This window comes from Oncorhynchus gorbuscha, linkage group LG11 (genome assembly GCF_021184085.1).
Source record: "Oncorhynchus gorbuscha isolate QuinsamMale2020 ecotype Even-year linkage group LG11, OgorEven_v1.0, whole genome shotgun sequence".
Lineage (NCBI taxonomy): Eukaryota > Metazoa > Chordata > Actinopteri > Salmoniformes > Salmonidae > Oncorhynchus > Oncorhynchus gorbuscha.
Genome location: NC_060183.1, coordinates 52,341,966 through 52,484,113, shown reverse-complemented (window position 1 = coordinate 52,484,113; position 142,148 = coordinate 52,341,966). Strand labels below are relative to the sequence as shown.

The following is a 142,148-nucleotide window of genomic DNA, read 5'->3' as shown; positions in this document are numbered from 1 at the left end:
GCAGTCCTTCCCAGCTGCAGTCAGAGCAGGAGCTGTTCACCCCTCCACGTCCAGACTGCAAATGAATCGCGCACGCGGGAAGCCGCCGCTGGCACACCCGCCCTGGTTTACATGAAGAAAAAAAAACTGAATTAGGGCCAGACTAGTTACCATAATTTTCTCACATTGCCATTGACAGTCTCTTTTTGGTCCATTTAGATTGTATACTTAAACATGTTATTGTTTTACTGTGACTTGTTGTAGGCTCCTAAGTGGACCACAAGGTTAAAAACCAAACCAAATTAGAAAAAAAACGAAGTAACTCTGCCAGTCTCTTTTGGGTCACTTTTGCCGGTCACTTTTGGGTCACTTTTGCTGGTCCCAATAAAAAAAACAAGAATTGACAGAAGAATGTTCATTTGTTGGTCACTTTTTGTCTCTCCCACGATGTTATTCCTCTCTCCTACAGCGTCCATCACAACTACAGTGAGGAGAAGAAGTATTTGATACACTGCCGATTTTGCAGGTTTTCCTACTTACAAAGCATGTAGAGGTCTGTAATTTTTATCATAGGTACACTTCAACTGTGAGAGAAGGAATCGAAAACAAAAATTCACAAAATCAATTTGTATGATTTTTAAGTAATTCATTTGCATTTTATTGCATGACATAACTATTTGATACATCAGAAAAGCAGAACTTAATATTTGGTACAGAAATCTTTGTTTGTAATTACAGAGATCATATGTTTCCTGCAGTTCTAGACCAGGTTTGCACACATTGCAACAGGGATTTTGGCCCACTCCTCCATGCAGACCTTCTCCAGATCCTTCAGGTTTCGGGGCTGTCGCTGGGCAATATGGACTTTCAGCTCCCTCCAAAGACTTTCTATTGGGTTCAGGTCTGGCGACTGGCTAGGACACTCCAGGACCTTGAGATGCTTCTTAAGGAGCCACTCCTTAGTTGCCCTGGCTGTGTGTTTCGGGTCGTTGTCATGCTGGAAGACCCAACCACGACCCATCTTCAATGCTCTTACTGAGGGAAGGAGGTTGTTGGCCAAGATCTCGTGATACATGGCCCCATCCATCCTCCTCTCAATACGGTGCAGTCATCCTGTCTCCTTTGCAGAAAAGCATCCCCAAAGAATGATGTTTCCACCTCCATGCTTCACGGTTGGGATGGTGTTCTTGGGGTTGTACTCATCCTTCTTCATCCAAACACAGCGAGTGGAGTTTAGACCAGAAAGCTCTATTTTTGTCCCATCAGACCACATGACCTTCTCCCATTCCTCATCTGGATCATGCACATGGCCAATTATGCAAATTAGGTTATGACATCATTTTGCGACTTTTAGGACAGCCAATTTCTACTTTCCTTACTGAGGAACACTGGCTGTTTTAGGTGTGGGGCTTTTGGTCATTGGAAAAGGGAGTGTAAAGTGGGTATGGAGTCTGCTGTGTTCGTAGCAAATGCTGCCAGGCAAGAGTTTGCATCTTTTTCAAAAGAGTAACAACTCATCGTTTTGAGATGAGCAAGTATGGAACTTTCACTTAGCAGTGTATAGTCTCTGTTCGATTGATAAGTGGTTCATAGAGATTACAGTTTCTATGTGATGGAAGACAGAGACGTAAGAAAGCACGTTTTATCTAACTTTTAGTAGAGTACCGATGTGATATACAAAAAATCCCACTTGGTATCATTTTGCATTGAAACAATCATTTAAAGGGTGTCAATTGTAGGTTATGTGATGGTACAATAATCAAGAGTGTGAGGGAAGTGTTTGTCGAGTTAAAGAAGCAATTGTGTCAAGTGCCCGCATTTGGGATTTCCAAACATAAAATGATCTTTTAAAATGTTTGTTCATGAATAGGAGGGACGTTGTGGCGCAGTGGTTGCGCAGAGTTGTGGGAGAAGAGAGAGACCAGTAAATGTACTGGTGTAAATAGCTAGACTCGGTGGCAAAAGGAGTGCCACCGTTACAGGCGCCTGAAATTGTGTTGCATAACACGGGTCCCATTATAATGGGTCAAAAAGTAGATTTGTATGTTCCACACGCATTAGCAACCATAGTGAACAGCACGAAAGCACAACATGTTAGTAGTGCAAGATGGACAAAATGGGAGGTAACGTTAAATGGGGAAAATCTACAATTTCATAAGATTGGTGCTTTGAAACCTGCGTCGTTAATGCTGTTGTCTGGGGAGGGTGAATTGCCTACATGTGACCCAGATCAGATTACTCCTAAACCTAGGCCTGATTTGCAAGAGACAGCATTGGAATTTGGAAAAGTATTGTATACAGATGGCTCTAGTTACATGAACACAGAAGGAAATAGAGTAACGGGGTACGCTGTGTGTGGTATGCATTTGGAGTAGCTTATTATTTCGGTACATTGTGGTCACAACCGGACATGTTAACAGCGGCAGGAACACCTATAAACATGGTCTGGGGGTAGAGACATTATTAGAAGCATGTCAGTTACCCAGTGAATTAGCAGTGGTGGAATGTGAAGGTCATACTAGTCATACAGATAAAATCGCCATAGGTAATCGTAAAGCAGATGAAATGGCTAAGGCGGCTGCCTTGGTGGGAGAAGGTGTTAGTGAGCCACGTATAAATGTTGCGGTTTCCTTACGAGGAGAAATTGGCTAAATTTGCCACAGGAAAACGTATTTTGGGTTGGAGATTCTAGGCGAAAGGCCAGGGGAGTGGATTCTAAAGGGTAACACATTTCAATTATATGGCCAAACACTCCTTGCAAATGCAGAAGGCCTCAGGGTTTGTTTAAACCATTAGACATTTGATGTGGTTTTATTTTGAAAGAAATGTACGTTTGATGTCGTCTTATTCTGGAATGGATGAAAGGAGGGAGGGGTCACAAGGAATTAGTATAGGGGTTACCTAACCTAAAATTAACTTCACATTATTTTTTATGTGTATGGTGATTATGGAGAATCACGTGGGGAAATGGAGACCAGTGAATTGTTGGAGAGAGACTGTTGCTGTGTTGGGGGATTTATTGGATGTAGTCTTTTCAATTCAGTTAAATTGGGTATGCAGGAGGATGGAAATTAGGGGCTATTTAAAGGGTTTCCGAAGGAAAGTGAAAGGAAGGGATAAGAAACATTTTAATGGTGTAGAAAGCCCTGTATACTAAAAAATCCTAATGAGAAATGATCACCCTCATTAGAAATTGACGGAACAGGGGGATTTCATTATAAAATGAATGAGAAACACCATTCTCTATCCAAGTTGTACCATTAGTAGGAGATTATTCTAAATTGATTGGTTATTCGAATTGGTTTATTTTTGATTTAACATGTTTTTTTTAATCACGTGTTTGAAAGGGGAAAATGACCAGTTCCCTGAGGTCCTGGTCTTTGGGTACTTATACAGTGGTACTGTGTTCAGGCTGCATATAGAAAGAAAAATATATGTTAATAAGGGATGGCAGTTACTTCTCATGGATTGTGATAAAAGGTATGGCTGATTTCATGTTGTGTTTTTGTTTTGATACAAATATCACCAGATTGGGATCCTGGAGTGGGAATTCTGTGAGGGGTTAGGGTGCTAACTTCATGATCTGGTAACTCTTCCTAGAGGTCACCAGTAGAAGAAGGGAGTATGGAGTAGTTTAGAAAATAGTTTTAGCAGTAACATTATGTTATGCTTTTTTAGAGATGTTATGAAGAAAAGGTTAATTTCATAATTCGTCATATAGTCAATGTTTGTCTGGTTTCCTGAAACAGAAATGTACTGGACTTAACTGTTGTGATCTGTGCTTTTTTTTAGGTTATTCGTGGAAGGTGACGTCAAATCGTGTCTTAATGCATGGTAGGATAATTTGACCATAGACAGTGTGTGTAGACCTCAAAACCCTCCCCAACCGGCTGAAGAAAGAGCGACAAAGGCGTGCAATGAGAGACAGTGACTTTTACCACACCTATCTGAGTCTGAGCCATAAACCAGGGCCAGGGTGCTGAGAGTGCATGTGGAGTGAGCGTGGAGAGAGAGAACAAGCTCAGGTGAGAGAATCCTGTACGTGGGAGAAAGGGAGGTGTCTACTTGGATATTATCAAGGGCCATGAAATGTGACAGGCAAAAGTTACATGTGCCGTTGGGAAAATGAACTGTAAACGATATCTAAAGAAGACACACTAGAACGATAAGTGCCAGGTGAAGGAAAGAGGGGTGGGGATTATACGCCCTGCAAACTATTTAGACTAAGAATGCATTGAGATACTGATCTTTCTTTACCAGGCCAATCATGACAGGAAAACAGGGACAAAGGGGGGCTGTAATTGAGAAGTGTTATAACCAACAATAAAAAGATGTCTATAAATGTATATTCTAACAAAGAGGATCTGTGCTAAGTTGATAAACCAGAATTTGAGCCCTAGACTCAAAGTAAGCATTGAGGTCAGTCGATCTAAATTTGGGTTGGATATTTTTATCAAATGTTTTAGTTGTGATTGGGATACAGCAAGAGAGAATTGCGAAAGCACGATGAGGGGTGGGGGCTCTGCCAACATTTATTTGGAAGAGAGGGTCTCCAGAAACGTATCTCTAAGTGTCATCCTGAGGGGAAGGGGTTTGTTTGGGGGAATCACTGGATGATAGCTTGGGACAACCATGAAAGTTTGTTTTGTTTGACCCTGTATTCAGAATTGTTATGTTACATTGCATCAATGAATGGTGCAAAGTTATTAAACATGTACTTGGTTTCTCTTTTCTTTTCAAGTCAATATGTTTTTAGGTTTCGTGAAACATGAGGGTGTTAATTGTTCCAGAGGAGGGACTGATGTAGACTAACTGATTGGAGAATGTGTTAATATGTTTATAACTGTAGAAAATGCATTAGGAGTATAATGTGTTATGGGTTAGATGTAATGATAGAGGAGTATCATTCCCAGAGACTGAATATTGATATGGGAAGAAGCTCATAGAAGAGGGATAGCAGCTAGCTGTACACAATATGGGGATTTAGTTTAACATTATGGTAAGAGTAGAAGAGATAGTGGTGGCATTTCAGACACTATGGTACACTTTCAGGACACCTGTTACTCAAAGTTTTGTTAGGTTGGATATTAATAATTAATTCCAATTTCTAACAGCCGGTGAACATTTGACAGATTACATGCAGGAGATGTTCTCACGATAGGCACTGTAGGGACAGTAACGGAAGGAGCAGTATTAGTAGCGAAGGATGCTATATTGACAGCATGGAATTGGGCTACTGCGCAAATGAGGGGTTTTATGAGACTATAGTCGAGGGCCATGTTGGAAGTAGCAATTGTTACTAAGTAGCAATGGTTACTTTAGTAGCATTGTTGGGATATCAGTTTATGATGACTCATGTCACATGGACTGGTAACTGAGGGACCGATGGGAGGATAGGGGATGCGGTTATTCAAATATCACAAATGATGTTGTCAGGAAACGACCCATGTGTTGCAGTGTGTATATCCTCAGGTGAAAGCAGAGATATAACCAATGGCACGGGCTGAATACTGGAGAATGAGTGTACATCAAGAGACACCAGGCGGGGGAGTTGGGACAGCGTTGGTTTTGGACACACACTACTCTGTACAGTACCTGCAGTGGCAAAGATCGTCATGTCTCTCCCTGGGGAGACTGAATAGTTCTCATGTGAAGTGAGGTTCAATTGCATAATGGGTGAATGAAAATACCATGACAGAGGAAGCGGAGTGAGAGAGAGACGATTCCACTGTAAGACATACAGATGGGTTGAGTCTGGGAGCTATTTTACACATCATAGTTGGGTTGGGTTAGATGTTTTATTGGTTAATGCATCATATGATAGAGGGGTAATTGTACTCTGAACAAAATGTTGACGGCAATGATGTGAAAGCAGATACAGTGCTGAGTTACCTCAAGAGGATGTAATGTTGATTAGGGATACACACTTGCATATCAAGTGACTTGCCTATCAGGTGAAATGGAGGAGATGGGGAACAAAGTGAAAATGACATGACTTGGGAACACCTCTCGGAACCTGGGGCCGAAAGGGGTAGACTGGGCGTAAGCATGAGGAAGCTTTTTAGAGCTTTCATTTTTGTGGAACTCGGCAGGAAAGTATCTTGGAGGCATAGAGTCAGGTGAAGAGAGAGTGGGAATTGTCAGGGTCTCAGACTTTGGTTTTCATGCATATATAATTATGCATAGTTTATCACATTGTTAATATTGTTATGTTTTGTGTGTCTTTTTTGTTGCTTTCCAAGTCTTGTGCTCTGACTCTCTTAGGAACCAGAAGGGGAAGTAGAGAATCTAAAAGCTGCTCCATATGACATATAACAAGACTGCAGATTCAGCTGGAATGGAATTTTGTTATGTGCGAAAGATGGAAATAAAAGATAGATGTAAATAAAAGAGGCCATAAGTCTCTGAACTTGTAAACCTTGCGGTGAATGTTTGTTAATTGTTTGTTTAATTCATGTTTTATAATCATTGTAGTTTTTTATTCATGTTTTATTATAATTTTTTATCCATTTATTAGTAATTTCCAAGTTTATATAAATGGCGTGGCTTTGAAATGTGTTGGGGGATAGACAGATGGACATCTGTGGATTAGGTTGAGGTCAGGAGGTGAGGTCAGATCCCCTTAAGGGAGTAATAAGGGTTAGGTATCCTGTTAACCTTTTCCTGATGAACCATAGAATATAATGATTGGAGAGAAGGAGGAGTGTCTTAAGTGGCATGTATATAACTGTGATGGTGAGAAATGTTTTGCTGTCTAAATTACAGCTGTACAGAACCTTTGGGCAGAATTAAACTTGGCTAAAGCTTCTCTAGTGTCTGTGAGTTATTGACTCTGAAAAATAAGAACCTAACACATGAAACATCAACGCTTATCTGTATTTTGCACATATTCATCCTCATGAGGACCCTGGTCCTGATCTGCCTCAGAGGACCGGACAACTAGACAAGCTGATCTGCATGGTTTCCCAACATTGGATTAAAACAAGCTTATATATTGGGTTCTGATGGGGTACAGCAGTTGAACTAAGCTCATGAGGAATTTATAAACACATATAATTAATTCGTAAGTTTAAAAAAAAAACGATGTAACAACTAAGGATTCTAGCTTGAAAATAGAAACATTGAGGGGGTACCTTTAGTTTAGTCCTTAACTTTCTAGGGAGGAATTTGAACCTCCCCTTGCCTTCTTTCACAGCCTCAACCTGAGGAGGACTGGTATCATTTCGGGCCTTATTGACAGAGATGTTGGCTCCAACTCATCTTTTCAGGTCTGCCGATTTGAGGGAGGACTTGACACTAAATAATATATATTTTTAAAGCCTGTTGCACAATAATTTTGGATTTAATAAACTACATTAATGCAAAAATATTTTAAACACATCTACAAATATATTTTTTGTCGGCCTAAACATGAAAGTTATTGCACAATGTCAAAAACCAAGTAAACATGTTTTTAAAGCCTGTTACAGTCATTTCTGTTTGTTTAACTTCTTACGGATCTTACGGATTTTGGTCCCTGTACAGTGACCTGTACAGGGACCAAAATCAGCGGAAATTTCAGAGCGCCAACTGTAGTACTTGATAAAACTTAAACTTCCATTAAAACACACATGCAAGGTACTCAATTAAAGCTACACTCGTTGTGAATCTAGCCAACATGTCAGATTTGTAAAATGCTTCTCGGCGAATGTCCATTTATGAAGGCCGTCTGATCCAGGAAAATTCACCTTTACAAGACGCAACGTTACTTTTTAAAATTAAAAACGTTGCCTATAAACTTTTACAAATCACTTCAAACTACTTTTGTAAACCAACTTCAGGTATTAATAAACGTTAATAATCGATCAAATTGATCACGGGGCGATCTGTATTCGATAGCAGCAAGTCTTGAAATCATCGTTCATTTTTTCACTTTCATAACTTCCTCGGTGGACCCCAAAACAGGAAGTGCCTATACGTCATCCCACCAAGGATAAACATACAATGAAATTCCAGTACTGGCGACATCGTGTGGAAGCTGTAGGCATTGTAAACGGGACCTCATCTATTTTCTATCGCCATAGACAATACATTGACTGGCGGATGAATATTTTTTGTGTGTTTTTGGTGAACAGTTTTCCTTGGGATTTTTACTTCTAAACACATTCTGTTATAGCCACAGACATGATTTAACCAGTTTTAGAGAGTGTTTTCTATACACACATACTTATCATATGCATATACTATATTCCTGGCATGAGTAGCAGGACGTTGAAATGTTGCACAATTTTTTACAAAAAGCTGCGAAAATTCGCATCATCCCTAACAGGTTTTAACAAACTGATGTACATTTATTTTTTAAACACAATTAAATGAGTATGTTGTGAATTAAAGTAGTGAACAGTTTAGTAGTAAACAAGGGAAACGCTTTAATGCACCACTATTGGCTCTCTATCTCCCTCCTGTGGTTAATGATATATAGATTCAACAGTATCTAATAAATTGTTTGCACTTTTTGCATTTAATACTCAGCAGGTGTTTGTACAGCGCTGATGAAGGCAAAAGGCCAAAACCTATGCAGACAATTGTAATTTATTTATAGCCACTTGCACTTTCAATTTCTTTCCCGACTGGATTAAATTAATACTTTTTTTTTGCATTTCGGCCTACCTGGTTTGTTTTTCATGGTTTTGACTACGAGTACCTTTTGAACTACAGATATTTTTCTCCTACGCACCAGCAGCCTTCCATTCTAACCTGACTGCAAACCCTCATGCTGGCTATCCCCTGATAATGTTAAAGGCCTACAGTCCACACACCTGGTCGGTGTCATCATCACAGCAGATGGTGGCACTCAGGACAATGCAATACAGAGTATAGAAGTTGGCCCTAATATTTTTCTCCCTTAGAAAAGATCCAACAGTGTAGCTTTTTGTATCATGACACCTGAACAAAATCAGCATGGGATACTCATTCCAGCATAGAATATTATGCAGTGATAGAGCACAGATTATGGGAAATGATGTGATATTATGTTGCCCTTGCAGATTGTAGTCCCTCCATCCGAAGGCATGTATGCAAACAGACATCAGCTCTGTGGTCCATGTCCTTGTGTAACACAGGGAGGATGATGGAGTCGGGCTAAGCAGTTTCTATGGCAACAGAGGAAGAGCGGTGCTGCAGTAAACAGTGAAGTGGTGAGCCCTGAGACGATCAGGCTGGTTCCTCCTTGCTCCTCTCAAACTCTCGCCTGTTGCGCCCATTATCTGGGCTACTGGACATTATCTTGGCTATCATTCCATTGTCAAAGCATTATAAGGAAGGCAGGTAAAGTATAGTGTATAATAGTCACACCAAGATATGTGAGTAAGTAGCCTTGCACAAGCCGGAATGGCTCATAGGACCAAGAGCCTGTCTCCTGTTTGTGTAGCATGAGGCATATAGGATGGGAAGAAATCCCTGGGAGAGCGCACACGGTTGATAAACCCATTTATTTTGACGGCACCTGAGGTCACCTTTTTATTCTCCTCAGCCAACCACTTTTATAGCTTCATAATCTAACAATCTATGTACTTCGGGACAGGTTTCTTAAATATAGGGCCCAACAAACCACTTTACTTTACAAAGCCAGTACAAATGATATGACAGATAATTTTATTGGTACACTGTACAATTTGGACAAGTTGAAATATTACATTCATTAACCAGGATGCTACTATTTTCCAGAATATTTTCTCTCTCTCAAATGGCTACAATATGCACCAGAAAACTGTTTACAAATAGAAAAATACAAAACCACACACCCATTTGTGAGGGGAAAAGAATGGACAATGAAAAACATGTCGGAGTTTATAAAGCTATAGTACTTTCGTGAAGAGAAATACAAAACAATGGAGCAGGATTGATAAAGGCAGCCTGAAATGAGTCGAGAACCAAGCTGGAGATAACGGAACAGCACATGGCAAATACAGGTGTCATTTCTATGGTTCTTTCAGAGCTGATACTTTATTCAAAATAAGAATTTGTTCTTAACTGACTTGCCTAGTTAAATAATGGTAAAATACAAATAATAAATGAGTATAGAGCAGTGGTCTGAACCACAGATCAATTCCCAATACAATCTGCAATCTATTTTCTGGTATTAAAGGCTGTGACTGTACTATATAGGCTACCTTTTGAGGAGGGATGGCGGTACATGTATTCCCACAGCGGGTGCTAAAGGTTGTTTCATACAACTCTGTGAATACATAAGCCACAATGAGGTTGGCTTATAAATTTAAAAAGGATGCTGTAATTGAGACAGAAACAAGATAGACATACAAAACAAACACTCATACAAACAGAGTGGATGATGTTGCCTGATGTTTGGCTTTCAAATTGAGATGTCCAACGCTATCAACTATCAAAGACAGGAGGGGCGATCAGCCACACACAAACTGGTACACTTTATACACATTCACACACAAACTGGTACACTATATACCCATTCACACACAAACTGGTACACTATATACTCATTCACACACAAACTGGTACACTATATACCCGTTCACACACAAACTGGTACACTATATACTCATTCACACACAAACTGGTACACTATATACTCATTCACACATAAAAACAGATACATGCACAGTTTTCAAACTGTCAGAAAGTGCTGTCTTGTGCTTGAACATTTAACACATTTGATCAGCATGGACTGCCATTTCAAAAGCAACAGCAACCCTGAAGACAACTGTCTTCATCAGCACATAGTAATGTAGTTAGAACAGACTGAGTTAAGGCCACATGGGGAAAATCAACAGATCATCTCCATTAATTCAGGGTAAAGAAGGTGAAAGAAAAGTTGGTGTTTGCATCAGATGTCATAAATGCATATCAACCCTTGCTACGTCAGTTCCCCTACATACCCAAGAGTACAATGTCCCGCTTGTCTGTTTCAGGATGACGAGGTGTGACAAGATAAGATGCACATTCCAGAAGCTCCTTGTCAGTAGATCACAGGTTGGTGGAGTATGTTCTTCGTCAGCAGGCATCATTGAACTTAATTGAAGATCTGAAGCTTTTCCAATAGGCTCCATTCTCTTCCGTTGATGGCCACCAGGGGGTAGACATGCTAAGAACCTCATGTCCAGCTAGGCCACCCCTACTCCACTCATCAAAAGAGGGAGCCACTGCGGTGGAAGTGGATCGGAATTACAGTAGTGTGCACATTTGGAAGGAAACTACAATAAAGACCAGATTTTGGTTGTATTTGAAGGATGAAAAAGGAGATATAGTAACAGGCCTACAACAATTTCAAGTCAACAATGCAAGAATATTCACAATTTGTATTACCCACTATGTTTAGTCTCCAATAGACTCCAATTATGGAATATCCTACCTTCTATAAGTTATCTCTGAAGTCCTCCTGTTATGCACAGGGAATGTGCACTCTCATTCCATCTATATAACAGCAGGTCCTTTTAGCCAAGGAGAAGGGGGTATAAACTATAATACAAAATCTGATGATTCCTTTAAATATATATTTTAAAGTAATATTTAGGAGGAGAGCAAGTTCTATGCACTTGGAGAAAGGGTTGCAGTATCCTATTGGTCCTTTAGGGAGTGTAATTGTGGTTGTGAGCTGCATTATGCTCAGTCCTCACTCCTGCGGTCTGCTGTTGTTGAAGCTGGAGTTGTTACTGCTGCAGCTCTCCTCATATGTGGGAGGGGGTTCTGTAAACCAGACAAACCAGAGAAACAGTCAGACTATATAGTAGGTCATTGTTCACTAATCATTGATCATCATACTGACACAGTTTGGGGTGGGGAGGTGACTCACCATGTGTGAAGTCCCAGGTGCTGTACTCAGGGGGGAGTATGAGAGGACAGGACGTGGGTACTGGGGTGGCGTTTCCTTCTGTGAAGAAGGGGATGGTGGCCCCAGTAGACACACAGAACAGAGGAGTTGAGGTGTCATTGGCACGTCGCTGGCTGGGGGAGAAATCTACACCGGGAGCGTAGCTGAATGCACTGGGGGACATGGTGGGGGGCTGGCCGGATTGGTCCTGCTGGGAGTGACTCTTTGTGGGGATCTCCTCGCTGACTGAACCCCCTGCACCCAACACCTCCTCCAAGTCCTCCTCAGCCGGGGGCGCGCTCGGGGTAACCCCTTCTGGGCCGGGGTTGGGGCTGATGGTTGTTGGGGCTGGAGTTGAGGGCATAGGTCGTGACGGGATCAAGTTGACAGCGATGTTCCCGATGTAGATGGGTAAAGTGACAACTGTCTCGGGGGACTTTAGTGATACCTGCAGCGGTCACAAAATGTAAATGTGTTTAAATATCCTATCATTCCAAGATGCTCCTTTAACACTCCAATGCAGCTATTCTCATCTCAATATCAAAACATTTATGGGTAACAATTAAGTACCTTAATGTGATTGTTTTCAATTAAAATTGTAAAAAAGAAACAAAAATAGCTTCTTAGTAAAGAGTAATTTCTCTGGGGTTGGTCTGAGGGGCAGGGGAAAACTGAAAACTAGCTGTTATTGGCAGAGCGGTTTGGAACGCTCTTTCTTATTGGTCTACTATAATACTCTTGGTCGACCAAGAGTTGTCTGTTCTTTCGAACAATCGATTGGACAACATTTTTAAACATGCATTTTTCCATATATAGACAAATCCTGTGTTTTAATCAAATCAACTATATACACTGAGCTTGTCTAATGCTTTAAGTGAACTGTTTGATGAAATAATTAAGAGACACAAATGACTAGAGGGAATCCGACGGCAATTCATTTGATTGTGCCATCTGGCTCAGACTTGCTGCGCTGTGTAAAGAAAAAGAGAAGACAGCAGTGACTGTGTGACTAGCGCCCGTTGTCTCTATCTCTTCCCTGCTGCAGCGACCACCACATAACATCAGTGTGTATTGCACTGTCCATGTTGCTGAAGCTGCAACATAATTACACCCATTTCTGACTGAAAAGTTCTGTTACCGAAATCCCTCATTGCTCTCTTTATGTGACACATGTATGCTTCGAATGCACGTGACCAATAGGGCCTGACCTATAGCATATCATAATCACGTCAATAAATTGGTTATAACAAACTCTGAACACCGTAACACGTAATGGATGCAGAGGAAGTGACAAATAAACTCGAAGCAGGTTGCTGGTTGCGCAGGAAGTAAAGGGGAAGATGTGTGGAATAAATTTGACTAGTTGTGTAAAATACTGGAGATCAAGAAAAATAAGATAAGAAGCAAGAACTGTGTGCATATTGGGCCTGTGTGTGCCAAACAGGCGCTGTTAGTTTACAATATAATTTTTCTGACCGTTTGTAACATTGTAAACACTAAATAAATTATTAGCGTACCAGAGACTATGGTGTAATTCTTTATTATTTTTGGTAAAGCCTTTATTACAGCAAAGACTAAAAACAGTCGCATTCATTCGTGAATGCAATTTCTGAAATGGAACGGTTTAGTCCTATTTTACATTTACATTTACATTTAAGTCATTTAGCAGACGCTCTTATCCGGAGCGACTTACAAATTGGTGCATTCACCTTATGACATCCAGTGGAACAGCCACTTTACAATAGTGCATCTAAATCTTTTAAGGGGGGGGGGGTGAGAAGGATTACTTTATCCTATCCTAGGTATTCCTTAAAGAGGTGGGGTTTCAGGTGTCTCCGGAAGGTGGTGATTGACTCCTCTGTCCTGGCGTCGTGAGGGAGTTTGTTCCACCATTGGGGGGCCAGAGCAGCGAACAGTTTTGACTGGGCTGAGCGGGAACTGTACTTCCTCAGTGGTAGGGAGGCGAGCAGGCCAGAGGTGGATGAACGCAGTGCCCTTATTTGGGTGTAGGGCCTGATCAGAGCCTGGAGGTACTGAGGTGCCGTTCCCCTCACAGCTCCGTAGGCAAGCACCATGGTCTTGTAGCAGATGCGAGCTTCAACTGGAAGCCAGTGGAGAGAGCAGAGGAGCGGGGTGACGTGAGAGAACTTGGGAAGGTTGAACACTAGACGGGCTGCGGCGTTCTGGATGAGTTGTAGGGGTTTAATGGCACAGGCAGGGAGCCCAGCCAACAGCGAGTTGCAGTAATCCAGACGGGAGATGACAAGTGCCTGGATTAGGACCTGCGCCGCTTCCTGTGTGAGGCAGGGTCGTACTCTGCGGATGTTGTAGAGCATGAACCTACAGGAACGGGCCACCGCCTTGATGTTAGTTGAGAACGACAGGGTGTTGTCCAGGATCACGCCAAGGTTCTTAGCGCTCTGGGAGGAAGACACAATGGAGTTGTCAACCATGATGGCGAGATCATGGAACGGGCAGTCCTTCCCCGGGAGGAAGAGCAGCTCCGTCTTGCCGAAGTTCAGCTTGAGGTGGTGATCCGTCATCCACACTGATATGTCTGCCAGACATGCAGAGATGCGATTCGCCACCTGGTCATCAGAAGGGGGAAAGGAGAAGATTAATTGTGTGTCGTCTGCATAGCAATGATAGGAGAGACCATGTGAGGTTATGACAGAGCCAAGTGACTTGGTGTATAGCGAGAATAGGAGAGGGCCTAGAACAGAGCCCTGGGGGACACCAGTGGTGAGAGCGCGTGGTGAGGAGACAGATTCTCGCCACGCCACCTGGTAGGAGCGACCTGTCAGGTAGGACGCAATCCAAGCGTGGGCCGCGCCGGAGAGGGTGGAGAGGAGGATCTGATGGTTCACAGTATCGAAGGCAGCCGATAGGTCTAGAAGGATGAGAGCAGAGGAGAGAGAGTTAGCTTTAGCGGTGCGGAGCGCCTCCGTGATACAGAGAAGAGCAGTCTCAGTTGAATGACTAGTCTTGAAACCTGACTGATTTGGATCAAGAAGGTCATTCTGAGAGAGATAGCGGTAGAGCTGACCAAGGACGGCACGTTCAAGAGTTTTGGAGAGAAAAGAAAGAAGGGATACTGGTCTGTAGTTGTTGACATCGGAGGGATTGAGTGTAGGTTTTTTCAGAAGGGGTGCAACTCTCGCTCTCTTGAAGACGGAAGGGACGTAGCCAGCGGTCAGGGATAAGTTGATGAGCGAGGTGAGGTAAGGGAGAAGGTCTCCGGAAATGGTCTGGAGAAGAGAGGAGGGGATAGGGTCGAGCGGGCAGGTTGTTGGGCAGCCGGCCGTCACAAGACGCGAGATTTCATCTGGAGAGAGAGGGGAGAAAGAGGTCAGAGCACAGGGTAGGGCAGTGTGAGCAGAACCAGCGGTGTCGTTTGACTTAGCAAACGAGGATCGGATGTCGTCGACCTTCTTTTCAAAATGGTTGACGAAGTCATCTGCAGAGAGGGAGGAGGGGGGGGGGAGGATTCAGGAGGGAGGAGAAGGTGGCAAAGAGCTTCCTAGGGTTAGAGGCAGATGCTTGGAATTTAGAGTGGTAGAAAGTGGCTTTAGCAGCAGAGACAGAGGAGGAAAATGTAGAGAGGAGGGAGTGAAAGGATGCCAGGTCCGCAGGGAGGCGAGTTTTCCTCCATTTCCGCTCGGCTGCCCGGAGCCCTGTTCTGTGAGCTCGCAATGAGTCGTCAAGCCACGGAGCGGGAGGGGAGGACCGAGCCGGCCTGGAAGATAGGGGACATAGAGAGTCAAAGGATGCAGAAAGGGTGGAGAGGAGGGTTGAGGAGGCAGAATCAGGAGATAGGTTGGAGAAGGTTTGAGCAGAGGGAAGAGATGATAGGATGGAAGAGGAGAGAGTAGCGGGGGAGAGAGAGCGAAGGTTGGGACGGTGCGATACCATCCGAGTAGGGGCAGTGTGGGAAGTGTTGGATGAGAGCGAGAGGGAAAAGGATACAAGGTAGTGGTCGGAGACTTGGAGGGGAGTTGCAATGAGGTTAGTGGAAGAACAGCATCTAGTAAAGATGAGGTCGAGCCTATTGCCTGCCTTGTGAGTAGGGGGGGAAGGTGAGAGGGTGAGGTCAAAAGATTTATTTATTGATCTATTTATTGTTTACACTAATTAGTCAAATTAACGCTTTATTTTAAACTAAAATGCTTGATTGCATTTCACATCATGAGTGACTCGAATGAGGTGTGATGACATGAACGAATGAAGGATTGGAGGATTTATACAGTAGCCTATATAACTATTGAAATATAGGCCTAAGTAAGTTACGATATTAAGACTAAACAGGATGTGCTCTTAGACCTACGGTGGTTATACAAGGCTGCTATACTAAGCCTACTAATGATAATGACATTACTTATTATTATAATAATAATAATAACAATAAGGAGCTCAATGGAAAAGGAGGGTTATTATTATTATAATAAATAATCATTTCTGACATTTGGAACAGTGTAAACAACACTAACTAAATTACAAATAACACCAGAGAGGCTGGTCTAACAAAATTTATTAAGAGCATAGCTGTAACGGCTTTCTTGTGGAGAAGGAGAGTCGGACCAAAATGCAGCGTGATGATGATTCATGATATTTTAATGAAGGAAAAAACTATACATGAAGAAACTACAAAATAATGAAATGTGAAAACCGAAACAGCCCTATCTGGTGCAAACACAAAGACAGGAACAATCACCCACAAAACACTCAAAGAATATGGCTGCCAAAATATGGTTCCCAATCAGAGACAACGATAAACACCTGCCTCTGATTGAGAACCACTCCAGACAGCCATAGACTTTGCTAGATACCCCCACTAAGCCACACACCCAATACCTAACAAAACCCCAAGACAAAACACACCACAATAAACCCATGTCACACCCCGGCCTGACCAAATAAATAAAGACAAACACAATATAACATACTTCAACCAGGGCGTGACAATAGCAAAGATTAAAAACAGCCCAATTTGTTAAATTGTTGCGTGAGGCTTGATGCTCACGGAATCGGTAGGCTATCGACCAAACACTTAAACAGGCAACAGAAGCAGGATCGGTCTTATTTCTGTAGATATGTATGGATGATTTATAAAGCCAGGCACGTTTAACAGTTAAGGCGATTGATTATAGACCTAATTAATTTGGTGTTACCTCTCTCCTCACTTTTCTTAGACAATTAAGACAAGGGCTGTTTTCTCATCTCCTAACTCCGCTGTTGCCTCCGCCACATTGTTTTCAACACCAATGTTTATGTGATCCAGAACCGAGGACAGCGACCTCTATTCAACACGAGAAACTCCAGAATGGATCAGTCCACTCAGACAGGTGTCTTGTACACCATGTTTTTTGTTTTTTTGCTACTGCTCGACTACAAAAATCTCAGTCGACCAACAGCCTATTGACCAAACAATCGAACAGTCGACTAAATGGGGTCAGCCCTACGTCATTTTCCCAATTTCACAATCTTTTCCAACCTCATAGTGTGGAAATAGATATAAAACACAGGAAAATCACATTTTTGACTGCACAGGGCCTTTAAGGACTGTACTGACAAAAATAGCTTTGCCATACTGTATTAGGAACAAGAGATTACCATAGTTATAATCCCTGAACTCACTAAAGAAACATCTGAGACTGAGCATGAATGATTTACAGCATACTACATCACAGGTGCATTGGGTTAATGAGAGGATTACAGCACTATGATACAGTATGAGGAACAGTGTCTGGTTTATATTACAACTTTATTTAACTACAACTATAGAAAGAACACTGTACAACTGCTACAAGTCTAAAGCACCACTTGTGAACAACACTATTCATTGAGGGGATCCCAACAAGTGCACTTCATTGAGGGTGTTACTAACCTGGATGAAGTAATCGATCTCTATAAGGCTACAGCCGGCCAGGCCAGACTGGGGGAGGGGCGGTACGATGATTTGCTCCCGCCACTCAGCGTGTTTCCCCGCCTTCACTCCCGCCCCCTCTACCTCTGCTATGGTCCGCAGGTCAAAAACAGCCCGTTTGGTCTTATAAGTCACTTTCTGATCAGGAGAGATTCATCAGAGTGAAGCCCGTCAGACCAACATACAGATGAGACAATACAGAGCAAAGCATCACATCACTTCACTTCACATCAAAATATACGGTATATCAGCATTTGCCCATAAACCAGTCAGACTATCTGTTTTGCAGGACAAAATAGGTAAAGGAACAAGAGCACATGAGACATTAAATAGGTCTTGGGTACCTGTATGAGGCTGGCGAGCACACAACCCGTGTCCTTGCCTGACTTGTTGTGGATCTCAGTGGCTAGTCTGATGATCTGGCCTGGTGTGTATCCCCTCTGGTCACTGCAAGCCTTCATCATGAGGGTGCCCGTCTTCACCAGAAGGTAGCTGAACCTCTTAGTGGTCACAGCATAACTGGGTTGCTGGGGAGAAGCAGTCATAGGAAGGATAAAACAAGCCGTTCCAACGGACAGGTGAACAGAGCATAGAAACAGAGAAATTAGAGCTGAGGGTAAGGAGGAGTCCTCCCGTAATCTTTAATAAAAGACAAGATAGGAGTTGTGCTGTGCTCATTGTGCTGAAATCAAATCCCATAACTATCAAACTAAATAAGGCATGATCAAATAAGTGGGCACTCTACGGGTAGTTCACTGTCCTCTTCAGACATTATCTACTGTTCCAGTAGACGGTCTCTAGCCAAGTACTATATCTAGTTATTTTTTTAGGTAATTCCATTGAAATGACTGCATTACAAAACAATTTAATTATATTGTTGAGACAGTGTTGACTGGTCTTTACCTCAATGTTGGGCACTTGGTTGAGGTTGAGCAGGTTAAGTAGGTAGAAGGGCCTCTGGGCCTTGTAGTCCTTGGAGAAGCGAGGTGTGTCTATGATGGCTCTCACACGGTAAACAATCTTCCCAAAGGGCCCTTCAAAGGAGGTCGGGGCAGCCACTTGGTTGGGCAGAGAGAAATACAGCTATTAGACAGTGTAAGATTGACCACAGAAAGTTCAAGGTTGTATACAAAAATGTACTCATGGAGATAAATCATTCACGACATCAAGTGCTACAGCTACTGCATCGACATTAACCAAAGCTGTTTCATTTATTTCATAAAGCCTGTTTTGTCTGCAGATGAATCCTATAAACAAGGATATGAGATTCTAACTAAAACAGACTGGCAGTCTAAAATTATGTCTGGTCATTGTGTGTGCTTTATCAGAGAAATGCCAGTCAGTGCTTGGTCTGAGCAGTGGGAGGCAGATAGATCAGATCAGGGGGACAGATACTCAGTGCTCCTAGCAGCGCTGTCACCAAGTGTCTGTGCTCATCTGTCTGAGCTGTACAAATCCCCTCCTAAGAGGACAGGAGGAGGACACTGTTGATTTACACAGTCCAGAAAGGACAGATGATAAAGGAGGAGTGGAAGGGAATGAGGAAAGGAAACTGAAGAAGGGAAAGACAAAAATAACAATTCTGAGAGGTTGTATGGAGAGAAGGAATGGAGAATTACAGGATGAAGTTCAGGACAAACAGAGATACGTCTACAGTATATCCTCAATCCGAATACATTTACAATACAAATACAATACAAATGTCCATCTATTGCTTTCAGCTCATGCCTTAAAGCATGACAGGTGCTGATACATTCAAATTAGAATGCGTGGTGTCCACTGATTTACCCATTGGCCTTGAACCAAACACATTATTGTACATTCCTATAAATCATTGGAATAAATAGATTACCATATTGAATCAGAGTTTTCAAGGTGTACACAGAACAAACAAGTCTCTGGACTTCTCAGTATGATCCATTCTAATTCTGCACTAATTCTGCACTCCGACTCATTTAAATGATATGTCAGTAGTGGGTGCTGCACAGGGGAATTTCCTGCTGTCAATAAGGATTAGTGAGGAGCAGCAGGCTGGGTGTAAAAGGCTTGGCAGAACAGACACAGACAGGCTCCTGGCCAGAAGGAACCCAGCACCAGGGGCACTTGTCTGACTGAGTCTATGGGCCTGACAAAAAGCTCTTCCACTATCTCTTCTCCAGCATCCTCCACAGAACCAAGGGCTCCTGTTTTTAAGGCTTTACTTGTCAGTGTTTAAGTACATCCACCAATCCTCACAGCATGAACAGCAGTTTTAATGTAGCATCCTATTTGGAGGAGCTCTCGAGCCTAGATGTTAAAGCCTCCCCTGTCAGCCCCTGACCTGACAACAAGCAGGGGGCACTGTCACTGGGTCACTGCCTGGATGATCCTGTCATCAGCTCTGGAATTATCATGTCTTCTGCCTGTTCTGTAGACGAGGGTGGGGGGAACAGCGTGTGGGGGGGGGGGGGGGGGGGGTATCCACAAGGCGCAATTAAACACTGACAGGACTAAAGGACTATATATAGGCATCCATCCCACCCCACCGAGCCCAGACAGAGTGGAGCCTAATGGATAGACACTGAACTGTCTATGACCTCACACCTGCATGTACTCAAGTTCACAGTCCAGTCAAAAGAAGCATTCAAAATGCCATGTGTTATTACACGGGGGTGTGTCTGTGGGGACACAATATGGCTCTCTCGGCTACTGGCACTTGTTAACTCTGCCTTTGTGTTAGTACTTGGTCGGGGATGACTTACATGGCCAACTTTGACATATATCACCCACTTAGACAGGAGATATTGGCTGACTGAAGCATTTAGGATTAAAGAGCAAATGTAGTATTTTATTTATTTTATTTTTTATTTCACATTTGTTTTCACCTCAACCAGGTAGGCTAGTTGAGAACAAGTTCTCATTTACAACTGCGACCTGGTCAAGATAAAGCAAAGCAGTTCGACACATGCAACAACACAGAGTTACACATGGAATAAACAAACATACAGTCAATAATACAGTAGAGAAAAGTCTATATACAGTGTGAAAATGAGATACAGTGTGAAAATGAGATAACGTAAGGGAGGTAAGGCAATAAATAGGCCACAGTGGCGAGGTAATTATGATATAGCAATTAAACACTGGAGTGATAGATGTTAAAAAATTAACGTAAAAAGCAACCTCTGTCACGCCCTGAGCTACTTATCTTTGTTTTCTTTATTAGTTTGGTTAGGTCAGGGTGTGACAAGGGTGGTTGGTTTAGTTTTTATATTGTCTATGTGTTTCTGGCCTGTCTAGTGTTCTTGTATATCTATGGGGTTTTAGTATGTCTAGGTACAGTGGCTTGCGAAAGTATTCGGCCCCCTTGAACTTTGCGACCTTTTGCCACATTTCAGGCTTCAAACATAAAGATATAAAACTGTATTTTTTTGTGAAGAATCAACAACAAGTGGGACACAATCATGAAGTGGAACGAGATTTATTGGAAATTTCAAACTTTTTTAACAAATCAAAAACTGAAAAATTGGGGCGTGCAAAATTATTCAGCCCCCATAAGTTAATACTTTGTAGCGACACCTTTTGCTGCGATTACAGCTGTAAGTCGCTTGGGGTATGTCTCTATCAGTTTTGCACATCGAGAGACTGACATTTTTTCCCATTCCGCCTTGCAAAACAGCTCGAGCTCAGTGAGGTTGGATGGAGAGCATTTGTGAACAGCAGTTTTCAGTTCTTTCCACAGATTCTCGGATTGGATTCAGGTCTGGACTTTGACTTGGCCATTCTAACACCTGGATATGTTTATTTTTGAACCATTCCATTGTAGATTTTGCTTTATGTTTTGGATCATTGTCTTGTTGAAAGACAAATCTCCGTCCCAGTCTCAGGTCTTTTGCAGACTCCATCAGGTTTTCTTACAGAATGGTCCTGTATTTGGCTCCGTCCATCTTCCCATCAATTTTAACCATCTTCCCTGTCCCTGCTGAAGAAAAGCAGGCCCAAACCATGATGCTGCCACCACCATGTTTGACAGTGGGGATGGTGTGGTCAGGGTGATGAGCTGTGTTGCTTTTACGCCAAACATAACGTTTTGCATTGTTGCCAAAAAGTTCAATTTTGGTTTCATCTGACCAGAGCACCTTCTTCCACATGTTTGATGTGTCTCCCAGGTGGCTTGTGGCAAACATTAAACGACACTTTTTATGGATATATTTAAGAAATGGCTTTCTTCTTGCCACTCTTTCATAAAGGCCAGATTTGTGCAATATACGACTGATTGTTGTCCTATGGACAGAGTCTCCCACCTCAGCTGTAGATCTCTGCAGTTCATCCAGAATGATCATGGGCCTCTTGGCTGCATCTCTGATCAGTCTTCTCCTTGTATGAGCTGAAAGTTTAGAGGGACGGCCAGGTCTTGGTAGATTTGCAGTGGTCTGATACTCCTTCCATTTCAATATTATCGCTTGCACAGTGCTCCTTGGGATGTTTAAAGCTTGGGAAATCTTTTTATATCCAAATCCGGCTTTAAACTTCTTCACAACAGTATCTCGGACCTGCCTGGTGTGTTCCTTGTTCTTCATGATGCTCTCTGCGCTTTTAATGGACCTCTGAGACTATCACAGTGCAGGTGCATTTATACGGAAACTTGATTACACACAGGTGGATTGTATTTATCATCATTAGTCATTTAGGTCAACATTGGATCATTCAGAGATCCTCACTGAACTTCTGGAGAGAGTTTGCTGCAGTGAAAGTAAAGGGGCTGAATAATTTTGCACGCCCAATTTTTCAGTTTTTGATTTGTTAAAAAAGTTTGAAATATCCAATAAATGTTGTTCCGCTTCATGATTGTGTCCCACTTGTTGTTGATTCTTCACAAAAAAATACAGTTTTATATCTTTATGTTTGAAGCCTGAAATGTGGCAAAAGTTTGCAAAGTTCAAGGGGGGCGAATACTTTCGCAAGGCACTGTGTATGAGGTCTATGGTGGCCTGAATTGGTTCCCAATCAGAGACAGCTGTTTATCGTTGTCTCTGATTGAGGATCCTATTTAGGTTGCCATTTTCGATTTTGGTTTTGTGGGTTATTGTCTACGTGTAGTTGCCTGTCAGCACTCTAGTTATATAGTGTCACGGTGTACGTTTGTATAGTTTTGTTCAGTGTTCGTTCTTTATTAAAGTAGTATGTACGCCATTCACGCTGCGCCTTGGTCTCATCAATATGACGAATGTGACAGAATAACCCACCAAACAAGGACCAAGAAGTGTGAAAAGGAGGAACCGCGCTTATTGGGGAGATGGACCTGGGAGGAGATATTAGATGGAGCAGGACCCTGGACACAGCCGGGGGAGTATCGCCGTCTTAAGGAGGAGTTAGAGGCAGCGAAAGCAGAACGGCGATACTATGAGGAGAAATACAGGAGAATAGAGGAACAGCGAAGATATGAAGGTACAAGGCTAGCATGGAAGTCCGAGAGGCAGCCCCAAGATTGGGGGGGCACACGAGGAGATTGGCTGAGTCAGGTAGGAGACCTGAGCCAACTCCTCATGCTTACCGTGGGGAGCGTGTAACTGGTCAGGCACCTTGTTATGCAGAGATGTGCACGGTGTCTCCAGTGCACTATTCTAGCCCGGTGCGCTCTATTCCAGCTCCTCGCATTTGCCGGGCTAGAATGGGCATCCAGCCAGGAAGTATTGAGCCAGCTCTATGTTCTGGACCTTCAATGTGTCTCCACGGTCCAGTGTATCCTGTGCCTCCTCCCTGCACTCGCGGTGAGGTGTGTGTCACCAGCCCGGTACCACCAGTGCCGGCACCGACGGGCCACAGTCCGGGGTCTCCAGCGACGGGCCACAGTCCGGGGTCTCCAGCGACGGGCCACAGTCCGGGGTCTCCAGCGACGGGCCACAGTCCGGGGTCTCCAGCGACGGGCCACAGTCCGGGGTCTCCAGCGACGGGCCACAGTCCGGGGTCTCCAGAGACGGGCCACAGTCTGGGGTCTCCAGCGACGGGCCACAGTCCAGAGTCTCCGACGATGATCCACGGGTCAATGATACAAGAACGGACTCAGTGTAAAGAAAAGTGGCGGCGTCCAGAACCAGAGCCGCCACCGAGGTTAGATGCCCACCCAGACCCTCCCATATAGGTTTAGGTTTGCGGCCGGGAGTCCGCACCTTTGGGGGGAGGTTACTGTCACGCCCTGACCTTAGTTATCTTTGTTTTCTTTATTATGTTGGTTAGGTCAGGGTGTGACAAGGTTGGTTGGTTTAGTTTTTGTATTGTCTTGGTGTTTTTTCCCCGTCTAGGGTTTTTGTATATCTATGGGTTTTTAGTATGTCTAGGTATATGTAGGTCTATGGTGTCCTGAATTGGTTCCCAATCAGAGACAGCTGTTTATCGTTGTCTGCTTGAGGATCCTATTTAAGTTGCCATTTTCCATTTTGTTTTTTTGGTTTGTACATGTCAGCACACTTGTTACATAGCTTCACGTTCGTGTTGTTGTTTTGTTCAGTGTTCGTTCTTTATTAAAGTAGTATGTACGCCTATCACGCTGCGCCTTGGTCTCATCACTATGACGAACGGGACAACTTCTCCTTTTGAAAGTGGCGTCAATATGAGTCAAAAACATTCTAGAGTCAAAATTGACGACAAAGTGTATATAGGATACATTTTCTTATAAAGTCAGTCTCGTCAAAAATGGCAATTTGTGAGATAATTAGGAATAAAATATATGTCATGGAATGAAGGGTACCGTAAAAGTCTTTCTTGAGTTGGGTTGATTTCCATCCTGCCCACATGCTTACAGCTAGCAGCACCCAAGTAATCATAAATTCGGAGCGCACCGATCATAATGCCCATGGTAAACTTGGTATGACATTCGATATCCCTATGGGAGCTAGTTAGGGACCACCGGTAAATTACACAATGTACATGGGACAATATTTTTTTAAATCAATAGCTCCAAATTTCAATGACTTAACCTCAAACCACCTATAAATTGTAGAAATTCATATACAAATATTTAAAGCATTTAATGAGACAACTAAAATCTGGGCAACATGAAAATATTGCCTCATTTACATTGTGTAATTTATTGATGGTCTCTAACTATCCCCAGAGGTAGGCTATCCAAAGTAAAACCAACTTTGCCACAGTCGCACACCGGCTGGCTGAAGCTAATTGGGGAAAGAAGTTGGCTAGCTTGCCTAGACACAAGACCTTAAACTGTTTCAAGTTAGTGAGAAGGGTGAGTGACAGTAACTGTGTACTGTTTTGCCAGTGACAGTACAAACACTTCCCATGTTTGACCTTACACACAAGACACCCACATCAAAGCACACCTCCAAAACCCAAATCTCATTCTCAGTCGCATTTCCTAATGAGGGGAATTGAAACCGAGGCTAAATCAGGAAGTTCAGCCCCTCTTTAAGGTGAAGTGCATAAAGCACAAGGGCAGAGACAGAGTCAATAGTGTGCCCTACCTGTGATATGAAAAGACATCTCTTTATTTACCTGAAAAAACTGTACTGAATGTTCTTTCGTTGTGAGACAAAGAGCCAAGGGCATTAGGCAATACTACAAAGGCAACAAACACTGTGCCTGTTCAGAAACTTCACGTTATCAGCTGTTTTACCAGCATCACAAACAACAGTTCTGGTATACTGTAAAGATTTTTTTTTTTAATTGACCTCAGTATGGTTGACATGGTGGAATGCAGTTCAACAGGTTTTCCAGACTAATTCCAAACATACCTGGAATGAGAAATTGAAAAGGGAAGCTGTGCTCGCCAGCTGCCAGTGTACCTGTAAGAGAGATTTCACTTGGTCAGATAGACAAGCAAAATCACATTTAGACAAACAGACACACACAGACAAAGAAAGCAAGACAGACTGATGAGTAGCCAGTGTAAGTTTTCACACAACCAGCATGGCTACCACTACCTTCTGCAGCGATATGCCATCCCATCTGGCTTCCGCTTAGTGGGACTATCATTTGTTTTTCAACAGGACAATCACTAAACACACCTCCAGGCTGTGTAAGGGCTATTTGACCAAGAAGGAGAGTGATGGAGTGCTGCATCAGATGACCTGGCCTCCACAATCACCCAACCTCAACCCAATTGAGATGGTGTGGGATGAGTTGGACTGCAGAGTGAAGCAAAAGCAGCCAACAAGTGCTCAGCACATGAGGGAACTCCTTCAAAACTGTTGGAAAAGCATTCCAGGTGAAGCTGGTTGAGAGGATGCCAAGAGTGTGCAAAGCTGTCATCATGGCAAAGCGTGGCTACTTTGAAGTATCTAAAATATATTTATATTTTTATATATACACTTTTTTGCTTACTACATGATTCCATATGTGTTATTTCATATTTTTGATGTCTTATAAGGTAGAAAATAGTACAAATAAAGAAAAACCCTTGAATGAGTAGGTGTGTCTAAACTTTTGACTGGTACTGTATGTATACAGTGGGGCAAAAAAGTTTAGTCAGCCACCAATTGTGCAAGTTCTCCCACTTAAAAAGATGAGAGAGGCCTGTAATTTTCATCATAGGTACACTTCAACTATGACATACAAAATTAGAAAAAAAAATCCAGAAAATCACATTGTAGGATTTTTTATGAATTTATTTGCAAATTATGGTGGAAAATAAGTATTTGGTCACCTAGAAACAAGCAAGATTTCTGGCTCTCACAGACCTGTAACTTCTTCTTTAAGAGGCTCCTCTGTCCTCCCCTCATTTCCTGTATTAATGGCACCTGTTTGAACTTGTTATCAGTATAAAAGACACCTGTCCACAACCTCAAACAGTCACACTCCAAACTCCACTATGGCCAAGACCACAGAGCTGTCAAAGGACACCAGAAACAAAATTGTAGACCTGCAACAGGCTGGGAAGACTGAATCTGCAATAGGTAAGCAGCTTGATTTGAAGAAATCAACTGTGGGAGCAATTATTAGGAAATGGAAGACATACAAGACCACTGATAATCTCCTCGATCTGGGGCTCCACGCAAGATCTCACCCCGTGGGGTCAAAATGATCACAAGAACGGTGAGCAAAAGTCCCAAAACCACACGGGGGGACCTAGTGAATGACCTGCAGAGAGCTGGGACCAAAGTAACAAAGCCTACCATCATTAACACACTACGCCGCCAGGGACTCAAATCCTGCAGTGCCAGACGTGTCCCCCTGCTTAAGCCAGTACATCTCCAGGTCCGTCTGAAGTTTGCTCGAGAGCATTTGGATGATCCAGAAGAAGATTGGGAGAATATCATATGGTCAGATGAAACCAAAATATAACTTTTTGGTAAAAACTCAACTCGTTGTGTTTGGAGGACAACAAATACTGAGTTGCATCCAAAGAACACCATACCTACTATGAAGCATGGGGGTGGAAACATCATGCTTTGGGGCTGTTTTTCTGCGAAGGGACCAGGACGACTGATCCGTGTTAAGGAAAGAATGAATGGGGCCATGTATCGTAAGATTTTGAGTGAAAACCTTCCATCAGCAAGGGCATTGAAGATTAAGCGTGGCTGGGTCTTTCAGCATGACAATGATCCCAAACACACTGCCCGGGCATTGAAGGAGTGGCTTCGTAAGAAGCATTTCAAGGTCCTGGAGTGTCCAAGACAGTCTCCAGATCTCAACCCCATAGAAAATATTTTGAGGGCGTTGAAAGACCGTGTTGCCCAGCAACAGCCCCAAAACATCACTGCTCTAGAGGAGATCTGCATGGAGGAATGGGCCAAAATACCAGCAATAGTGTGTGAAAAACTTGTGAAGACTTACAGAAAACGTTTGACCTCTATCATTGCCAACAAAGGGTATATAACAAAGTATTGAGATAAACTTTTGTTATTGACCAAATACTTAATTTCCACCATAATTTCAAAATAAATTCATTAAAAATCCTACAATGTGATTTTCTGGATTCTTTTTCTCATTTTGTCTGTCATAGTTGAAGTGTACCTATGATGAAAATTACAGGCCTCTCATCTTTTTAAGTGGGAGAACTTGCACAAATGGTGGCTGACTAAATACTTTTTTGCCCCACTGTATATATACAGTACTACCGTTCAAAAGTTAGGGTCACATAGAAATGTCCTTGTTTTTGAAGAAAAGCACATTTTTTGTCCAGAAACAAAGACCTTTCTTCTGAAACTTGTCAGTCTATTATTGTTCTGAGAAATTAAGGCTATTCCAGGTTAGAAATTACCAAGAAACTGAAGATCTCATACAACGCTGCGTACTACTCCTTTCACAGAACAGCGCAAACTGGCCCTAACCAGAATAGAAAGAGGAGTGGGAGGCCCCGGTGCACAACTGAGCAAGAGGACAAGTACATTAGAGTGTCTAGTTTGAGAAACAGACGCCTCACAAGTCCTCAACTGGCAGCTTCATTAAATAGTACCCGCAAAACACCAGTCCCAACATCAACAGTGAAGAGGCGACTCCGAGTTGCTGGCCTTCTAGGCAGAGTTGCAAAGAAAAAGTCATATCTCAGACTGGCCAATACAATGAAAAGATTAAAGATGGGCAAAAGAACACAGACACTGGACAGAGGAATTCTGCCTAGAAGTTCTACCTCCCTGATTTTATTATTAAATGACATCAAAAAGATTAAATCAGCTCTCTTGACTGTAATTGTGCAGTTCAGACGGCTTAGTGGGTTGTTGGAGCAAAGTGCTTTGAACACCAAAGTTATGGGTTAATTAATCAGTATGGATATAGAATATATAAAAATAACAAGGAAAGACTATGGATTATACTATATATGTAGACAGGAAGAAAGAAAACAGAGTTGAACAGCCTGCTCTCTGGTAAAAACACTGGGTCTGTAGGTGAGAGAGGTGGTGTAAATATTAAGCAACATATTGGTGGTACGTTAATCTAACCAGCATAAATTGCGTTCTTCACAGATCACATACTGAACTCCCTGACCAGTACTTGTCATGCAGGTGAAAGAGGCCCCAAAAGCGACTTGGCGAAAACAGAGTCTTTAATCCAGTAAAGTGAATACAAACAAAAAAACACAACTTTCACTCGAAATGACAAGGACAAACTGGAGACTCGATCTTGAACAGCAGGTGAACAGCAGGTTGCCTCGGGAAGGCACTCGAACCAGACAGACTCAGACACCTGCTCACCACGCAGCATCTGAGGAAAACACGACACGACAGGGCGATACACAATCACAGCATGGTGAATTCTAAACAAGGAACCGACAGGACAGGAACGGAACACAAAGGAAGAAATAGGGACTCTAATCAGGGGAAAGGATCGGGAACAGGTGTGGGAAGACTAAATGATTGATTAGGGGAATAGGAACAGCTGGGAGCAGGAACGGAACGATAGAGAGAAGAGAGAGCGAGAGAGTGAGAGAGGGAGGGGGAGAGAGAGGGATAGAAAGAGGGAAAGAACCTAATAAGACCAGCAGAGGGAAACGAATAGAATGGGGAGCACAGGGACAAGACATGATAATAAATGACAAACATGACAGTACCCCCCACTCACCGAGCGCCTCCTGGCGCACTCGAGGAGGAATCCTGGCGGCAACGGAGGAAATCATCAATGAGTGAACGGTCCAGCACGTCCCGAGACGGAACCCAACTCCTCTCCTCAGGACCGTAACCCTCCCAATCCACTAAGTATTGGTGACCCCGTCCCGAGAACGCATGTCCATGATCTTATGTACCTTGTAAATAGGTGCGCTCTCGACAAGGACGGGAGGGGGGGAAGACGAACGGGGGTGCGAAGAAAGGGCTTAACACAGGAGACATGGAAGACAGGATGGACGCGACGAAGATGTCGCGGAAGAAGCAGTCGCACAGCGACAGGATTGACGACCTGGGAGACACGGAACGGACCAATGAACCGCGGAGTCAACTTACGAGAAGCTGTCGTAAGAGGAAGGTTGCGAGTGGAAAGCCACACTCTCTGGCCGCAACAATACCTTGGACTCTTTATCCTGCGTTTATTGGCGGCTCTCACAGTCTGTGCCCTGTAACGGCAAAGTGCAGACCTCACCCTCCTCCAGGTGCGCTCACAACGTTGGACAAACGCTTGAGCGGAAGGAACGCTGGACTCGGCAAGCTGGGATGAGAACAGAGGAGGCTGGTAACCCAGACTACTCTGAAACGGAGATAACCCGGTAGCAGACGAAGGAAGCGAATTGTGAGCGTATTCTGCCCAGGGGAGCTGTTCTGCCCAAGACGCAGGGTTTCTGAAAGAAAGGCTGCGTAGTATGCGACCAATCGTCTGATTGGCCCTCTCTGCTTGACCGTTAGACTGGGGATGAAACCCGGAAGAGAGACTGACGGACGCACCAATCAAACGACAGAACTCCCTCCAAAACTGTGACGTGAATTGCGGGCCTCTGTCTGAAACGGCGTCTAACGGGAGGCCATGAATTCTGAATACATTCTCAATAATGATTTGTGCCGTCTCCTTAGCGGAAGGAAGTTTAGCGAGGGGAATGAAATGTGCCGCCTTAGAGAACCTATCGACAACCGTAAGAATCACAGTCTTCCCCGCAGACAAAGGCAGACCGGTAATGAAGTCTAAGGCGATGTGAGACCATGGTCGAGAAGGAATGGGGAGCGGTCTGAGACGACCGGCAGGAGGAGAGTTACCCGACTTAGTCTGCGCGCAGTCCGAACAAGCAGCCACGAAACGGCGCGTGTCACGCTCCTGAGTCGGCCACCAAAAGCGCTGGCGAATAGACGCAAGAGTGCCTCGAACACCGGGATGACCAGCTAACTTGGCAGAGTGAGCCCACTGAAGAACAGCCAGACGAGTGGAAACAGGAACGAAAAGGAGGTTACTAGGACAAGCGCGCGGCGACGCAGTGTGCGTGAGTGCTTGCTTAACCTGTCTTTCAATTCCCCAGACTGTTAACCCGACAACACGCCCATAAGGAAGAATCCCCTCGGGATCAGTAGAAGCCACAGAAGAACTAAACAGACGGGATAAGGCATCAGGCTTGGTGTTCTTGCTACCCGGACGGTAAGAAATCACAAACTCGAAACGAGCGAAAAACAACGCCCAACGAGCTTGACGGGCATTAAGTCGTTTGGCAGAACGGATGTACTCAAGGTTCTTATGGTCTGTCCAAACGACAAAAGGAACGTCGCCCCCTCCAACCACTGTCGCCATTCGCCTAGGGCTAAGCGGATGGCGAGCAGTTCACGGTTACCCACATCATAGTTGCGCTCAGATGGCGACAGGCGATGAGAAAAATAAGCGCAAGGATGAACCTTATCGTCAGACTGGAAGCGCTGGGATAGAATGGCTCCCACGCCTACCTCTGAAGCGTCAACCTCGACAATGAATTGTCTAGTGACGTCAGGAGTAACGAGGATAGGAGCGGACGTAAAACGTTCTTTTAGAAGATCAAAAGCTCCCTGGGCGGAACCGGACCACTTAAAACACGTCTTGACAGAAGTAAGAGCTGTGAGAGGGGCAGCAACTTGACCGAAATTACGAATGAAACGCCGATAGAAATTAGCGAAACCTAAAAAGCGCTGCAACTCGACACGTGACCTTGGAACGGGCCAATCACTGACAGCTTGGACCTTAGCGGAATCCATCTGAATGCCTTCAGCGGAAATAACGGAACCGAGAAAAGTAACGGAGGAGACATGAAAAGAGCACTTCTCAGCCTTTACGTAGAGACAATTCTCTAAAAGGCGCTGTAGAACACGTCGAACGTGCTGAACATGAATCTCGAGTGACGGAGAAAAAATCAGGATATCGTCAAGATAGACAAAAACAAAGATGTTCAGCATGTCTCTCAGAACATCATTAACTAATGCCTGAAAAACAGCTGGCGCATTGGCGAGACCGAACGGCAGAACCCGGTACTCAAAATGCCCTAACGGAGTGTTAAACGCCGTTTTCCACTCGTCCCCTCTCTGATGCGCACGAGATGGTAAGCGTTACGAAGGTCCAACTTAGTAAAGCACCTGGCTCCCTGCAGAATCTCGAAGGCTGATGACATAAGGGGAAGCGGATAACGATTCTTAACCGTTATGTCATTCAGCCCTCGATAATCCACGCAGGGGCGCAGAGTACCGTCCTTCTTCTTAACAAAAAGAACCCCGCCCCGGCCGGAGAGGAAGAAGGCACTATGGTACCGGCGTCAAGAGACACAGACAAATAATCCTCGAGAGCCTTACGTTCGGGAGCCGACAGAGAGTATAGTCTACCTCGAGGAGGAGTGGTCCCCGGAAGGAGATCAATACTACAATCATACGACCGGTGAGGAGGAAGGGAGTTGGCTCGGGACCGACTGAAGACCGTGCGCAGATCATGATATTCCTCCGGCACTCCTGTCAAATCGCCAGGTTCCTCCTGAGAAGTAGGGACAGAAGAAACGGGAGGGATGGCAGACATTAAACACTTCACATGACAAGAAACGTTCCAGGATAGGATAGAATTACTAGACCAATTAATAGAAGGATTATGACATACTAGCCAGGGATGACCCAAAACAACAGGTGTAAACGGTGAACGGAAAATCAAAAAAGAAATAGTCTCACTGTGGTTACCAGATAATGTGAGGGTTAAAGGTAGTGTCTCAAATCTGATACTGGGAAGATGACTACCATCTAAGGCGAACATGGGCGTAGGCTTCTCTAACTCTCTGAAAGGAATGTCATGTTTCCGAACCCATGCTTCGTCCATGAAACAACCCTCAGCCCCAGAGTCTATCAAGGCACTACATGTAGCACCCGAACCGGTCCAGCGTAGATGGACCGACAAAGTAGTACAGGATTTTGATGGAGAGACTTGAGGAGTTGCGCTCACCTGTAGCCCTCCGCTTACAGATGAGCTCTGGCTTTTACTGGACATGAATTAACAAAATGTCCAGCAACTCCGCAATAGAGGCACAGGCGGTTGGTGATCCTCCGTTCCCTCTCCTTAGTCGAGATGCGAATCCCTCCCAGCTGCATGGGCTCAGTCTCAAAGCCAGAGGAGGGAGATGGTTGCGATGCGGAGCAGGGAAACACCGTTGATGCGAGCTCTCTTCCACGAGCCCGGTGACGAAGATCTACCCGTCGTTCTATGCGGATGGCGAGAGCAATCAAAGAGTCCACATCTGAAGGAACCTCCCGGGAGAGAATCTCATCCTTAACCACTGCGTGGAGTCCCTCCAGAAAACGAGCGAGCAGCGCCGGCTCGTTCCACTCACTAGAGGCAGCAAGAGTGCGAAACTCAATAGAATAATCCGTTATGGACCGTTCACCTTGGCATAAGGAAGCCAGGACCCTAGAAGCCTCCCTACCAAAAACTGAACGGTCAAAAACCCGAATCATCTCCTCTTTAAAGTTCTGGAACTTGTTAGAGCAATCAGCCCTTGCCTCCCAGATAGCTGTGCCCCATTCTCGAGCCCGGCCAGTAAGGAGTGAAATGACTTAAGCAACCCGAGCTCTCTCTCTAGAGTATGTGTTGGGTTGGAGAGAGAACACAATCTCACACTGCGTGAGAAAGGAGCGGCACTCAGTGGGCTGCCCGGAGTAGCAAGGTGGGTTATTAACCCTAGGTTCTGGAGGCTCGGCAGGCCAGGAAGTAACAGGTGGCACGAGACGTAGACTCTGGAACTGTCCTGAGAGGTCGGAAACCTGAGCGGCCAGGTTCTCCACGGCATGGCGAGCAGCAGACAATTCCTGCTCGTGTCTGCCGAGCATGGCTCCTTGGATCTCGACGGCAGTGTAACGAGCGTCTGAAGTCGCTGGGTCCATTCCTTGGTCGGTTCCTTCTGTCATGCAGGTGAAAGAGGACCCAAAAGCGACTTGGCGAAAACAGAGTCTTTAATCCAGTAAAGTGAATACAAACAAAAAAACACAACTTTCACTCGAAATGACGAGGACAAACTGGAGACTCGATCTTGAACAGCAGGTGAACAGCAGGTTGCCTCGGGAAGGCACTCGAACCAGACAGACTCAGACACCTGCTCACCACGCAGCATCTGAGGAAAACACGACACGACAGGGCGATACACAATCACAGCACGGTGAATTCTAAACAAGGAACCGACAGGACAGGAACGGAACACAAAGGAAGAAATAGTGACTCTAATCAGGGGAAAGGATCGGGAACAGGTGTGGGAAGACTAAATGATTGATTAGGGGAATAGGAACAGCTGGGAGCAGGAACGGAACGATAGAGAGAAGAGAGAGCGAGAGAGTGAGAGAGGGAGGGGGAGAGAGAGGGATAGAAAGAGGGAAAGAACCTAATAAGACCAGCAGAGGGAAACGAATAGAATGGGGAGCACAGGGACAAGACATGATAATAAATGACAAACATGACAGTACTAGGACAGAGCACCACCAGACAGTTAAACAGATGGGATCTGTGGAGCACAGCACATCTCTTCTCTTGATCAGTAATTGTTAGGCACAGCCATGTTTCTCATCTGAGAGGGCAGACAGAACATTTAGTGCAGGAACACCCATATGCAGGGAACTACTACTTTAGCTGATGGCAGTTTCACTAGTTTTGTCACAAGAGCTGTGGAAAATGTTAATTATCCCTTAGAGTGATCACCAATATAAATGCAAAACCACTCTTGCGGACAAAAACCCAATCGAGAGGCAGAAAGCTACATTATCATACATTTTATAATCAACAGAGATGAAGAGGGCTGCAACACGGCCACTGAAGAGCCTCTATTTAGATTCTCTCTATACCTTATACATGTTGAATCAGTAGCCCCAAAATGGCTTCCATAGTTCTCACCTTTGTCAGCTACAGACAGTGTGCTGCTGAAGTATTGCTCTTCCAGTGTCCATGACATGTCGTTCATTTTGTTGGAGACCCCACATGATCCCAGGCAGTTCACCTTAATGGCTGGAATGGAAAGAAAGAAAAGAGTCAATCAACCGTATACAGTTTACTAACTTAGTCTATCATCCATAACTCTCTAAAATGGTAGTTCTCACAATGTTTTTTTTATCTAAGTAATGAGCTGGTATAGAAAAACAGAGCCCATAGATGGTATGGATGCTACAAACACCGAATTCCAGAGTTTTCAATTAATGGTGTCTTTAAATATGTTTTTCTGTTGACTAGAAGCCCAATATTCAGAGAGAATTCCCTTTAGAGAGAATACCCTGAGTCCTGGTGTGTTCACTGTGTTGTATAAAAACAGCAGCACTCAACATTCAATAGTGATGGGTTGGTAGAGATATTTGAATCACAGACTGTATTAGCCTCGCCGCTCACCTGTTCGATGGGGCTATCGATTATGTTGCTGAGACGCTAATGCAAGTCAAATCCAATAGCTAGCCTTTATGGGCCGAGCCAGCCAGCCTTGCCCCATCGGGACAGGCAGACTCTACAACTACGTCAAACTTCAGGTGAACCAGATGTTTTCTGGGTAATATTATCATTATATAAGTACAGGTCAACCTAGATATGTACCAGGAGATTAGATCATGTTTCATGATGCTGCATACATGCAGCCACTACTAATCTGATGTCCTGTGATAAGCTCCTATCTCCTTCTTTGAGAATGAACCAGAGGGTTATTTTGATCAGACTGCACACAGCGGTCACAACACATATGACGTCCCACTGGGCACACACTGGTTAAATCAACGTTGTTTCCATGTCATTTCATTGAAATGACATAGAACCAATGTGAAAAAGACGTTGAATTGATGTCTGTGCTCAGTGCTCAGTGGGGTGATGTATGGAGAGGGTCTGTGTGGTTTAAAGGCCTTTGTGTTGAGTTCCATGCCGTTGGAGAGAAAAACACAGCGAATGCCGCAGACTTATTAGCATCATAATGACCTTACCCGAGGCACACCACAGACCCTCACAAAGCATGATGCCTTACTTTGGTCATTAGTGGCGGCTGCTGCAGTTGGGCAAAGGGGCTCTCTCTCTCGGTCATAAATAATCTTACAAAACAGACACTTGATTGTGTTGTGTAGTTATCAACAGATGGAGAGGGAGGAGGAAATAGGAGAAACAGTTTCAGTGCTGCCAATATTCATGTGAAACTGGTGTCGAATGGACGCCATTTTGTGTTCAATGATGGTTAGAAAAAAAACATATTGGAAAACAAAATGTATTGTTTAACTGCTGTTAAACCCATCATCGGCCTGCTGTGTTCAGCCATGTTTGAGTGTTGAGATGATTATGTAACAAGTTGGGTAAGCCTGGGAGATTTTCTGAAGCCCAATTCACCAAACACAACTATATCTATCTATCTATCTATCTATCTATCTATCTATCTATCTATCTATCTATCTATCTATCTATCTATCTATCTATCTATCTATCTATCTAATCTAATCTATCTAATCTAATCTATCGTCTGTCTCTCCTCCCCACTTCCTTTCTCTAAGGAGGAACTGAAACCTTTTGATAATGTGCAGTTGAACACAATGTTCACACAAGGTCACATTCCTCATCTCTTACAGAAACCTGCATCGCCATAGCATCATGTTCCCTCATGGCATCACATTGTCAGAAATTGAGGGAGGGAGAAAGAGGTCAGATTTAGAGAAGAGAGATCTGTGCAGGGGACGGAAGTGGTGGCATATGACACTGTGCAGTTATGTGACAGAGCGACCACAGGCTCACACCCACACCCATGCAGAAGCCCGTGTTGGCACCAGAGACACACACAAGTAGCAGATGGCTCCCCTCCACCGGCAGAGCTTTTCTGTTCTGCTCTGGAAGAACAACAGCAAAATTCACAGTGCACACAGAAAAGACCAGCGCCATTCAAACTAACGGCCCATGTGGGCATTAAAAAAACAATGCAATCTGTTTCTCAAGCTATCTGCCCCATTTAGCATAATGCACCTACACACTTCTCCACCCTCACCCCATTTCATATCAACACATTTGTTTAAGAAACTAGGCATTCTTATTTAACTAGGCGAGTCAGTTAAGAACAAGTTCTTACTTACAAAGATGGCCTACCCGAGCCAACGATGGGCCAATATTGTGCACCACCCTATGAAACTCCCAATCACAGATGGTTGTGATACAGCCTGGAATTGAACCAGGGTCTGTAGTGATGCCTCCAGCTTTGAGATGCTGTGCCCTAGACCACTGTGCCAATCGGGAGTATGTCACTACTTCACAGGAAAGGCATTCGAACAAAACATATATTTTTTTATCAAAATGCATTCTTGGGCAGAAATGCTTTCTAGAACATGTGAACTTTCATGTGCCTTAATAACAAACTTGTAAATACATATAACATTGTTAAATTAAGAGCCTGGTTGGTTTAGCCACAGAAAAGACAGTAACCTTCTCGCTAGCCATGATCGCCTGAGATAATGGATAGGCTGGACATGCCGAGAGATGAGTTCCGATTGGTCTGCCATTCAGCGCGCTTCTGTCTATAGCATGAGCTGCTCAGAATGTGTAGGTAATCGTTTCTACTGTGCCTTTTTTGAAAGATACCATGAAGAACTGCAAAAGTGTAGCTACAGCTCTCCAGCATCTGGAGGACGATCCTGCTATGCTGACTCTGACTGAAAATGAATCAGGCGATGAAGAAATCCCTGATATAGGTCAAAACATTTTCATTGAACCAGAAATTGGCATTGTACATCGTAGAGTCTTCTGAAACGGCGATCAACAGTGTCGTTGTCACGGAAGAACTTGACTGAGTTTTGAAATCACTGGAATGCCCAGTGGAAGCAGAGTGTGATAGGTAAGGAGATGATGAAAGCCATTTGCATTGCTAATTATAGCCTAATGTTAGCTAGCTAGCTAACATTGAACCTCGTTGGTTAGCTTTAGCTACCTGCAGATTCATGCATGGTGGCTAGCTATGACAATCAGTTTGTATTGCTAGTAGCATGGGTTGGGATTATTGGCACATTCAAAACAACTGGGAACTCTGGAACTTGGAAATCTCTGACCTCCGACTTCAGTGCGTTGAAGACAACTGAGAACTTGGAAAAAAATAAGCTCCTACTGGGAAAAATCATTTTGAATAGTAATCTAACTCAGAATTCAAACTCGGGAACTCAGGCCTCTTTCTAGAGCCCCAACTTTTCAACCTGAAAATCACTGACGTCATGATTTGACCTTGTCTTGAAAGCACCATTAGGTTCATTATTTAGCTAGCTAGCTAGCAAGCTACATGTCTAAACAAAAGACTCTGCTTTGCCAGATGATTACATGATCCATCAAGTTAGCCCTGTGTGTCTGTGGGTGACTACGGTAATCTATTGTATTTCAAGAACATGTGTACATGTCTAGACAATACTGACCTCTCCACTTAGCTAGATGTGGCTGGGGGGTTGTAATATTTCTTTCACATGAACCATTCATTTTGACAAGTGTGTCTGGGTAAGAATCATCTAATAATTATAAAATATTTATACAATATTTATCTGGACACTGTCTATTTTTGATATTACTACTATGCAAATAACCATTCCACTGTACTGTATACACCTTCTGGGCCAGCAGGTGGCCTAGTGGTTAAAGTGTTGGGCTAGTAACTGAAAGGTTGCTGGATCAAATCCCCAAGCTGAAACTGTAAAATTATGTTGTTCTGTCCCTGAACAAGGCAGCCTGGTAGGCCATCATTCTAAATAAGAGTTTATTCTTAACTGATTTGCCTGGTTAAATATGAAATCCTGTGCATGTGCAACTTAGATTTTATTTGATATAGTGTGTGTTTACCGGTAATGTGAAGGACAACATGACCTGCACCAAAGTCAGATTAGGATGTAGGCCAAGGACTAGATAAAGTGTATTTTTGTTACTACTTTCATCACTTTTAGTCTTGAAATCTTAGGTTATTTACTACACTACCGTACTCAGTTTAGCACATGGCCACACATGTGAATCCTTAAAGAGATGGGTGGGGCTAAGGCTTAAGAGGGTGTGAATAATGCTGAATTGGTGTAGACAAAGAAGATTTCTCCAGTAGGTTTACCAAAACATTTGAGGTCCATTTTCTCAAAAGTGGGGTTACAAGTTTATAAACTTTCAAAGCAGAATTACTTTTCAATTGTTCCTCAACTGCAGTGTATGATATACCGTTTTCTAGCTTTGAGTCTCTACTTTTATCCTATGTAAAAAATACAGTTTAAAATGTTGCTACATAGGACCGAATTGAGCCGGTCGGTCACATTTGTGAAGGGGAGGGGCATTAAATATGTGTACACTGTACACAAACATAACTAGCAGCAGCAGCTGGCCAGTGTTTATAAACCCTTGTTGAGACAAATATAGTAAATGGCAGGAAAAGGTTGGGTAATCACTCTTGACAGTAGAGTTAGCTAGCTAGCTTCTCTAATCTGCTATCCCCATCACCACAGCAGAAAGACTGGCAGGCAGTAGTTGGGTTGAATGGTGAATAACCCTGTGGTAAGAGAAGGGGCAGACTGGCAGAGAAGCTGGATGGCTGCAATGGATCGGTATTTCCAGTGCCACTCTGAAACAGATGGAGCTGTTGTGTGAGTCTGTCTGATGGCATCATGACACAGGAGAACAAGGCATTAAAGACAGAGACCACAATATGTGTTAATATGTAGCAGATGCCGTCTGCCTAAATTCACACCAGGTAGTGTTGAAGCCTTCCTAACACTATTCCAACACCAAGTCAAGGGTACCTAAGACCAAGCTCTTAAAAAACATGGTTTCATTTCCTTCTGGATCATTCAAGAGTAATAAAGCTTCCAACTCATCTTTGTTCATCTTCATCTTCAATACAAACTACAAAAGCCAGCTACTGTATTTGGACCTACACTAGGGCTGGGAATTGCCAGGGACCACACAATATGATATTATCACGGATCCTATATGTATTGCGATTCAATACAGTAATTGTATTGCGATTCCATGTTACAAACATATTGCTCACCATATGTCTGCTGCAGAGGGACAAGAGAGAGGCACGAGAAAACAAGTTTTGATCAGTCATGGAAATAAAAGTACTGAAAACAAATTGGCTCCCTACTTAAAAAAAAAGTGGAGATCAAGCTATGAAGGAAAAATACTCAGTGCAGGTACAGCCAACAAGCGCAAAAATAATATTGTGATATTGTCAAAATGATATGATATATTGTCAAAAATAATATCACGATATGTAACTGTATAAAATGTTTTCCCCATCACTAACCTACACTGTAAAAGCATTGTTTTTACAGTAACTTACTAGAAGCCAGTTAGTTACCTGTAAGTTACTGTAAAAAGGTACAATATGTTACTGTAAATCCCTGAGAAACTTTGGTTTAACAGTACATTACTGTTACAGTAAAGTGCTATTAAACCAAAGTTTTGGGGGAATTGACAGTAGCATTTCAAGCATTAGAGCAAGTCAAGCTTTTGCCCTCAAAGGTTTGCAATGCCAGGAAGTTACACGTGTCTAATGAACAGTAACTCAGATAAGGCAGCTAGCTACGTGGCATACGAGGCATCATATGACTTCCTGTCATCAAATTACATTGAGTGACAGCATGTCTATTGTCCACAGCACTATATTCCTTCACACACCTACAAGCAGTGCCCACAGGGATCACTCACACATAGTAATGTGAACAAGAGTTTAGCAGCTTTAAGTCATCTCTCACCAGACTACCCGTGAAGTATTACAAACTCTACATGTCAAACAACCACGAAGAATGATCATTGAATGCATTGGGTCTTTGTTGAGTTGTGTCTTTGTCGAGTGTCTGTGTTCACTCAAACACACTGGAGTCTTTCCAAGGTCTCTTCAGCCTTCCACGGTTCAATAAGTGTGTCAGGGAAACATGGCTGTCGGCGTGGAGAACACCAGCTTCTTTTATTACAGCTGATCCCAGAAGGATCAGACAGCATAGAATACTCCATCTCTACAATACTGGGACTATTAATATGATCAGGACCTTTGACACACAGTTTTACTATATCCACTCAGTCAAGAGCTTCAAATAGTTCGCATTGTCACTCTTTCTTTTTCTCACACTTCTTCCTGTAGGCTTGAAATACCTTTTTTTTTGTCTATGTATGAAGGGCTTATTTATACCTGACATTCCAAGCTTTCTTCTCTTCCCACAGGATTGTCTATCTTTAGCAGACACTTTCACGGAAGCTGTTATGCAATTTTGCATTACTGTTTATAATGTGTCTGTGTTATTTCTAACTTAAGATACTATAGCCCCTGTGAATGGACATGGCTGTTTAAACATGTGCTTCATGTTATAGGCCTAGTTCATCTTTTGTTACATGCCTAGGAGGATAATCCAAACATCTTTAATGGGGGAAAAAAACTCCTTGGTAACAGATAGAGGGTTGTCCCAGCCTTTACTGTGTAACCAATCAGGGCCATGATATAAAGAAATGCATTTACAGAACATGACTCCTAGTGACATCACTGCATGGCAGCAATGAGTCAGCATGTGAGCCAGGCAGGAGGAACTGGCAGGGCGGCAGATAGACAGACTAACCCTCTGATAACGATATTTCCTTGTTTACGTGCACCCTGAGTAGGGTTCTAACTGGTGGGGCTGAAAACAGAGGAGCTACAGCGGGTTTGTTTAATGTCCGGCTTTTAAGAGAACAATACAGACAGAGGTAGCTCTTTATCCCCCAGCCAAAAGAAGGAGCAGGCAGACAGCTGGACACATTGGCTAAGACAAGGGGAAGATTGTGCCTGTCCAGAGGCTGGGGTTTCATCACAACTGGGTCAGGAGTATTAATGAGCATATTAAGAAGGTCTGCTGAATCTGTTGGGAAACAAGGAAGAACATTCCATGGATGGTCTCAGAGGAACCTGACGTCAACAGTAGCATTACACACCAGCATACAAGTGAATAGACACATGAACATAAATTACTCTAAGATAAAGCACCCTTAGATAAAAAGGGTGGAACCTTTCACAGAGCCAAATCCATAGAACTCCCCTTAGCTACAGTGGTGTTTACCACACTCATAGTGGTGTTTGCTGTGCTCATAACAGTTTAACATACTACAGGACAGCTTCTGAAGCCCTGGTGAGATGACTTGAATGTTTGTATGCACAGCATATGTCACATGTAAAGGTACCACAAAGAAAACCTTGGTAGCCTCCAGTTTTAAATTAGGCCTATTAGCAGTGCAGAAAACCCCCATACTTACTGTAGGCATTCTCAACACATCTCATACAGACACTACTTACTGTAGGCATTCTCAACACATCTCATCCAGACACTCCAGTAATACAATGCCACACTCACTATCCCCATCAAATCTTAAAGCGCTGCAAACAAGTAGAGAGAATCTGGCTTTCCACTTAGTGCTCTCCCTCCTACTCCCTTTCACTGTCTCTCAGTAACACTCAAAGAGCACACAGACAGTTTATCTAATTATTTAGAAGTTAAAATGCCTGTAAGCGAGTTCTGCACCGACAGGACTGCAGAACTGTTGTTACAGCTAAGGTTCCACAAGACTTGGGGTAGTTTCTCTCAAAAGACAAGTCCAATCGTTAGGATTTGCATTTAAAGTTCAATTCCTCCTGGATAAGCCTTTGGTTAGAGTAACCAAGAGCATCTTTATTCAGCGTAATAGGTACTACCAGATGGTTGATTGTGTCTTAAGGTATTTTGCATACACCATTTTCTACTAGTATAGTAGGGTGACGAATCATTATGCTTGCATTCAAAGAGTGTGTATGTGTGTGAATGCGTGTGTGCGTGCATGTTTAGTGTGCATAAGAGGCTTAGCCTGGGGGAGGTTATATAATGCTACATGTTTATCATTTTCTCTCTGCGTGCTCCCGCTGTAGCACCATACCCAGACCCAGACCTAGACCCAGACCTAGCCCCAGACCCAGACCCAGACCCAGACCCAGACCCAGACCTAGCCCCAGACCTAGACCCAGACCTAGACCCAGACCTAGACCCAGACCTGGCCGCAGACCTAGACCTAGACCCAGACCTAGACCCATACCTAGACCCAGACCCAGACCCAGACCAGGAGTCAGAGTTAGGAGTGAATCAAAAGAGAGAGCACTTACTGACCACTATAATCTCAACAGAGGGCTGTTTATGCTTAGTCATTATGAAAAGCTGCTTTGTCTGTCTTCTCCTTTGTCCAGTCAGTCTCACATCCACTAGTGCAGGACAGACAGATACAGTACATTACCATAAGAGTTTGGCCTGAAGTTCCCCTAACATACATCTTCTGTCTGAACCACAGTCTCGCCCACAGAGCATCTCACCAAGTCACCACTACTGCCAGCACATACCATGTACCATGTACCATAAACTCTTGACCTCCTTTTTAGACCATGTACATTTTACCATGTGTCTTGTTAATTTCCTCCAACCATCTTGCAGAGTTCCAATCATTTGTATTTTATTGAACATTTATTTAATTAGGGAGTCATGCTGAGTTCTCTTTTGCAGATGAGCCCACCATGCACATCAGTAAACAACTATTATGCTATACATATCTATTAGAAAATACATTAAAATCAAAACACAATCACATGAAACATACACATTCTTCAGTAAAAGGCCCTCTAACATCCCCCTAAATTTCCCTAGAGGCACCAACTCCACCAACTTTAAGGACTTTTGGAGATCATTCCTGATGAAAGGCGCAAAGAAACAAAATGCAGATTTACCTGACTCGGTGGCGATTGAAGGGATCTCCAGGGTTAGCCACCCCTGAGTCCGGGTCTGGTAACTTATACGTCTGAAGGTTAACAAAGAGGTAAGGTATGGTGGAAGTTTATACAAGAGGGCTTTATAGACAAAAAGAGCGCAATGCATCGATCTACAAGATTATAAGGAGGCCTGGCCTACTTTCTGGTACAAAATGAAATGATGTGTACTGAGCCTGTAATTACCCAAATTCGCTATGATAAACTCTGTTCAAAGGCTTCAATACAGTGGCAGCTGCATTCATATAGACTATATTGCCATAGTCAATATCTAGAATGAATGTTGACTGAATGATATGTTTTCTGCTATTTAACTAAAGACAGGACCTGTCCCTATAGAAGAAGCCTATTTTAATTCTTAATTTCTTAACCAACTCATCAACATGCCTTTTGAAAGATAGCGTTTCATCAATCCAGATGCACAAATATTTATGGGACATGATCAATGAGGACACCGTCCATAGTACGTATCATGAGATACATTTTTACGTGATTTGGAAAATAACATATACTTGGTTTTAACTGCATGAAGTACCAATTTCAACTAAACAAAGGTTTTCTGCAGGGCAATAAAGGACGATTGAAGCTCTGACAGAGCCTTTTCAGCTGTGGGGCAATAGAATACACTACAGTGTCATCTGCATACAGGTATTTATTTTTTCACAGATGAACCAATATTGTTAATATAAATAGTGAAGATGTCCCGCCTACTCATGTTCCCTTTCTCTGGCACTCGACGGTCTACTCACCACCGGACCTGGCAGCCCACATTACGCACATCTGCTCCCCATCGTTATGCACACCTGGACTTAATCATTAACTTGATTACTTCCCCTTTATTTAGCCCTCAGTAGCCTCAGTCTTCAGGCAGTATTGGTTTTGTTTACGTTCAGTACGCTACTCCTGTTTTGTTTATCTTCATACTTCTTATTATTAAACTCACCTTCTGCATCTGCTTTTTGACACCCTGTTTATACGATACAGAATACTGCCTGTCATCTACACCAACATCACGACCAGCTGGCTCTACTGGGTACGACCATGAAATAATTCCTCCATGTTCTCCACCGCCTCCAGAACACCAGCGAGGTTCTCCATACCTATGATGGAGGGCCTCCTACCGCATGTCGTTAACCTCTTGAACCTATGGGGGCGCTGTGTCATTATTGGATAAAAAGACGTGCCGTTTTAAGCGCAATATTTTGTCACGAAAAGATGCTCGACTATGCATGGAATTGACAGCCTTGGAAAGACAAAACTCTGACGTCTCCATAACTGCAAAGATATTATCTGTGAGTGCCCCAGAACTAATGCAACAGGCAAAACCAAGATGAAGTTTCATACAGGAAATGCCCCAGATTCTGAAGGTGCTGTGTTCCAATGTCTCCTTATATGGCTGTGAATACGCCAGGAATGAGCCCGCGCTTTCTGTCTATTCCCCGGGGTGTCTGCAGCATTGTGACGTGTTTGTAGGCATATCATTGGAAGATTGACCATAAGAGACTACATTTACCTGGGGTCTCGCCCGGTGTCCTGTGTGCGTAATCTGTAGGTCCATGCGCGTTCCATTTCTTCAGAAGAGAAAGTAAAAATCCATCGTGGCAGTTATCGTCAATAGATATGTGAAAAACACCTTGAGGATTGATTCTAAACATCGGTTTGCCATGTTTCTGTCGATATTATGGAGTTAATTTGGAAAAAAGTTTGCGTTTTAATTACTTTTTTTTTTTTCCTTACCCAAACGTGATGAACAAAACGGAGCGATTAGTCAACACAAATAATATTTTTTGTAAAAACGGAACATTTGCTATCTAACAGAGTCTCCTCATTGAAAACATCTGAAGTTCTTCAAAGGTAAATTATTTTCTTTGAATGCTTTTATGGTTTTTGTGGAAAATGTTGCATGCTGAATGCTAACACTAAATGGTACGTTAGCCATCAATACTGTTACACAAATGCTTGTTTTGCAATGGTTGAGAAGCATATTTTGAAAATCTGAGATGACAGTGTTGTTAACAAAAGGCTAAGCTTGAGAGCAAATAGATTAATTTCATTTCATTTGCGATTTTCATGAATAGTTAACGTTGTGTTATGCTAATGAGCTTGCGGATAGATTTACACAATCCTGGATACAGTTTTTTTTCCGTAGCTAAACGTGACGCAGAAAACGGAGCGATTTGTCCTAAACAAATAATCTTTCAGGAAAAACTGAACATTTGCTATCTGAGAGTCTCCTCATTGAAAACATCTGAAGTTCTTCAAAGGTAAATGATTTTATTTGAATGCTTTTATGTTTTTTTGTGTAAATGTTGCCTACTGAATGCTAACGCTAAATGCTACTCTAAATGCTACGTTAGCTATCAATACTGTTACACAAATGCTTGTTTTGCAATGGTTGAGAAGCATATTTTGAAAATCGGAGATGACAGTGTTGTTAACAAAAGGCTAAGCTTGAGAGCAAATAGATTAATTTAATTTCATTTGTGATTTTCATGAATAGTTAACGTTGCGTTATGGTAATGAGCTTGAGGCTGTAGTCACGATACTGGATCCGGGATGGCTCGACGCAAGAAGTTAACCATGCCCGACTGTCCCTTCTGGAGAAGTATGATGGTACTCCATCGAAATGCCGTGGCTTCCTACTCCAGTGCTCCCTCTATTTCGCCTATCAGACATGAGCCTCCACCACTGAGATGTCCAAGGTTGCCACGGTCATTTTCCTGCTGACCAGACGGGCATTGGAGTGGGCTACGGTCATCTGGAGGAGAGGAGGACAGAGGAGAGGAGGAGCTGGGTTCCTATGAGAGGTTTATGGCTCTGTTCAATGGGCATTCAACCATCCTCCAGAGGGCAGAGAGGGAGGTGAGCGACCAGCACGGTGCCCAGACCGCTGCGGAGTACAACCTCACCTTTCGGACTGTGACAGTGGATGGAATGTGCCGGCGCTCTGCACTCTATTCCACAGTGGACTGCGCGAGGAGGTCCAGATGGAGTTGGCATGTCGGGAAGACAACATATCCTTGGAAACTCTCATCGCGATGGACATCCGTCTGGATAGCCTTCTTCGGGAGCGCCAGTGTCCACCTCGTCACTCGTCTCCCTCCTTTGACTGTCCTGAGGAAGAGCCTGAACCCATGGAGGTAGGGGCCAAACTTCTCCGCAGCCGAGCGGCTTCGCCGGAGACAGCTGGGGCTCTGTCCCTATTTCGGCCAGGAGGGGCACCAGGTTCAGCAGTGTCCAGTGTGTCCCAACCTGGGGTCCTCTAGAGCAGAGAGGTGGCCCCATGACCATCCATCTCCCATGGTAGGCATGAGTATTCTATTATCATCGTTTTCCACCAAAACTTTTCTGGTTCCCTGGCTGGCTGTCCCTCAAGTGTTGTCTCTACAGCTCTAGTGGACTCTGGTTCCGCTGGGAACTTCATCGACCAGGCCCTTGCCTCCTCCCTGAACTTACCGCCTGGGGACCAGAATTCCCGGAGGACCTGACCTGCTTTCCCACACCCACGTTTGTGGAGGGTCCTGTGAGTCCCCTCCAGCCTATCAATCTGTCCTCCCGAATTGTTGGCCCTGTGTGTTGGGACGTATATGTGAATATTTGCCAGGCTGTGGAGAGGGAACCCGCTCCTGCTATCTGCCCTCCAGAGCGCATCCCCACAGGGGTGAGAGATTGGCTGTTGACCTGGGCACAAACATCCCTCGCCGCTGGACACCCAGGTATCACCCGCACCATCCAATCCCTCTCCAACGAACAGGTGGAGAGGACCAACCAGGATCTGGGGAGGTTCCCAAGGAGTCACTGCCAGGCCCGGCAGGGGGAGTGGGCCAGGTTCCTTCCCTGGGTCGATTATGCCCAGAAATCACTTCGTCACTCCTCCACCGGACTTCCTTCAAGGGCGTCCTGGGATATCAGCCGGCCCTACTTCCATGGACTCTGAACCAGACAGGCCCTTGCAGTGGACGAGTGGTTACGACGTTCGTCCACTGCTGTGGTGGGAACGCCATTAAGGCCTGATTGGTGGATTGTTGCAGAGATGTCTGTCCTTCTGGAAGGTTCTCCACAGAGGAACTCTGGAGCTCTGTTAAAGTGACCATTGGGTTCTTGTTCATCTTCCTGACCAAGGCCCTTCTCCCCCGATTGCTCAGTTTGGCTGGGTGGCCAGCTTTAGGAAGAGTCTTGGTGGTTCAAAACTTCTTCCGTTTAAGAATGATGGAGGCTACTGTGTTCTGGGGGACCTTCAACGCTGCAGAAATGTTTTGGTATCTTTCCCTAAATCTGTGCCTTGACGCTCTACAGACACTTCCTTCGACTTCATGGCTTGGTTTTTGCTTTGACATGCACTGTCAACTGTGGGACCTTATATAGACAGGTGTGTGCCTTTCCAAATCATGTCCAATCAATTGAATACCACAGGTGGACTCCAATAAAGTTTTAGAAACATCTCAAGGATGATCAATGAAAACAGGATGCACCTGAGCTCAATTTCGAGTCTAATAGCAAGCGTCTAAATAGTTAAGTAAATAACGTATTTCGGTTTTCAAAAAAAAGTTTTCACTTTGTTATTATGGTGTATTGTGTGTAGATCGACAAGAAAAAACATTTATTGAATCAATTTTAGAATAAGGCTGCAACGTAACAAAATGTGGGAAAAGGGAATGGGTCTGAATACTTTCTGAATGCACTGTACGTTACAGAAGAGAACTGGGCCAACAATTGATCCCTGTAGGACACTCTTTGTTATGTCCAGAAAACCTGATTTAACACCATCAGTAAATACATACTGTGTTCTGTCCTTTAAATCATTTTCAAACCAGCTACACACAGCCTGGTCCAGACCAGTTGATGAAAGCCTCTGAATAAGTAATATAATAATAATAATAATATATGCCATTTAGCAGACGCTTTTAAGTAATGGGTGATCCACAGTGTCGAAGACTTCAGACAGGTCAATTAAAAGGAATTGTATTTATTTTACTAGGCAAGTCAGTTAAGAAACAAATTCTTATTTTCAATAACGGCCTAGGAATAGTGGGTTAACTGCCTGTTCAGGGGCAAAACGTCAGATTTGTACCTTGTCAGCTTGGGGATTTGAATTCGCAACCTTCTGGTTACTAGTCCAACGCTCTAACCACTAGGCTACCCTGCAGCCCCATATACATTTCGAAGTTAAAGCATTTCAAAGCTTTAGTAGACAATGGCGCTGGAGGGGACGGCTGCCGTTTTAAGGGCACCAAACCAACTGTGGTCTTTTGTGTTTTGCATTGTTTGTAACTTATAATGTCCATAATTTTATTTGATATTTACCAAGGATTCTACATTTTTTGCAAAAGAGTTTGGAAATGGGACGATCATTATTTAGGTCACACGGGCCACCTCCTTTGTAAAGGGGGAGTATATGGGCCGCTTTCCTGACCCTGGGGATGGTACCAGAAAGAATTGTAAGATAAAAAATATTTGTTAAAGATCCTGCAATCAGAGGAGCAGAAAGCTGCTGCAAGAAATTATCAAGCAAATCAGTGGATTTTCTTTTCAATCTTGGGCAAGGCGTCTAACACATCAGTACAAAGTTGTTGAAATGGGAGAGGGGCAAGCAGGCGACTGGCTGACCATGTCATGTTTTGTCATATATTGTCTTGTCCTTGTGCTTTCCCTTCTGTTCGTTTCCCCCTGCTGGTCTTATTAGGTTCGTTCCCTTTTTCTATCCCTCTCTCTCCCCCTCCCTCTCTCTCTTCTCTCTATCGTTCTGTTCCTGCTCCCAGCTGTTCCTCATTCTCCTAACTCACTCATTTACTCTTTTTACACCTGTCCCCTATTTTGCCCTCTGATTAGAGCCCCTATTCCTCCCCTTGTTTTCCGCTTCTGTCCTTGTCGGATCCTTGTATGATGTTCGCTGTTCTGTGTCCTTGTCTCGCCCTGTCGTGTTTTGTCTTCTTCAGATGCTGCGTGTGAGCAGGTGTCTTAGTCTGCTACGGTCGGTGCCTTCCCGAAGCAACCTGCAGTCAATGGTCGAGTCTCCAGTCAGTCCTCGTTACTACGAGTGGATTTCAGTTTTTTCCTGTTTTGTTTTCTTCTTGATTTATCCAGGATTATTACTTTTGTCATATACTGGAATAAAGACTCTGTTTTCGTTAAGTCGCTTTTGGGTCCTCATTCACCAGCATAACAGACCAGGGTCAATTAAACCATAATTTCTTTCAAATAAAAAGCTGAGATAAAATGCATATTAAAAGAATCACTTATCACATTTTTCTCAGTAATGATGCCAGAGTTTGACACAACTTGCTTAGCCAGAGAAGGAGAGGAATTTCCACGCTTCAGTGCATTAACTGTTTAACATCAGCCGAGTCTGAGAAAGAATTTAGAAAGTAGCTAGATTAGTTTTCTTGGTTGAAGAAGTGCATCTATTTCTCAATATCTGGAAAAGCTGCCAATCAACTACAGAGTCAGTTTTTCTAGCCTTGGCCCAGGCCTGATTACTCATCATAACAACATTTCTATAGAGAACCAAGGATTTGTTCTATTTTATACTCTAAGGTGCTTAAAGGGAGCGTGTTTGCCAGAGAGATAAAAATAGATGCTAATTCAGGGTCAGGCATGCAGCTGATAGAGAAATCAGAGTAATACATATCATGAAGAAAAGCTTGTGGGGGGAAAATGTTTCTTCATAATTATATGAGAATCAGTGTTAATCTGTTTGGTATCCCTAATTGGACAGTGATCACTGAGATTATTAGCAAAGACACCACTGGAGAAATACTTATGGGCAGGGGTGAAAGTAGATTTATGTGCCTAAGTAGATATCTATGTGCCTAAAATACTACACTGAACAAAAATACATACACATGTAAAGTGTTGGTCCCATGTTTCATGAGCTGAAATGAAAAATCCCAGAATTGTTCCATTCACACAAAAAGCTTACATCTCTCAAATTTTGTGCACAAATTTGCTTACATCCCTATTAGTGAGCATAAATAATCCATCCACCTAACATGTGTGGCATATCAAGAAGCTGATTAAACAGCATGATCATTATACAGGTGCACCTTGTGCTGGGGAAAATAATACACCACTTTAAAATGTCAAATTTTTGTCACACAACACATTGCCACAGATGTCTCAAGTTGACAGAGCCTGCGATTGGCATGTTGCCGGAAGGAATGTCCACCAGAGCTGTTGCCAGATAATTGAATGCTCATTTCTCTACCATAAACTGCCTCTAATGACCACGCATAACCATGCCTGCCAAGGACCTCCATATCCGGCTTCTTCACCTGTGGGATCGTCTGAGACCAGCCACCCGGACAGCTGATGACACTGAGGACTATTTCTGTCATTAAATAAAGCCCTTTTGTGGGGAAAAAAATAATTATAATTGGCTGGGTCTGGCTCCCAAGTGGGTGGGCCTATGCCCTCTAAGTCCCACCTATGGCTGCACTCCTGGCCAGTTATGTGAAATCCATTGATTAGGGCCTTATGAATTGATTTAAATTGACTGATTTCCTTATATGAACTGTAACTCAGTCAAATCTTTTAAACTGTTTCAATTTGCTTTTATATTTTTGTTCAGTATAAATAAAGCCTTGATCACCAGAATAATGTCATATTTATAGAATGATCAATGCATCATCAACAATCTAGTTGACATCGGTAAAGTTTTCCCTTTCATTTCTGCTTTTCTGACAGAGCGCGGATTTCCAAATGACATCATTTCCCATTCCGATCTTGTCTCATCGCTGCAACTCCCCCAACGGGCCCGGTAGAGGCAACGGTCGAGTCATGCGTCCTCTGAAACATGACATACCAAACCGCACCGCTTAACACCCACCGCTTAAGCGGGAAGCCAGCCAGACAAATGTGTCAGAGGAAACACTGTTCAACTGATTACTGAAGTCAAGCCTGCAGGCGCCTGGCCTGCCGCAAAGAGTCGCTAGAGCATGATGAGCCAAGTAAAGCCACCCCCCGGCCAAACCCCCCCTAACCCGGACAGCGCTGGACCAATTGTGCGCTGCCCTATGGAACTCCTGGTCACAGCCAGTTGTGACACAGCCTGGGATCAAACATGGGTCTGTAGTGACGCCTAAAGCACTGCGATGCAGTGCCTTAGACCGCTGTGCCACTCGAGAGGCCCACAAATGACATCAGTTTGACCAGTTTTAAGGAAATGAAAGCTGTGACAACGATCAAAAATATTTCTGATAGTATTTCAGCACGTATTGGATGCATATTTTATGTGATTGAAAATGAAATACTGTCAGCTTTTATGTCGCTGAAAGAAATGACACGTTTAGTCACCGCAACAGGTCCCTAAGCTCGCATTTGTATTCTCTCAAAATGCTGTAAGAAATCAATCCTATTTCTCCACTCCTGTTTTCAAGACAAACATAACATTTGATCTGTCATTTTACTGTGAGGAACACTTCATTCTGCAGGAGTTAATATTATAACAGGCTACAGTCCGTGTCCGGACTTCAGTTACTATTCCAACTATTAGACTACTCCACTCTAAAATAATTCCGTCATTCATACAGTGCCATTTGATAAATGCAAAGAGACACCCAAAAGTGTTATGAATGACATTCGGTGATTGTCATTCATTAGGTCCACACAGGTCTTTTAAATTGAATTGATGTGTACACTGCTATCCTCATGGGTCTCCGTCTCATCTCTGGCAAAATGTCAGTGTTATCATTGAACCACACCGCATTTTGGAGTGTATTCCCCATGTTTTCAAGTTTATTCGCATATTTGTCATGTGACTTAAAGTACATGTGGTAATGATAAATAGTGTAATAGCCTACAGGCTCATGTTTTACCGGCACGGCGTACCCCCACTATTTATTTTGCCAGTACTCCGTACCCGACTATTCCTGCTTACTTTCACACCTGTTTATGGGGCTATTTGTAAGAAATGTACATGTATCTGCTTTGATTGTGTACATAAAGATAAGCCAACAGAAGGATGATTATATGCCCCAGTGATGGCCTTGAGATCTCTTTCCTCCTCAGTATTCCTAATGTAAAATCAGCCACCAAAAGGCACATTTTACTTTTAAAAAAAAAAATTGTTACTGATTCCCATTATCTGCTTATCTCATTAACATTAAAGGGATACTTCAGGTTTTTGGCAATGAGGCCCTTTATGTACTTCCCCAGAGTCAGATGAACTTGTGGATACCATTTTTATGTCCTTGTGTCCAGTATGAATGAAGTTAGAGACTTAAAATGTACGCTAACCAAAACCTATTCATTTCAAAGTTTAACAAACCATACATTTGGGGCTGTTTTTCTGCAAAGGGACCAGGGCGACTGATCCGTGTAAAGGAAAGAATGAATGAGGCCATGTATCGTGACATTTTGAGTGAAAACCTCCTTCCATCAACAAGGGTATTGAAGATGAAACGTGGCTGGGTCTTTCAGCATGACAATGATCAAACACACCGCCCGGGCAAAGAAGGAGTGGCTTCGTAAGAAGCATTTCAAGGTCCTGGAGTGGCCTAGCCAGTCTCCAGATCTCAACCCCATAGAAAATATTTGGAGGGAGTTGAAAGTCCTTGTTGCCCAGCAACAGCCACAAAACATCACTGCTCTAGAGGAGATCTGCATGGAGGAATGGGCCAAAATACCAGCAACAGTGTTTGAAAACCTTGTGAAGACTTACAGAAAACATTTGACCTCTGTCATTGCCAACAAAGGTTATATAACAAACTATTGAGATAAACTTTTGTTATTGACCGAATACTTATTTTCCACCATAATTTGCAAATAAATTCATTAAAAATCCTACAATGTGATTTTCTGGATTTTTTTTCTCATTTTGTACCTATGAGTGTACCTATGATGAAAATTACAGGCCTCTCTCATCTTTTTAAGTGGAGAACTTGCACAATTGGTGGCTGACTAAATACTTTTTTGCCCCACTGTATCTGCTCCGAATTAAGATTCAACGATGTCTACAGAAAGAATGGGGTGTCAGCTATGAAATGACACATTGATTTACTGAACTACAGTAAGTGAAATTAATTTACACCCAGTAATAGAATTGCGTTAATGAAATTTCATCACAGGTCCCTGATCTGTACTACACAGGAATGCATAATTATGGATATGAATGTCATTCTCTTCATGATGTTGTATCCTAAATAGGTACACAAAGGTATGTAATAGTCACCTTTGCATATTCGGGTATTATTCTACACATTGGCTATTATTTTAATGAGCTCTGCCCCCAAACAAGACCAGGCCAAATCTGAACCAATCATTGACATCAAAGTACAGTACAGAACAGTAGAGTTCAGTACAGTACAGTCGAGTTTAGTACAGTACAGTAGAGTTCAGTACAGTACAATACATTATAGTGTACTCAACTCTAGTGTGCTCTACTGTGTACTGTATTGAACTCTACTCTACTGAACTACTGTGTACTGTACTGAACTCTACTCTACTGAACTACTGTGTACTTTACCTTTCTTTACTGCACTCTACTGTGCTGTGCTGTCCCAACTTGTGAACCCAACTGTGGTTTGTGACTACTATCAAATCAGATGTATTTATATAGCCCTTCTTACATCAGCTGATATCTCAAAGTGCTGTACAGAAACCCAGCCTAAAACCCCAAACAGCAAGCAATGCTGGTGTAGAAGCACTATGATTTCCCATTATAGCCAATTTAATTGCAGTAGTTCCGTTTTCAAGTTTTAATAACTTAATAATTGATTGACAAAATTGATACCAGTAAAAACAATATAACTAATTGATAGATCTACCTTTACTTGTTACTTCTGTGAACATCCGTTATCCTCCCTCCTCACGAGGGAGAGAAATGTGAAAATATCTTAAAGATATGTGGGTTTTTGGTAACTGAATTTGAAGGCACAAGGCAACGTTTCTTAAACTTACAGAAGGCAGACAAATGTCTCCAAAACTAAATATAAGTGTTGATATTAGTTGGCCGGGGTATTTTTTTCTGCTAGATGGTTTCTGTTTTTTCCATCTGTTTGACCAGAAATAAGGATTAATAAGAAATAAGGAAATAAGAAATAAGGATTTTTAGGATGTAATGGTTGGAAAATTTATATTTGCCTTCATTTCTCAAAAAATATGAACTCTTAGCTTTCATTTGACACCGAATTGTACACATGTTGGTGCTCATGGGCCCTTTTACATGGAAATGACTTATAAGTACACATTATTGAGCTGGAGGATCTGCTGAATTAGTGTGGAAGGATTAGATTGTAATTTGTGGAAATCTGTGAAATCTATGCACATCAATGTGTTTCTATATTAAGGCCTGGTTTTAAAGACTCATTAAAGTAATTTGTTTAACTACTTCAGAGCATTTCATAGAATCCTGAGCAGTTCAAACACGGGTGAAATGAATGTTGCTACTCTTGCTTACCCTTGTGCCAAATAGGAAATCATAATCAGTTTGGGTCATTTTGTGATAAATCCTTAAATACTTTTCCCACTTGATCTGACACAGCAAACTAGGTCAAATAGAAAAATCTGTGACCTGATAAATGGATTTCCAACATGATTCCATTACCAAACAACTGAATACGAGTAGCATAAACTGTTGTGTGAGATGATGTAAACTAGAGGGAGATGGAGAAATTCCTGTGGCCAGAGGAGCCTTTGTTTTGAGAGGAGAGGGGAGGGGCAGAGTGAGAAAGGGCACCTGGAACCTAGACTATTACAGGTGGAGAGGCGAAGAAGGAGAGTAGAAACCCCCTCTCTCCAGTGGCCACTGATCTTAAGAGTTGCTGGCATGGTAACACACACACACACACACACACACACACACACACACACACACACACACACACACACACACACACACACACACACACACACACACACACACACACACACACACACACACACACACACACACACACACACACACACACACACACACACACACACACACACACACACACACACCTCCTGACCTGTCTCAGGTAACAGAGGTTGTACACTCAGTAGACTTGTGTGTTGGGTAGTCAGCTCAGACCCATCAAACCTTCCATTTGGTTTCCAGCAGTAGAGAGTGGTACTGTGGAATGTGTGACATTCCAGAGGAGCTTCCAGCCCCACACTACCCACAACAAAACCTCTCTAGTCTCCAGCCCACCACTTCTGTCTCCAGGCTGGGTTCACTTGAACCCTGGCCTTTCAAGATAATCTTTCCAATGCTTGATCAATGTTTGCATCCTTGTCATCATGAGGCTTAAAGAAAACTAGTCAGTTAGAGGAAATCTGTTAGTTTTGTAAGCTTATACAGTACCAGTAAACGATAAAACAGCCAATCGCCTGTGACATTGTGTCACAACAGATAACAGCACACACTAAATGGAAACTCTAGCTGGTGGGTAGATAATGACAATAAAAATATAATCTGTATCTCAAAGCAGGATACCAATGTTCCTGCCTCTTACACAATGCATCAGTGGTAGGTTGCTCATCCATCCCCACCCAGGAAGAGTCTGATCTTTAGACTAGCTACCTGTCTGCACTGATCTGTAACAATTGAACAAGTTAAAGCCAGTCAAATGATGGGCATCAGCTTATTGCTTACACTTGTCAAGAAAGGAAATAAACTACAAACCCCTGTCTCCAGTGCAGCCAAGTAGACTAGCCAGGCAAATATAACTTTAGGGAACTAAGTCCTGTTGGCTGTCTGTTAGAGGAAGAGATTAAGGGAAGAGGAGAAAGGAAAGGAGCGTGGGGGTTGAGGAAGTGGTGGGCTTCCACCGAGGGCTTCTGATAGAGTAGAGGTTTATGAGGGAGTTGGGGTACGCAGGTCAGAAAAGGTCCAATCATATGTCTGAGCCAAAAGGGGAGGTAGTGGGTGGTGGCTGTTAATGCTGCCAGGACTGAGCAATTCAACAATATTGTATGAAGCTTTTTTAACCATTGTAAGTAATCCCATCAACGTCTGAGGCAAAGCAATACTTGGACCTTTTGCCTCATAAGTCGTACACATCTAGCTAATTAATCATCAACAATCTTCCCTCCACACTCCTTCAGGGCTATGATTAGGACTGTGACGTTCATAGAATGATCATAGGTTATTGGTTAGACAAATGACCGTGGTTACCGTTAAAATAGTTTGAATAGCATTTGTTTTTTTAAATACGTAAATTTTCCTATTGCCTCCGCTCATGACATAGGTTGCGTTCCCCTGCAAAGATGTTGCATGCATCAACCAATGGTTGTGTGCCACATCTTCGACTGTGCCGTTGGAAACCAGATTGCTATAACATAGGATGCGGTTAGCTTATAGGTAAAATACCTATCCAGGTGTTGTAAGATTTGGCAGGCATCAGCAATGCCTGGGCAGAGGAATGGGCCCTAAATGTGCTGCTGCTGCAGGGAGGGGGCATTGCTACAACACCTTGCTTGTTTCAGCCAACAAAGTTTCATCACGTTGTAAAGACTCAACCGCACGAAAGCAAGGCTGTTTTTATTTATTTACAGTTATTGGAGGTTATTGTATTTTCATAATGGTCTTCATCCATAATCTTTGGTTACATGATTATACAGTAATTGTGCCAGACCTAGCTATGATTATATCATGATTTAGTTCAACTCCTCAGTCTAGACAGACCAGGGAGAAACTGAGACCCTGGCCTTGTGGGGAAGTCTTTCTTTGTGACTCACAACCATTTACAGCCAGGAATGCAGGGACAGGGAGTGTTTGCTGAAGTGGGTGTGAGACAGGAGTCATCAAGGTTAATGCTGGTTAGTGGTTACCTAGCCAACTCATCTTCACCAGGGAATGAACCATAAAAGTTCAAACTGATTACATGACCTTACCATCCCAACAACATGTGTTTGAAAGCCTTGTGTTTTGTGGGTCTTACAGGGCAAACTGAAACAAGCAATGTCAGTCATTACATTTGAATCACTTAGCAGACACTCTCTTCCAGAGTGAGTCCATACATTTTCATACTGGTCCCCTGTGGGAATCAAAGCCACAACCCTGGCATTGCAAACACCATGCGCTACCAACTGAGTTACACGGGACCACATGACATGGAAAGGTAAAGAGTGTTTTTAGTGAGGGCAGTGGTTTCTGGTACGGTTAATGAGTGTTGGGTTACTGTAAATGTTTGTCTGTTTCTGTTTGCACAAGCTCAACCGAGATCCATTATCAGCCAGCTACAAACAAACAGGCTGAATAGGTCCAAGCCTGATTTCCCCACCTTGCTGTTTGCAGTATGCTTAGGCCTGTACAGTTAACCCAAACAGGCATTATTATTCTCTCCAGGAGAGTAACATTCCAGATGCTAGTAACTACTATCGGCCTGCACTGTTTTATTTCTGGTTTATCTATGTTGGCCCAGTTCCAAGAGGTTATTAGATAGACAGTAGAGCCGTTTTTACCTGAAATGTTAGGTTTCATTTCCTTCAAGCCTCACCTTTGGACACTTTCTTTTCCTTACTATGTATCTGTGTTTTAAGTATTACTCTCGCTAGAGCCCCACTACTAACATCACATTGAAAGTGCAGAGATCAGGCCTTGTCAGATGGATCAGCTGCAAGAGCCAATGATATATTCTGACAACAACCTGTTTTCTGTTAAAAGCAGGAGTATCAATACAGTGTTACCTTACTGTATCAGATGTCTATATTCAGACTGGGGCCCACTATGCTGCTCACCCAGGGGAAGCTCCAGTCAACACAGAACAGCACAATGAATAGAATTAGACACCCTGACTCTCACAGCCACCACGTCAGATCTATAAAGGGAAGGTCACACTCTTATTATTGACTCCGCGGGTTTCCCTGTCACTGAATGAATGCTAAGTTGAATACACAAAAAAATGTAAAGCCTTGGCGTACCCGTGCTAGCCTGTAGTGTACCTGTGCTAGTAGTGTACCTGTGCTAGCCTGTAGTGTACCTGTGCTAGCCTGTAGTGTACCTGTGCTAGCCTGTAGTGTACCTGTGCTAGCCTGTATGTGTACCTGTGCTAGCCTGTATGTGTACCCGTGCTAGCCTGTATGTGTACCTGTGCTAGCCTGTAGTGTACCTGTGCTAGCCTGTATGTGTACCTGTGCTAGCCTGTAGTGTACCTGTGCTAGCCTGTAGTGTACCTGTGCTAGCCTGTAGTGTACCTGTGCTAGCCTGTAGTGTACCTGTGCTAGCCTGTAGTGTACCTGTGCTAGCCTGTATGTGTACCTGTGCTAGCCTGTAGTGTACCTGTGCTAGCCTGTAGTGTACCTGTGCTAGCCTGTAGTGTACCCGTGCTAGCCTGTAGTGTACCTGTGCTAGCCTGTATGTGTACCTGTGCTAGCCTGTAGTGTACCTGTGCTAGCCTGTAGTGTACCTGTGCTAGCCTGTAGTGTACCTGTGCTAGCCTGTATGTGTACCCGTGCTAGCCTGTAGTGTACCTGTGCTAGCCTGTATGTGTACCTGTGCTAGCCTGTAGTGTACCTGTGCTAGCCTGTAGTGTACCTGTGCTAGCCTGTAGTGTACCTGTGCTAGCCTGTAGTGTACCTGTGCTAGCCTGTAGTGTACCTGTGCTAGCCTGTAGTGTACCTGTGCTAGCCTGTAGTGTACCCGTGCTAGCCTGTAGTGTACCTGTGCTAGCCTGTAGTGTACCTGTGCTAGCCTGTAGTGTACCTGTGCTAGCCTGTAGTGTACCCGTGCTAGCCTGTAGTGTACCTGTGCTAGCCTGTAGTGTACCTGTGCTAGCCTGTAGTGTACCCGTGCTAGCCTGTAGTGTACCTGTGCTAGCCTGTAGTGTACCTGTGCTAGCCTGTAGTGTACCCGTGCTAGCCTGTAGTGTACCTGTGCTAGCCTGTAGTGTACCCGTGCTAGCCTGTAGTGTACCTGTGCTAGCCTGTATGTGTACTTGTGCTGAATTAATTGCAAAGAATCAGACCTAACGTTTTTTCTGGATATGGCTAGAAATGCACAACTAAATAATAACAAATTGTAATAACAGGTGCATTATTTGTGTTTGTCTTTCTCTGCTAACTAATCAATACAGACTAATGGTCTACTCTTCATCAATAATACAGTTGGCCACTTAATCTCCCTCATCATCCATTTTACAGCTCTACATACTAACCATAGCAGACACATCGGGGGCTGCAGACATCACAGTACTTACTAATCTATTTATTGCAGTACAATACTGGGTAACTGTATACACCTCACTCAGATCACAATGTAAATACATGGCGGCTATGGAGCAAATCCATATAGCTCATATGATGAAGTAATGCATGTAATAATGGTACACATTTAGCATACACTTTATTGCCTGATACACACAGATACACATATTTACCCACAGAAAAGACGCACCCATGTGACTTCAATTAGATCGATCACCTTTACTAAAATATCCTCACAGCAGTCCTGTTGCCTATAGTGACGATGGCATAATGAAACACAAGAACCAGTGTCTGATGTTCCTCAACACGATTCAGGGCTTGCTAGGGCTGGCTAGCGAAATAGACTTGGCTACACTTCAGCAGAATCATTTTAAAAAGCTCTTGAGGACTGTCTCCTAGGGCCTCACAGACTTCATGCAGACTGACTAAATGAGAGGAGACTAGGCTGATTGTGTAGAAACTAGGCAGCTCACGGACAATGGTGCGGCAAGAAGAAAGAGAATAATTTCACCCAATTTTGCCTCCTCTCGCTCTGAGGAGTGGAGCTTCTATAGGCAACATCCATGGTGGAAAAAAACTCAGAGGGAGAGATAAGACTGAGTGCTGACATGTGGCACAATGGACAGTAGGGAGGGTTGTTATCATTGCTTTAGAGTGGGGCAGCAGCAACCATATCAAGAGTAGATGGGATACATGTGTCATACATTTCAACACTGGCATTCCTAATGTGAATCTCAATGTTAAGGATAGGACACAGAAAAACACCATGTATTTCTCTTACTAATCTAAATGGATTTTGGTTGGATTAAAAAAAGGTTTATCTGTCTGGTGTTATGAGATGGATAGTGAGGGGATTGGAATAGGACTCTTCTGAATGTACAGCCTCTGATAGGAACACAGAGTATTCCTGCACCCTATTCATCAGGTCGTAATGTTTCACCAATCACTGTATAGAAAAGCATGACTGGCATTACTACATTAAGACAATTTCTCAGGTCACAGACAGGGCATTTAAAACAGTCTGTCATTGATCAGATTTAGAGCCAAGGCATTTAACGGATGATGATGCCATAAATCAAATAGGGCAGCCATTGCATTTAAAAGGATGATTTCATTGATCACATAACTAAGCATTTACATTAAAGTATTGTGTCTTGGCTGAGAAAGAGCCTGAAATGGAGCCAGAATATCTTAACCTAAAGAGTCTTCATTCAGCAAGGAAATACCATATATCACACTGAGGCAATACCATGGTCTGGTCACGTGTTTCACAGTAGAAGTCTAATGTGAGTGCTTTGTGTGTATTCATAGACTATATACTTAAAACTGCCGAAGCACTGAGGTATCTTGGAATGAATTGCAAAAATCTCTGAAGCTGGATCCAGTCTTATATCTCCCTCTCTAACTTTAAGCACCAGCTGTCAGAGCAGCTTACCGATCACTGTATCTGTACACAGCCCATTTGTAAATAGCACACCCAACTAACTCATCCCCTTATTGTTATTTATCTTCTTGCTCTTTTGCACCCCGGTATCTCTACTTGCACATCACCATCTGCACAGCTATCACTCCAGCGTTAATGCTAAATTGTAATTATTTTGCCTCTAAGGCCTATTTATTGCCTTACCTCCCTACTCTTCTTCATTTGCACACACTGTACATACATTTTTCTATAGTGTTATTGACTGTACGTTTGTTTATGTATAACTCTATGTTGTAGTTTTTGTCAAACTGCTTTGCTTTATCTTGGCCAGTTCGCAGTTGTAAATGAGAACTTGTCCTCCACTTGCCTACCTGGTTAAATAAAAGTGAAATAAAATAAATAAATAAACACCTTCACCTTGTTGGTATGTAGGTCATTAGGCCAACAACGCTGGGTGACATGAGGGTGTTAGGGTGCTAGGCTGATGACAACACCTCCCTACTAACACTACCCCCCAAGTGTCTGTGTCATCAGAGTTTGCCCTTATTAGTCCCATCAGTCATCATAGGGATGTGTGCTCGCCGGGCTGGAGCCTGGTGAGTGCCGCTCTGGTGTCAAGTGCACAGTCAGGTCTAATATGACCTCACATACCATATCACAGTAAATATTGTACAACACTTGTAATACCATCTGTCACAGGTCTGCAAACATAGGACGGTCCTTAATCCAGTAATACATACATAGACATGTCAAGGAGTGTCAGACTCAAAAAGTCAAGGACACTAAGAAATGTTGGATTGAATTCACCATGTCAGACAACATGATTCAGACAGGAAAACATTCGTATTCAAATGTACTAATAAGATACCTGAATAACACATGTAGTATAATGTAATTTCAAATTTTGATCAGATCTGCAAGTGTTCACCAAGAAAGCAAACATAGATTGAAGAGGAACTTGGCAAGTCATATGATGGATGCTTGCAGAATACTTTGCATTAGTCAGACTACATTAATGGAGATTCTGGGAAGGGTTTCCATTTCAAGTAACTATACCTGACAATGTGGAGGGCCAAAGTCTCAATGCCTAAGATATGCTTTATATCTCACTAGCCTCGTGTGCCAGTCTGTGACCTCACAAATCTGAAAACTCTGTACTGTATACAGAATTTGGTTTGCAAGCAAGGAACTGTTTAATAATGTTGTGTAATGGTCATACATCAGGTGAAAGAGAGGAAGGTGCAATAACTTTTTGAACAAGGGTAATTCGTCAGGTTCTCCATTTACAGTTGAAGTCGGAAGTTTACATAGTTTACATTCCTGACATTCCTGACATTTAATCCAAGTAAAAATTCCCTGTCTTAGGTCAGTTAGGATCACCACTTTATTTTAAGGATGTGAAATGTCAGAATAATAGTAGAGCGAATAATTTATTTCAGCTTTTATTTCTTTCATCACATTCCCAGTGGGTCAGAAGTTTACATACACTCAATTAGTATTTGGTAGCATTGCCTTTAAATTGTGTAACTTGGGTAAAACGTTTAGGGTAGCCTTCCACAAGCTTCCCACAATAAGTTGGGTGAATTTTGGCCCATTCTCCTGACAGAGCTGGTGTAACAGTCAGGTTTGTAGGCCTCCTTGCTCATACAGGCTTTTTCAGTTCTGTCCACAAATTTTCTATGGGATTGAGGTCAGGGCTTTGTGATGGCCACTCCGATACCTTGACTTTGTTGTCCTTAAGCCATTTTGCCACAACTTTGGAAGTATGCTTGGGGTCATTGTCCATTTGGAAGAACCATTTGCGACCAAGCTTTAACTTACTGACTGATGTCTTGAGATGTTACTTCAACAGAATTTTTCTTCCTCGTGATGCCATCTATTTTTTTAAGTGCATCAGTCCCTCCTGTAGCAAAGCACCCCCACAACATGATGCTGCCACCCAGGTGCTTCACGGTTGGGATGGTGCTCTTTGGCTTGCAAGTCATTCCCCTTTTTCCTCCAAACATAACGATGGTCAATTATGGCCAAACAGTTCTATTTTTGTTTCATCAGAACAGAGAACATTTCTCCAAAAAGTATGGTATTTGTCCCCATGTGCAGTTGCAAACCGTATGGCTTTTTTTATGGCGGATTTGGAGCATAGGCTTCTTCCTTGCTGAGCGGCATTTCAGGTTATGTTGATATAGGACTTGTTTTACTGTACATATAGATCATTTTGTACTTGTTTCATCCAGCATCTTCACAAGGTCCTTTGCTGTTGGTCTGGGATTGATTTGTACTTTTCGCACCAAAGTACGTTCATCTCTAGGAGACAGAACGCGTCTCCTTCCGGAGCGGTATGACGGCTGCGTGGTCCCATGGTGTTTATACTTGCGTACTATTGTATGTACAGTTGAACGTGGTACCTTCAGGCATTTGGAAATTGCTCCCAAGGATAAACCAGACTTGTGGAAGTCTACAATTTATTTTCTGAGGTCTTGGCTGGTTTCTTTTGATTTTCCCATGATGTTGAGCAAAGAGGCACTGAGTTTGAAGGTAGGCCTTGAAATACATCCAAAGGTACACCTCCAATTGACTCAAATGATGTCAATTAGCCTATCAGAAGCTTCTAAAACCATGACATTATTTTCTGGAATTTTCCAAGCTGTTTAAAGGCACAGTAAAATTAGTGTATGTAAACGTCTGACCCACTAGAATTGTGATACAGTGAATTATAAGTGAAATAATATGTCTGTAAACAATTGTTGGAAAAATGACTTGTGTCATGCACAAAGTAGATGTCCTAACCCACTTGCATGTTAACAAGAAATTTGTGAAGTGGTTAAAAAACGAGTTTTAATAACTCCAACCTAAATGTATGTAAACTTCGGACTTCAACTGTACATAGACATTATGTGAAAATTGTCTCTGGCTATAGACTGATTGCATTCTCCTATTATCTGACATGAATCCAGTTTAAGATCACTTCTACACACACAATATAAACAATAGATTCTTTGTGTAACACCATGGAAACCTTACAAGCTGCACTCCACCTTGCCTAACCTACCTTCTCTAGAACTGATCATCCACTGTTGGTCCAAATCTACCATATCAAAAACAGCATATCTATGCAAGTCCTAAAATATTCGGTATATTTTTACTAACAATTGACCAGATTCAAATGAGAAAATCATTACACAACCACACCTGTTGACTTTCTATGATCATGGTTTTGCTTCACGACATACCGTTATAACTAGCAACAGATGTGAAACTGTGAACACTAAGCTACAGGTCATACTAAACTAGAACTAAACAGGATGCGGTAACGTTACAGTATGTAGCCTACTGTCTGATTTGATCTCTTACCAAAACAGCCGTAAACATCTGAAATCAGCAGCTGGCTCAGTCAAGAACAGGCATGTCCACTTAACCCAGCAGCAATGCGCAATATGTATCAAACATAAATATAGGCTACTTCAATCCTATTTTGCATGGCAAAATACAAATAGAACAAACAATAGAACACTTTAAGGACGGTATCTTCTGTTTAGGCCATGTAAAGAGAGGAAAGTTCCTCTCTTCCCGTTCAGTTCGTCCACCGAAATCGAACCCTGATGCGCTTCATTGAGCCAGTGATACATACAAAAAATATGTAATCTTACCCTTATATTGCAGTGAGGTACCGGTTGTAATTTTCACAGACCCACTTATGGATTCGCCAGGGCTGTAGACCACTTTGTTGTTGGTGAAAGTAATATCGAATTCCTTAAGCTTACCCATGACTCCGCAACCCTCTGCGTCTCACAACAAAAAGCGCTTAGTGGTGCGCGAGGCAACCGTCTACCGCTGAAAGGAAGCTGAGCAGACAGAGCTCTCTTGGCCCAGCTGCAGCACGCACGACACCCAGTTTCCAGTAGCAGTGACGTCATTACGACAATATTTGATCCATTATTTAAAAATTATATGCGGATACATTGAATCTATTCAAGGTTGGTACTCTTCCATAACTGACCACACAATGTAAATATTTGGTTATTTAGGTCATTGTGTTTAGGCCACCTTGACAGTGTTCACAGTACACATCCCAGTGTAGATATTATAGTAACACTGTATCTACAGTAGTAGCCAGTTTTAGCTAACAAACATTGGCCTTCTTTGCATTATTCTATATTGCTACAACTCTTTCTCAGACATCCAGTCATTGATTGAGTTGAGCTCCCAGACCACATCCACTCAGTAGTAGCCTAAGCCCTAAGGATACATCAAACAGTGGGATACCCCTCTCTCCATCCATCCATTCATCCATCCATCCCCACCCCCACATCACTAGAAACGAGACACAGCAGGGAAATCCCCATCTCCAGAGTGTAGCTACATGCTGCTGACATCATCAGTTTGTCCTACTCAGCTCAGATTCAATTATGCTTCTGAGCAGAGGAATGTGATGTTTATAGCTCTCAGCTCTTAGAGAAAATAGTAAAAGTGTCCTGGAGAGATTGAGCTCCCAAGCTGAAATGGGACTTGTACTTTGTTCCCAAATGAAGAGCTGGTTGTGCCATATTAATCTAAGGTACGTCATCTACCATTTACTGCTTTAATAGTGCATGCACTGTAATTGGTGATATATTGAAGTGCAAGTTGGTGAAACATACATTTATTGCATTCACACACACACATGCATGCACACGTTCATGCACACACACGAACAAGCTTGCTTGTGCGTGCATGTGTATGTTTAAAAGAGAGAGAGGCGATAGAGATAGAGCGAGCGAGAGAGACGATGACTGAGCTGTATCCCAGTCATTAATTGCAGAAAAAGCAGAGTACATCCCATGTAATGAGACATATGCTTCCACGACAACAGACAGACACGGTCGTTGCCAAGTTACTACCGGTATCCATGGAAATGGTTTTGATCTTGTTTGAATAGGTATTCAATTTTGAAGCAGTGTGTTGTACTGTATACTGTTTATCCCCCAGGTTGCTGATTCAGACACCTGTAGAAGTAAGTAGCTGAAATAATCATCTTCTTTCACAGTCAATCCCCATCTATTACTCAATTTATGAGTAATTTACAAAATGTGTGCCATTTTCAACTACATTGGATAAATCAATCCATGTAAACGTGATGCCAGCAGCAGTCCATAGTCACATGATACGGCAACTGAAGGTGTACTGTAGATGGATGTACTTGTAACACCAGCATGTAGAGGCATTCAGCTATCAGGACTTGAAATCAGTAGCCCACATCATATTACACTGAACGTCCTCATCCAGACACCTACTAGGTCCAAATCAGGTAAACCCATTTATAATGTAACCACTGGTCCAAATGTTGGTAACACATTTGCTGAATGGGAGGAGGGCATCCAACACAACCAGGATGTTGTCAGGAGACCCAAAAGAGAAGTGCAGCAATTAATCGGTATGTACACAGACAAAGGCTTAGCTACGTGTAGACGTATTAAAACTTAAACACTGAAAAATGTTCTTTACAGTATTTGGATTGTGACTAAATGTTCAACTAACTATCAACAAATTGCTTACCTACTATCCAGAACCCTAAACTTAAACCCAACCTCAGCTCTATACCTAAACCTAATCCCAGCATCTATAGCCTATCAGCCATCCCAACCTATCTGATGACCTGTTTGATTTCTGAGATCTGATTATTGACACCTGTTTAGAAGTATAGCAGTAGCTCACACAAGATGAATTAATCGCATTTGGCTTGATGCTGGCCTTAATTGTGCTATATAGTTTGGACCAGAAAAATCAAGCAGAAGTGTTTTTATTGCTTACTAATATGGTTCTTCGTGTTTTTATGTTTCACTACAGATCACGTCAATAAGCTGAATAAATGAGGGCAGGGTGTAAAGATAAGATAATTCCTTTATTATCCCCATGGGGTGATTTGGGTTGCGGCTCTGTGCATACATAACACATAATCGGAAATAGCATAGACAAAGGACATATACAGACAATAAATACAGGTAGAAAAAGTGTAATTCAGGAGCAAACAATGGTTCATCTGTACACTATGTGTCATGTTCTGACCATAGAACAGTGGTTCTTAACCTTGTTGGAGGTACTGAACCCCAACAGTTTCATATGCGCATTCACCGAACCCTTCTTAATTGAAAAAAAAAATCAAATCAAATCAAATCAAATTTATTTATATAGCCCTTCGTACGTCAGCTGATATCTCAAAGTGCTGTACAGAAACCCAGCCTAAAACCCCAAAACAGCAAACAATGCAGGTGTAAAAGCACTACACTCCATGAGACTTTTGAAACATGCAGGGCTTGACATTAACCTGTTTATCCAAATCTAATTCAAAACATAGGTATATATTTGACTGGTGCACAAAATGAACCGTGCATCAACATCACTGTTTTCAAAGAACAAAATCATCAAAACATTTTCACACAGATTATCATTTTCACAAAAACAAAAACATAATAATGAATATTTACTGCAAATCAGTGTGACTTCTGCTGTTGCCTTTCAGAGACCAGTTCAGAAATGCGCGGCTTCACCTTGGCAAGTGCCACTCTCATGTCATTTTCGCAACAAAGTCTGTTCCTTTTCTTCGTTTTTATGTCCAGCATCCTCGAAAAGGATTGCTCGCAAAGATATGTTGTAACAAACGGTATGAAAATCTCCAGAGCTTTCTTAGCAATAACAGGGTACGTTACCATTTGTTGACACCAAAACGTTGAAAGCGTTGTTGTTCTGAAGAGTTGCTGTTGAACCTGGCTCTGCTGAATTTCAATGATTTCATCGAGGTATTCATCATTGACATCTGTTGTCTCAACACTAAACGTGAACGGCTGTCTCACCCATGCTGGATATGACTCTCTTGTAGGGAAGTATCCGTCGAAAGACTTTGCAAGCTCATCTAAGTGCGTGGCTATTGCTTGCTTCAGTTCAGCGGGTACAGAAATGTCTCTGATTCCAGATACATCTTCGATCTTACTTACACAGTCGTCCAGCAGGGGAAAGTTTGCAAAGTTATTGTTCTCTGTTCGTCGTTTCCATAACGGTAGCTTTTTTGAAAAGCCTTCAGGTTTTCCTCCGCTTCGATGATGTTGACTCCACCGCCCTGCATCTTTTGATTGAGATGATTGAGAGCTGCGAAGATATCGGCCATGTACGCTAAAATGAGAATGAACTCAGAATTTTTGAAGCAATCTGCATGACAATGTTGGTGCTCTTGCAAAAACAGGGCTAATTCCACACGCACGGCAAAAACACGATTCAGCACCTGTCCCCGGGATAACCACCTAACGTTAGAATGGTACAGAAGTACCTCGAATTCAGAGCCCATTTCTTTACACAGCTCACTGAAGATGCGATGCCGCAGAGCACTAGTTCGCACATAGTTCACGCATTCCACTACAATTTTTAATACTTCTGCCAGTTTTGGAGGCAAGGTTTTTGTTGCCAACGCATGCCTGTGCAGAATACAATGCGTAACAATGATGTGTGGTGCATCGGCTTTCACTAGCGCACCAAAACCAGACTTTCTTCCCAGCATGACTGGAGCTCCATCCGAACAAACTGCAGAAACCATATCCCACGAAAGATTGTTGTCTTTGAAGAAGTCATCCACAAGTTTCTTCACATCGGCTGCCTTAGTTGTTGTTGTAAGAGGCTTACAAAATAAAAATTCTTCTTTTATCACGTCGTCTTTCACGTAGCGCACGAATACAGCAAGCTGGCTTAGATTGGAAACGTCTGTGGTCTCGTCGAGTTGAAGGCTGAATTTTGCCGGGCTTGAAATCAGATCTGCAACTACTTGAGCCAAGATGTCTTTGCTCATGTCCTCTATTCTGTCGCTGATGGTGTCATTTGAAAGAGAAATTTGGGATAACTTAACTTCGGCCTCTTTTCCCAGCATGATATTCGCCATCTTCAACACAGCTGGTTTTATGAGTGTTTCACCAATGGTGTGTGGTTTGCCCTGCTTTGCGATCAGGTAAGCAACTTCGTGCGATGCTGTGAGGATCGGTTTGTTGATGGGTACAAAGCCGAGAACAGGCAGAGTAGCCTTTTCATCGAATCTGGCTCTCTTCACCTTGAATTCAGCGAGTGTTGTGTTCTTGTATTTTCCATCTCCATGCAGCTTAAGGAAGTGTTCTCTTAGTTTTGCCGGTGCTAGACTAGAATTGCTCAACTTGGCATTGCAAATCATGCAGTTAGGACATTGACTCCCATCACGCTCGGTTATACATGTAAATCCATATTGTACATATTCGTCCGACCACTTTCTTTTTTTGCTCGACATAGTAAGTATGAAGGGATTAAAATATTAAGAAAGAAATCACAAGACATACCATCACCACAGTCACAAACTGAGCGCGCCAAATTCCCTGCAGCACAGATAGGCCAAGTGATGTAGCGTGATCACCTGCAGCCAATGATGGCCAAGCGGAGCGGGTCATCACGAATCATATGAATCGGATGTTTGTCTTGACCTCCGCCGAACCCCTGAGACTGACTCACCGAACCCCTGGGGTTCGATCGAACCCAGGTTAAGAACCACTGCCATAGAAAGACTCTATTTTCTATGGTAGAGTAGGTCAGGGCGTGACTAGGGGTTTAGTCTAGTTTATACTTTCTATGTGGGGTTCTAGTTTGTTTTTTCTATGTTGGTGTTTCGGTATGATTCCCAATGTGTTATGGGATTTGTTATGTTATTGCACGTAGCAGCTCTGTAGTCACGGTTCGTTGTTAGTTTATTGTTTCTGTCTTTGCTAAGTTTCACTTTATTCATAAAAATTATGTGGAACTCAATATACGCTGCGCCTTGGTCCGATATTCATTCCAACGATCGTGACAGAATATCCCATCAACCAAGCAGCGTGTCCAGGAGGAGGAAGTATCCTGGACTTGGGAAGAGATTCTGGATGGGAAGGGATCCTGGACTTGGGAGGAAATCCTGGCAGGACAGGATTACCTTTTATGGCGGGAGACATTAGGAGAGAATGGAGGACAGAGACGCCGGGGTTCACAGTGTTAGCTGTAGGTCTCTATCAACCACAATGTTAGCTGTAGGTCTCTATCAACCACAATGTTAGCTGTAGGCCTCTATCAACCACAGTGTTAGCTGTAGGTCTCTATCAACCACAATGTTAGCTGTAGGCCTCTATCAACCACAGTGTTAGCTGTAGGTCTCTATCAACCACAGTGTTAGCTGTAGGTCTCTGTCAACCACAATGTTAGCTGTAGATCTCTATCAACCACAATGTTAGCTGTAGATCTCTATCAACCACAATGTTAGCTGTAGGTCTCTATAAACCACAATGTTAGCTGTAGATCTCTATCAACCACAATGTTAGCTGTAGATCTCAACCACAATGTTAGCTGTAACCTGTAGATCTCAATGTTAGCTGTAGGTCTCTGTCAACCACAATGTTAGCTGTAGATCTCTATCAACCACAATGTTAGCTGTAGGCCTCTATCAACCACAATGTTAGCTGTAGATCTCTATCAACCACAATGTTAGCTGTAGATCTCTATCAACCACAATGTTAGCTGTAGATCTCTATCAACCACAATGTTAGCTGTAGGTCTCTATCAACCACAATGTTAGCTGTAGGTCTCTATCAACTACAATGTTCAGGTGCCTTCCTGCTGCTGGGACAAAGGATTGTTTGGCCCTATTTCTTTTGTACCCTGTAACATCGCCCAGTGGGGAGTAGCTCAAACTCCTGGTAAAGAGATTTCTGGGGTCCATCAGAGAACTTTCATTAAGGCTCTTATATCATAAATGATATCCAGACCTGCCTGCTTAACCCCTAGCACCTTACTAGCAGAGCTAACATGTTTCTCTGAGAGACACTAGTATTTCCGTACCAGCAAATTATGTTAATATGTTAAGATACTTTCAATAAATGGCTTGTGAAACAGTGACAATAGAACACGATCAACATTAAAATAGCAGTGGTCGGGCGGGTACAGGGTCAGGACAGGCAAGGGTCAAAAACCAGGAGGACAAGAAAACGAGGGTCTGGGAAAAGACAGGAACAACCACTGGCGAGCTTGAACAAACTGGCAACAGACAGAAAACACAGGTATAAGTACACAGGGGATAATGGGGAAGATGGGCGACACCTGGAGGGGGGTGGAGACAAGCACAAGGACAGGTGAAACAGATCAGGGTGTGACATAACTTTTTATTGCAGTTTGACTGCAATACTACAGCAATATAATAACTGCACTTTTTACTGCAGTAACACAACTGCAGTAGAATGTTTTCCATCAAATATCAGTTTTATGGAAGTCAGTTCAGTTTTCGTTTTTACATCATGGTCTCATAATAAGGCAGTTTTTCTTTATACATCCTGGTTTTATAATGACGTAGTTTATCTTTTTACGTCATGGTCTGCATGTTGACGGTTGTTAAATTGGTCCCAGATTCAGCTATGTTATTCAGCACAGACAGTGTTTAACACTAATATATAGACAGCAGGGTTAGAGTTGGGGTTATGTCTATGGTAAGGGTTGAAACAGGGTGTAGACATGAAACTAGGGTTAGGTTGTGCCAGGGTGTGTGGACATGAAGCTAGGGTTAAGGCTGAGCAATGGAGTGAACATGAAACTACAGTTAAGGTTCGGGTGCTAAGGTTGAGCCAGGGTGTCAACATAGGACAGAAGGAAAGTGTGGAGAGACATGGCAGATGACAGTGAGCAGGCCTCCTCTTGCTGAATTGTTGGTAATGAATTAGCTAACTTAATTCAATGCATTTGCTGTCTTATTTGACTGGTTGTCATGTGTTGTCAATATATTCAAATAATTTACAGTCAAAGGTTGGTTAGCTCGTGGGAAATACTCATGTCATTGTCATTCATGTCCAGTATGAAGGGTGACAATTTAAACTTGCATCATGATTCCATCTCGTAGTGATTTTAAAGAACATGCGATTTGTATTCAATTCAGCTTCATTTTATTCAATCTCAACTTCAAACAATAAACATTAAACAAACTGAATAATATGCCAATTGGACCAGCTGCAATTACCAAAGACTGAAAAATATAATTAACCTTCAACCTGCATTCAAGTAATGACTCTTTAAAGCATCCAACGACAAGTATTCAATATAAAGCAATGTGCCAAGTAAAGCCCCCCCAGCCTAACAATGCTGGGGCAATTGTGCGCCGCTCTATGGGAGTCCTGATCACGGCCGGTTGTGATACAGCCTGGGATCGTACCCGGAGCTGTAGTGATGCCTCTAGCACTGCGATGCAGAGCCTTAGTCCGCTGCGCCACTCAGGAGGCCCCCAACCAGTAGTCTTAAGTATAGATTTATTTGGTTACAATATAGTTCTATCGCACAATCATGGCAAATCTAAGGGACAGTTTCCACCAAGCACAGGATTATATGTGTCTATGAGTCTGGTCACTCTCTCATGTACTCTCCTCTTCCTCCTCCATCCCGAGTAGGCAGGTTCTTGCGATGGCACCCGTCACAGCATAAGGGTCACAGTTGGCGGAGGGCCGGCGGTCTTCAAAGTATCCCTTCCCCTCCTGGGCCACCTGGCGTGGGATCCGGATGCTGGCCCCGCGGTTGGCCACACCAAAACAGAAGTCATGGATGCTGGAGGTTTCATGTAAGCCTGTGAGGCGTCTGATGTTGTCCTGGCCTCCGTGAGGGTCGTACACACATATGTGCTGGGAATGGCGCTTGCTCAGCTTCTCAATGGCCTGCTCAATATGTCTGTTAGAAGAGGGGAGAGTTTAGGTGTTGGACTAAATTATGTAGTTACACAGCCTCACAGAAACTTACTTACAGTGCAATAATGTTTTTGCAGTCATACTCACTGCAGCCCCCCTTCTTCCCGCATCTCCTTTGTGCTAACGTTGGTATGGCAGCCCGCCCCGTTCCAGTTCCCCTTCATTGGTTTGGGGTCCAGAGTGGCTACAACTCCAAAGTCCTCACACACACGGTGCAGCAGGAAACGTGCCATCCATAGGTGGTCTCCCATCTCTATCCCCTCACACAGACCCACCTGGAATTCAAACTGAGAGAGGGAGATAAAAGGAGAGTCAGGAAATATTATATAGCAATCTGTAGAACCTTCCTGAAAGACTTGGCATACAGCATTGTAGCAAAAGGTCAATGTTTACCTGAGATGGCATGACCTCAGCATTGGTGCCACAAATTTTGACTCCAGAATAGAGACATGCCTTGTAGTGACACTCCATAATGTCCCTTCCATAGGCGTTGTCTGCACCAACCCCACAGTAGTATGGACCTGAGAGAGAGAAATAGAAAAAGAGAGCGTTAGATGAGATCAAAATCAAAGGCCTATTTGATAACATTAGGACTTATATAGTAGGACTTCTAGAAATAAAGAGATATATTTAATATATATAGTGCTTTTCCAATTGCTTAAGACCATTTACATTACGAAAGGACACATGGTAAAATATAGTAGGGTCAGTCACCTTGGGGTCCTGGGAATCCATTTTGGGGCCAGCCATAGGGGCGACCATCCATCCCCAGGAGAGTATACTCCTGCTCCATTCCAAACCAGGGGATATAGTGCTTCACTTCCTCCATCATTTTCTTACAACCTGACCGCAGGTTACTCTCTGTACACGAGGGAAAAGGTGTATATTACAGGGTTAGTTTGACTGATAGGAATATGAGACAGTCAAAGCAGTCAATTAGATAGACAGCAGCTTCGATCTCAGACCAAAACCATTTGGTCTCCGTGTCTGTCAACTGAAGTAAGAAAAGTATCTCTTGCTATGTTTACAATTACCTGCAGGCAAGCGGTTGTACTTCAGGACCTCACACAAAACCAGTTTGTTTGATTCCAGTGTAAAAGGGTCCCTAAACATCGCCACTGGGATCAGGAACATGTCACTGTTGGATCCCTCGGCCTGGTAGGTGCTGGAGCCATCAAAGTTCCACTCTGGAATATCTGTCAATAGCAATACCAACATTAACATCATGGAATATAATGCAATGTCCTTGATATATAGTGCCTTGCAAATGTATTCATCCCCCTTGGCGTTTTTCCTATTTTGTTGCATTACAACCTGTTATTTAAATAGTTTTTTATTTGGATTTCATGTAGTGGACATCGTCCAAATTGGTGGAGTGAAATGAAAAAGAAAAATATTTTGAAAAAGTTTTTTTGGGGAAAAAAAAACAGAAAAGGGGTGGGTGCATATGTATTCACCCCCTTTGCTATGAAGCCCCTAAATAAGATCTGGTGCAACCAATTACCTTCAGAAGTCACATAATTAGTTAAATAAAGTCCACCTGTGTGCAATCTAAGTGTCACATGATTTCAGTATATATATACCTGTTCTGAAAGGCCCCAGAATCTGCAACACCACTAAGAAAGAGGCACCACCAATCAAACAGCATCATGAAGACCAAGGAGCTCTCCAAACAGGTCAGGGACAAACAGGTCAGGGTTATAAAAAAATATCAGAAACTTTGAACATCCCACAGAGCACCATTAAATCCATTATTTTAAAAAATTGAAAAAACATGGCACCACAAACCTGCCAAAAGAGGGCCGCCCACCAAAACTTAGACATGGCAAGGAGGGCATTAATCAGAGAAGCAACAAAGAGACCAAAGATAACCCTGGAGGAGCTGCAAAGCTCCACAGCGGAGATTGGAGTATCTGTCCATAGGACCACTTTAAGTCATACACTCCACAGAGCTGGGCTTTATGGAAGAGTGTCCAGAAAAAAAAGCCATTGCTAAAAGGAAAAATTAGCAAACACGTTTGGTGTTCGCCAAACATGTGGGAGACTCTCTGGTCCGATGAGACTAAAATTGAGCTTTTTGGCTATCAAGGAAAATGCTATGTCTGGTGCAAACCCAACACCTTTCATCACCCCGAGAACACCATCCCTACAGTGAAGCATGGTGGTGGCAGCATCATGCTGTGGGGATGTTTTTCATAGGCAGAGACGGGGAAACTGGTCAATTGAAGGAATGATGGATTGGGCTAAATATATGGATATTCTTGAGGGAAAACGGTTTTAGTCTACCAGAGATTTGAGACTAGGACGAGGTTCACCTTCCAGTAGGACAATGACCCTAAGCATTCTGCTGAAGCCACACTTGAGTGGTTTAAGGGGAAACATTTAAATGTCTTGGAATGGCCTAGTCAAAGCCCAGAAGTCAATCCAATTGTGAATCTGTGGTATGACTTAACGATTGCTGTACACCAGGTGAACCCCATCCAACTTGAAGGAGCTGGAGCAGTTTTGCCTTGAAGAATGGGGAAAAGTCCCAGTGGCTAGATATGCCAAGCTTATAGAGACATACCCCAAGATACTTGCAACTGTAATTGCTGCAAAAGGTGGCTCTACAAAGTATTGACTTTTTTGGGGGGGGGGGGTAGTTATGCACACTCAAGTTCTGTTTTGAGTGTGCTGTTCTTATTTCTTGGTGGTTTCACAGAAGTTATTTTTTTTTGCATTTTCAAAGTGGTAGGCATGTTGTGTAAATCAAATGATTCAAACCCCCCAAACATCTATTTTTATTCCAGGTTGTAAGGCAACAAAATAGGAAAAATGCCAAGGGGGGTGAATACTTTTGCATGCCACTGTACATATATGGTCACTGTGGGGACGACGTTGTCGATGTTTGTAAGAAGGAATCAGGAGGATAAAGTTATGGTCAGATTTGCCAAATGGAGTGCGAGGGTGTGCTTGTATGTGTTTCTGTGCACAGGTGACATGCTGGTAAAAATGGGGTAAGACGGATTTCAGTTTCCCTTGCATTCAAAAGGCACATCTGAGCTATCTTTGTTGAAGGTGCATGGTAACAATTGAATAGCATTGAATAACAGAAACCCGCACTGCTCTTGCTAGTATCACTGTTCTTTATTAAGCTTTACTCATAGGCCTGAAGGCCTTGGTCCGAGCTTTTGTGAGTGTTCAGTGCATCGAATGTGTTACCAAATATAACAATGTGCATTTCAGAAATATTCTAATAAAGTATTGCCATAAAACATATTAAACATGTCTGTAAAACCAAAATGAGGACATCAACCTATCAAGTACCTATCAAGTAAAAACGTCTGAGTAGGCTGAAGTGGTTTTAACTACAAGGCATTAGTTCACATTTATGACATAACATTCATGGAAATTTCATCATTAAGACATTTTGGGAATAATGTCTAGAGGGTGTATTGCTCAGAGTATTATTTATATCCCCTCTGTCTGATATCTTGACTTTCTCTATACCATAAAATCTAAATGTAGAAATGTCATGTTTTTGGTCATTAAAATGTACTGCAACAGGATAATAATCCCTGTCGTTTCTCCTGATTTAACTTGTGTTCACTAATTCTCCGTGAGAACGACAGGTTGTTCCTATTTAACACAACCCACATGGACATTTAATCATGTAGATAACATGGGTGGAGGAGCACGTAATAATGTCATTTATTTGGAACCGTTTCCCTGCATGTGGGTGGCAAAAATATTCACACATTATCATATTGTTGCACTGTGCTGCCTCTGCATTTATAGCTACCATTCAGAAGAGGGCGTAAAAGAGCCTGACTCATTTTCTTTTGTGGCTGGCAGTTGGCATAGACCAACTTGTCACGTAAATTTCGACCTCTCCTAGATACAATAAGTGGTGAGTTCTTAAATTCAGCTGACAAAACCGGGTCCGAGGATTAATCATGCCAGTGTTTCTTGACAGCGTCGCCCACTTTGCGGGAGCTCAAAGTATATGTGGTGGTGAACATTACTGAGTGTTCTTTAGCTCTGGAGCAGTGGTCACCAACCTTTTCTGAGTCAAGATCACTTTGAGTCAAAATGTATGCCGAGATCTACCGCGCTGATTTTTTATTTATTAACATGATTTAAAAAATGTAAGCCTATGCAACATTAACCAATTAAAAACAGTACTGTAGCAATGATGTTTGTGCAGTAAGCTATAGGCCCAATACATGATCACGCATACTGGCTTTGCTTGAATTTACCTGCCAATGCATTGTTCGGGACATTTGAGGTAGGCTATATGATCACACCGGTAATTGATCCATTGTTGTATTACTTGTGAGGCACAGCTGAGTGAGCATACATTTAAATAATTGGCTTTTTATTTTACTGGGCTGATGGTGTCTGCATCTGATCGTCAGTCTCAGATGCAGGCACTGATTTTTTTTAAAGGGACACAGTCTTCCAGTTGATGGCGAAACTCGAGTCTCACCGGATTATTTCTGCCTCGTGCAAAAAAACACGTTGTTACTCCTATGAACAGAGAAAGTGAAATATTCCTTGATATTAAAAATACCCAAACCGGTAATAATAACAACGCCTATAGATACACTTTCCTACTCATTCATTACTGCTGCACTGCTTGTTGCAGCGCTGAGTGGAAATGGAAGGAACACGCATTTTATGGTTTATAAAAGTGTTGAATACAAAGTGTTGACAGTGCTGAGTAAAAACTTAAACATTAACTCACTCATAAAAACAGCAGCTCTTTGCTGTATTCGTTGACAGTCTCCCTCTAGTCATTGTTTTAAACGTTTTGAAATCTCACAGTATAAATTTTGCCGTAGCTTTCTTTTATGCCTGCTACGTTACTGCAGACTCGGTCATTTGAGTAATCTGACTGGCCAGCGGTGTGGTAGTGCACTTGATTTCCTCTCCAGGACCACCGGAAGCACGAGTTTGTACCTTCAGACACATGAAATGGCAACAGTTTGCCTACCCGGCGCGCAGGGCAGCTGAATTGGCTGCACCTACCATCAACCAGGAACACAAGGCTTTATCGTTGTTTTTTTACAGACATTTTTTGGCGATCGACTAGTTGTGAGCTGGAGCTGCCATCCCCTCCTGTGGGGAATGCTGGTGTGCAGACTCGACATCTAATGTGAGATAAATACTTCTGTTAATCCCGTTATTGGTGAGATCTTGTTTGTAAAGTCTGTAGTTGATGGCAATGTTTGCCCTATTCCTGCGACCACTGGGCTGCTTGGATAATTGCCTTGTTGTGTTTTATGTAATTCAAGCTAAATGTACAGGCATGTATGACACATATGCAGCAAAGGTAGTCATATTCAGGCTGTGAGATAGGGTTGTTTAACGTGGCATGCTCCAGATTTGAGTTAATATCCCTTTGGAGCACCAGTGTGCGATCAGTTCTATAGAAACGTTAATTACTGAATTGAATCTCTTCTCTGTATTTTTCATAGTCTAAAACGACCACACCCCCCCCCCCCAAATCAAAGTTTATTTGTCACGTGCCCGAATACAACAGGTGTAGACTTTGCAGTGAAATGCTTACTTACAGAGGGGTTGGCGGGTGGTAGGACACAATGCAGATAGCCCGGTTAGCCAATGTGCGGGAGCACTGGTTGGTCGGTGCCCAATTGAGGTAGTATGTACATGAATGTATAGTTAAAGTGACTATAGGAATATGATCAACAGAGAGTAGCAGCTGCAAAGACGAGTCTTTCATTAGTTCATAGAGTGCCTGTTCTTCTGTCCTAGTGAGGTTCTTCTGAATATGGTTTGTTTTTCTCGTATATACGGATATGGCTTCTTGTTCGACTAACCTAGAATAGGTATTAATCGAGGAGTTGTTAACCATAGGACATAATTTACCTTTGGGCTTAAAATGAGTAATGGTTCTTTGTTGTCAGTTTCTCTGCATTAAAATCACTGGCAGTGCTGCCTCTGGATGTACATTTCTAGTTTGCTAATGGCCCGATACAGCTTGTTGAGTGTGCTCTTAGTGCCAGCATTGGTTTGTAGTGGTTAGACAGCTATGAAAAATATAGATGAAAACTCTTGGTAAATATTATTGTCTGCAGCTTATCATGAGGTATTCTAACTCAGGCGAGCAAAACCTCAAGACGTCTTTATCATTAGAGATTGCGCATTAGCTGTTGTTAACAAAGAGACACACAACCCCCCTTTATTAACCTTACCCGCAGCTGCCGTTTGGTCTTGATGATGCTTAGAAAAACCAGCTACATGTATATTATCCAATTTCTTGTCAGCCATGACTTCGAGAAACATAAGATATTACAGTTCTTCAGGTCCCGTTGATAGACCAGACCACAGTGAAGCACAAAACACTTGGCCCATCTCACAGAAATTTACATTGTGGCATTTTTCCTATTTTGTTGCCTTACAACCTGGAATTAAAATTGATTTTTGGAGGGTTTGTTTAATTTGATTTACACAACATGCTTACCACTTTGAAATGCAAAATATTTTTTTATTGTGAAACAAGCAAGAAATAAGACAAAGAAACTGAACTTGAGCATGCATAACTATTCACCCCCAAAGTCAATACTTTGTAGAGGCACCTTTTCAGCAATTATAGCTGCAAGCCTCTTGGGCTATGTCTCTATAAGCTTGGCACAACTAGCCACTGGGATTTTTGCCCATTCTTAAAGGCAAAATTGCTCCAGCTCCTTCAAGTTGGATGGGTTCCACTGGTGTACAGCAATCTTTAAGTCATACCACAGATTCTCAATTGGATTGAGTTCTGGGTGTTGACTAGGCCATTCCAAGACATTTAAATGTTTCCCCTTAAACCACTAGAGTGTTGCTTTAGCAGTATGCTTAGGGTAATTGTCCTGCTAGAAGGTGAACATCCATCCCAGTCTCAAATCTCTGTAAGACTGAAACAGGTTTCCATCAAGAATCTCCCTGTATTTAGCACCATCCATCATTCCTTCAATTCTGACCAGTTTCCCAGTCCCTGCTGATGAAAAACATCACCACAGCATGATGTGGTCACCAACATGCTTCACTGTGGGGATTATGTTCTCGGGGTGATGAGAGATGTTGGTTTTTCTCCAGACATAGTGTTTTCCTTGATGGCCGAAAAGCTCTCATCTGACCAGAGTACCTGTTCGATATGTTTCGGGAGTCTCCCACATGCCTTTTGGTGAACACCAAATGTGTTTATTTTTTTCATTAAGCAATGGCTTTTTTTCTGGCCACTCTTCTGTAAAGCCCAGCTTTGTGGAGTGTACGGCTTAAAGTGGTCCTATGGACAGATACTCCAATCTCCGCTTTGGAGCTTTGCAGCTCCTCCAGGGTTATCTTTGGTCTCTTTGTTGCTTCTCTGATTAATGCCCTCCTTGCCTGGTCCATGAGTTTTGGTGGGTGGCTCTCTCTTGGCAGGTTTGTTGTGGTGCCAGGTTCTTTCCCTTTTTTAATAATGGATTTAATGGTGCTCCGTGGGATGTTCAAAGTTTCTGATATTTTTTCATAACTGTTAGTTGAGAATTATCTGTTAATTGAATGATTAGAATATTACCCCCTGAAACATAATTGTATGGAATTGATTAGAATGTATAAAATCATAATCAATAAATGTGTAGTTCTCTGCCAGAATTAGGGTAAAACAATATGTCTTTATGGTATTTTAAACAGGCTGTCTGAGCTTGGTGCCGACCTGACTAGAGGTTTGGGAGCATACAGGAAGTACGTCTCAAGGACAAGGTCACTGATCTCTGTCGGCTGGGTAGAGAGACAGACAGTGTGTGCGTAGCAGGACATTGTGTGCGTCTGTGTGTATGTGTGTGCGTCTTTGTGTGTATGTGTGCATGAGAAGTCAGTATAAAATGAATTGTTTTGTATTCTTGACTTTAGAATGTTCCCGTGAATAAACCTTTTTGACTATTTTAGCTGGGCCTCCGTCTGTTTCATTCGACCAGGATCTTACACATTCTGGTTTGCAGACTGAGAGTAATATAATTAAATTGGGTTATGTACCTGGAGAACATAATTCTCTTATCAATTGTTCCTTCGAGCCGGATCTCAATACCTGCCTCTGTCGTCCCAAGGAACTGCTGAAAACCATGCACGGGCGGATCCAGGATCCGTAAGACAAAGACCTGACCTCTGAATTGAGGGTTTATTTCAGGCCAGTGGTGAACTGGTACACGACAGAGTTGGTGACGAGATCCAACCTACATTGCTTTTCCCAGTCTTCAAGACAAGGTCAGTAATCTTTATTCAAGAATTTGGGGGAATGATTTAAGATATCACTAAGCATCACTTTTGTGTACGTCGATAGTTAACTAATTGTGCAGGTCCGCAATGACCTGAGGTACATGTGCACTACCATGAAATAAAACTAGCTTAATAGATCTGGTCACTTTTGTGACGGCCTGCAAGGTTTGTTAAAGGCGGATTTGAATAGGTGTTGTGAGATAGGACAGGAATTTTGTACAAATAGGATAACTTAAATGGTTAATTAATGTAGTATTAGCCATAGATCAAATTCAAAAGACATACCTAAATAAAGTCCTCATGAAAACTGGTTGATAGACAGCGAGGATATTAACTGGGTTTTGTCTTTGTGAAATAGACGGTAATTCTATGCAAACAGGATAACCCAACCAATTAAAAAAACTATACTGAAATATATTCTAGAAATTTCAGGGAAGCCTAATATAGCGGAGTAAGATATGAGATATTAACTTTAAAAGTACTTCTCCACAACTTTGTCCCTGACCTGTTTGGAGAGCTCCTTGGTCTTCATGGTGCCGCTTGGTGGTGTTGCAGACTTTGGGGCCTTTCAGAACAGGTGTATATATACTGATATCATGTGACAGAACATGTGACACTTATTTTGCACACAGGTGGACTTTATTTAACTAATTATGTGACTTCTGAAGGTAATTGGTTGCGCCAGATCTTATTTAGGGGCTTCATAACAAAAGGGGTGAATACATATGCACGCACCATTTTCCGTTTTCCTTTTTTTGTCATTTTTTGAATTTCACTTCACCAATTTGGATGATTTTTCTGTATGTCAATTACATTAAATCTAAATCTAAATCAGTTTAAATAACAGGTTGTAATGCAACAAAATAGGAAAAACGGAGGGAGATTAATACTTTTGCAAGGCACCATACATATCTCAACCAGAAGCCATCGATATCTGCACTGAGCTAAAGGCTAGAGCTGGACATTAATCTTGAAGCTTTGAGGCAAGCAACTCTGAACCATGCATGAGAGCACCAGCAGTTCCGGACGACTGTGTAATCTCACTCGCCGTAACCGATGTGAGTAATGCCCCAGTTTACATTGTGATGTATTTCGTTACACCCTAAGTCATCTTCACAGAGTCTTGTCCCACTACTGAATGGACAGTGTAGTGTTTGTATTGCAAGATGGAGAATAACCTGCCTCATCACAGATCACATTTATTTTCTGAGATTGCAAAATATGACCTTTTCATTCAAGACAGGATAAATATATTGTCTCAGGTGATAATAAAACATGTTTTGTTAAGCAACTTTTTCCTCAACTTGTTTCTTTATAGCATGTCAAGCTAGCTTGCAGCTGAAAGCTATGCAAGGTTGAAGATACCATTGTAACTAGCGACCTCTACCTAATGATTATCATAAAAAACAAATGTCAATACCATCACAATAAACTTAAACGGTAGGCAACATTCATATAATATAGTTGACTTAACAGACAGAAGGAATGGGTAATTGCTAGCTATTCCATAAAGCCATCAATGAAAACTGAATATTTTCATCTACTTCTGTTTGGTAACTTTGTGTTCTTTGATGGACTCTGGCTGAACGGAAGACGACGCAAAGTTTGAAGAAAGTCAAAGTATGCAGCCTTCAACCGCAAGGAGGGGAGTTGCTTTTTCACTCCATTGTGGTCGTCCCCATTGAAATGCATGACATCTGGCGCAACATGCTTATTTGTAATGTGAATGAGGTTTGAGATCTTTAAACAGGTTAACATTCACAAGGACGTGCCAGACGGATTACCAGGACGCGTACTCAGCGCATGCGCTGACCAGCTGGCAAGTGTCTTCACTGACATTTTCAACTCCCTGACCCAGTCTGCAACACCTACATGTTTCAAGAAGACCACCATAGTCCCTATGGCCAAGAAAGATAAGGTAACCTGTCTAAATGACTATTGCTCTGTATCACTCACATCTGTAGCCATGAAATGCTTTGAAAGGCTGGCCATGGCTCACATCAACAGCATCATCCCAGAAACCCTGGACCCACTCCAATTTGCATACCATCCCAACAGAGCCACGGATGCAGAAATCTCTATTGCACTCCACACTGCCCTCTCCCACCAGGACAAGAGGAACACCTATGTGAGAATGATGTTCAATGACTATAGCTCAGCGTTCAACACCATTGCGACCTCCAAGCTCATCACTAGACTCAGGACCCTGGGACTGTACACCTTCCTCTACAACTGGATTTTGGACTTCCTGATGGGCCACCCCAAGTGGTGAGGGGCAACAACACAGGCACCACGCTGACACTCAACACAGGGGCCCCTCAGTGGTGCGTACTTAGTCCCCTCCTGTACTCCCTGTTCCCCCATGACTGCCTGGCAGTGCATGACTACAACACCATCATTAAGTTTGCTGATGACACAACAGTGGTTGGCCTAATCACCAACGATGAGGAGACAGCCTATAGAGAGGAGGTCAGTGATCTGGCATTGTGGTGCCAGGGCAACAACCTCTCCTTCAACGTGATGAAGACAAAGGAACTGATCGTGGACTACAAGCAACGAAGGGACGAGTATGCCCCATCCACATCGACAGGGCTGTAGTGGAGGGGGTCATGATCTTCAAGTTGCTCAGTGTCCACATCACTAAGGAATTATGATTGTCCACACACACCAACACAGTTGTGAAGAACGCACAACAAAGCCTCTTCCCCCTCAAGAGGCTGAAAAGATTTGGCATGGGCCCTCAGATCCTCAAAAGGTTCTACAGCTGTATCATTGAGTGCATTTTGAATGGCTGCATCACCGCTTGGTACAGCAATTGCTTGGCATCCGACCTCAAGGTGCTACAGAGGTTAGTGTGTAAGGCCCAATACATCACAGGGGCCAAGCTCCCTGCCATCCAGGACCTATACTATATATACAAAAGTATGTGGACACGCCTTCAAATGAGTGGATTCGGCTATTTCAGCCACACCCTTTGCTGACAGGTGTATACAATTGAGCACACAGCCATGCAATCTACAAAGACAAACATTGGCAGTAGAATGGCCTTACTGAAGAGCTCATTGATTTTCAATGGTGTACCTTTATAGGATGCCACCTTTCCAACAAGTCATTTTGTGAAATTTCTGCCCTGCTAGAGCTTCCCCGGTCAACTGTAAGTGCTCTTATTGTGAAGTGGAAACGTCTAGGAGCAACAACGGCTCAACCGTGAAGTGGTAGGTCACACAAACTCACAGAACGGGACCGCTGAGTGCTGAAGCACATAACACGTAAAAATTGCCTGTCCTCATTTGCAACACTCACTACTGAGTTCCAAACTGCCTCTGGAAGCAACTTCATCAGAAGAACTGTTCGTTGGGATCTTCATGAAATGGGTTTCCATGTCCGAGCAGCCACACAGAAGCCTAAGATCAGCATGCGCAATTGGACTCTGGATCAGTGGAAACCCATTCTCTGGAGTGATGAATTACGCTTCACCATCTGGCAGTCCAACGGACAAATCTGGGTTGGGCGGCTGCAGGAGAACGCTACCTGCCTGAATGCATTCTGCCAACTGTAAAGTTTGATGGAGGACGAATAATGGTCTGGGGCTGTTTATCATGGTTCGGGCTAGTTCCAGTGAAGGGAAATCTTAACGCTACAGCATACAATGATATTCTAGATGATTTTGTGCTTTCAACTTTGTGGAAACAGTTTGGGGAAGGGCATTTCCTGTTTCAGCATAACAATGCCCCCGTGCACAGAGGTCCATACAGAAATAGTTTGCTGAGATTGGTGTGGAAGAACTTGACTGGCCTGCACAGAGCCTTGACCCGAACACCTTTGGGGTGAATTGGAACGCCGACTAGGAGGTTGGCCTACTTGCCCAACATCAGGGCCCGACCTAACTAATGCTATCATGGCTGAATGGAAGCAAGTCCCTGCAGCAATGTTCCAACATCTAGTGGAAAACCTTTCCAGAAGAGTGGAGACTGTTATAAAAGTAAAAGGGGAACCAACTCCATATTAATGCCAATGATTTTGGAATGAGATGTGCGACGAGCAGGTGTCCATTTACTTTTGGCCATGTACTGTATATACCAGGCTGTGTCAGAGGAAGGCTTTAAAAATGGTCAATGGCTTCCCGGACTATCTGCATTGACGCTTTTTGCAATATTTTGACTAGTCCCATACTGCACGCTGTTGCTACTGTTTATCTTCTATCCTGTTGCCTATATACGTACATTGCCAGCAGCATACCACCCCACATCCCACTACTGGCATTCTTCTAAAGCTAAGCAGGGTTGGTCCCTGGATGGGAGTCCGGATGCTACTGGAAGTGGTGTTGGAGGGCCAGTAGGAGGCCCCCTTTCCTCTGGTCTAAAGAAAATATCCCAAATCCCCAGGGCAGTGATTGGGGACATTGCCCTGTGTAGGGTGCTGTGTTTCAGATCGGATGTTAAACAGGTGTCCAGACTCTCTGTGGTCACTAAAGATCCCATGGCACTTATTGTAAGAGTAGGGGTGTTAAACCTGGTGTCCTGGCTAATTTCCAATCTGGCCTTCATACCATCACAGTCATCCAATCATCCCCAGTTTACAATTGGCTCATTCCTCCTCTCCCATGTAACTATTCCCCAGGTTGTTGCTGTAAATGAGAATGTCTTCTCAGTCAATTTACCTGGTAAAATAAGGGATAAATGAATAAAAATATCTAACTCAATTAACTTGTACCCCTGCACATTGACTTGGTACTTACCCTATTTATATAGCCAAGTTATCTATCTATACTCATTGTGTATTTATTCCTCTTGTTATTATTTTGACAAATACATTTGATTCAATGTGTTACCCTCTATTCCCTGTGGCTCTCTGTCCAGGGTGCGAGTCTTGTTCCTCAGCCCCTCCCCGGAGCCATCGATCCAGATGTAGGTGACCTGACACAGGTCCCCCTGTGGAAGGGACATGTAATGCTGATGGATGGCCTTGTTTAGACGAGAGCTGACTGACACAGATGCCATGGCTAAAAACAGAGAAACAGACACTCAGAACACATGCTGTATAGTGACACATAGTTCAACAGGTAATTCCTCATAGTTTTTCATCAGCTGGTGTCATCAGGAAGTGTTGAACAAGATCATGATTTGTTTTGCTGTTCATGTACCATTCCATTCACTTGTCCTCATGAACACATTTCTATTTTACAAAATGTATTTTCATTCCAACCCATTAGTCTGACAAATGCTTTGATCCACCCAAAGCCTGGTGGATTTCTGATACTTTCAGGGGGGGGGGTGTAATCAGTAGCAAAATCAAACAAGGAAAGCCTAAATGCAATCTGAAGTCATCTGAATGCCATGATGGATAGACATACCAGTACATTACAAAAGGTAAAGGCATAAAACATTTAAATGTTTTATTAGAACAATAATGTTTTGTCAATGGGTCTTCATCAAAAGTCACTTTAACAAATCAATTGGGAGCACACAACCGTATTTGTGGGTTTATTTTTCTTGCATTGAACTATTTGCTCTACCTGACACCTGGTAAGTTTCACTGGATGTGCACACATTCAGACCTGGCCAGAAGATAATTGTATTTAGTTTATTTGAAAATAGCAACTTTTTAAATGCTAGATGTAGTCGAATATAGTTTATGTAGAATTGAAACATAAAGGCAACTATTTTATTTCATATTCAAATACAGGTCTCAGAAAAACAAATAACATTTTTAAGTAAACTAAATCATATTTGAAGGTATGTGAATATATGCACATTATTTGAAAATAAACAAATATTTATGTGATGGCTGCCAACTATTTGATGAAGAACCAAAAACTACAACAGTTTGTTGAATTAGTCTAAATATACGATCAAAAGCACATGGTTTGGAGGGCTCGTAGATATGAATCTTAATACAGCCTATAGCTGTCATGTGTGCTCCCTCTCCGGCCTCTAGGTCACCAGGCTGCTCGTTATGGCACACACCTGTCACCATCGTTACGCGCATCAGCACATTATGACACTCTCCTGGACTCCATCACCCCCTTGATTACCTCACCTATATCAACTCAGCAAAAACAGAAACAGCAATTTTTCAGGACTCTGTCTTTAAAAGATCATCTGTAAAAATCCAATTAATTCACAGATCTTCATTGTAAAGGGTTTAAACGCTGTTTCTCATGTTTGTTCAATGAACCATAAACAATTCATTAACATGCACCAGTGGAATGGTCAAGACACTAACAGCTTACAGACTGTAGGTAATTAAGGTCACAGTTATGAAAACTTAGAACACTAAAGAGGCCTTTTTACTGACTCTAAAAAACACCAAAAGAAAGATACCAAGGGTCCCTGCTCATCTGCACGAATGTGCCTTAGGCATGCTGCAAGGAGGCATAAGGACTGCAGATGTGGTCAGGGCAATAAATAGCAATGTCCGTACTGTGAGACACCTAAGACAGTGCTACAGGGAGACAGGACGGACAGCTGATTGTCCTCGCAGTGGCAGACCACGTTTAACAACACCTGCACAGGATCGGTACATCTGAACATCACACCTGCAGGACAGGTATAGGATGGCAATAACAACTGCCTGAGTTACACCAGGAACACACAATGCCTCCATCAATGCTTAGACTGTCCACAATAGGCTGAGAGAGGCTGGACTGAGGGCTTGTAGGCCTGTTGTATGGTGAAGACCTGCCTTACATCACCGGCAACAACGTCGCCTATGGGCACAAACCCACCATCGCTGGACCAGACAGGACTGACAAAGAGTGCTCTTCACTGACAAGTCGCGGTTTGTCTCACCAGGGGTGATGGTCAGGTTTGCGTTTATCGTCGAAGGAATGAGCACTACACCGAGGCCTGTACTCTGGAGCTGGATCGATTTGGAGGTGGAGGGTCCATCATGGTCTGGGGGGTGTGTCACAGCATCATCGGACTGGACTTGTTGTCATTGCAGGCAATCTCAACGCTGTGCGTTACAGGGAAGACATCCTCCTCCCTCTTGTGGTACCCTTCCTGCAGGCTCATCCTGACATGACCCTCCAGCATAACAATGCCACCAGCCATACTGCTTGTTCTGTGCATGATTTCCTTCAAGACAGGAATGTCCATGTTCTGCCATGGCCAGCGAAGAGCCTGGATCTCAATCCCATTGAGCACGTCTGGGACCTGTCAGATCGAAGGATGAGGTCTAGGGCCATTCCCCCCAGAAATGTCCAGGAACTTGCAGGTGCCTTGGTGGAAGAGTAGGGTAACGTCTCACAGCAAGAACTGGAAAATCTGGTGCAGTCCATGAGGAGGAGATGCACTGCAATACTTAATGCAGCTGGTGGCCACACCAGATACTGATTGTTACTTTTAGATTTTGACCCTCCCTTTGTTCAGGGACACATTATTCCATTTCTGTTAGTCACATGTCTGTGGAACTTGTTCAGTTTGTCTCAGTTGTTGAATCTTGTTAGGTTCATACAAATATTTACAAATGTTAAGTTTGCTGAAGAAAAGAAAACGCAGTTGACAATGAGAGGATGTTTCTTTTTTTGCTGAGTTTGTCACTTCCTTTGGTTCCTTCCCCAGACGTCATTGTTTCTGTTTCTTGTCTGTGCGTTGTTCGTGTTTCTTGTTTTGTATTGTTTTTATTTATTATTAAATGATTCACTCCCTGAACTTGCTACCCGACTCACAACGCCTACATTACAGAGTGACGCCTCGCCAAAGGGAAGCATCAGGGAGCGTTTTTTTGTTTTTGATTTGGAGGTGATGTCAGGTTCGGGTGTCAGAACTAGAGCTACCTGGGAGGTCTCAGCCGATTTGTCGGATTCCCATGCTTCGGCGGATTCGAAGGGTTCCCCTGCCTCAGCGGGATCGATTGGCTCCCATGCCTCAGCGGGATCGACAGGCTCCCATGCCTCAGCAGGGTGAACAGGTTCCCGTGCCTCGACGTAGGCAACCAGGGAGGTCTCATCAGGCTCTCACACCTCAGAAGGTTCATCAGGTTTCTGCGCCCTAGCAGAGACGACTGGTCCGCACCTGATCTTTGGGATCGTCCTTGTTGTTGGTGTCCTGCGGCTGGAGGCGAATGCGCCGGGGAGGCGGTACTGTCACGTATGCTCTCCGGCTTCTAGGTCGCCATGCTCCCGTGCCTCAGCTGGATCGACAGGTGCCCGCGCCTTAGCAGAGGTGACCGGTCTGCTCCTGATCCCCGGGATCGGCATCTTGGTCGGCATCCTGCGGCTGGTGCCGCGCATCTGGGAGGGGGTACTATCACGTGTGCTCCCTCTCCGGGCTCTAGGTCACCAGGCTGCTCGTTATGGCACACACCTGTTACCATCGTTACGTGCATCAGTGCATTATGACACTCACCTGGACTCCATCACCTCCTTAATTACCTGCCCTATATGTGCCACTCCCTTTGGTTCCTTCCCCAGGCGTCATTGTTTCTGTTTGTTGAACATCAAGTTCTTATGGAGTTATTACACAAGTGGAATAAGGAACAGTCACTATTCCTCTTGTGTACAGTAGTTAAACTCTCAGCTCATTCCTATGTATTTAAAATATAATTACTAAAGTATTATGTGACATGCTACTACAATGTTGCTCCAAAAGTAGTTACAGTTCTATTACACAGACACAAGAACAGTTTCATGTTAAGTGTTACTGAGAATGCTAACAGTAACAAAATATGGCTATTAAGTGTTGAAAGGAAATTTTAATGTCCCAAAACCTCCTTCAAGTATAGCCACGGTAGGTGGAAAATCATGTTTGTATTCTGAGTAAACTATCCCGTTAAGATGGTATCGTGTGTTTGAAACAGATGGACAAAGTTTTTTTTATAAGCATCCATCTTGCTGTTTGCAATGTTTGTTTACTTCACTACATTCATAAAGAAAATAATGTACATTTCACTCCATACATTTTCTCTGACACCTAAAAGTATTTTTTGAAGGCTTATTAGCAGGACAGGAAAATGGTCCAATTAATACACTTATCAAGAGTACATCCCTGGTCATCCCCACTGCCTCTGATCTGGCAGTCTCACTAAACACAAATGCTTCATTCACCTAATTTCAGTTTATGTGGCAAAACAAGCAGTCATTGTATATTGAATCATTGTACCATTTTAACCGCTGTGAAATATATTTTCAATAACCAAAAATATTGTACATTCAGCTGTTTGAAGCTGTACAAAACTGAAAGTAAAAGATGCAAAAACAAAACTCCAGAACTTGGGGATTGTGAAGAGACCTTTGCTGGCATGTCTTGTGGGGTAATGAATGGGTGTCCAAGCTGTGTGCTAGTAGTTGATGCAGACACCTCGGTGCATTAAGCATGTCTTACAAAAACAAGTAATGATGAAGTCAATCTCTCCTCCACTTTGAGCCATGAGCGACTTACATGCATATCATTAATTTTAGCCAATTGTAATTTTCAGAGGTCCCTCTATGTGGCACCTGACCACACGACTCAACAGTAGTCCAGGTGCGACGAAACTAGAGCCTGTAGGACCTGCCTTGTTGATAGTGTTGTTAAAAAGGCAGAACAGTGCTTTATTATGGACAGACTTCTCCCCATTTTAGCTACTGTTGTATCAACATGTTTTGACCATGACAGTTTACAATCCAGGGTTACTCACAAGCAGTTTAGTCACCTCAACTTGCTCAATTTCAACATGATTTATTACAAGATTTAGTTGAGGTTTTAGGTTTAGTAAATGATTTGTCCCAAATACAATTGCTTATAGTTTTTGAAATATTTAGGACTAATTTATTCCTTGCCACCCATTGTGAAACTAACTGCAGTATGTTGTAGGAGTTTCACTTTCTATGACATCATCTGTACTTCCAAAGTTATTATAGAGAAACATCTTTACTTACTGTTTTAAGTGTGAAGTAAGGAGAATTGATTATACTGAAGCAGTGCTCTGGTCTCTCTTCCTCTCTTTTCCTCTCAGCCTTAGATCATCCAAGTCGACTGAGACAGTTAAACCGGTTTAGGGTTTTTCACAGGTTATGTAAATGAGCTTGTTGTGACGTAGTCTCATCACTGACATCTGACCTGTCAATCAACCAGTTTACCTTCTTTGAAGCTCAGTGTCTTTCCTAGAAATAATGACATGTTGTTAAACTTGTCTCTAAAAAGGTTTCTTTAATCTACGTCAGGATTTGATTAGTTTATTTAACCATGATTCAATTTTGTATACCTTGTAATGTAAATATAGTATCTTGTGATCAGTGGTGGAAAAAATACTAAATTGTCATACTTGAGTAAAAGTAAAGATACCATAGAATGACTCTAGTGAAAGTCACTTTGTAAAATACTAGTTGAGTAAGTCTAAAAGTATTTGGTTTTAAATATATACGTAAGTATCAAAAGTAAATGGAATTGCTCAAATGTACTAAAGTATCGAAAAAATAAAAAATATAAATAATTTAAAATGTCTTATATTAAGCAAAACAGCACAATTTTCTTGTTTTTTTTAAATTGACGGTTAGCCAGGGGCACACTCCAACACTCAGACATCATTTACAAACAAAGCATTTATGTTTAGTGAGTCCTCCAGATCAGAGGCAGTAAGGATGAGCAGGGATGTTATCTTGATAAATGTGTGAATTGGACAATTTTCCTGTCAAAATGTAACGAGTACTTTTGGGTGTCAGGGAAAATGTACGGAGTAAAAAGTACATTATTTTCTTCAGGAATGTAGTGAAGTAAAAGTTGCCATCACTGCTTGTGATGTAAATATACTGTTCAGTGTCACAATATGTGCAAAAAAGGGCTTAAAACATGCATAAGCACTGACCCACTCAAATTCCACAATGTGTTTCTATGTGCAAACATTATCATACATTTCTTAAATTCAGTTTCAATTCTTGAGATTATACATTATTAATCACTAAATGAACATGAAAACCCCTTATAAAACATACAACCAGATTTAGACAAACATTGACATTGGACCAGTACAACTGAGACAGCCAAAATCTTCCCTCCCACGAGAAATAAACATGAGCACCCACCTGTGCCATCATAGGCAGGCCATCTGCTGAGAGAGGACTACGGCTGTTTGATGATCCAGGCCTTGTATGCAGCTCAGTGCACAGGAGCACACAATTACACAACACGGGCCAGTAGGGAGAAGGATGGCTCCTTGTTAAACGTACCTACTTTCCACTAGGCTGGCTTTTCTAATACGGACCCAGTTTTCTAATGACACTGACTACTGTTCTGACATTGGGGGCTGGCCAAAGGACAGAAGGGGTGGGTATTTCGGAGTCTGTTTCCATGCTGATGAGGCACAATGCCCAAAGCACATGTATGCTGACAGGGTCAACAACTACTGAAGGGAGAGATCAGGTGTCTCTTGTGTATAATCAGATAATATTCCAGGCATAATGAGATTGGGAGAGACACTATGTAAGCATAAACTGCAGCAATCATCTTTTGAAAGGTAAGTATGAAGCCACTGAATTCAAACATCTTATTTTATAAGAAAAAGATGCCGAATAAATGCAATGTGTTTCACACAAAGGAATGCTGTTTTGCAAGCCATTTCACTGATTCCGCCCCAGTCATTACCATGAGCCCACAAACCTGGTGTGGTTCATTGTGGTTGTTTTTTCAGTTATATTAAAGCCACATCCACAGTAGACACACATGGTGGTCTTTACTGTACATTAGTGTGAACATGGCCATGACAAACATTTCTTCATTTTCTCTGGTGGCACCTAATTGGGGAGAATCAAATCAAAGTTTATTTGTCACGTGCGCCGAATACAACCGGTGTAGGTAGACCTTACAGTGAAATGCTTACTTACAGGCTCTAACCAATGGTGCAGAAAAAATGTGTGTGTGTGTGTGTGTGTGTGTGTGTGTGTGTGTGTGTGTGTGTGTGTGTGTGTGTGTGTGTGTGTGTGTGTGTGTGTGTGTGTGTGTGTGTGTGTGTGTGTGTGTGTGTGTGTGTGTGTGTGTGTGTGTGTGTGTGTGTGTGTGTGTGTGTGTGTGGGTAAGTAAAGAAATAAAACAACAGTAAAAAGACATTTGAAAAAAGAGTAGCAAAGCTATATACAGACACCTGTTAGTCAGGCTTGTTGGGGTAGTATGTACATGTAGGTATGGCACACAATGCAAATAGTCTGGGTAACCATTTGTTTACCTGTTCAGGAGTTTTATAACTTGGGGGTAAAAACTGGCTTGGGGGTAAAAACGGGCTCATGGTAATGACTGGAGTGGAATAGGTGGAATGGTATCAAATACATTCCATTTGCTCTGTTCCGGCCATTATTATAAGCCGTTTTCCCTCAGCTGCCACCTGTGCTCAGTGCAAAATAATGAAGTGTATAAACAAAAAGGACACTTAAAATTCCTGGATGCATCTGAAAGACTCTATAGCATTATTTTTGAGGTGTGGTCAGAAAAACAGATACTAAAGGGGAAAAACATCTGATTTGGAATACAAACACCAAATAACATGATCAAATATGACTAACAGATGAACAGATACGTAAATACACAAACAGTGGAAAATAAAGTAATATTCAGCCTTTCCACACTTTCACAGACATTTCCTCATGTTGTACTGTTGACTAGACGTAACATAGTATATGTGACAAAATGTCGCCGACAGAGAGGGCTGCCTCGCTTTTAGTCCTTAGGAAACTTTGTAGTATTTATTTATTTTTAATGTTTTTTTTTCTTACATTGTTAGCCCAGAAAATCGTAAGTGTTATTACATACAGCCGGGAAGAACTATTAGATATCAGAGTGGCATCAACTTACCAGCACTACGACCAGGAATACGACTTTCCCACGTGGATCCTTTGTCCGAACGACTGTACCCAGGACATTTGAGCTGATTCCAGAGGCTGACCCAAAACCACGCCGCTAGAGAAGAGGTAGACGGAGCGGTCTTCAGGTCAGACTTCGGAGGCGCTCCCTGCACCCACAGCGTCAGAGTATATTAATAGCTAGATAACAAGGTAGACAAAATTAGGGCAAGGGTTGCTTTCCAGAGAGACATCAAGGATTGTAACATATGTTGGGGATGAATCCGAATTAGTTAGGTAACATTGATAAATAAGATGTTTTATTTACATAATAATGCTTATGTGAGATATTTGTCATTAGGATGTTTTCTTTTGGATAATACTGTTGGCAGTTGCATTTTCCTCTCTTCTCCCAAGGGCTTAGTCACTAGGGGCCCAGAGAGGGGAGAGGTCAGGCTTGTCTTCATATGTCAATATATCTGTTAAACCATGTGATGCTATGAAAAATATCAGAAGGGGAGGAGGACCGAATGGAGGCTTTGTCTTTCTTGTCTGTAACTATTGTATGTCCCCTCTGAGGTATCTTGATTAAGTATATGACCTAAGAGGCTCACTGTCTTCTCTGATCTTGTCCAGGAGGGGGTGTATTTGAGATGGGAGTATCTAGAATTGACAATTGATATATGCCATTGGATGAGGTAATGGTTTGGTAATATGAAGTACCAAGAACGAGAAGTAGAACCTTGTCTAAGAGAGCAAACTGAACGATAATTTATAGCTAATGCTGTCTGGCTATGGGATACTCCTCTCAATTAATGTCTTCCTTTGTAATGTTCCTAAGATCTGTGTTTCGTCATGTGAGTTGAGATGGGTGTGTCTTGGCTATAAATTATACTAAGAACTGTTTTGTAAGCACTCTCAGAGAATTAATTTATAGACACTGAATTGATTTGAGAGTCACAGGGCTATGGTGAAGCTCATATAATTAAAAATGGACTTCATAAAATAACTCTGACTTGTGTGTGGTTTGCTCTCCCAATGCTTAGTAATACAGGAAATTACCACGACACATACAATCCCAAACAAGCAAATTGTCAGTATAGAGACAAAGTGGAGTCGCAATCAAACGGCTCAGACACGAGACGTATGTGGCAGGGTCTACAGACAATCACGGACTACAAAAAGAAAACCAGCCATGCCACAGACACCGACGTCTTGCTTCCAGACAAATTAAACACCTTCTTAGCCCGCTTTGAGGATAATACAGTGCCACCAAGGACTGTGGGTTCTCCGTAGCCGACGTGAGTAAGACATTTAAACGTGTTAACCCTCGTAAGGCTGCCGGACCAGACGGCATCCCTAGCCGCGTTCTCAGAGCATGCGTAGACCAGCTGGCTGATTTGCTTACGGACATATTCAATCACTCCCTATCCCAGTTTGCAGTCCCCACATGCTTCAAGATGGTCACCATTGTTCCTGTACCCAGGAAGGCCGCCTCAATATGTCCACAGACGATGCCATCGCCATAACACTGCACACTGCCCTATCCCATCTGGACAAGAGGAATACCTGCAGTAGGTAAGAATGCTGTTCATTGACTATAGCTCAGCATTCAACACCATTGTACCCTCCGAGCTCATCATTAAGATAGAGGCCCTGGGTCTCAACTCCACCCTCTAAGACCAGGTTGCAGCCAGTCAGCCAGCCCAGCCCAGCCAGTTCTCCACTGCTGTACTCACAGATCAAATCCCCATGGGCAATGTGCTATTCAATCACAGCAAAGAGATTCTACAGCAGAACAAGCTCTTCAAACATGTCAAAGTTCCAAGTTCAAGAAGAGGTCTTTTAGTCTAACAATCCCCTTAGGGGTTGGAGAATTGTCTGAAGTTCTGCTCAACAGATGCAGTCTTCAGCTCAGGCCTTCCTGTCAATCCGTCCACTCTTCCCAGCAGCCCTCCTCCAGTCTTGTTCTGCAAGGCTGGCTGCTGATCTGCCAGCTGCTAGGGCAAACTCGGTATCTGAAAGGTAGAGAGGAGGTATTAACATCTGAATGTATTATATATAATATATACTAAATAGGTTAATTATATAGCTTTAGCCAACCATTGATTCATTTGGCCTAGGATAACAAACACCCACACTTTTGTTATTCATCCCATAATACGCGACACATAACCCTTACCTTTTTCTCCATATTGGCATGGCTCGTTTGGGGGGCTTGGTGGCTTGACTCCGGTACTGCATCCAACCCAACAGTTTATGAGCTATCATTATACAGCAGGAAGTTGAGTACATTGGAATCCATCAGAACAAATGGTAATGGGCTGCTGTGCAGTGGTGATGCCCAGGTTGACTAATAACCCGCAGTCCCCGTGGTTATATCCGCTGGGTGGATAGGTTTAGGGTCATTAAATATTGTGTGGCTGAAGGGCAGGTGGGTGGCGAACAGATTGAATAAAGATCAACAGTACCTTTAAAAATCCAGAAAGGTACAGTACCAGGCAAATTTGGACACACCAACTTATTCAAGGGTTTTTCCTTATGTTTACTATTTTCTACATTCTAGAATAATAGTGAAGACATCAAAACTATGAAATAACACATAACACAATAATCATGTACTAACCAAAAGCGTTAAACAAATCAAAATAGATTTTAGATCTTAGATTCTTCAAAGTAGCCACCCTTTGCCTTGATGACATCTTTGCACACTCTTGGCATTCTCTCAACCAGCTTCACCTGGAATGCTTTTCTCTCAACCAGCTTCACCTGGAATACAGTTGAAGTCGAAAGTTTACATACACTTAGGTTGGATTCATTAAAACTCGTTTTTCAACAACTACACAAATGTATTGTTAACAAACTATAGTTTTGGCAAGTCGGTTAGGACATCTACTTTGTGCATGACACAAGTAATTTTTCCAAAATTGTTTACAGACAGATTATTTAATTTATAATTCACTGTATCACAATTCCAGTGGGTCAGAAGTGTACATACACTAATTTGACTGTGCCTTTAAACAGCTTGGGAAATTTTAAAAAATTATGTCATGCTTTAGAAGTTTCTGATAGGCTAATTGACATCATTTGAGTCAATTGGAGGTGTACCTGTGGATGTATTTCAAGGCCTACCTTCAAACTCAGTGCCTCTTTGCTTGACATCAAGGGAAAATCAAAATAAATCAGCCAAGACCTCAGAATTGTTTTTGTAGACCTCCACAAGTCTGGTTCATCCTTGAGAGCAATTTCCAAATGCCTGAAGGTACCGCGTTCATCTGTGCAAACAATAGTACGCATGTATAAACACCATGGGACCACGCAGCCGTCACACTGCTCAGGAAGGAGACGTGTTCTGTCTCCTAGAGATGAACGTACTTTGGTGCAAAAAGTGCAAATCAATCACAGAACAACAGCAAAGGACCTTGTGAAGATGCTGGAGGAAACAGGTACAAAATTATCTATATCCACAGTAAAACGAGTCCTATATTGACATAACCTGAAAGGCCGCTCAGCAAGGAAGAAGCCACTGCTCCAAAATCGCCATTAAAAAGCCAGACTACGGTTTGCAACTGCACATGGGGACAAAGATCGTACTTTTTGGAGAAATGTCCTCTCGTCTGATGAAACAAAAATGAAATGTTTGGCCATAATGACCATCGTTATGTTTGGAGGAAAAAGGGGAAGGCTTGCAAGCCGAAGAACACCATCCCAACCGTGAAGCATGGGGGTGGCAGCATCATGTTGTGGGGGTGCTTTGCTGCAGGAGGGACTGGTGCACTTCACGAAACAGATGGCATCATGAGGCAGGAAAAATATGTGGATACATTGAAGCAACATCTCAAGACATCAGTCAGGAATTTAAAGCTTGGTCGCAAATGGGACTTCCAAATGGACAATGACCCCAAGCATACTTCCAAAGTAAAATGGCTTAAGGACAACAAAGTCAATGTATTGGAGTGGCCATCACAAAGCCCTGTCCTCAATCCAATAGAAAATTTGTGGGCAGAAATGAAAAAACATGTGCGAGCAAGGAGACCTATAAACCTGACTCAGTTATGAGGAATTGGCCAAAATTCACCCAACTTTTTGTGGGAAGCTTGTGGAAGGCTACCCGAAATGTTTGACCCAAGTTAAACAATTTAAAGGCAATGCTACCAAATACTAATTGAGTGTATGTAAACTTCTGAGACACTGGGAATGTGATGAAAGAAATAAAAGCTGAAATAAACCATTCTCTCTACTATTATTCTGACATTTCACATTCTTAAAATGAAGTGATGATCCTAACATTTTACTAGGATTAAATATCAGGAATTGTGAAAAACTGAGTTGAAATGTATTTGGCTAAGGTGTATGTAAACTTCCGACGTCAACTGTGTATCCCACATATGCTGAGCACTTGTTGGCTGCTTTTACTTCACTCTGCGGCCCAAACCATCTCAATTGGGTTGAGGTCGGGTCATTGTGGAGGCCAGGCAGGATATTCCCACTAAGCACAAACCAGATGGGATGGCATATTGCTGCAGAATTCTGTGGTAGCCATGCGGCCAAGAGAGCAGACGGACCATATGTCATGTGGGCATCAAAAAGTCTCGGGGGCATGCTGGCTTCAGTCGTGGGTTCCGCCCTATAATCTCCCAGTCTGGGAGGACCATGTCAGCTATCATGGTGTCCATGGTCGGGTACTCCCGGAGGCCGAGTGACTCTGCGCCCGCAACATAACTCCATGTTCCAGTCTCTGCTGGGTCGGAAGCGCCCCCTGGCAGAGACCCAGCTCTCCTGCAAGGCCTCACGGAACTCAGCAGAGATGGGGACAGATGGAGAGTCATCACTGTCCACCAGTTTGATTCCCAGTGCAGTGGCTACCCGAGTGAGTAGGCTCCTCATAGACTCTCGAAGCCGCTGGGGGCGATGAACTGGTGCACCACTCGTGAGGGAGGGAGCTCGTCCCCAGCCTGAGCCCAAGCCTGGCTGACACACTTGCGCATGGCCTCCAATCGCACCAGGTGCAGGTGTTCTGAGAACACCAGACAAAACAGGCATCCAGTAGGGCGATCCACCGCCCTCTCCATGTGGCTCAAACCCAGACAGTGCATACACGAAGTATGCGCATCCCCAGGGGGGGAAGTCACCATCACACAAAGGGAAGCCATTAGGTCAGCCAAACAAACAAGGCCATGAAGCAAGGGTTCGACACCCTGGGAGAGCTTATGCCATGATCCGCTTGGAGAAATAGGAACCCGGTGAGGGATAAATTACCCAGTACCTCTGCAAAAATTGGAGAAGACCCCTGTGGGAAAAGCAGGCAGACATAAAAACAGCAACCAGGTAATGGATTTGATTGATTTGTTTTACGCGAAATGCAATACTACCTAGCCGGTTTAATATCCAAGCAGTAAAAACAGCACCATATGATGGAGTAATTCCGTTAAGGAACTCCAGTTCATGTCTCAACGTATTAGAAAGCCACGATACTCTTACACTCTTCAGGGGAAAGAACAAGAAAATAAACCTGCAGGGTAATTAGCAGAAAACCTACGTCTTATAAATTGATATATTCTTTATACAGCTTATTAGCGTACACCTAATATGTTCCCCATGTTGATGATGCTTATTATGCATTAAGGTTCAACCAAAAGATTACATGTAACAAATATGAAATGAAACACGAAACAATTAAATATGTGAAATTGAATTCAACAATAATGTATGTTGATGCTAATATTATGTACAACAGTACAATCATTTCTATATGATAACAATAGCCTAATTGATTTAATATGACATAAACTATTGTTTTTTTTAACAGTTTCACCCAATTTATTCTAATTAACTTAATCATTATGACACATCTCTCACTACTGAAGATATCCCTCTAGTGGTGTGGGGGCTGTGCTTTGGCACAGTGGGTGGGGTTATATCCTTCCTGTATGGCCCTGTCCGGGGGTATCCTCGGATGGGGCCACAGTGTCTCCTGACCCCTCCTGTCTCAGCCTCCAGTATTTATGCTGCAGTAGTTTATGTGTCGGGGGGCTAGGGTCAGTTTGTTATATCTGGAGTACTTCTCCTGTCCTATTCGGTGTCCTGTGTGAATCTAAGTATGCTCTCTCTAATTCTCTCCTTCTCTCTTTCTTTCTCTCTCTCTCGGAGGACCTGAGCCCTAGGACCATGCCCCAGGACTACCTGACATGACTCCTTGCTGTCCCCAGTCCACCTGGCCGTGCTGCTGCTCCAGTTTCAACTGTTCTGCCTTATTATTATTCGACCATGCTGGTCATTTATGAACATTTGAACATCTTGGCCATGTTCTGTTATAATCTCCACCCAGCACAGCCAGAAGAGGACTGGCCACCCCACGTAGCCTGGTTCCTCTCTAGGTTACTTCCTATGTTTTGGCCTTTCTAGGGAGTTTTTCCTAGCCACCGTGCTTCTACACCTGCATTGCTTGCTGTTTGGGGTTTTAGGCTGGGTTTCTGTACAGCACTTTGAGATATCAGCTGATGTACGAAGGGCTATATAAATACATTTGATTTGATTTGACTACTGTGATTGATTGCACTAATTGCACTGTAACTGAAATCTGGACACTAACTGTAGATCTATAACCTATCACATAGCCTTAACTTCTGCAGAATTAAGCATTTATTGCAGTAAAATTATACACCAAATGTAGGCATAATTTGGGCTTGGGAACAGGAGCGGAGAAGTATGATTTATTTATATCTGCATCTTAAGAGATTGCAATGCTCACCGTTATATACCACATGTAGAGGTGCTGTCTTTATCAAAAACGCATCATAAAAGCTAATAGTTCTATGCACGTTGGGTCGTGTATAATATCAGGGCGGTTGCGTGTGGATTCTTAGCAATTGCGGCTGGGGTGCAGGTGAAAAAAAGCTTATCGTGCACCACATTTGTTAAGGTATTGGAAGAGGGCGGATGGCACGAGCCTGGAATGGAGGTTGTCAGAGCAGCGGGAGCCAGGATCGTTGTAAGCGCGTGGAATATTCTGTTTATTTTCAAGAGCAATTAAATAATTGTTTTTTATGGAACTGCATCCGAGTTTCATTCAAGGCCAGCTCCCTCCTAATTTGCGCCTTACAACCACCCGCCTATATGGATGTGTGCGCTGTCATTAGGTAGCCTAACCGCCCGTGCAATAGTCTGCTCTAACTATAGACTATGGCTAGGCTGCAGCCGAATTTATGCCACTACACCTGTCAATACAGTGTGTAACCCAACCATTTTTGTAGGAGTTGGTAGTCTGATCGAAAACAGGTTGTGTGATTGATGCCACGGAAGAGAAGAGGACAGGGGAGGATGTTGCCGTGGAGACGTAAGGGTTGCTAGGGGCGATATCGTCATTCCCTTGTTCATCTTTTTTCCCAAGTGAATTTCTCATTTGACCAGGGCAACACCACCACCACCTGTACTCTACACCGAGTCGGTGCAACCAGCTGGTTTCTCCACGCATCGCGGCGACAGAACGAGACGTGGTGTGGCCACAACAATATACAGGAACTCGAGTCCTTCTGTTCACCTGATTTAGAATTCCTCACAATCAAATGTTGACCGCATTATCTACCAAGGGAATTCTCTTCGATTATAATCACAGCCATATATATTCCTCCCCAAGCAGACACATAGATGGCTCTGAACAAACTTTATTTGACTCTTTGCAAACTGGAATCCACACATCCTGAGGCTGCATTCATTGTAGCTGGGGATTTTAACAAGGCTAATCTGAAAACAAGACTCCCTAAATTGTATCAGCATATCGATTGCGCAACCAGGGCTGGCAAAACCTTGGATCATTGCTATTCTAACTTCCGCTACGCATATAAGGCCCTGCCCCGCCCTCCTTTTGGAAAAGCTGACCACGACTCCATTTTGTTGATCCCTGCCTACAGACAGAAACTAAAACAAGAAGCTCCCAAGCTGAGGTCTGTCCAACGCTGGTCCGACCAATCTGATTCCACACTCCAAGACTGCTTCCATCACGTGGACTGGGATATGTTTCATATTGCGTCAGACAACAACATTGATGAATACGCTGATTCGGTGAGCGAGTTCATTAGAACGTGCCGTTGAAGATGTCATTCCCATAGCAACGATTAAAACATTCCCAAACCAGAAACCGTGGATTGATGGCAGCATTCGCGTGAAACTGAAAGCGCAAACCACTGCTTTTAATCAGGGCAAGGTGACCAGAAACATGACCAAATACAAACAGTGTAGCTATTCCCTCCGCAAGGCAATCAAACAAGCTAAGCGTCAGTATAGAGACAAGAGACAAGTAGAATCTCAATTCAACGGCTCAGACACAAGAGGTATGTGGCAGGGTCTACAGTCAATCACGGATTACAAAAAGAAAACCAGCCCCGTCACGGACCAGGATGTCTTGCTAAACAGCCACCACTAACATTGAGTGGCTGCTGCCAACACACTGACTCAACTCCAGCCACTTTAATAATGGGAATTGATGGGAAATGATGTAAATTATATCACTAGCCACTTTAAACCATGCTACCTAATATAATGTTTACATACCCTACATTATTCATCTCATATGTATACGTATATACTGTACTCTATATCATCTACTGCATCTTTATGTAATACATGTATCACTAGCCACTTTAACTATGCCACTTTGTTTACATACTCATCTCATATGTATATACTGCACTCGATACCATCTACTGTATCTTGCCTATGCCGCTCTGTACCATCATTCATTCATATATCTTTATGTACATATTCTTTATCCCCATACACTTGTGTTTATAAGACAGTAGTTTTGGAATTGTTAGTTAGATTACTTGATGGTTATTACTGCATTGTCGGAATTAGAAGCACAAGCATTTCTCTACACTCGCATTAACATCTGCTAACCATGTGTATGTGACAAATAAAATTGGATTTGATTTGATTTGACCAGGGAGCCAAGATAAATAACAGGATGCTTAAATTATGATATATTAGACTTATAATTAGCCTACAAATTGGTCTGACAGTTTAATATGAATATGCACCATTGATGTCACTTGTCACAATGTGTCATAAGCAAATTAGTTTATATTTATTGTAAAACTAAACTGAAGCAATGTGGTGCATGACATTTACTGTTTTAATGAATAATAGTCATCATCTCAAAACATACGATTTGGTACAATTTCAATAACATTTTGCTTGATAATACATGCTCTTAATTTTCCTCTTATAATCTTCTTCTATTTGCCCCAGAACATTTGTACTCTATTTGGAAGGCAATTTTAACAAGGAACCTATCACATTCTAATATAGGGCATGCAACCCCTCTCCCTGTCTCCCTTCTCTCTTGCTTGAAGTTTGACCAGACGCACTCTATGACAAACAGCTATACAGCATAGCTCTCATATCAATAACCTATACATTTAATTTAGCACTGTAGCTAACTGATAAGATTCGACGTCAGACACATTCTCCATTTCTTCTACACCCTAAATCTATTAGTAGGTTTACCACAACAGAGCAGTGTCTTGTCTCTGAAGAGAGAAGGGGCAATTTCCTGCTTTGGCAGTTAGAAATGCATACAGTGAGTCATCTCACCTCTTGCTCCTTTGACCTCCAATTATCCGAACTGTCCACCTGGAGAAGTCCCAGACTTCAGGACTCAGTCAGTCGAATCTGCAGCTGCTCCATTGATTGCAATGGTACATGGATGAGTGTATGTGTGTGTGGGGTTTGTGAACGTGTTCAGTGGATGTTATAGACACTTCACTCACAGTTAGGAAGTCAATGCTATCCTGATATCGAGGTGTGTGTCAGGTGCAAGACAATACAAGCAGTTCTTCTGCTGTGAAATCGCCTAAATTTCACAAAGCCACCACTAGGCTGCAGACTCTCCCCTTCAACACCATCTCCTCCCTCACTAATTCTGTGGAGTCCTGCAGACACACAAAGGCAGATATTCATAGGTTATTCACAGAGCAGCATAGCTTAGAATAAATACGTGAATAGAAGTTCATTAATTCAGAGTGTACTTACAGGGACGTAGTCTACGCTATTGGTTGTACCGGTACTGGAAGCACGGTCGCTCTGATGAAAATTGACAAAAGGAGAATGATAAGAAAACTACAAATATTAGAATCACCTTCCTGAACGTCTCTTGAACTGTTCTTGAAAGCGATGAAAACCTCCCAGAAACAACCAAGAAATAGTGGAATCATAATACTCACTGTGAGGCGTAGGTCATGTGTCGTTACCGAAACCTCGGTCCACAGCCCAGCCTGTCATTGCCTTTGTTTTGTCCTGGATGTGCAGGTAGTAGTACAGCAAGGCTCCCAGAGAGGCCAGCAGCAGCACTACCATGATGATGGAAGCTGCAATATCCCTTGTGTTGTCTCACAGTACGGACATCTGCAGTCCTCATGTCTCTTTGCAGCATGCCTAAGGCACGTTCACGCAGATGTGCAGGGACCCGTGGCATCTTTTTTTTGTGTTTTTCAGAGTCCGTAGAAAGGCCTCTTTAGTGTCCTATGTTTTCATAACTGTGACCTTAATTACTTACCGTCTGTAAGCTGTTAGTGTCTTAACGACCGTTCCACAGGTGCATGTTCATTAATTGTTTATGGTTCATTGAGCAAGCATGGGACACTGTGTTTAAACCCTTTACAATGAAGATCTGTGAAGTTATTTGGATTTTTACAAATTATATTTGAAAGACAGGGTCCTGAAAAAGGGACGCTTCTTTTTTTGCTGAGTTTAGTAGACATATCTAGGAAAACCAATGTTCCAAAGGCTGGGCCTAATATAGTGTATGAGATGTCATACAATAAGTTTTGTAGTGATTCCTATGTTGATGATGTAAAAAATATTTGCTGGTCTGTGGTGTGTACCAGACGCTGCGCTTGACACATTTATGAAATTCCAGTTACTAGTAAGCATTCACCATTAACAAAATGACCGTAAAAACGGTTAAATCCCCGGAGATTGACGGGCAATTACATGGTGGAGATGCTACATATCCACGTATAACTGATCGGAAGGATAAACACTCCAAACAGCCTACCCGTCCACTCAGATGTGTACGCATGGTCCTAAAGCAAAGCAAACTGTTGCCTCGTTTTATATCACATTCCAACGATAAAACTGGGGGGAGACAAAAACGCAATTTCAGAAAGTGAAAGTTGCACTTTCACTTTCTGGGAGTTCCTTACTAATCAGTAACCTTAATATATCAATTAAGTACAAGGGAGGAGCAAAAACCCGCAAACACTCAGCCCTCCGAGGAATGAGTTTGACACGTGGTGTAGATGAAGGGGAGGAGACTGGATTTTTAAGCCTTGAGACAATTGAGACATGGATTGTGCATTTGTGCCATTCAGAGGGACATGGAGCCAACTTGAACACTTTAGGAAGAAGCACTGGAGTAAACATGGGCCAGCATCCCTGTGGAACGCTTTTGACACCTTGTAAAGACCATGCCTCAACGAACTGAGGTTGTTCTGAGGGCAGAAGATGGAGATGCAACTCAATATTAGTAAGGTGTTCCTAATGCTTTGTACACTCAGTGTATGTCATAAATCCAGAGTACTCACCACACTTGGCCTCGTCATCTTTATCTGCACAGTCTTCATGAAAGTCACAGATATTACTTGTTACAGTACCGCCTGTATATAACCTCCTATTGTTATGTAAATGTTTTGTGTTACTTTATATATATATATATATATATATGTATACACTTTTTTACTTTAGTTTATTTAGTAAATATTTTCATGACTATTTCTTGAACTGAATTGTTGATTAAGGGCTTGTACAGTAAGAAAGCATTTCTCTGTAAGTTCTACACCTGTTGTATTCGGTGCATGTGACAAATACAATTTGATTTGATGCTTTGATTCCCCGCTCGTGTTGGTAGCCTACTCTATTTCAATGAGACCACACATACTAGGAGCACTTGATATCTCACGCCCAGCTAGGAGAAGTAGTCTACAGAAGTTGAAGCAGCAAATTCTGTATGTGAATAATGCAAAAAAACATGTTATTTTAATACAATAGGTCGGCTAACGCATCTAAAGCAGGAAGAAGACCGTTTCTAAATAGTCTGTGGGACAACAAAAATATTTTCTTCCCAAAGTCCTCTGTCTGACCGCCCGCAGAATGAAAAATGCCAGCCCTGCTGCAATGATCTGTGTCGGAACCTGCAGGTTCTGCACTCTTGTACACAGTCAGTACACAACACTATGCTCATCATGTCTTAGCAGGATCATATGGTGACAGGGATCCCAGTAGGGTCAGACAGCCAGGGAAGACCAGCTCAGGTGAATTTTGCAGCATATTAACAATATCAGATATTGATATAAAGTTCAGAATCTTAAGTATAAAGCTACAGTCTGGGATCTGGGAATAATGGTTGTTTGAATTATTGAACCATTGATTCTATTCTTGGATAATTGTCAACGGAATTTCATAATTCCTATATGTGTTCATTAATTAAAATCTATTTGTAAGATTCTTATTTGCATAAAATAGACAGAGACCAGTCTTATCAAAATTAGATAATAGTTTTTATTCTCGGAAACAAGTTTATATACAAAATATGACATTGATTATAGAATGAATCTCCTCCTCTTGACCAAGACAAAGCAGGTTCAAAAGTGAATTCCAGCTCACCAGGGCACACACATGACACACAGTATAACTGGATTAACTCCTGAAGCTTCACCATCATTTATTACCACTTTAGCAGACAGTTCCAGATACGGAAAACCTGGAGAGGCTCTCGCTGAGTTATAGTTGAGTCGGTTCAAATATAGGTTAATGATCCTTTTTGCTTACTTAAAACCCACAACCCATTCCTCCCCAACCGAGTTGGAACCCCTGTTTATTATGTTTAATTACTCCTTGTTCATGCTACATAATCCCTTCCATATGAACTAACTTTATTAATCAGGTATAATAAAACAGGGTTGAGTTTAATTAGTTATAGTTCTATTTAAATGTAGATATTGTTTAGTCATTATTCATAAAATTCCTATCAATAATATAATGTATAAATGTAAACCAAGGTAATTCTTTGTCATGCCCCATCTTAGGAGGATGAGATGGTGTCTCAGCAGAAGTCTCAGCAGGATCAGGCAGGCAGGGAATTTTTGCAGGTACAACACTTTATTCCCCTCTCTGTGCAGGACTGGACAAGCCAGATGCTATTTTAAGGTAGTCTGACAAACCTCCAAAGTTGATTTCCAAACTGTATCAAGGGTTGATAGAGGCTTTTCCCAAAGACACAAAAAATGTGAGGAAGACCTGGTAGAAGCTATTGATAATGATGAATGGATACAGATAAGAGGTGGCCTCCAGCCACGCACGCTGATGCTCTCAGGATGCCAACACCACCTGATGAGTGCCCTCCCTATGCACAGAGGCCTACAGTGGGGCAAGCTGCAGCCCTGTGAAGCGTAATGATAAATCTAACCTTTGTTATTTGACGTTATATTGTACTGGGGGAGGGGCACAGTGTGGCACATTTGCTAACCCTTGACAGTAAAAACTGCTGTTTGTATAAGGTAGTCAGACAAGGGCAGTAAGATCAGAAAACCAAGCATTTTTTATTGATTCAATGTACTGTATGATTTGATACCTGGGTCCCAGAGGACATATTTGAGATGCATTCGGCAGGATGGAGAGGACTGTTTCATCATGGGAGACACTATTACAGCATTGCTGGGAGAGTCTGCCTTCACTTTAGTCACTACCATGAACCAACCTGACGTGTTCCTACGCATGAGCTTATCTTGTCAACATTGTAAATGTAAATGTATGGAGTTTGCTAAATGGCATTGGCACTAGGATTGGAACCGGTGCTTTGGTCAGATGACATGAACATGGAGTTCTGATTGCCGCTTTGATTACTTATGACTGGCCAACAACAACAAGCTAAATGCGCCACTCTCGTGAAAAGCAAGAGCACCAGCATAAATTATACAAATGCCTCTCTCTCGCTCTACTGCGGCAGTTGTGTTTGTATCTGCACGGGTCCTTCTGGACAAGTCAGTTAAAATGACACATACCAGAGACCCGTGCAAATCATATCAGACCCATTAAATTATTTAGGGTGTTTTCACATATGAAATTCGATACCCTGGTTTAAGTTTCCTACATGACATTAGCAAGCTAGCTTGTTTACAACGGGCAAAAAAGTTCTACGTGACTCGGACTGCCGCATCACAATACCTGGTACTCTGGTCTTGGACCCATTACCCACTCACGCATGTCCAAGATTAGTTTCAGCCAGGGTCAATTTGTATTTCTCACATGCTGGGTAGCCTAGTGGTTAGAGCGTTGGACTAGTAACCGGAAGGTTGCAAGTTCAAACCCCCCAGCTGACAAGGTACAAATCTGTCGTTCAGCACCTGAACAGGCAGTTAACCCGTCATTGAAAATAAGAATTTGTTCTTAACTGACTTGCCTAGTTAAATAAAGGGTAAAAAAGAATGTGAAAGCGCCCTTAGAACTTTGGATCCGGATCCACTCAGGTCCCGGATCAGGTCTTGGGTATCTGGGTACAGGTGGATCCCAGAAGACCTCTAGTGTCAATAATTTTAATGCCTATCATTTTGAGAAAAAAATATAGGATTTGTTAAACATTTATTTCTCTGAGCAATTGTATTAGTATAAAATGTAAGCATTTTCCTACTTTTTTTTTAGCATACAATACCTCAGTATTTTAATTATTTATTTTACACTGTCATTTTTGCTCATCTTTATTAAGGGTGTATATTTTAGGTCCTTGATTGAGTGTAGACTTGCCATATTTTGTATATTTTTTATATACACATACTAGAAGTTGACCGATTAATCATGGCCGATTTCAAGTTTTCATAACAATCAGTAATCAGCCTTTTGGACACCGATTAGATTGCAATCCATGAAGAGACTGAGTGGCAGGCTGATCACCTGTTACGCAAGTGCAGCATCAAAAGGACACTGGCTGCAAGGAGCCAAGGTAAGTTGCTAGCTAGCATTAAACTTATCTTATAAAAAACAATCAATCTTCACATAATCACTAGTTAACTACACATGGTTGATGATATTACTAGGTTAGCTAGCTTGTTCTGCATGGTATATAATCAATGCGGTGCCTTTTAATTTATCATCGAATCACAGCCTACTTCAACTTGATTTAAGAAAAGCGCATTTGTGAAAAAAGCTAGTTCGTTGCAATAATGTACCTAACCATAAACATCAATGCCTTTCTTAAAATCAATACACAAGTATATATTTTTAAACCTGCATATGTAGTTAAAATAAATTAATGTTAGTATGCAATATTAACTAGGGAAATTGTGTCACTTCTCTTGCGTTCAGTGCAAGCAGAGTCAGGGTATATGCAGTTTGGGCCGCCTGGCTCGTTGCGAACTGTTGAAAGGCCATTTATTCCTAACAAAGACCGTCATTAATTTGCCAGAATTTTACAAAATGATGGCATAACATTGAAGGTTGTGCAATGTAAACATAATATTTAGACAGGGTTGCCACCCGTTCGATAAAATAAGGAACGGTTCCGTATTTCACTGAAACAATTAACATTTTGTTTTCGAAATTAGAGTTTTCGGATTTTACCATATTAATGACCAAAGGCGCGTATTTCGGTGTGTTTATTATATTATAATTAAGTATATGATTTGATATTTGATAGAGCAGTCTGACTGAGCGGTGGTAGGCAGCAGCAATTAAGCATTCATTCAAACAGCAGCTCTTCGCAATGCTGGGATGCACTGCGCTGTTTATGACTTCAAGCCTATCAACTCCCGAGATTAGGCTGGCAATACTAAAGTGCCTATAAGAACATCCAATAGTCAAAGGTATATGAAATACAAATGGTATAGAGAGAAATAGTCCTATAATTCCTATAATAACTACAACCTAAATCTTCTTAACTGGGAATATTGAAGAGTCATGTTAAAAGGAACCACCAGCTTTCATATGTTCTCATGTTCTGAGCAAGGAACTTAAACGTTAGCTTTTTTACATGGAACATATTGCACTTTTACTTTCTTATCCAACTGTCACGAATATTACCGAAGGTGACTCCCCTTCTTGTTCGGGTGGCGCTCGGCGGTCGTCGTCACCGGTCTACTAGCTATCGCCGATCCGTTGTTCTGTGTTCGTTTAGTTTTGTCTAATTGGTAGCACCTGTTTCTAGTTTGGTTGTTAGGATAGGGTATATATAGTCTGTTTAGCCCGCTTCTGTTTCGTGCGGGCTTGTTCGTCTGTTTTGTTGGTTGAGTGTATTTTGTTGTATTTTGGGTTACACGCTGTCCGGTTATATTTCTGTTCATTTGTGTTTTCACTTTGTACATGTTGTGTTTCGGGACATTAAAGAGTGTTGTTTTTCCCACATCTTTGCTCTCTGCGCCTGACTCCACACCTCTTCACTCATAATTGTGACACCAACACTGTTTTTGCATTATTTAAACCAAATTGAACATGTTTCATTTTTTATTTGAGTCTAAATGGATTTTATGTATTATATTAAAATAAGTGTTCATTGTTCATTCAGTATTGTCATTCATTACAAATATATATATACACACGTACACAAAAATTGGCCGATTAATCAGCATTGGCCTTTTTTGGTCCTCCAACAATCGGTATTGGCGTTAAATCATAATCAGTTGGCCTCCTATGTGGTAGTGTGACATTGTTTGGCACAGCTGCATGGTAGCTGTATGGCAACATCGGAGGTTAATGCATTTCAGATCACCGAGTTCACCTGACCTTATTTGATACCCACATTACCCACGTAGCGGTTGATCAGCAGTTTAAAGTTAACTGGCTGACAAAACAACATGAACTTTATTTAGACAGACGCACAGTGCGATAAAGTAGACAAAAGTAATGACTGAGGAGTTTTTCTGTTCTGAAACCAGAGGAAATTATTTTGAAAGATGGAGTGCGTTACTTCCCCTGTGTTTTGAAACAGACATTGCTCAACATGATAATAGTTTTATGATTCCATGACCGGAGATGGAATTTCATACTTTATCCTGTTCAGGTACCGGTATTGTATGATGTAAATGTCCTTAGCTTCATGACTTCATGTTAATAAAGCATACATTACCATTTATTAAATCAACGCAAGCATTTATTCATTTTATGTTTAAACATAAAACGACTTCTGTTAAGTAATATGTTTTCCATCTATTGTTTCACTGAAACAAAATAGAAAATCAAGCACTGTTGTTCTGGCTATATTAGTCAGCAACTACTGTGTCAGTCTTAGTCCCAGTTTCAGCTTTGTACTGACAGGTTTGTCTTCAGATCTCACATAATGCGATGCCACTGAGGTTCTGCTGTGTACTATTGGCCCACACTTATTGACACAGAAAGGAGATAGGCCTGAACCAAGACGGGTCCAGTGTAGGTCAATATCCCTCATCAGCCCAGGTGATCTCGTATTTAGGGTAGCGCACCTTCAGTTTCTCTGTGGAAACAGCGTGATTTGCTTTTCCGAAGCCCTGCAAAGAACAAGAAGGGAATTGAGATGATAACTTGGCTGCTAGTAAATAACTAAACTTAAGAGATGCAATATCAGTCTTACAATATTAGAAATTGTATCAAAATGTTGGATGAATTGTTATGGTCACAAATGTACTAGAAGACCCAATCAATGGGTGTACATGAGTTCCACTGAAATAACATTATTTTGCATTCTCTTACCATGGAGTAGCCATAGACGTGGATCTTCTTTGACTGGCAGTCATGCTTAATCCTTCCTCCTCCAATACATTCACAATCTAGGTGCCCTCCTTTCTCAAGCTCCTCTGCTACCTTGTCATAGATATCAGCTGCAGTGACAAAAACACAAGATTGGTACTGTACTCAAAGTTTAAGAACAAGGCTCTTGAAAATACTCTCAAAATACAACATATTTCAAAAGCACTGTGACGTGCATAGAAAACTAGTCACATGGTGTAATTATTTTGCTGTACAGTGGAGGCCAAACCAATACTGACCGACTGCTCTGGCATTTTTCAGTGACAAAGGCCCCACCTACTGGCTCGTAGGAATCAGTACAGTATGAGTAGCTACTAGGCTATGTAGAATTGGACAGTAACATGTACATGAATCATACAGCAGTTAGCTAGCTAGCCAACTCTGAAATACAAAAACATGACAATATTGGACTCTTACCATGATATTCGGCCCAGGCATATCCACGTACAATATCTACGCTCGAGTCGTCGCCGTCTTCTTTACTGTGTACTCGAATGAGAACGTATTTGAACACACCAGTCGGGTCGATTTCTGCCTCTGGAATGTTCGCAATGAGAGCAGCAGCCTTCGTTTGAGTACACATTTTTTCACGAAAATACTTTCACGAAATGGAACGTAGAGTTCTATCTCGCACAGCTGATAATGCTTCAATTTGAAATAGTAGATAATTCTTTCTGCGATGATCAATGTGGACAGTTATGGTAAATGGTCTGTATCACACTTCCGGAAATAAAAAGGGGGATGGTATGATGGTACTTATAGTTTTAGTCAGTTGTAGTCAATATGACGTATGAAATACATGAATACTAATATATCTTCTGAAAAGGCCACTCCATGTACAAAACATAGTTGATTTTTTGTTATCAGAATACAAAATACAGAATGAATATAAAGCACAAACAAATTATACTTAAATGTTGGGTAACATGTTGTGAGAGTGATGTTGAACATTAATTATAGACTACAATGCATACTTGTACATTTAAAAAACTGTTTGTTAAAGTATACATTAAAAAAAGGATATATTAAATGTGTTGACAGCCGGGGAGAACTCACTTGTTATATCTCAGTGTAAAGATGATCAACACTTTATACAACATTATATCTTCTTCATGACACAGTTATCTACGCACTCTTGGGTCCAGGATTGTACCACCAGCACCCTTACAAAGAGTTTGCCATCTTTCCTCCAAACAAAGTGAAAGCAGGTGTCATTGGAAGTCCCTTATGATGATTAGCTGGCAGTGTCACTGCTTCCTTTCTTCCTGCGGCAGGCTTGGAGGGAAACATACATCAGGGCGGTGGCGGGGAGAAGGACTAAGAGGAAGAGCAGGGCAGCCCAGGCTCCAGGTTTCAGGGCCTTCCTCAGGCCCACACTCTCCCCCGGCAGCAGACTGCTCAGACTGAGCATGTAGCCTAGGGCCCAGCCCACAGAGGCATCCCCTGCCTGGTGACACCACAAACACACATCTCAGTCAGCTTGGGTACACTCAGTGCATTCTGATACGCACCTGGTGCACTAGTTAAGGACATTCAGAGGTTAAAGCTTCAATGGAGAGGCTGCAGCTCCAAAAACGATGCAACATTGTGAGATTTCTGGGAACTCTTGCGAAACAGACCAAGTGGACCAGGTCGAGGGTCTGGTGTTTGAGAAGTCAATGAGAGAAGTGAAAATGATTAGGGTCAAAATCTGAAGGCACTACCTAGATTCAAGCCAATGTCTTTTTTTATTTTACCTTTTTTTAACTAGGCAAGTCAGTTAAGAACAAATTCTTGTTTACAATGACAGCCTAGGAACAGTCGGTAACTGCCTTGTTCCGGGGTAGAACGGCAGATATTTACCTTGTCAGCTCAGGGATTCGATCTAGCAACCTTTCGGTTACTGTCCCAAAGCTCTAACAACAAGGCTACCTGCCGCCCCGTCTTAAGTGGTTGAATATTTTATTACTACAACTTTGTGAAAGTGACAAACGGACACATTTTAATTTTCGTCAAAAACAACTTTTATATTGAAGGAGTGCCTTTGATTTGACGGCCTGCACATGCGCAGTTTGGTGGGAGACAACCGTTAGACCTGTTCCTATGCATGAGTTTAGCTAGCCAACATCGCCTACAAGTGTGATCGGGCATTTCTATTGGAGAAGCAGTTTCTGCCTATCTTCATGCGGTAATGTCTGTACTGATATGACTTTGTGTAATGTAAAGGATTATGCTGATATCTGGAGTAAAAGAAGGAGATAGAGAAGAAAAAAAACATTCCCAACAAGCAAGCTCACCTTTTTTTGGAAGGAAATGTGGGGAAATGAGATCTCATCAAAGCCATAGCCTCTCGTGAAGAGCACCTTGGTGAACACAGAGGCAGCACAGAAGTCCTGCAGACGAGGCTCCTGATTTGGGGCCAGCACCAACATCTGAAGCAGGATATAAAAATGGGGATGACATAGCCATGAAATACATGACACGCATACAAAACCATCATCCATTGAGACACATGCAAACAGAGACACTTTCTCTCACATGCATGGATGCTCACAGACAGACAGACAGACAGACAGACAGACAGACAGACAGACAGACAGACAGACAGACAGACAGACAGACAGACAGACAGACAGACAGACAGACAGACAGACAGACAGACAGACAGACAGACAGACAGACAGACAGACAGACAGACAGACAGACAGACAGACAGACAGACAGACAGACAGACAGACAGACAGACAGACAGACAGACAGACAGACAGACAGACAGAAGGCTGCTAACCTCATTGATGCTCATGTTACAGATATATTGGACTGTCTCTTCCAGTTGGGCAGGGGTGGTGACAGGGATTCCTGTAGTAGTCTGTAGGAACTGGTGAATGTAGAAGAAGGCAGAGAACGCCTGATGGACAAATGGACAGAGAGAGAAAAAAGGATGAGTTATGATTAGGGTCAGAGCTGGAGTTAGGGTTATGGCTGAAGCTAGGGTTGAGGTTAAGGTTGGAGCTGGAGCTGGAGGGTTGGGGTTAAAGTTGGTGCTGGAGATAGGGTTGGGGTTAAGATTGGAGCTGGAGCTAGGGTTAAAGTTGGTTCTGGAGCTAGGGTTGGGGTTAAGGTTGGAGCTGGAGCTAGGGTTGGGGTTAAGGTTGAAGCTGGAGCTAGGGTTGGGGTTAAAGTTGGTGCTGGAGCTAGGGTTGGGGTTAAGGTTGGAGCTGGAGATAGGGTTGGGGTTAAGGTTGGAGCTGGAGATAGGGTTGGGTTAAGCTTGGAGCTGGATATAGGGTTGGGGTTAAGGTTGGAGCTGGAGCTAGGGTTAGGGTTAAAGTTGGAGCTGGAGCTAGGGTTGGGGTTAAGGTTGGAGCTGGAGCTAGGGTTGGGGTTAAGGTTGGAGCTGGAGCTAGGGTTGGGATTAAAGTTGGTGCTGGAGATAGGGTTGGGGTTAAGATTGGAGCTGGAGATAGGGTTGGGGTTAAGGTTGGAGCTGGAGATAGGATTGGGGTTAAGGTTGGAGCTGGAGCTGGAGATAGGGTTGGGGTTAAGGTTGGTGCTGGAGCTAGGTTTGGGGTTAAGGTTGGAGCTGGAGATAGGGTTGGGGTTAAGGTTGGAGCTGGAGATAGGGTTGGGTTAAGGTTGGAGCTGGAGCTAGGGTTGGGGTTAAGGTTGGTGCTGGAGCTAGGGTTGGGGTTAAGGTTGGAGCTGGAGATAGGGTTGGGGTTAAGGTTGGAGCTGGAGATAGGGTTGGGTTAAGCTTGGAGCTGGATATAGGGTTGGGGTTAAGGTTGGAGCTGGAGCTATGGTTAGGGTTAAAGTTGGAGCTGGAGCTAGGATTGGGGTTAAGGTTGGAGCTGGAGCTGGAGATAGGGTTGGGGTTAAGGTTGGTGCTGGAGCTAGGTTTGGGGTTAAGGTTGGAGCTGGAGATAGGGTTGGGGTTAAGGTTGGAGCTGGAGATAGGGTTGGGTTAAGGTTGGAGCTGGAGCTAGGGTTGGGGTTAAGGTTGGAGCTGGAGCTAGGGTTGGGGCCGGAGCTAGTATTAGACCTAGGGTTAGATTTGTGGTTGAGGCTAGGATTAGGGTTAAACCGGGATGTGGGCATGAAGCTATGGTTGGGGTAAAGGTTAGGTTTGTGGTTGAAGGTAGGATTAAGGTTGAACCCAGATGTGGACATGAAGCTAGGGTTAGGGTTGATTTAACCACTGTAAACTGTCTCTCACCATGAAGCTGCCACTGACATTGGGCTGGAACACCTTATCAAAGGAGCACTGGGAGAAGGGGCAGCTGTGGAAGGAAAATATCTCAGTAATATTGCCCAGGCAGTGATCATAATCGCCCGTGCCCTTCACAGACAGGGCTGCCTGGGGATTGTAACTGTAGCTGGGTGTCTGGGCCACCGTGCAGGGAGAGTCAAACAATGTCCCCAGCTTCATGGTGACAATGTAGCCTGCAGGGAAGCACGGATGGGCCACTGTCCCTGTGTGACCCTGAGTCTGAGAGAGAGAGGGATTGAGTGAGTGTGAGAAATTGTTACAGTAACTTGACACATCAAATAGAGAGCAAGCTACAGGCATGGAGTACTATGGTACTGAGTGCCAACATCTATTGTTGCAATTGTGCTGGGATGACTTTCAAATACACACAGTGAATTAAATATGTGGTAGAAAACAATTCTATAAAACCAGTCATGGGTGGGTGGGTTTCCAATGACTAATAACAAAGTTTCTTTATTTCAATGGTCCTGGTTTACACTATGATAGTATCTTGTAACATGAACCAAGAGCTTTTCCTGAAAATGTGACATGACTGGGAAAGACTTTGGGCCCTTGCTGTACTGTATACGGTTGTTGTTATGTTGTTGTGGCCAAACAGAATGTTTCCTACCGTCACCAGGTGAGCCAGTAGGCGTTTGAGGACCTGGTCTCGTCCGTAGCACAGGAAGCTGTGTGTGTACAGGGAGTAGTCATGGCCATACAGACGTAGCTTCACCCTGTCACTCTCATCTTCCACCTCATCCTTGGTCACAAAGGTGATCTGGGTCGACGCCCCACCAAAGTCCAGCGCCCCCACCGTCTGTCTGCCGGAGCTCAGCCAACGGCCCACAAAGCCATACTACAGTGGGCACACAGGGACAAACAAAGTAACAGGAGAGATGTGTAGGTAGTTTGTCTACACAGCAGATGCAGTCATCTATGTACAGTGCCTTCGGAAAGTATTCAGACACCTTGACTTTTTCCACATTTTGTTAGATTACAGCCTTATTATAAAATGTATTAAATAATTTCCCCCCCTCACCAATATACACACACTACCCCATAATGACAAAGCAAAAACAGGTTTTTAGAATATTTGCTAATTTATTTAAAAAAAATATATATAAAAAAATATCACATTTACTGTACATAAGTATTCAGACTCTTTACTCAGTACTTTGTTGAAGCACCTTTGGCAGCGATTACAGCCTTGAGACTTCTTGGGTATGACACTACAAGCTTGGCACGCCTGTATTTGGCTCTGTCAGGTTGGCTGCACAGCTATTTTTAGGTCTCTCCAGAGATGTTAGATCTGGTTCAAGTACAGGCTCTGGCTGGGCCACTCAAGGACATTCAGAGACTTGTCCCGAAGCCACTCCTGTGATGTCTTGGCTGCGTGCTTAGGGTATGTGGAAATGTATCAGAAATGTATCCTGTTGGAAGATGAAACTTCGCCCCAGTCGGAGGTCATGAGCACTCTGGAGCAGGATTTCATCAAGGGTCTCTCTGTACTTTGCTCCGTTCATCTTTGCCTCGATCCTGACTAGTCTCTCAGTCCCTGCCGTTGAAAAACATCCCCACAGCATGATGCTGCCACCACCATGCTTCACAGTAGAATTTTTTGTTTCTCATTGTCTGAGAGTCTTTAGGTGCCTTTTGGCAAACTCCAAGTTGGCTGTCATGTGCCTTTTACTGAGGAGTAGCTTCTGTCTGACCACACTTCCATAAACGCTTGATTAGTGGAGTGCTCTATTACGATTTCTTCAACAAATCTTATCTTTATCTTATCTTAAACAAAATATATTAACATTTCTTTAACACTTTTTTGGTTACTACCTGATTTCATATATGTTATTTGATAGTTTTGATATCTTCACTATTATTCTACAATGTACAAAACAAAAATAAACTTGAATGTGTAGGTGTGTCCAATCCTTTGACTGGTACTGTACATTTTCAAAGAATGCCTACAAAAGCTTGGAATGAAACTAACACAGGATACTTACGTTTTTAAGTGCTTATGGCTGCGTGCAAAGACATTAATAAGACAGGGATCGATTACAACCACCATAGATAGCAATGCTAATCTTTATATTCAAACAGCCGTATACACTAGGGGTTCCCAAACTGTTTTGGCCTGCAACCTCATTTTAAACCAAAGAAATGTTTGACCCCTCCATGTAAAAAAAAGGGTGATGTAATCAACGGCCAATGTTTACTTTTTAAAAATTGGGGCTATGACAATCTATTACAAATCAGTCTGACAGTACTTCAATATAAAGGAATTATCGTTAGAAGTGACTGAAATGCATCAGAAATGTATTTGGAAATTCAGAAGATCATTAGTCAATAATCACTAATAGTCACTAATCAGGTTTCCATCCTTTCTAAGCCAGTAAAGAACATGTTGGATAAAAAATGTAATGACAGGCTTGATGGCGAAAAAACAATTTGTTGGTAAACTTTCTATATGTGTACAAAACAAAATATGCTGGACAAGGTGGGATCTTTTTGTGTCGGTAAAATTAATTTTGCAAGAAATGTCGGGGGAGACTCTTTTATGGGCAAATATTGATGTAACAACCATCATATCGAACTAAATTTGGAGTCAGGCGCTGACATGTCGCGACAACTCGTCAGGAAAGCATGCAGTTTACTAGTTTACAGATTAAATAAATGATGAACTTTACAGAGTGGTGAAAGTGCAAGGTGATGAGCTTGATGCTCCTTTCCAAACAATATTGAGGGTCTTATTCTGGTGACATGCTCATTAATGCTAGGCTGCCGTTATCACTACGTCATCACCCACAACCTTTTATAACCAACAAGTCAACTAGATGGAAAAACATCTCTGGTGGGAAAATGCACATATTGTTTTCATGCAGATTTTTGAATATTCACATGAAAATCTGTCGCCAATTGGATGGAAAACTAGCTAATGATTGTTATTTTTCCCCCAGTCTATTTTAGTGCCTTGTCTTGTCCACTCAGGTCTAATGAGTCCTGCGTTGCTTGTGGGTATTCCTGAGATTTATCTTTCAGTGAAGGGGTGCAATTTATCTTGTTGCTTAAACCATTCAAAAGATACACATTTGTAGGAAGAAAACAGAAACCGCACAGTTTATTACAACCGCATCTAATGGCTACCAGAGGTTACTGATGTAACCCTGGTTATATGAACCGAGAGCAATGTTTATTTTTTTATTTAAGTGTTTCTCGTGACCCCATTTTCTAATCAGGTGAAAGGTGAAAGCTGGGCCATGGTACCTTGATGAAGTTCTCCAAGAGATAGTTGACAGTGACCCAGCCGTATGCTCCCTCCTCCTGGCCACTTAAGATGGCTGCCCCCTGGTAGTTAAATGGATAGGACTGGATTTTATGACCCACTTCCTGTAATACCTGGGCTGACTGGACAGGGCTGGAGATACTGTTGACAAAGTGAAATGTACTACTTCAGATATTGTAGATGCAGGATCAACGTGGGGAATGGAATGAAAAACATTACTCAGCATGACAACAATACCCTATCTACCAGACAAACGCTACATTTCTCAAGCTTGTTGTGGACTTATTTCCTATTAGATATCTCAGAACCACAACGACTCACATTTGACCCTGATAACACAAAGATGCAGAAATGTCCATATTAGCATGTTTTAGAAACTCTTACTGCCATTTGTGTGTATGTGTTTCTTTGACCTACATTCTGTTAACATTGCATGTGTCTGAAACAGGTGTGAACAAGAGCACAAAACATGTCTATGTGTACGTCTGCATGGGTATGGGGGTCTTAATATAACTTAGTGTGAACATGTGTCTTTAAAACAGACTGTAGGAATAAGACTGTGTCTGAAACAGGTATGATTGTGTTTCTAGGAGCTTGGCAGCTTAAAGGTGGGGGCCTGTTTTTGCCAGTCTGCCCTGGAACGGGAAATCCTTACCAGTGGTGGAAAAAGTACTCAATTGTGATACACAAGTACAAGTATAGATACCTTAATAGAAAGTTATTCAAGTAAAAGTTAGTAACCCAGTAAAATACTACTTGAATAAAAATATTTGGTTCTAAATATACTTGAGTATCAAAAGTAAATGTAATTTCTAAAATATACATTAGTATCAAAGTATAAATAATTTTAAGTTCCTTATATTAAGCAAAGCAGAAGGTATAAGGGCACAAGGCGAGACCCAAATGCAGACACAGGAGGCAGATGGTTGAGCTCCGATATTTATTATGACAAAAGGGGTAGGCAAAAAGCAGGTCAGGTACAGGCGAGAGTCCAAACGGTACAAGACGATAGGCAGGCTCGAGGTCAGGCAGGCAGGCTCTGAGTCAGGACAGGCAAGGGTCAAAACCGGGAGGGCGAGAAAATACTGGGAAAGCAGGAGCTGAGAAACAAAAACGCTGGTTGCCTTGACAAACAAGATGAACTGGCACAGAGAGACAGGAAACACAGGGATAAATACACCGGGGAAAATAAGCGACACCTGGAGGGGTTGGAGACAAGCGAAACAGATCAGGTGGTGACAGTACCCCCACCCTCTAGGGGTGCCACCTGGCGTCCTACCTGGGCGCATAACCTGGTTGACCGGGGTGTCGCCGATGGAAGTCGGCGATGAGGGCTGGATCCAGGATGTCTCTAGCGGGAACCCAGCACCTCTTCTCCGGGCTGCAACCTTCCCAGTCAACCAGGTACTGGAACCCCCCCCTCCCGTGGTCGAACACCCAGAAGGTGTTTTACCGTGTATACCGGATGGCCATCGATGACACGGGGAGGAGGGGTGTGCCTGGAGACAGAAGACAAAGGGCTGTGACACACGGGCTTAATCCTAGACACATGGAAAGTAGGGTGAATACGGAGGGTACGGGTAACAAGAGACGGACAGTAGTGGAACTAAGGACTCTAGAGATGGGAAAAGGACCAATGAAATGGGAGGACAGTTTGCGGGACTCCACCTGAAGAGGCAGGTCCCATGTGGAAAGCCATAACCTCTGCCCAATGCGGTAGTGGGAAGCTGGAGTCGGGTGATCCGCTTCTTGACGATACCTGGAGTTGGTCTTGAGAAGTGTTACCCGAGCTCTTCTCCAGGTACGTCGAGAGCGGCAGACGAACATCTGGGTTGAGGGTATGCGGACCTCCTGCACAGGAAAGAGTAGAGGCTGATTCCCCTTTTGAGTGCTCCATGGGGTGAGTCCAGTGCCTGAACAGGGAACGGTGTTCCGAGCATACTCCACCCAGACCAGTTACCGGCTCCAGGTAGTGAGGTTGGTTGAGACCAGGCATCATAGGGTGGTTTCCAGGTCATGGTTAGCTCGCTCCGACTGGCCGTTGGATTGGGTATGGAATCCGCAGGATAGGCTGGCCGACGACCCAATAAGAGTGCAGAACACCTTCCAGAACTGAGACGAGAACCCCGGTCAGAGACGATGTCCACCAGGAGTCCATGGATCCGGAAGACGTGGCTCACCATGAACTGGGCCGTCTCCTTGGCAGAGGGTAGTTTGGGGAGAGGGATGAAATGGGTGGCCTTGGCGAACCGATCCACTCCCGTCAGAATGACGGTGTTGCCATCAGACGGATGGAGCCCAGTGACAAAGTCCAGAGATATGAGACCAGTTATGATGAGGAACCGGTAGTGGCTGTAGGAGGCCAGAAGGAGCTTGCCATGGGTTCTTGTTCTTAGCGGTGACGAAGGCAGAAACGTTGGGAACCATTGTGGGTCACCAGAAACATAGTCAAAGGAAGGCTAGGGGGAATGAGCCCATTCCAGGATCGGACTGAGTTTGGGACAAACAACCGGTCAGCAAGGTCCCCTTCAGGTTCAGGCTGGGAACGTTATGCCTTGCGAACCAGGGTTTCAATACCCCAACCCACTGAAGCCGCAATGGTCGGTCAAAACCAAAAATGGCTATTCTGCTCCTTCCAGCCTGTGCCTCCACTCTTCCAGCGCCATCTTGACTGCCATAAGTTCTCGGTTGCCTACGTTGTAGTTCCTTTCTGCCAGATTGAGACGATTGGACAGGAAGGCACAGGGATGGAGGTTTTGGTCCTGGACAGATCGCTGGGACAGGATGGCCCCCACTCCAACATCAGAAGCATCAACCTACCACAAATTGACGAGACGGGTCCGGTTGGATGAGGATGGGTGATGTGGTGAACTGATGCTTCAGGTCCACAATGGCTCTGTCAACAGCTGGAGACCATGTGAACGGTACTTTGGTAGAGGTGAGTGCAGAGAGGGAGGCCGTCAGGGTGCTGTAGCCCCGAAAGAAACGGCGGTAGAAGTAGGGAACCCTAGGAAATGTTGTAACTGCACCCTGAATGTAGGTTGAGGCCAATCTACCACTGCTTTCACCTTTTCAAGATCCATTTGGACATTTCCATCAGCGATGACATATCCTAGAAAGGAGATTGTAGAGCGGTGGAACTCACACTTCTTGCCAAACAACTGGTTCTCCAGGAGGCTCTGAAGGACTTGTCTGAAATGGAGAACGTGTTCTTGGGCAGACCGGGGAAAAAAACAAAAACACGATGTCGTCAAGGTAGACGAACACAAAACGATTTAGCATGCCCCGGAGCACATTGTTTACCAGGGCTTGGAAGGGCCCCCCTGGAGAGGTTCGAAAGCTGAGGAGAGATAGGGGGCAACGCATCTTGATCGTTATATCATTAAGACTCCGGTAGTCAATGCGCGGACACGGGGTATCGTCCTTCTCCATGAAGAAAAACCCTGCGCCAGCAGGAGATGGAGACGGACAGATGCCTCCAGTAGCCAGAGATTCCTCAATGTACTCTTCCATGGCCTTGGTCTCTGGGCCAGATAGAGAATATATCCAACCATGAGGTGGTGTGGTGCCGGGGAGAAGATCAATGGCATAATCATAAGGACGGTGCGGGGGAAGAGAAGTAGGCCGTGCCTTACTGAATACATCCAGGAGGTCATGGTACTTATTGGAAATGGCAGAGACTTCTGAGGCTTTGCTTACGCCCCGAGGGTGACGCCTCAGGGGACAGCTGTGCCACTTTAAAGCAGTGGGAATGACAAAACGGGCTCCAACACAGGATGGAGCTCGTGGTCCAGTCAATAACAGGGTTGTGTTTTTGGGGCCACGAAAATCCCAGATCAGGAACATGGGGTGAATCGATGAGGTGGAACTGTATGGTCTCACTGTGGTTTCCTGAAACCCGTATCTGAACAGGCACTGTGCTATGTGTGACTCTTCCGATTGAGTGGCCGTCCAGTGCCCTTGCATCCATGGGGACAGAGCGGTTGAGTGGGAATACCTAATTCAGAAACCATGGTAGCATCCATAACTTTCATCAACCCCAGAGTCAATGAGCACCTGGAGAGACTTAGACTGGTCTCCCCACAGCAGAATCACAAAAAAAGGTGTACATGTGATGTGAATTAGAAAACTCCCAGCCTGGTGAGCCAGAGTACTTGTACCCACTAAAGAAAATGGTTTCTTGACAGGGCAGGTGGCTATATAATGTCCCACACCTCCACAGTACAGACAGTTTGAACTCAACCTACGTGAGCATTCCCCAACCGATAATCTAGCTCTTCCCAGTTGCATGGGCTCTGGAATAATGATTCTTGTTGGGTGTTTTCGGCTCTCCTCGGAAATACACACGTCTAGGATTTTCGGATTCCTTAGGGCATGCACCAACATCAACAAATGAACGAGTGTTCCCGAGGCCCGACCTCATCTCACACCGCCGTTCTCGTAGGCGCCCTCAATCCTAATCGAAAGGGGCAATGAGAGAATCGAGATCCAGTGGTATTTCCCGAGCTCGTCCTTTATCCCCTCCGACAGTCCATGGAGGAAGGTGCCGAACAGAACCTCCGTATTCCAGGAACTCTCGGCGGCCAATGTTTGAAAATCTACTGCGAAGTCTGCAACACTACGGGAGTTATGATGTACTTGCAGTAGTCTGAGCCGCCTCCATCCAAGACGTTCCGTCAGGGAACGAAGCCCTTCCAAAAGGTCCCGAAGTAGTGCCTCATGCCTCCCAATGATGGCTCCCTGCAGGGAGACAACGTGACGGAGCTGGTTCAAGTCTGCTGGGTCTGTCATGGCCAGTTCGCACTATAAGGTCACAAGGTGAGAGCCAAATGCAGACACAGGAGGCAGATGCTTGAGCTATGATATTTATTATGACAAAAGGGGTAGGCAAAAGGCAGGTCGGGTACAGGTGAGAGTTCATAAACCAGGTCAGAGTCCAAACAGTACCAGGCAATAGGCAGGCTCGAGGTCAGGACAGGCAGGGGTTCAGTAACCAGGTCAGAGTCCAAACGGTACAAGACGATAGGCAGGCTCGAGGTCAGGGGCAGGCAGAGTGGTCAGGCAGGCGGGCTCAGAGTCAGGACAGGCAAGGGTCAAAACCAGGAGGGCGAGAAAAGAGAGACTGGGAACGCAGGCGCTGAGAAACAAAAATGCTGGTTGACTTGACAAACAAGACAAACTAGCACAGAACTAGCACAGGGAAAATAAGCGACACTTGGAGGGGGTAGAGACCAGCAGGTGAAACAGATCAGAGCGTGACAGACAGCACCATTTTCTTGTTTACATTTGTTACAGATATCCAGGGGCACAATCCAACACTCAGACATCATTTACAAATGATGCATTTGTGTTTAGTGAGTTTGCCAAATCAGAGGCACTAGGGATGACCACGCATTCTCTTGATAAGTGCGTGAATTAGACCATTTTCTTGTCCAGTCCGGGAAAATGTATGGAAGACAAAGTACATTATTTTCTTCAGGAACGTAGTGAAGTAAAAGTAAAAGTTGTCAAAAAAAAGTAAAGTATAGACACCTGCAAAAAACTTAAGTATTTTTATTTAAGTACTTTACACCACTGATCCTTACCCACAGATTATTTGCATACAAAGATACTCATACACACCCACACACAGCCTGTCACACCCTGATCTGTTTCACCTGTTCCTGCTATTGTCTCCACCCCCTCCAGGTGTCGGTTATTTTCCCAGGGTATTTATCCCTATGTTTCCTGTCTCTCTGTGCCAGTTCGTCTTGTATGTTACCAAGTCAACCAGCGGTTTTCCCATTCTCCTGCTTTTTGCATGCTCCTTTTTCTAGTTCTCCTGGTTTTGACCTTTGCCTGTGTCAGGACCCGGTTGCGAACCCGGGTCTCCGGAATGAGAAACAGTCACTTAACCAACTGAGCCACGAATAGTCGGCAGAACACAGAAGATGAGGCAGACACAGCAGTACTTGAGATGGTGTATTTAATGAAGTAAAAAGTGAAGTCCTTCAGGAAAACATGTAACTCCACAACCTCAAAAGGAATTCCACAAGAACAAAGGTAATCCTCCAAGACAAAAAGGTAAATCCACAAGGTGGTAGGTATAGCATAAAAATCCTCAAAAGATACTCAAAAATAAATAAACAAGAACAAAAAACAGAATTCCACAAGAGAGTCACCGGGATCAACAAGAGTTCACAGAATACTAGGGCTGGGTGCTAACATACAAACACAGAGCAAAGAACTGAGGAAAACTAAGGGTTTAAATACAATCAGGGGAAACGAGGCACAGGTGCAAATAATAATGGGGATCAAGGGAAAACAAAAGGTCAAAAAGCACAATGGGGGCATCTAGTGACCAAAAACTGGAACAACCCTGGCCAAATCCTGACAGCCTGTTTCTGGACTTTGTACCCGCCTGCCTGATCATTCTGCCTGCCTGGACCATGAGCCTGTCTGCCACTTTGTACCTCCTGGACTTGTTTTTTACCTGTCCACGACCATTCTCTTGCCTGTCCACGACCATTCTCTTGCCTGTCCACGACCATTCTCTTGCCTGTCCACGACCATTTTCTTGCCTACCCCTTTGGATTAATAAACATTTTAAGACTCCAACCATCTGCCTCCTGTGTCTGCATTTGGGTCTCGCCTTATGCCTTGTTACGGCCACATGCTTGTGCACTCACTCTCATTAACACACTATAACTCACTTGAGGAGCCTCATGCCAGCGGTGGCTCCGAGGTAGACAGGTGTGAGGTGGTGCCTGGCTCTGGGGATATCCTGCATGGCTTGGTCCAGGCAAACTTGGAGGCTTCTCCCTGCTGCTCCCTGCTGTCCCACATAGCTAGAGATTCCTCCACCTGCATGGCGGGAACATGATACATTACTGTATGTAATATAGTCCGACCACACATTATCACAATTTTACTAATTCCATCCACTTATTTGGTGGTCTAGTCATCTGAGTTTATGGAAATAACTCCTCTCCCTAGACGGAGCTGTAGAAGTATATTTTTTAACTATATTCCATTTAACATTGATCAAATCGACTAGTAATAGAAAATGATGGTGGGGAGACATGCATGCACACATGCAGTAGCTACTGTACATAAAAAGAGAGCACTTGGAGATTTACTACCTGAAAAGAGAGACTTGGGGAGTCTTACTACCTGGAAAGTGTTGTTTACATGAACTTCAGGAAAGCTGGTGTATTTGCAAATACTTCACATTAATGAAAGCAGCCAACAACTGTGATCTATATGAACACGCAAGTCATGTATGCAGGACAGGACTTGAAAAGCACACAGCACACTGAGTCACTGCACAACTACTGACAAATCCACCGTTGCTAGGCATCCATGTTTGTCTGCTTCTTTATGTCTAGCCTTGTGTAACGAGTTACCCGAAAGGCGCGCACACAGCACACAAAGGGAACTGTTCTTTGCCAACTGGAGTGCCAAAAAACTTCCACTCCATTTAACTAAAACAGTGTTTCTTTCCTACTCAGAGTACCCAACAAAAGTAGAATTGAGATTTTAGGGTGTAAGACTTTGGGTAACACACTATTTTACTATTATATTGTATCTGCCTGCAATTTACATTTAAAAAAATGTAAATCTGTACTTTCTGGTGATTACTTCAAATAATTGGTTGCTAACAAATGGTAATATTGCTTGTTTTAATAATTTAAAAGTAATTGATATGTAAACACTAGGTAAATAGCAGACAAACACCTGGAACAATCCTTCTATTGGGACACTCTTACCCTTTGGATGGCATTCACTGTGCTGAGTGACCACACCTGTGCCGTTCTGCTTGTCTGCTGGCCACTTGTAGATGTACATAGCTGTGTGGGAGGAACCTGCGTCCAAGACTATCCCATACTGGGGAGAGGGTTGGAGAGAACAGAGGAAAGGGAGGTTAAAGACAGAGGGAATAATATTGACAAAAATGGCTGATTCAGAATAATGTCAAAGGAAAGACAACTCTACTCTACTCCAAACAATAAAAGGCTACAAATGATCAGGTGTTTGAAATCCATCTACGCAAAGACATTTAATAGGGATAGAGGCATCTGGAAGACATTTAATGTACTTCCAGGTTGGAGCGAGTGGTCGCATCCGCACTTCGGTCCGCAGGTAGTATAACTTTTCATTACATTTCATTATAGTACAACGGTTTGATTTGTCTAATCTTAGCAATTTCTTCTTAGCTAGCTACATAGCCGTCTTTGTATCAAAGATAATTGCGTAATTATCGTATTTCGTCGTCCTAACGTAGTCTACACTGCTATCTGCCCAGCAGCTAGCCAGCTAGCAAACGTCCACCGTCTACCGAATAGCAGCACTGTAGAAACTATTACACTCAACTGAACGACTTGATTAGTGTAGTGTTAGCTAGCTACATAGTTGTCTTTGCTGTCTTCGTATCCAAGATAATTGTGTAGTTTAGAGTGTGTAGTCTTAGAGTGATTATCTTAATTTACCTAGGTTAGCTAGCCAGCTATTTGTCGTCCTTAACGTAGGAGACACTGCTAGCTAGCCAACAGCTAGCCAACGTCTACCGAATAGAACTTCCGCACTCAACAACCCGGTCACATTCCGCTTCGCTCCACAGGTAGTATCACATTTTCATTTCATTTCAGTCTAGAGCGATTTTCTAGGTTAGCTAGCCAGCTATTGTCGTTCTTTTAACGCAACGTAACGTAATCAACACTGCTAGCTAGCCAGCTAGCCCCCAAATAGCAGCACTGTAGAAACTATTACACTCAACAGAACGACTTGATTAGTGTAGTGTCAACAACACAGCCACTGCCAGCTAGCCTACAAAGTCAACAACGCAGCCACTGCCAGCTAGCCTACTTCATCAGTACTGTATCATTTTAATCATTTTAGTCAATAAGATTCTTGCTACGTAAGCTTAACTTTCTGAACATTCGAGACGTGTAGTAGTCCACTTGTCATTCCAATCTCCTTTGCATTAGCGTAGCCTCTTCTGTAGCCTGTCAACTATGTGTCTGTCTATCCCTGTTCTCTCCTCTCTGCACAGACCATACAAACGCTCCACACCGCGTGGCCGCGGCCACCCTAATCTGGTGGTCCCAGCGCGCACGACCCACGTGGAGTTCCAGTGCTCCGGTAGCCTCTGGAACTGCCGATCTGCGGCCAACAAGGCAGAGTTCATCTCAGCCTATGCCTCCCTCCAGTCCCTCGACTTCTTGGCACTGACGGAAACATAGATCACCACAGATAACACTGCTACGCCTACTGCTCTCTCTTCATCCGCCCACGTGTTCTCGCACACCCCGAGAGCTTCTGGTCAGCGGGGTGGTGGCACCGGGATCCTCATCTCTCCCAAGTGGTCATTCTCTCTTTCTCCCCTTACCCATCTGTCTATCGCCTCCTTTGAATTCCATGCTGTCACAGTTACCAGCCCTTTCAAGCTTAACATCCTTGTCATTTATCGCCCTCCAGGTTCCCTCTGAGAATTCATCAATGAGCTTGATGCCTTGATAAGCTCCTTTCCTGAGGAAGGCAGAATAGCATGTCTCTCAAACATCTCTTCCCACGTAAAAAAACGGCTCACCTCTCACAGTTCTGGGCGACTTTAACCTCCCCACCTCTACCTTTGACTCATTCCTCTCTGCCTCCTTCTTTCCACTCCTCTCCTCTTTTGACCTCACCCTCTCACCTTCCCCCCTACTCACAAGGCAGGCAATAAGCTCAACCTCATCTTTACTAGATGCTGTTCTTCCACTAACCTCATTGCAACTCCCCTCCAAGTCTCCGACAACTACCTTGTATCCTTTTCCCTCTCGCTCTCATCCAACACTTCCCACACTGCCCCTACTCGGATGGTATCGCGCCGTCCCAACCTTCGCTCTCTCTCCCCCGCTATTCTCTCCTCTTCCATCCTATCATCTCTTCCCTCTGCTCAAACCTTCTCCAACCTATCTCCTGATTCTGCCTCCTCAACCCTCCTCTCCTCCCTTTCTGCATCCTTTGACTCTCTATGCCCCCTATCCTCCAGGCCGGCTCGGTCCTCCCCTCCCGCTCCGTGGCTCGACGACTCATTGCCTATCTTGGCCACTGCGTGGAGTTTACAGATAACACTGCTAACTGCTCTGGTCCATCCGCCCACGAGCTCACAGAACAGGGCTCCGGGCAGCCGAGCGGAAATGGAGGAAAACTTGCCTCCCTGCGGACCTGGCATCCTTTCACTCCCTCCTCTCTACACTTTCCTCTTCTGTCTCTGCTGCTAAAGCCACTTTCTACCACTCTAAATTCCAAGCATCTGCCTCCAACCCTAGGAAGCTCTTTGCCACCTTCTCCTCCCTCCTGAATCCTCCTCCCCCTTCCCCCCCCTCCTCCCTCTCTGCAGAGGACTTCGTCAACCATTTTGAAAAGAAGATCGACGACATCCGATCCTCGTTTGCTAAGTCAAACGACACCGCTGGTTCTGCTCACACTGCCCTACCCTGTGCTCTGACTTCTTTCTCCCCTCTCTCTCCAGATGAAATCTCGCGTCTTGTGACGGCCGGCCGCCCAATAACCTGCCCGCTTGACCCTATCCCCTCCTCTCTTCTCCAGACCATTTCCGGAGACCTTCTCCCTTACCTCACTTCGCTCATCAACTTATCCCTGACCGCTGGCTACGTCCCTTCCGTCTTCAAGAGAGCGAGAGTTGCACCCCTTCTGAAAAAACCTACACTCGATCCCTCCAATGTCAACAACTACAGACCAGTATCCCTTCTTTTTTTTCTCTCCAAAACTCTTGAACGTGCCGTCCTTGGCCAGCTCTCCCGCTATCTCTCTCAGAATGACCTTCTTGATCCAAATCAGTCAGGTTTCAAGACTAGTCATTCGACTGAGACTGCTCTTCTCTGTATCACGGAGGCGCTCCGCACTGCTAAAGTTAACTCTCTCTCCTCTGCTCTCATCCTTCTAGACCTACCGGCTGCCTTCGATACTGTGAACCATCAGATCCTCCTCTCCACCCTCTCCGAGTTGGGCATCTCCGGCGCGGCCCACGCTTGGATTGCGTCCTACCTGACAGGTCGCTCCTACCAGGTGGCGTGGCGAGAATCTGTCTCCTCACCACGCGCTCTCACCACTGGTGTCCCCCAGGGCTCTGTTCTAGGCCCTCTCCTATTCTCGCTATACACCAAGTCACTTGGCTCTGTCATAACCTCACATGGTCTCTCCTATCATTGCTATGCAGACGACACACAATTAATCTTCTCCTTTCCCCCTTCTGATGACCAGGTGGCGAATCGCATCTCTGCATGTCTGGCAGACATATCAGTGTGGATGACGGATCACCACCTCAAGCTGAACCTCGGCAAGACGGAGCTACTCTTCCTCCCGGGGAAGGACTGCCCGTTCCATGATCTCGCCATCACGGTTGACAACTCCATTGTGTCCTCCTCCCAGAGCGCTAAGAACCTTGGCGTGATCCTGGACAACACCCTGTCGTTCTCAACTAACATCAAGGCGGTGGCCCGTTCCTGTAGGTTCATGCTCTACAACATCCGCAGAGTACGACCCTGCCTCACACAGGAAGCGGCGCAGGTCCTAATCCAGGCACTTGTCATCTCCCGTCTGGATTACTGCAACTCGCTGTTGGCTGGGCTCCCTGCCTGTGCCATTAAACCCCTACAACTCATCCAGAACGCCGCAGTCCGTCTGGTGTTCAACCTTCCCAAGTTCTCTCACGTCACCCCGCTCCTCCGCTCTCTCCACTGGCTTCCAGTTGAAGCTCGCATCCGCTACAAGACCATGGTGCTTGCCTACGGAGCTGTGAGGGGAACGGCACCTCAGTACCTCCAGGCTCTGATCAGGCCCTACACCCAAACAAGGGCACTGCGTTCATCCACCTCTGGCCTGCTCGCCTCCCTACCACTGAGGAAGTACAGTTCCCGCTCAGCCCAGTCAAAACTGTTCGCTGCTCTGGCCCCCCAATGGTGGAACAAACTCCCTCACGACGCCAGGACAGCGGAGTCAATCACCACCTTCCGGAGACACCTGAAACCCCACCTCTTTAAGGAATACCTAGGATAGGATAAAGTAATCCTTCTCAACCCCCCTTAAAAGATTTAGATGCACTATTGTAAAGTGGCTGTTCCACTGGATGTCATAAGGTGAATGCACCAATTTGTAAGTCGCTCTGGATAAGAGCGTCTGCTAAATGACTTAAATGTAAAATGTAAATGTAAATTTAACTTGATTAACTACAAACCTCTTCTTTCAAATGGTGGCCTCTGTCTTTTATGACATGTGTATATATTTTGCCAGCAAGAATGCTGGTTGCATGTTTACTTCAAGATTGTGGCGCAAGTGAGAGAGGATGAGAACAATCCATGTTTGCAGATCATGAACTCTTTGTAGTGTGTAAAACTCCAATCCTGATTGTGCTATGAATCATCAACTCTAAACATCCACTTTTGGACATAATTCAATTTGAATTGCTCTCTTTTTCTGACAAGGTTGTTGAAATTTGTTTAATTCGCTGACTGTGTTTGGTAAATTATTGTTTCCTTTCTCATTTGAACATTTACACACAATTCACCATGTTTAGAGTTGACGATCCATAGCACGATCAGGATTGGAGCTTAGACACTCCAAACAGCTCCTTCATGATCTGCAAACATGGGTTGCTTTCAGACCAGAAGCCTCCTGTTTGTGTGACAGCGTGCACACACACACACACACACACACACACACACACACACACACACACACACACACACACACACACACACACACACACACACACACACACACACACACACACACACACACACACACACACACACACACACACACACACACACACACACACACACACACACACACACACACACACACACACTACCCATATGACTAGAATCATTTAACTTAATCTATATTCTTTCCACTTCAATCGCCCTTTCCCGTCTCTGTATGTTTTTCCTCATGCTAAATGTGTGTTTACATGGTAATATACAGTCATTACCATAATTATTGGCACCCTTGATAAAGCCGAATAAAAAAGACTCTATAAAATAAAAAATACAAATACTGAGCTACAGTGAGGTCCAAAAGTAGTGACAGATTTTGTTTTTGTTTTGGCTCTGTACTCCGGCACTTTAATGTGACGGTGTTTTCATCCATATCGGGTGAACGGTTTAGAAATCACAGCACTTGTTGTACATAGTCCCCCCATTTTAGGAAACCAAAAGTATTTGAACATATTCACTTATATGTCTATTAAAGTAGTCAAAACTTTAGTATTTGGTCCCATATTCCTAGCACCCAATGATTACATCAAGCTTGTGACTCCACAAACTTCTTGAATGATTTTGCAGTTTATTTTGGTTGTTTCAGATTATTTTGTACCAAATAGAAATGAATGATAAATAATGTAGTGTGTCATTTTAGAGTCACTTTTATTGTAAATAAGAATATAATATTTCTAAACATCCATCAAATGTAAATGCCTGGAGTTTGCTAAACGTCATTGACACTTGGATTGGAACTGTTGCTATGGTCAGATTACATGAAAATAGAGCTCTTTGGCCACACACACCAGTCGTAGGTTTTGCATCAAAAGAAAGATGCATATGCAGAAAAGAACCCCATACCTACTTTAAAATATGGTGGTGGATCTTTGATGTTATAGATAGGTTAGCTGACAACATGTTGTTATATATATATATATATATATATATATATACAGTGGGGCAAAAAAGTATTTATTCAGCCACCAATTGTGCAAGTTCTCCCACTTAAAAGATGAGAGAGGCCTGTAATTTTCATCATAGGTACACTTCAACTATGACAGACAAAATGAGGGGGAAAAAATCCAGAAAATCACATTGTAGGATTTTTTATGAATTTATTTGCAAATTATGGTGGAAAATAAGTATTTGGTCCATAACAAAAATTTATATCAATACTTTGTTTTATACCCTTTGTTGGCAATGGCAGAGGTCAAACGTTTTCTGTAAGTCTTCACAAGGTAAGTCTTCACAAATATTGAGATAAACTTTTAACTGTTATCAAGAAATTATTTGATATCGAGTTATAAATGACTGCATTGGACCTTTAAAATGGATAATAAAATAAAATAAAAATAGCTTCATAGCAAAGAGCAATTTCTCAAGCAAGAATTTAGCTAGGGCTGTCTTGGAGTGGTATGAGTGGGAAGGGGAAAATAGACCATTTGCTATTTTGTCAGAGAAGTTTGGAACTCTTTTTTATTGGTCTATTAACTAATTTACAGAAGTCACCATGGAATGGCCAAAACTCCATCCCACCAAAACAGGCTGAAATTTCAAACAGCTCTTACACTAAAAGTGCATAATCATAATATTCACAATTTCACAACATTGTTCCAACCTCATAGTGTCGAAATATATAGAAATCACAGGAAATCCCAGTTTTGACTGCACTGGGCCTTTTGCTGTGTTCAAAACAACTGGAAACTCTGAAAAATTATGACAAAGTGATCTTCAGGTCAGAGCTCTAGAAAGAGGCCAGTTTTTTTTCTGAGTTCCCAGTTGTTTCGAAAGCACAGGAGTCTGAGATTTCCGAGCTCCCAGATGTTTTGAACGCTGAATTTAATACAGAATTCCAAGCATACCCGATGATCGGGTACGACTCTGCTGGGGATTGAATTCCCAACTTCCCAATATCAGGGTGGACGCTCTAACCACAAGGCCACTGAGTTTGTCTACACAGCTGACATTAATAACTCAAGTGCGGTGACAATCTATCTGGCATTAAGTATAACTATCTGTATCTACTAAATGGCGAACCAGCTGATTGGCATGGCCTGTATGTTTCACCCGAGGAATACATCTTCCTGTTTTGACCTCCCAATAACCCCCGCAAAAACTATTCTGCTGAAAACGAGCTCATCCACTGACATGATTGATGGGGCAGTGGGATGGAAACAGGATAAGACCTTCAAACTTTTTCTCAACAGACTGACGGTTAACAATTTCACCAGCTAACAGGGGTGTGTGGTTGACGGCTTTGGTATGGGAAAATGATAAGAGATAGGCGATAAGGGCTACACAAAGACGACCTGTAGTAATCTCCAGCTGTGATGATATAGGGGACTTCAGATTGGTTTATTCGGTACATGAAAACTTCAGTGAAATAGTACATTTTGTGTGCACTACGATATCACACACTGATTTTTATCTGCAACAAGTCAGTATGGTGGAAACACACCACTGGTGGGAAAATGTGCACATTTTCTTTATGCAGATTTTAGAATATTTGCATGAAAATCTTTCACCAATTTAATGGAACCATAGCTAATGGGAGGTTAGAGGGAGAGTCTTCCAAAAACAGAACAACATGGAAATGCACCAAAAAGAAACATAATGGATATACACCACTGACAAAATATGCACTAGTAGTCATTCCCACGGTTCTAGGTTGTTAACGGACAGAACATCTGCAGGCCAGTCCTCCACAAAGAGCTGCTTTCCGCCCCCCCCCCCTTTTTGTTGAAACACAATGTATGGTATTCATACAATTTGAAGGGTATTAAAAAGATTTATATGAGAATCAGTAGAGGTTTGATTCATATGCTTTACCTAAACAGACTGTCAGTAACACATGTAAGAAGTTCTAGTTATCATATTTTATGGTTCAAGCTGCATTAAACTACTCTTCTCTTTGAGATTTTTTTGAATTCACCCAAACATACAGGGGGTTGAGCCATTGGCAATGTCTATTCAAGCGAGTGGAGGCTTCTTTCTACTTTCTGCACAAAGACCCAGGCATGCATGAGGGTATGTGACATCACACCAGACCACGCCAGACTACATCACAACCAACACACATACACATCAAGTTGCTCACAAATGTGTTGTTAGTTTACATGCCATCCATGTAAAAAACATTCTGAAGAAGTCCAGGGGGCTGCTCCATGAGCAGTGAAGAGAGCGCACACACACACGCACACACACGCACACACACACACGCGCGCGCGCACACGCACGCACACACACACACAGAGAGAGAGAGAGAGAGAGAGAGAGAGAGAGAGAGAGAGAGAGAGAGAGAGAGAGAGAGAGAGAGAGAGAGAGAGAGAGACACCGTGTGAGAGAGACACACACACACACAGAGAGAGAGACACACACACACACAGAGAAAGAGGTGTGGGGGAGGGGGGAGTTCTAAAGACCCTGTCTGCAATGTAATGCAGGCGTCAGGAGAAGCCCCTCGCCAACAATGCCTCATGGACTTGATGCTCCCGAACACGGTCATTGTCGGCAGGTTGCTTTGGACACCACATTTTAGTGTCACATGTAGAACAATGAGCCAGACATTTTACAGGATGTACAAATGTAAAGTCTTCAGTTGGCATTTCCACTCACTACCAAATATGGTGATGAGAGGATGCCCAGTGGCCCGCAGTGGGAGAAGATGGATTTTGCCCGACATCCTACTAATTTTCTTATGATGAAACATTTGATCTCCATACAGTTTTCTGTTTTCAAAACTAGACTTCAGTCGTTGCCAAAGTTTCCCAAAAATTGCGTTGTTATAGCACAAGCGCACTTCACAGAGTAGGCATTCCCTAACGTAAATCTGCAAATAAATGCTAGAATGCGCCAATAGGATCTCATTAGCTAGTGCTTGGCTCTGCCCAAATCCTTGCTTGTTCTGCCCACTATGATTAATTTGCTCCCATTGGAAACGACAGACTCTGGTCTATCTTGCATTAGTTGTACAAACATTTTGTAGTGTCACTAGGTTGTCAGCAACTCACACCCATGCTGGAACAGTTATCCGGGTGAATAGTGCTTTCAAGACAGATAGGAACTAAAATAAGTCGGAAAGTTGGAGCTCTAGAAAGATACCGGAGTTTCCAATTTGGAATTCCGAGTTGGATGACCGTTCAAATGTAATACTAGCTCGTTTTTGTGGTTCCGAGATCCCAATTGTCCTGAATGCACTGAAAACAAAAGTCGGAGATTTCCGAGTTCACAATTATGAATGCGGCAGAAAATAAGGCTATATTGACAACGGGGCAGACACATTTAATGGCCAAATAGGTTTGTATTATTTTTCAATGACTGTCCTCTCATAACTGGTGTATTATTTGTTAGGAGCTAAGAAAGGTTGGCCATCAACCTTATTCAAGTGTATGGAAAGAACATTTTAAGCCTATAAACCTAAGATGGTACTGTATGTAGGCTAACTGAATTGCTACACGTTTCTTGTATTATTTTACGTATCAGGTTTATAGACATACTCAAATGTTGACTGCTTGTCAACATAATTTTCTTATCAACAGTGTTATAGTAGACTTATAAATTACCCTGTCCCATAGACTATGCTATTTATATTATGAATGCGTAGCAGTGGCGCGCGAGGACCGGACACCGCACTGCACTCTCCATTGCACGGTTGGAAATGGGTTCATCTTACATTTCACAACACCGCATAAAAGCTGTGAACACAGAAATAACCCAACGAATCTTACCATACATTCCGGAGGTTCGGCCAAGTCCTCAGTGGGAATAGTTAGAAGAAAAATTGCTACTATTCCAAACAGTATAAGCGCAACTGGGGCGAAAATATAACGGCGTTGCTTGGCCATGTGTTGAAACTGTAGTTCTTCTTGCAGATGGAATCTCCAGTGCGATGCCTGGCTTGGCAGTGAAGGCAAAGGAGACGAGATAACAGCTTGAGTGAGGTAACTTCACAATGGGTTTGGCTTCATACAACTCACATCATTGCTACATCAATACATTAATTATATGTAGCCATATCATTTATAAATTCCTCATGAGCTTAGTTCTGTCGTACCCAATCAGAACCCAAAATATAATCTTGTTTTACTCCATTGTTTGTTAACAAAGTAAATTACTGAACAACATTTTAAAGCCTACATTTTGTCATAATTATTTTAAAAAGATGTCAGAAGTATTTTACTGATGGCGCACACTGACTGGACCAGGTAAAGCATAGCCTATCTACTGAATGGCTGACTGGACCAGGTAAAGCATAGCCTATCTACTGAATGGCTGACTGGATCAGGTAAAGCGTAGCCTATCTACTGAATGGCTGACTGGACCAGGTAAAGCATAGCCTATCTACTGAATGGCTGACTGGATCAGGTAAAGCGTAGCCTATCTACTGAATGGCTGACTGGATCAGGTAAAGCGTAGCCTATCTACTGAATGGCTGACTGGATCAGGTAAAGCGTAGCCTACCTACTGAATGGCTGACTGGATCAGGTAAAGCGTGGCCTACCTACTGAATGGCTGACTGGATCAGGTAAAGCGTAGCCTATCTACTGAATGGCTGACTGGATCAGGTAAAGCGTAGCCTATCTACTGAATGGCTGACTGGATCAGGTAAAGCGTAGCCTATATACTGAATGGCTGACTGGATCAGGTAAAGCGTAGCCTATCTACTGAACGGCTGACTGGATCAGGTAAAGCGTAGCCTATCTACTGAATGGCTGACTGGATCAGGTAAAGCGTAGCCTATCTACTGAATGGCTGACTGGATCAGGTAAAGCGTGGCCTACCTACTGAATGGCTGACTGGATCAGGTAAAGCGTAGCCTATCTACTGAATGGCTGACTGGATCAGGTAAAGCGTATCTACTATCTACTGAATGGCTGACTGGACCAGGTAAAGCGTAGCCTATCTACTGAATGGCTGACTGGATCAGGTAAAGGTTCTTTCCAAGGTGCATGGAGCAAAGAGATGCCTAGTCGGAATGTATTTATTTTATTTAACTAGGCAAGTTAGTTAAGAACAAATTCTTATTTAGAATGATGGCCTACCCCGGGCCAAACCCTAACCCGGACAATTGTGGGCGAATATGTGCGCTGCCCTATGGGACTCCCAATCACCGCTGGTTGTATACAGCCTGGGACCGAACCAAACTGACATGCAGTGCCTTAGACGGCTGTGCCACTCGGGAGCCCAAGGCTAGATACTCTAGTGTGTGCATTATCGTCAGTGGAGGAGGAGAGCGAGTGTAGAGTGAGAAACACAGCATTTGATTGGAATTTAGCTGCCGGTGATGGGCAGTAGGAATGTTTATAAATTAATTTGATCAATCTATGTGATGAATAAATAAAACAAACATGTTTTGTTGTTTTTCTGTAATACTAGCCTGTTCTTGCCATATTATGGACTTGGTCTTTTACCAAGTAGGGCTATATTCTTTATACCACCTCTACCTTGTCACAACACAACTGATTGGCTCAAAAGCATTAAGGAAAGAAATTCCACAAATTAATATTTAACAAGGCACACTTGTTAATTGAAATGCATTCCAAGTGACTACCTCATGAAGCTGGTTGAGAGAATGCCAAGAGTGTGCAACTCAGTCATCAAGTCAAAGGGTGGCTACATTGAAGAATCTCAAATATAAAATATATTTTGATTTGTTTAACACTTCTTTTGGTTACTACATGATTCCATATGTGTTATTTCTTAGTTTGATGTCTTTACTATTATTCTACAATGTAGATAACGTTACATAAGGGGCATCACCTCCCTCGGGCGGAGGATTATATACCACCAGTCGACCTAGGGAGCCAATATCCCAGCCCATCCAGCAGTCTGTCCAGGTCAGCGAGTTGGGACTCCATAAATACGAAGGGACTCCATAAAAATGCCGTGGCATCCTACTCCAGTGCTCATCAGATGGGAGCTAACACCACCGAGAGGTCCAAGGTTGCCATGGTTATATCCCTGCTGACTGGATGGGCGTTGTAGTGTGCTACGGCCGTCTGGGAGAGAGGAGGAGCTGCATTTGTATGAGGGGTTCATGGCTCTGTTCAGGGAGGTCTTCGCAGAAATGGAATGTAAATCACAGAAAATAGATGTTGTGGTGGCAGCTGCAGAGAAGTACTTGGGTGTATGAAAGTAAAGTAAAACTTCTTACCTTACAAACTTCAGATTTCAGGTGATGAGGTTCACCTGCTAACAGGTGTGGACGGTGGAATCTGGTGGTATCACATGTATTTGCTCTAAAATTGTGCCATATGCCTAACTAGAAACACAATTCATGACCCGTCTCTTCTGGGGGAAAAAACAGGCACAAAACTTAAGCTACACCCATTTAGAAATCAAATCAAAATCAAATTTTATTTGTCACATACACATGGTTAGCAGATGTTAATGCGAGTGTAGCGAAATGCTTGTGCTTCTAGTTCCGACAATGCAGTGATAACCAACAAGTAATCTAACTAACAATTCCAAAACTACTGTCTTATACACAGTGTAAGGGGATAAGGAACATGTACATAAGGATATATGAATGAGTGATGGTACAGAGCAGCATACAGTAGATGGTATCGAGTACAGTATATACATATGAGATGAGTGTGTAGACAAAGTACACACTCATCTGAATGGCTACGGATGAGTAAATATTCTACCTGAGCAGGCACATCAGCATTCTTCTGTCCTAGGCTCCAACTGCGGCCACTGAAAATGAGTTTGCACTAAATTAACAGAACATAACATACTGTATCATGTCTCTACGCTCATCCGACGTGCCAAGCGAATTAACCCAAGTGCACCTTTTGAGTGTCGGCCAAAAATATAGATTGCAAAGTGTGTAGTAGGATACGCTGCATAAACAAAAGCATATCTGATTGCAGTTGGCAATAGGTACATTTTATTTTTAAGTGCATCTATACAAACAAGATAATTGAATTGAAAATATTTTTATATCATCTTCGTAATTAAACTTCAAAATGTATACCGTGTTTGAGTGTGTGTTTGTGTGTGCGTGACATTGTATTGCACTTGTGGTATTAGAATGTCAATCTCCTCATCCTTATCAATAACAAACCAAATTCTATATACATTGTACTCAAAGTATGCATTTCAGAAAAATAAACATAATCTGTATGGTCAATATCATTAAGCATTCAAGAACCCAAAAACAACACTGATAAAAACACTTAAGCAATGCATTGGCCAGAATGAGAAATTGACTAGAAGCAACTATTTAAATGATACAATTTCACATTCATAAACCAAATGCTGTTTTAGCTCTATATTTTTACCAGGCAAGTCAGTTAAGAACAAATTCTTATTTTCAATGACAGCCTAGGAACAGTGGGTTAACTGCCTGTTCAGGGGCAGAACAACAGCCGTACCTTGTCAGCTCGGGGGTTTGAACTTGCAACCTTCCAGTTACTAGTCCAATGCTCTAACCACTAGGCTACCCTGCCGCTCCATCAACAAATGTGTTAACTGTTTCTCCAGTGAAGTACTACAATCTATGTGTTTAATCAAAAACTTTGTCACCAATAAAATTCAGACAATTATGAATTACTTTTTGTATGAGACACTCCCCACCGGGCACACCACATCGTTTCAAAGTGAACATTTGGGTAATATTTGGTTGAGAGACACTCAAAAAGACAGCCAGAAATGTGTTGAATTCCCAACGTGTTATTACTATGCTTTCAGCCATCGAAAAGCCCAACCAAATTCGAATGGAAAGACAATGTCAGATAATCTGTATTTATATATATTTATATACAACAATATAATGTGTTATCACTGTGCTTCATGTAATAGCACAACCGAATGACCTAGATTGCAGTTGAGATTACATAAAAAATGGTGGAACTGATCAATGCTGTTGGAGATTCTGGACGTTTTTAAAGCGATTGTGAAGCTCTCCACAGACCTGCAACCTTTGCATGCTATCATCTTGAACATGCACACGTTCTATGATGACATAAGAAGACATTTATAGTACAGTAACCTCAAAATGTGGCCATTGGTGTGTTACTCATTTTAACATTGAATAAATACTGTTATATTAGTGTGTAAGATAGCGTTAACTTTAGGCTATTTGCTGTATTGCTAAAGTGATATTGAGTTGTGTTTGGTCAACACAACCAAATATCATCATTTGAAAAATATGTATATTTTGTGCTAGTAGTCTTTTTAATTCCAGTTTGTCTCCAAATAATACAGAAATTGAATCTAAAGAACGGGACTAAATCAAATCAAACTTTATTTAAAGTTTGATTTGATTTAGTCTTATTCATTAACTTAGATTTTTGGTTGAGAAGGGGACATGAATCCAACAAATGCCTTTTTTAATTGTAGGCAAACTGGAATTCAAGCCAAACTATGTCAGTGGCACAGATGGAAATACCAAAGCAGAAGCTACATCTTCTTCAAATGTTGATATTTGGTTGTGTTGACAACTAAACACAATTAAATATCCAGTTTGTCTAGAGTTTTCCCTGTTATTTAACACTATCAATGTTTCCCTTTACTGTGGCAATTGTGGTCGAATCAATGCAATATTAGTCACATTTAATGCAACATACCCGAAACAAAAAAACTATGCAAGACTTAGCATGCAAAACGAACTATGCAAGAGTTTTTGTTGTAGGCATACCTCATCGGAGTAGGATTCTATTGCACACGACTCAGCCCGTACACTACACAGATCCATGCGGCATAACCAATCAGAGCTGTAGTAGGCCTATATACAAATAGACCATTGCCATATATGGATCTGTGCCATTTACTTTGAACTGGACTGTGTTTACAGCACGAGTGGTCTTGAGTAGATGCACTTGTTTTGAGATTAAAGCGAGAGCTGCATGTAGTCACGTGTGCACATTTTGTTCATATCCTTTGGGAGTTAGTGAGTTATTAGCCCAGTTATAGATTTACATTTACATTTAAGTCATTTAGCAGACGCTCTTATCCAGAGCGACTTACAAATTGGTGCGTTCACCTTATGATCATTTGTAGTCAGCAATAGGGGAGTGATTGCTTCCTGCAAGACCACAAAACATGCACATTCCTAGACATCTTTGAAAAGCGAGTCAGGTAAACAGCTTTTTTTTGTCTTAAAGGGGCAGTTTTGTATATTGAGACAGGCTTGAATAAGCTAAGTAGCCATTAAGCAGAGGGTAGCATAATTTGTCTGATTCTCTGTAATAACCGCATGAAAATAATAATACATTTTCTTTTGTAAAGTGGTTTCTTACATCAAACAACACACATAAAAACAATTGGTCACCTCCTTTTATGAAAGACAAGAGGATAAACAGGTTAATGTCAAGCCCTGCATGGAATGTAGGCCTACATTGAACACCAGACATTGGCTGCATGATAGAACAGCTATTTCCATGTTAAAATGTTATGGGATGCATTTTCTCCATAGTTTTTCATGGTAGGCCTACATTATGATCAAATAGCCACAGTAGCCTACTTGGCCACTGTTAAAACTGTAACTTAAAGCAGTAAACGCGCGCTGGAAGTTGCACAGAATTTTCACAACCTTCAAGC

General features: G+C 43.0%; 4 protein-coding genes and 1 long non-coding RNA gene across 9 annotated transcripts; 1 reads left to right on the top strand and 4 right to left on the bottom strand.

Annotated features, from left to right (window-relative positions):
• Window positions 1-9,595: 9,595 nt before the first annotated feature.
• LOC124048911 (arrestin domain-containing protein 1-like) lies at window positions 9,596-64,713 on the bottom strand. 3 transcript variants are annotated; one of them, XM_046370082.1, is made up of 8 exons: window positions 64,510-64,712; window positions 34,443-34,553; window positions 25,451-25,501; window positions 18,630-18,784; window positions 18,071-18,253; window positions 17,688-17,864; window positions 11,786-12,251; window positions 9,596-11,679 (listed from the first exon to the last, which is right to left on the bottom strand). In XM_046370082.1, exons 1-8 carry the CDS (start codon window positions 64,625-64,627, stop codon window positions 11,606-11,608), a joined length of 1,335 nt encoding a protein of 444 aa, XP_046226038.1. In that variant the 5' UTR covers window positions 64,628-64,712; the 3' UTR covers window positions 9,596-11,605. The 3 variants fall into 3 exon arrangements, with proteins under 3 accessions (XP_046226038.1, XP_046226040.1, XP_046226039.1); XM_046370084.1 differs by lacking the exon at window positions 17,688-17,864 and having other exon boundaries at window positions 64,510-64,713; XM_046370083.1 differs by lacking the exon at window positions 25,451-25,501 and having other exon boundaries at window positions 64,510-64,713.
• Window positions 64,714-71,513: 6,800 nt separating this feature from the next.
• On the bottom strand, window positions 71,514-92,006 carry LOC124048910 (glutamine synthetase-like). 3 transcript variants are annotated; one of them, XM_046370079.1, is made up of 7 exons: window positions 91,835-92,006; window positions 85,661-85,831; window positions 73,623-73,784; window positions 73,303-73,449; window positions 72,982-73,109; window positions 72,676-72,875; window positions 71,514-72,571 (listed from the first exon to the last, which is right to left on the bottom strand). In XM_046370079.1, exons 2-7 carry the CDS (start codon window positions 85,827-85,829, stop codon window positions 72,262-72,264), a joined length of 1,116 nt encoding a protein of 371 aa, XP_046226035.1. In that variant the 5' UTR covers window positions 85,830-85,831; window positions 91,835-92,006; the 3' UTR covers window positions 71,514-72,261. The 3 variants fall into 3 exon arrangements, with proteins under 3 accessions (XP_046226035.1, XP_046226036.1, XP_046226037.1); XM_046370080.1 differs by lacking the exon at window positions 91,835-92,006 and adding an exon at window positions 90,692-90,798; XM_046370081.1 differs by lacking the exons at window positions 85,661-85,831; window positions 91,835-92,006 and adding an exon at window positions 77,315-77,569 and having other exon boundaries at window positions 71,515-72,571.
• An 18,690-nt stretch (window positions 92,007-110,696) lies between these two features.
• LOC124048907 (14 kDa phosphohistidine phosphatase-like) lies at window positions 110,697-112,071 on the bottom strand. The gene is made up of 3 exons (XM_046370078.1): window positions 111,764-112,071; window positions 111,290-111,417; window positions 110,697-111,087 (listed from the first exon to the last, which is right to left on the bottom strand). The coding sequence occupies exons 1-3, from the start codon at window positions 111,927-111,929 to the stop codon at window positions 110,995-110,997; spliced, it is 387 nt and encodes a 128-aa protein (XP_046226034.1). The 5' UTR covers window positions 111,930-112,071; the 3' UTR covers window positions 110,697-110,994.
• A 22-nt stretch (window positions 112,072-112,093) lies between these two features.
• LOC124048906 (ectonucleoside triphosphate diphosphohydrolase 2-like) lies at window positions 112,094-136,522 on the bottom strand. The gene is made up of 9 exons (XM_046370077.1): window positions 136,331-136,522; window positions 126,609-126,726; window positions 125,553-125,703; window positions 118,842-119,001; window positions 116,206-116,433; window positions 115,542-115,814; window positions 114,114-114,233; window positions 113,623-113,757; window positions 112,094-112,793 (listed from the first exon to the last, which is right to left on the bottom strand). Exons 1-9 carry the CDS (start codon window positions 136,445-136,447, stop codon window positions 112,581-112,583), a joined length of 1,515 nt encoding a protein of 504 aa, XP_046226033.1. The 5' UTR covers window positions 136,448-136,522; the 3' UTR covers window positions 112,094-112,580.
• LOC124048909 lies at window positions 135,527-139,023 on the top strand. The gene is made up of 3 exons (XR_006841325.1): window positions 135,527-135,899; window positions 136,475-136,543; window positions 138,339-139,023. It is a non-coding gene; the product is annotated as an uncharacterized LOC124048909 (long non-coding RNA).
• Window positions 139,024-142,148: the final 3,125 nt, after the last annotated feature.

Coding starts and splice junctions, on each gene's coding strand:
- LOC124048911 (XM_046370082.1), bottom strand. CDS start 64,627: ATGGGTAAGCTTAAGGAATTCGATATTACTTTCACCAACAACAAAGTG. Junction 34,554..64,509: donor TACCTCACTGCAATATAAGG/GTAAGATTACAT, acceptor TTTCCATTCCAG/CCATTAAGGTGAACTGCCTG. Junction 18,254..18,629: donor ACCAAGTGCCCAACATTGAG/GTAAAGACCAGT, acceptor GCTTCTCCCCAG/CAACCCAGTTATGCTGTGAC.
- LOC124048910 (XM_046370079.1), bottom strand. CDS start 85,829: ATGGCATCTGTGTCAGTCAGCTCTCGTCTAAACAAGGCCATCCATCAG. Junction 73,785..85,660: donor AGAGCCACAGGGAATAGAGG/GTAACACATTGA, acceptor TGCTATTGACAG/ATATTCCAGAGTGGAACTTT. Junction 72,876..72,981: donor CTGAGGTCATGCCATCTCAG/GTAAACATTGAC, acceptor TCCCTCTCTCAG/TTTGAATTCCAGGTGGGTCT.
- LOC124048907 (XM_046370078.1), bottom strand. CDS start 111,929: ATGTGTACTCAAACGAAGGCTGCTGCTCTCATTGCGAACATTCCAGAG. Junction 111,418..111,763: donor TGCCTGGGCCGAATATCATG/GTAAGAGTCCAA, acceptor TTGTCACTGCAG/CTGATATCTATGACAAGGTA. Junction 111,088..111,289: donor ACGTCTATGGCTACTCCATG/GTAAGAGAATGC, acceptor TGTTCTTTGCAG/GGCTTCGGAAAAGCAAATCA.
- LOC124048906 (XM_046370077.1), bottom strand. CDS start 136,447: ATGGCCAAGCAACGCCGTTATATTTTCGCCCCAGTTGCGCTTATACTG. Junction 125,704..126,608: donor CAGTGAATGCCATCCAAAGG/GTAAGAGTGTCC, acceptor CCCGCCATGCAG/GTGGAGGAATCTCTAGCTAT. Junction 114,234..115,541: donor ATGTCAGTGGCAGCTTCATG/GTGAGAGACAGT, acceptor TTTGTCCATCAG/GCGTTCTCTGCCTTCTTCTA.